Raw genomic sequence first — 121,896 nt, forward strand, 5'->3', positions numbered from 1 at the left:
TCCGTCCGTCTTCAGAGCCACGAGCACCGCCCTCCGGTTCCAGGCCGCTGGGGCCGCGCCGGGCCTGGGTAACCCGCTGCCGGACGCGAGGCAAGGGAGGGTAAGTGAGAACCTTTCTGGGGACGGAGTTTCATTTATGGAGGAAGGCAGGCCTGTGACCGGCATCGGACCAGGGTATAAACACCGCCCAGCGCGGGCTCGTGCCCACGGGGGTTGCCGCGGGCGGGAGGGGGCGGTCCAGGCACAGAGTAGCCGTCACGGTGGATGCGAAGGGGGCAGGTCCTGCCTCCACGGCCCAGTCCCCTGGCAGGGGGCCAGCTCGCTCAGCTGTGCCACTGTCTGAGCTGCCATTGTCCACGTCGCCACAGGTCGAAAGGGCTGTGTGGAGGGGGTTGCTTGTGTTAGGAAATGGTCATGAAGAACTGACCGCTTGTGAAGTCAGTCCGCACGGATGCCCCGCCCCAACTCACCAGCAGCACCTGCCCCCGGTCACTCCGGCCACCTCCTGACCAGTCTCTCACTGCGCATGGGGTGAGGCTGCCGCGTTTTCAGGAGATGCCACGTTTTCACGCAGTCGATGAGTGAGGTAGGAGAACCGTGCGCACCCAAGGGGAACTCAAGGATACCGCCCAGAAAGACAACGCAAAGGACTCAGGGACACCCACAGGGAAAATCCAGGAGCTCTGGGATGCGCTGGAGGGCCTCTTTCAGTCATCGCTGGAAAGCGAAACAGGGAGGGAAGGGCGGGCTTGGTTGTCACGGGGAAATAGTGCCAATGAAAGCAATCAGCATTTAGTTTCTTCTTCGTTCATTCTGAGAGGTAGTGTGTCACGGCGATTGCAAATAGAAGGTATATTTTAATTTTTTTGAGATAAAGTCCCCGTCAACCTTTTTCGCTATGTTCTATCAACTATTTAGTCCCTGTTTTATTCTTGAGTGATTCTTCCCAGTATCGGTTATCTTCAGATAATGCTATCACAGTGACGTATATTTGACATGATTCACATAGTACATGGTACCGAAAATTATATAGGGATTAGAAACTTTTAAACACCAGTATTGAAATATAAACCCCCCTCACCCCCCGCCAATTGCTTGGTCATCTTCACATTCTTGTAATCAGCACATTCAAATCATGAGGGAATTCAGAACACGATTCAGAAGTTTTAGGTTTTATTTCGTGTTTTCTAGGACTATAAATGAATACGTGTGTAAACTGAAGTCACCAGATGAGGTTAGGTGAACCTCTTATTTACAAGGCGCCGGTTTTGTTTATGGCTTTGCCACTAATTAGTTGTATGACCTTTCACAAGTCACTCTCTTCCTCTGGGCCTCAGTTTTCTCCTCCATAAAGTGAGGGGACCAGAATAGATCAATGGTGCAACCCCGGTTGGACACTAACGTCACTTGGGGGAGATTCTAAGTATGCTCTCTCTTTTACAAGCTCAGAGCCTCCCTCCCGCTCCAACCGTGGGCTCAGAATTTCGGGGAGCAGGGCCCGGGCACATGGACGTGGTCAAGCCCCCTCTCACCCCAGCCACCGCGAGGGGTCACCGAACCAGGTGGTTCTTAACGTCCCTTCCACTTTGACGATTCTTTACTTTTCTTACAGTTTAGTTTTAGTCCTGGGCCTATGTTTAAATATAAAGGAAGTGCTCCTATAGCCCCACCCCGTTCCTATCGGGTTTGAACTCTTTGTCACAAATACCTTGCCGATACCCAGAGACGTTTTGGGGGGAAACACACACCACCGCCATTTTGCCCCATTGCTTGTGAACACAGCATTCTCGTTTCACAGAAATCTGTGTCCCAGTGAAACAGGATGCGGCCGCCTCACACAGAAACACCCCCCAGCTGCTGCGAATAAGATGAGGTGGCAGACAGAGAGGGAGCGGAGGCGGTCGCACGCTGGGCTGAAATGGTCTCGGCCTTGTCCTGGCCACCGCCGGCCTTGGGGCCCCTCTCTGTTATCAGAAGCTGCCTGAACTTCTGGCCAAGGCCAGGGACAAGTGCAGGGCACCGCCGGGGCCAAGGCCAGGCCCGGGCTGCCTTCGGGCCCATCTCCCTGTTTTCACAGTAGATTGCGTACAGTCGTCAGACTGAGACCGACACGGTTGAAATCCTACCGTGGGACTCCCGTCTTTTTTCCCCTCTTGGGAAATGAGACTATCTTGAAATTATTTACTGGGAAAATAAAAGAAGGTTGACTAGTAGCGATTTCACGGCAGCTTCTAGTTAGGATGGATTATCACAGACAGACGGTGACCGGTGACCCTCAGGCGCGGCAGGGGGCCTCCCCCGCTCCCCCTCTACGCCCTTTGTGGGCTGGGCCTCCGCCCGAGGCCCCGTCTCCAGGTCTCCAGTCCGCTGAGCCCAGTGTTAGCAAGAATCCTGCTAAGTAGCTTTAACAGGAGTCCTCCGACCCTTGATATCTGACCACCCTCGAGGGCTGATGGAACGCCTCCCCCTTGGCTCTTAGTACCCCCGACCCCGGCCTGCCTTCAGCAAGAGCCCTGTCAGGTCAGCCGGGCAAGTACCCCCGCCCTGAGTTCTCCTCTTGGTCATCTCATACCCACGACGCCGCAAGCTGCCCTGTGGCTCTAATAAAGCTCGTCCCTGCTGTCGCTGGAGTCCGGCTGCCCTCGGCCCCGGGTGTAGCAGAGCCGGCCCTGCCGCCGGCCCGGAGTAATGTCTCCCTGATGCTGCAACAAGGGTCAGGACCACGTTCCTTTAACGCTGGAGAGTGGCAGCCCTGTCCGCGCCCCACCTGGGGAGTATCAGCGGCTCAGGATGTTTGTAAAAAGTGTCCCGGCTTCCAGCGCGTAGGAAATTCTTGGTGAAAGCTACAGTTTTCTTTCCTTTCCTGTAGGACTTTTTTTTTTTTTTTAAAGATCTTTTAAAGTGCTAATGGCCCTTAGGTCTTTCCAAAAGTGGGGTGTAGAAAACAGAGTTTCCCAAACTTCTCTGATGTCTTTTTTGGGGGGCCCTTATTTTTCCATTGCCGTGCCATGCCAGACACACTTGATGGAAGCTGGAAGCTGGAAACTGGGGGCGGGGGGTGGGGCGGTTCTCACAATTTAATCAAGAGCCGACTCAGAAACTGAGAGCTGAAGGACGATCTAGTCACCCCCTTCCACTGGGGAGACAGGAGTCCAAGGTCAGGAGACGTTACCTGGCAGGTGCCGGGCCAGGGGATGGCGGACGCCCACCTGGGGTTAAAACGCACAGGTCCGGACTCACAGCGCCTGCTCCCTAAGTGGAGCCCCGCTGCGGCCGTAGCCGCGGCGCGCACCCGCGCCCTGGGACTCTGGCTTCGACGGAGAGCACTGCGTGAACGGCCTGGCTGACACGCGGAGGAACGTGCCGGGCCTGCTGCGAGCTGAAAGCAGCCGTCTGTGAGGCGACACGCTGCCTGGGCCCGCTTACATTGCGCCCTGGAAAAGGCAGAGTTGCAAAGAAGAGAAAGAGATCAGGGGCTGCCAGAGAGGGAGAAGAGGCAGCCTCACGCGCAGAAGAAACCCAGCAGTTCAGCCACCAGGGATCCTGTGCTGCAGGAGCAGGGGCTTCACAGCACCCGCGGCTCAGGGCCGGCAGCGCGGCGGCCCCCTTCCAGTGGGATGGCCCGGCCGGGGCGAGGAGCGGCCTTACGGGAGAAGCCTGGCGAGCGGGCCTCAGCCGGGGGACCAAGGCCAACATCAACCACGGTGAGGCACGTTTATAGTACGCGTCCTTTATAAGGCGGGAAAAGTGGCACTTCCATTTATAGTCTTCCTCCCCAAAGCCTCAAACCCTAGTCCAGTCGTGAGGAAAACAGCAGACCCATCCCAGCTGACACCTGACCAGTGCCCCTCGAAACCGTCAAACACAGGAAGGCCTGAGAAACCGTCACAGCAAAGGGGTCTGAGGACATGACAACAAAATATGATGGGTATCGAGGACAGGAGGGAAAAGCTAAGAAAATATGGATACAACAGGGACTTTGCTCAGCAGTGATATTCGATATATCAATTGGTGTGACAAATCAACATTACTACGGTGCAATGTTAAGAACAGGGCAAACGAAATGGGCGTTCTGTTGGAACTCTGTACTATTTTTGCAGTTTTTTTTGGTAAATAAAAACTCTTCTTAAACAAGTTTATTAAGAAACACAAACTAAAACAAAACTTGTGTGTCCTGCTACTCAATCCATAAAGGATTGCAAGCTAGTGTTAAATTTGTAGTTGATTTCTGTTTTCTTGACTTCGTGACCATTTAGGTGATTAATTATAATGTCCCTTGTCTTCTCGGCTATGGAAAACCTCGCAATAATTAAAATTCTAGAGGAAAGACTCTGAACCTGAATTTCAACCCTGACTCGCAAACAGTGGAGACTCACATTCCAGGAGCCCAAGGTCAAGGCTCGATGCTTTCGTTTTATTTCACGTTGGATAAAACTAAATGAGTGGAAAAAACAAACTACAACTGAATAGGCTATACTTTTCCTTTCTTAGTAGTTCCAACACAAGGGTACTTCATATAATCAATGCATTTTAGATTCAATTAAATAAAATGTTATTTTAAAAATTGTTTAATAACCGGTGAGGGGGGCTCTAATTTAAATTTGCAATTTTGGAGGGGTTAGTATCTTTATTTAATAGGCACCCTTTTTAATATATTGGGAATATGAATTCTTTGTCCCTCATTTGTACCAAATATTTTCCCCAATTTCTTTACCTCTTGCTTTTGATTGCGATGCTCTCTTGGCAGAGCAGGTCTTGGTGTTGAGCGCCTTTGTTACGAGTGCCTTACCTGCGTCACAGGTGTCAGGGTGGGTGGATTTGTGTTAAGTGATCCCAGGAAGGAGAGACAAGGAAGGACAGAGGACCAAGAGGACAGAGGAGGGAAGGTCAGTCCAAGACACGTGACTGTGCGGGGCGCACGGAAGCCCACACGCAGACTGAAAATAAGAGGCTGAAAACGGGGCAAGGGATTCCTTCCCTCTCAGAGCACTAACCTTAGAAAACATGCAAGACTTTCCTGTCTCCTTAAAACGTACTCCTCTGAGGAAGAGATAGGCCTTTTGTCAGCTGGCCGCTTTACTTGAAGCCTCACGAGCCAGGCATGCCTTTCTCAAGAACGTGGGAGCCATCCCTTTAAAAGGCAAAACATCTTTTGAAATACAAGCATCAGAAGAGAGCTCTGCTGCCTCCCGATTCCCAGTCCCCCGGGAGGGCCGAAGCCCAGCTCCAATGGGTGCCTGGCTCCAACGAGCAAAGCTCCTTCCAGCTGCGAAGACAGGACAAGGTAAAGCTGACGGCTGAGGTGTGGCCGCTGGTATTGTCTAGTCCCGCTGCCTGAGGACTAGCTGCAGTTCGTCTGGGGCCCTGCGCGGGGCGGGGGGTGCCGGCTGTGCCAGCCCGGCTGTAGAGGGCGTGAGTCCTGTGTCCTTGCGGTCTCTCCGCAGGCTGCCGGTGAGACCCAGCCCATCCAGGTTTCATGCTCGATCAGGAACAAAAGCTCTTTCTTTCTCTCTTGCCTCTGTGGGGGCGATTTCTGGGCTGGAGAAGATTTGTTTCTAATTATATTTCCCTGTCAACTACCCCTTGGAGGCAACCAGCTCTCCCTCTGTCCCGTGGGGTCATGGCATGGGTGGGTCACAGGAGCCTCGAGGAAACATCTCAGAAAAGGGAGGAGGGTTGAATCCCTGGCTCCCACCCCCTGCTGGCCTAGGGGCGCATGAGGCCCCGCCTGTGGGCATTCACGCTTGCGTGTAATCTTGCCGTTGCCCGCCGGCCTGCCGTGCTGGGCAGGAGGGAGAGGTGAGTGTGTGGGCCTCAAGTGAGGTCCAGGTGGCACCTGTGTGGGGCTGGCCAGAACCGGAGCAAAGCCAGCCGGGCAGCAGTGGCGGGGTCAGGTGACTTGGAGCGGAGCAAGCGAGGCACCTGGCATATGTGGGTTTTTTGGTTGGTTTGCTTTTTCAAGTAGTAAAAATCTTAGAGTAGGTTTGCCTTGACCCAAAGGGGCGGTAATTTATCACCTGGCCTTTGCTTATTTGGCATTGCTGTCTCTCCGGTATTTGCTGACGAATAACACCGGTGGCGACAGGAAAATGATGAGGCAGGAGGGCAGGACCGCGGCTGCCCAGCCCCCGAGCGATCCCGCAGGCCGCAGGGCACACAGACCCTCAGCGCCGCGGCCGCCCCGAGAACCCCGAGTCCATCAGAAATGCGGACACCCTTTCCCACACCCCTTCTCTTCTGTCACGCAGTTTTTGCTTCCAGATTTCTAGGTGGCAGGGCATTCCAAAGGAGGCGCAACAGTTCTTGTCTCCACCGAATGGTGTCCATGTTCTCGTATTCTTATTGAACGTCTTTTTCTAGGCTCACTAGAAAATGGAGCAAGTGCACTATTTAGGATACGCCGCCAAGTTAAAGATCAAATTAAACAAAGTGATTTATAATACTTAGGGCTTTCTACCTTGATAAGGACACCAGCCATGTCTCGTCTCAATAGGCCTCGCTAGAGAAAGCCGCCCTCAGCCGCGGCGCAGCCTCATGGGATGGGCATGTTATGCACAGAAGCTCCTGGGCCACGTTACTTACTAGAACATGTGCCAGAGAGACAAAAGGACCATCATGCCAAGCCGAACCCACCAAAGAAAACATCAGTGAGGATATGCAGAACAATAACCATTAACCCTGACAACACACCTATACTTGCAGAGCCACAGAATGACTTAAAGGAGACTGGCAGCGCCTACTTTTATAAAAGGGAAAAGAGAGGCTGATAAAAAGGGATGCCCTGTACCTTGGTGAGACCGCGCTGGACAAAAAATGTCCCCAGAGAGCCAGAGACACCAGTGGGAGTTGTCAGGAGAGAACCGTGGCCGCAAAGACACAGGGAAGCTGACCAGACGCCAGCAGAGAAAGCCCAACTACAGCTAAATTATACCAACGGGCTGAGGACACGGGAAAAGGAACCGCCCCCAGGAACTGAATAAGGTCCAAGCTAGTAATAATATTGGCATTATTCTTGCCTAAAGAAGTCAGACACTGCAATTAAGACGATTATTAAAGAAGACATTCCTGAGATGAAAGACAGTCTATTTATGGATGCTGAGAGGCGTCTTTGTAAAAGGGGCAGAGGAAAGCAGGGCCATTGTTCTGAGAGGGCGGAGGGCCAGTTGGAGAAGTGAACTGTGTACCTTTCCAGAGCTGTGCCGGCTCATCGCCCGTGTCTGAGTGGAGGCCCTGATTAGAACGGAGCGGGCACTCTGGCGGGGGCTGGGGAGCCGCCGGTGAGAGCGTGGTGAGGAAGTGCAAGCCCTGACCCCCACCCCTCCAAAGGTTTTCCCAGTTGGCGTTGGGACGCAGCATGAGGCTCCGTAGGAAGACAGCGTCCTAAGCTAGCGTCACCTGCTGTCCCCTGTCTGTGACCTTGGGCCGGCACTGCTGTGGAAGGAGGGAGTGGCCAGTCCACCCCCAGCCAAGAGGGCCGTGGGGAGGAGCCATGAAAACGTGACTGGCCGCTGCTGCCTCTGTTTCTAAGGAGCCTAGTAAACACCACAGCTGCCGTCCTTATGTTTGCTCAGTGTTTTGTGTTTGCCGTGGCCAAGTGTCTTATGTGCTCTGCTCCCGAATGACCTTAGGTGAGCGCTCTTATTATTACTATGGGCAGCCCTGGAAACAGCTTGGGAGAGTGGAAATGCGTGCAAGAGCATGTGTGAGGAAGAGCCAAGACTCCAAGGCCGGCCCCCCGACCCTCGAGCCCCACTCCTGCCCGTTGTGCCGTGTGGCCCGTGCTGGGCCTTGCAGGCTGGAGAGTCTGCGGTCAGCGAGACGAACGGAGGGGCATTGGCTGCGGTCACCTCTTTCGCAGATGAAACTGACGTTCTACTCCAGCTCCCACTAGAAAAAACCGCTTCAATCCTGGTGATAAGAGACCCATTATCCATAAGCCTCTTTTAACAGAGAGTCTCAGCCTGTGAGCCATTTAGACTCAGCTACAAAGAATGCGGACCATAAGTGGGAGAGGCCTGCTAGGGCACGCACACACACACAAACACACACACGCCCTCGGACGTTGCAGACCAAAGGGTGATTCTTTACGTTGTAATGCTCCTCTCAAATGCGGCACTTAAACAAACGGAAAAAGCAGACTTTCCTCCTGGCCAAAACCCAATAGAGACACCCACTCCGCTTCCAGGGAAGGGATGCTCAACATGCTGAGGCTGAAGGGATTTCCGGCCCCAGTCGCGTGCCACTGGGGGTCCTTCCTCCACGTCTTCTACGCAGGGCTGTTTATTGCGTTAGGCTGCTTTTAGTCTTCTGTGGCGGACCCCAAGAAAACTGAGAAGTTGGACATACTCGGTTTTCAAAACATAATTGTAAGGGGTTCAAATTCACCTAGTTTGATGGGTCTTTATCAAATTGGACAATAAATAAAAATACATACCCAGGGTATTAGTTTGCTCAGCTGCTGTAACTTAGCGTGGTGCCGCGGGTGGGGCGGCTTAAATGGCAGAAATTGCTTTCCCGCCGTTCTGGGGGCTGGGAGCCCCAGGTCAAGGCGCTGGCAGGACTCGTTTCTTCGGAGAGGCCTCTCTCCTCAGTTTGTAGGGGGCTGTCTTCTCTGTGTCTCTGCTTGGTTCCCCTCCGTCACATCTGTGTCCCAAATTCATCGTCTTATAAAGACATCGGTCCCGTTGGATTAGGCCCAATCTGAATGACCTCCTTTAAACTAATCCCCTCTTTAAAGACATCATCCCCGGGCGGCGTCGCATTCTGAGGTCCCGGGAGTTCAGACTCCAACGTGTGAATTTCAGGGGACGCACTTCGCCCTGCAGCGGAGAATCAGTGTTTTAAAGTGACGCTACAGACCTTTTCACCAACTCCTGCCCGATTCCCCCTCCCACGAGCTTCTGTTCATTTCTGAACGATATTTAAACATATTATCATTTCAACAGAAGGCAGGCAAAAAATAGGAAGCACAAACACATGACAAGTGGGAACCCCGACCTCCAAGGAGAGCCGCTCAGCCAGGGCCAGGGCCCCCGGGCTGGCGTGGTGTGTGGGGAGACCCGGGCAGGAGCAGCGGGCGCTGGGAGCCTGGCAGGCCGGGCTCAGATACTGCAGGAAGGGGCTGCGCCGCCCACGTGAGGAGGTGCAGTGGGGTGCTGTTCTCAGGAACAGCAAGCAGACAGGAAGTCACACACGGTAGGCAGGAGCCACACCGCAAGCAGACAGGAAGTCACACACGGTAGGCAGGAGCCACACCGCAAGCAGACAGGAAGTCGCACACGGTAGGCAGGAGCCACACCGCAAGCAGACAGGAAGTCGCACACGGTAGGCAGGAGCCACACCGCAAGCAGACAGGAAGTCACACACGGTAGGCAGGAGCCACACCGCAAGCAGACAGGAAGTCGCACACGGTAGGCAGGAGCCACACCGCAAACAGACAGGAAGTCGCACACGGTAGGCAGGAGCCACACCGCAAGCAGACAGGAAGTCACACACGGTAGACAGGAAGTCACACGGCAAGCAGACAGGAAGAAACAAATCCCACTTCTCCTCCAGCCTTGTAGACACCCCCACCCCCACGCCCCTACCAACAGAGCCGAACATGGAGCCGCTTGCAAAGGGAACGTGTAGTCTGCATGTTCCAGGTGACAGAGTAGGGTATAAGGGGGTGAGTGAGAACGAATAGGCAGTAACTCAATCACTGGTGCGCACACAACTCCTCAGTCTGTTCTCCAGTGCTCTGAAATGAATTATGCCCCAGTGGGTTTTCATGGTAAAAAACAAACAAACAAACAAGGTTACTAAGAAGACCTTACCCCTGAAAATAACAGGTGTGACGGAATCCCCCCGTAAGGACTCACCCTGCTCCACTCTGCTGCGCTTCTCGCACACCAAGTCCATTCGTTGCCTCTCACAGCATTGACCCCCCGGCTTGCTCTCACCGACCAAGTGCAGAGGGGCTAAGTCAATTGCGACAGGCGCCGTGGGGGTGTCGCGATGGCAAGTGTGCTCACATCGGTCAATGCACGGACCTGTGTATGCGACGTAAAAAATAGGAAAGGGACACCACACGTTAGGCGAACCTTATTTATGGCCTTGTAAAGGTGATAACTGCACACGAAAAGGTCCTGAATAGGAATAACGTGAATGGAATGGAAATCATAGTGATTGCAGTTTAATAGTACAGTACGTTTTTCTCTCTAGAGTCGCACAGGTTAGTAACAGTTTTTTTAAAGAAAAAAAAAGGATATGGGAAAATTTGCTCATTCACATTTCCCAGGCTGTTTTCCTCTCTGATCTCAATGTTCCTTTAAATTTATTTTTTTGTCTTCTTTGAACAAATAAAGTAATGGTGGTTTTGTCTGACCTCTACTTGCAGCTTTTTAAACAATTCGTGCTTTCACAGCTGCTTGTTCTGATGTTAACAGGCTGGGTGAGTTTGCCCCCTGTATTAATTCTCAAAATAAAATACGATTGAGATGTGCAATTAAGGAAAATGCACTATAGAAATTATGACCATCCATCACACAGGGAATTGTTCTTTCCCATTTTGTAAAAGCAATGAAATTACCAAACTTTGTTCTGCTTTGTGCTGAATGAGATGCAGTGGAAGTTGTTTGAGTGCCTGCTGATAAGACAAAGTGGAGAGAAAAAGGAAAAAGCCTGTCCTGTGAAAATGGTTTCCTTTAACTAGCTCAGGCCCTGGTTGCAGAGGCGCGGAAAGAAGCAACCAGAAGCCCAGGCTCTTCCCTCGGTCCTAAGCATGCCTTCTGGGAATGGTCAAGGTACCCCAGGGAACAAAAATGACTCAACTACAGTGACCTCAACTTCTCATTTACTGAGCTCGAGAACATCGTACAGATGTTCTTACAAGCACCCTTTTTCTCCTCGCCATTTCTATGGTTCCTCTCTTTACTTTCCCCATCCATCTTAAAGGAATATGATTCTGAAATTTCAATTCATTGCAACAACTACATATAAGGTCATTACCATGTGCAAGGCATCTCACATTTTCTAAAAAATTCCATTTTCCTTTTAAACTAGCTTGAGTTTATTATGCTAGATGCAGAGGAAGTAGTCCTGACTAATATACATGCTTATTTCTTATCAAAGTCCAAACTCTAAGAACTGCACTCAGAGCTCTCATGTAGCCTTCTCTGACCTCTTCAACATTATTTCTTATTGTTTTCACAGGAAAAACGTTTTCTCCAACCAGCCCAGCACACTCTGGATTCTTAAGCACGTCCTGTTCATTGCCTCCCACATCTCTGCTCATGTAAATATCATCTGCACTCTGTCTCCCGAAATCCCAGCCATCTTTCCGAGCCCACTCCCTGCAAAGCTCCCTAAACAATGGAAACAGCTTTTTTGGTTTTCTATTGCACTTCCATTTGTGTAACTTATTTGGCATTTGTCATGTGCTCTCAGAATCATAATTGATTCTAAAATATTTTTTATATCTGTGATGAAACTGTCGGATCCTTGGGGTCGGAAGCCGCATCTTCTGCTTGTTTGTGTGCTGAAGGAGAAGCAGAAGCAAGCACGTTCTGATTCCCTACTGGTGCTGGGCCACTGCAAAACTCAGACCCAAACGGACACTTGCTCCTTAGCCTGGGGAAGGAAGTTTAACCTGGCATCCATTCGCGAAAGAGTGTTCATCCAGCACATTCTACGCGCCACGCCATGGACCGGCGATGAGACCCTCGGTGGACCCAGGCCCCCTCCTGACCTCATCACAAAAACAGGTTACAGGGAGCCAAACCAGATCACATGGCACACAAAATGTCATGAGAGAAGAGCCTGAGAGTACGAACGAACAGAGGGAGAGAACATTCTGGAGTCAAGACTCTCAGTTGTAGGCATTTTTCAGAACCAGCGAGACTCTACTTTAGGGCGGAGGAGGGAGTGGACGCAGAGCATCGCTCCCCAGGATTTGGACTCAGCTGAGAACTAGGACCCAGATGGCTGCAGAGGGGGGCGTGACCTGGATTTGTGACAAGTGGAAGCTGTCAGCCCTGGAACTGAACTCTGTTCTTCTCTGGGCCTCGGGGAGCCCAGGAGGCGACCCTGGGCAGCGTGTCAGCATCAGGGATGGCATCTCAAGAGGAGGGGGTGGGGACAATATCATAAAGGGCCGTGTCCCCTGAAACACGGGACTGCGAGTTAGAGTACCAGTCCTCCGGTCGCTGAGAAATTCTGTTGATGACCTCACAGGGTGCTCTTCTCATCCATAAAGTGGGAATCTTACCTTACAAGGTTTTCATAAAAAACACACCAGGTATATTATGTATCCTCAAGATATTTCTAAAACTTGTATGTTAAAGATGCCCTTTGGGCATGTAGGGTTTGGAATGAGTCACCCCTAGATGCACCTCCGTGGCATGTGGATTATTTTGAGCTAAAGGCACCGAGACCCCGTGGACTCCAGAGAACCTCCTCCCCCTCCCCCGGCTCCCCAGAAGAGTTGGAATAAGGGGCCTTGCCCCAACGTTAGGGAATATCACAGAGAACCTTTCTGACTTATTTACGTGGCGGGGGAAACTACCAATTGCTGAACTGCCTGTTCTTCCGGTTGCCCTGAGTGGCCTTCCTGCCCTCTGAGGCCCGAGGTGTCTGACCCCAGCCTTAACCCGGAATGCCTTGTAGACCTCCTTTTTGTTTTCTTTCTCTGAGCCTCTCGTGTACGTGGGGGCCCGGCCTTGCTCGTGTATAAGGGGTTCCTGTATATGTGTCAGTAATTAAATTTGGTTACTGTCTTCTGTCAATCTGTGGATTTCATTATCATACAGACTGAAAGAATCCTGCAGGGTAGAGGAGAGTTCCTTCCTCCTTCATAGGTGGCTAACTCACTTCCTGATCAAATAGATAACTTCTTCTCTAATAATAAAGATACGAAGGCAGTAACTTACTGCAAAGAGGATATTGTAATGGTTAGTTAACACGAAGCTTCTGTGTTCAGGCTTAGGGGAAAGAATGAAAGTGTGTCTCAGCAGCTGACAAAAAATCAGAACTTGGGAGGAGTGGGGATGGGAGAGACGGAGAGCAAACGCATGAGAAACGCCAAAGTCCAAAGGCCTCCTGGATTTGCCTCACAAGCAGCTGCCGCCCAGACCGCATCAGACCTCACACGCGTCCTCCCAGGCTGGGCCCTCTGCCACCTGTCTCTCCCCCGTAGAGCTCGCTCAAGACGCCAGGGGCCTGGTCACCCTGCCGCTGAAGCCACCCCAGCGTCCCTGCCAGGCCCAGGCAGGAGGTCGCAGGGCCCGGGGCCGGGGAACAGCTCTGGCTGGATGTGAGTCCTGTCTCCAGGACGCGTGGCCCTAATCACTAATATCTAAATTTCAGCTTCCTAACTGCCATTTCTTACATGAATTAATTAATAAATATTTTAAAATCTTCTCAGTTTTAACCTCTAACATGATAAATATCAATAGCTCTAGCACAGAAACGAAACCTCTTTGGGGTCTTAAATGAACCTCAAGGGGGTAAAAGCATCCTGAGGCCAAAAGGGTTGAGAGTCACTGCCTCGGAGAAATTTGGGGATGCGCACACGAGGGGGCCCGCTCAGGCAGGTTCGCTGTGAGGCTGCCGGTAACCGTGAAAATGTGGACCAGCCCTGTGGCCTGCCAGGAGCGCACAAACGCGGGTCTGTGCGTCCGCACAATGTGACTTGGCAGGTCCACCGAGATAGAGAACAACAGCGGTGGTGAAGAAAGCCAGTCGCAGAGAGCGGCGTGGAAGACGGCAGCTTTTTAACTTTAAGAATTTGCAGAACAATATCGTCTGTTTAGACACACTCATGTATGCATAATGGAAGCTTAAAAACAGGCCCGGGAATGAAGAATTCCAACTTCAAAATCGAGGGCTTCGACTCTTTTACACGATTGTTTTTTAAAAAAGAAAGACGTATCTGAGGTAAACATGAGAAAATGTTAAAGATTTTTGTGAGGTACAATGATCAAGGTTACATTATTACTATTCTTTTCTGCGTATTTGCAATACAGAAAGGAAGGGTGGGATAAAGGCTGCCCGGATACCTACAGGAGAGGAAGTGATTATCTGGACAAATGATCAAGCATCACTCCGAGCGGAAAGAAAGGTCTTGAAACAATGCAAAACATACCTTGGAAGATACTTGGGCTTCTTCAAGAGGCAGGGAAAAAAGGCACTGGAGGTGCACTGTAAAAAATCAGATAGAAATTATTATTTATGGAATGGTTTTTACGTGGTTCACGCTATCTCACACAATGTCTTATTTAACCCTCAAAACAACCCAGCAAAGTATATAATACATAACTTCAGGGATAATAACACAGTGTCTCAAATTTACAGGCGAGTGAGCCAGAGCTCCAGGCAGCTCCCAGGGCAGGCCTGTGGGGGTGTCAGACTCTGGGTCCACGTCTTCCTGGACTTGGGCAAGAGAGCGTTGCCCTGCCCAGTCCTGTGCGTCCAGCAGGCGCGCAAAGTGCGGAGGCCACAGGATTCTTTTCCATGACCCTTGGCGTTCACAGTAACTGAGGGACTCAAAGAATTCCACAGCTGTCCCCAAATAATCCTCAGATCACTCCGACCGTGTATTGGTTGCAATACCTGAAATGTAATTCTTTTTTTATTTTTGCAGAGCAGAACCGTCACCCTGGCCATACTTGCCTTGGGGAAACCTTGTCTTTTTTTTTTTTTCCATTTTGCGGCATGACCCTTTTCACTCCGAACAAATTAATGAAGGGAAAAAATACGTGTTGAGCACTTTCTGTGCGCTGTGCTGGATGCTTTCTCATACAGCACCTCATCTGATCTTCACAGCAGGGTTTTGCGTGAGGTATTTATTGTCCCTGTCTTACAGGTGAAGGAACCAAAGCTCCGACATCAGTCATGTACCCAGAGGGACACAGCAAGGGGCACACAGTGCTGTTCCCCACCCAGTTCTGTCTGGCTTTTCCCTATCATGCTTTCGGACAATCATTTACTAACCATTCTAAGGAGAAGAGCTTAGACTGACCCTGAACGTGAATGCGTTGAAATTCTTAGAGACCGTGTAGACCTCTGTGGGGAGAAGCCAGAGGAGAGCGACACCCACTGCTACTCGTCTGAAGCTTTCTGGGGGGCGTTTGCACGCTGCCCAAGCGCGGCCCGGACTGGCCCGGTGCCAGCGAGGGGCCTTGCCTGCTGCTTTAAGAGGCAGGCCTGTGCGGTAGCTGAATTATTAATAGTTCTCTTTATGCAATGTTGGTAACTTTGAGCACAAAGCTTTAAATTTTAATTTTATCAAAGCAATGCAGGAGGGCAGTTGAACAATTTCCCAGCTTTCTTAAAAAGGCTCCTAGTCTGAGACGGCGATCCCTCCACAGCCTGCATCCCAGAAGCGACCGCTGCACTCTCAGTGGTTCCTTCTGGAACGTTCCTCTACACTCTAAAATTGTTTGCAAATCCATGTGCTTTTGGTCCATACATTTTAGACACGGCATCTTGATGTCCAAAGGTGGGAGGTCAGAGCTTAGCTCCATTATCTGCCCTCCTGTCTTGTTTCTAACAGAGCTGTGTGTAGAGCAGCTTTGTTGGGATATAACCCGCTTCCTGCACAATGCACCTGTTGGAGGTGTACAATGGGACACTTTCAGTCTATTCACAGAGCTGTACCCTCACCATCTCTTGCTAGTTTCAGAGCATTTTCATCACCTCGAAAAAGAAAAAGTTAGCAGTGACTCCCACTTTCCCCTCCCCTCAACCCCAGCCAGGCAGTAATCTGGTTTTTGTCTCTGGGTTTACCTATTCTGGACATTTCATCTCAATAAAATCATAGTCTGTGGCCTTGCACCTGGCTTCTTTCATCTGTCACAACGGTTGCAAGGCTCACTTGTGTTGAAGCCTGTATCAGGGCTTCAATCCTTTCTTATGGTGGAATAATATTCCATTGTGTAGACAGACACACTACATTTTGTGTATCCATCCATCAGCCGATAAACATTTGGGTTGTTGCCACTTTTTGGCTATTATGAATAATCTGAGCATTCAAGTACACATTTTTGTGGGAGCATGTTTTCAGTGTACACGGGAATATACCCAGGAATGGGATCGGGTAACCCTGCAGCTTCCGGGGAACATGTCGAGCAATTGCCACACTGTTCAAAGCAGCTGCATCATTTTACATTCCCACTAGTAAATGTGTGACAGCTCCAATTTCTCCCTGTCTTTGTCAATACTTGTCTGTCTTTTTTATTTTAGAAATCCTAGCGAGTGTGAGGTGGTATCTCATTGTGGTTTTTATGTGCATTTCCCTGATGACTAACGATGTTGAGCATCTTTTCATGTGCTTATTGGCCATTGGTGTATCTTTGGAGATAATGTCTATTCAAATCATTTGCCCATTTTTAAACTGAGTTGCTTGTCTTTTTATTGTTATTGGTTGTATGAGTTATAAGAGTTCTTTTAATATTCTAAATACAAGTCTTCTATCAAGTAAATTATTTGCTAATATTTTCTCCAGTTCTGTGAATTGCCTTTTCATTTTCTTAATGGTGTCCTTTAAGTACAAAGTTTTAAATTTTGATGTGCCCAGTTTATCTATGTTTTTCTCTTGTGGCCTGTGCTTTTGGTGTCACATGGAGGGAACCACTGCGCAGTCCAAGATGGCAGATATTGACCCTTATGTTCTCTTACAAGAGGTGTATAGTTTTAGCTCTTACATCTAGGTCTACAAGCCATTTTGACTTAATTTTTGGTGTGTGAGGGGAGCTGGGGTCTACTTTCATTCTTTTGCATGTGTATATCCAATTGTCCCAGCAGCGTCGGTTGAAAACCTCATATAGTTTTACAAGTTTTGGTTAAATCACGATGCAGGATTTACATTATTAGGTACATGTGAATCTATTTTCTCCTGAGCCAAGAGACATACTGTTGTTGTTTCCTTTCTTGTAAAATCTGCTTTCCCAAGACCTAGCAGTAGCTCTGTTTTTGTTGTTGCTGCTCCTTTAATTTCTCCGAACACATGCCTGACGTTCGCATACCTCCAGCGGCCTCTGTTTCCAGAAGGCCAAACCTGTCAGGTCATTTGGCAGTCCCTTTGGCGTATCTGTCTCTGTGCACCAATCTACACTTGTGTCTCCCTAAAAATCTCCCTGCGTGAACCCGCACGGCACCCCGCCCATGTGTCATACGTGCGATCCCCTCACCGCAAGCCCTCCTGGGGACGCCCCGGACCCCTCAGGCAGCCCTCTCCTGCCCAGGCTGCCTTGGGGTGCCCCCTCGCCCCATCAGTCCTGGGACTCCCTGTGACCTCCTTTTCCCATTCGCTCGCCCACTTCCTGGGTCCCAGCCCCCTAGACCTTATTTTAGTCTTGCTTTTGGATGGAATGCAGACTCCAATAGCTTCCTGAGAAAATGCATGGGAGATCAATTATTTTTAATCTTTATGTGACTAAAAATGTCATCTCTAACCTCGTGCGATGAATAGGCTGGCTGGGATTAGGATCCAAGTTCGTAAGTCATTCTCGCTCAGCACTTTTGAAGGCACCTGACCACTGCTTCCTGGTTCTCAGGGTCGCTCTCGAAAAGTCCACGCCGTTCTGAGACAGCATCAGAATCCTTAGCATCTGCCCCAGTTTGTCTCTGCGGAAGTTTTCATGACCATTTTTACACGTGATACAATGAACTTTCATTAAAATATGTGTTTTTCTGGTCTTCTTGTCACGCACTTAGCAGGGCACTTAGTGAGCCCGTTCACTCTGGGACGCATGTTTCCGTTGGAGGGCGCTTTCTTACTTCGCTTCTCTGATAATTTCTCCCTCACTCTTTTCTCTGTAGAATTCCCATTACCCAGATGTGGGACTTCCTGGACGATCTTTTAAATTTGTACCCGTCTCTCTTCTTTTCCATCTTTACCTTTGCATTTTACTTCAGCTGTATCTCTCAATCCTTCTGACTGAAAAAAATTTTCGCTGTCTACCTTTCATTTCTAAGGGATGACGTCCCTCTTGTTCCCTGATGACACCGTTAAAAATAAAGACCTTTTTGTTCTCGTGTTCTGGATGTAATATTTTCTCTCATCTCAGCATATCAACGTGAACTCATATTAACATTGCCTCATTTCCTCTGAATTCTTTTTTTCTCTTGGTTAGTTTCCGCCTCTTGTTGAGAAAGATGCCCAGGATTCCTTAAACCTCTAATGTAATGGTGGGATGCAAAGACCCTGATTGGACGGTGTGTGCTGTGTGTGTGTCTCCGTGTGCGGTGTGTGGCGTGCACCTGTGTGCGCTGTGTGTGCTGGGCTGGGGTAGGGCCGGGAAAAGCTGTGAACTGTCACATCAGCGTGATCAGACGGCGAGCTAATATTTTTGGGGGGCAGAGGAGTGTGGTTTTGGGGTTTCAAAAGTCTCCTGACTTTGTCAAAGATGGGATTTGTGTTTCTAATTTTTGTTTCCCTTGTTTGGGTTTTTGGGTAATTTTCAAGCATAGAGAGGGGCGGGCACTTCTTTCAGGCATCTTAATACAGGAAGTCTCTTGTGGCATTATTTTCTAGTGTTTCCCAAGGTAAGGAGATTGGCGAAAGTAAATGGACACCTCATGGGAGCTGCGATTTTTTTTTTTTTTTGCTATGTATTTTCAAGACTGTGTTATTGTGACAGTCATACAACCAGTGTAATGAGAAGGTCCAGGGTTTCATCCTCCTGGGAGGGTGGTCTGGCACATTTCACAAGCCTCTCTTGAATCAGAAATTGCTCTTTACTGCAGGTGAAAATGCCACTGAGTTCTCAGTTATCTTGGAAAGAGTTCCATATTATAGAAAAAGACATGTCTTCCTGGGTCTCTCCAATCTCATACAAACTCCTAAAACCGGATGACATCAGACGCAGGGTGACGAAGTTCTTAGAAAGTGAGGTAGGCGGTAGTGACAGGAAAGCCTCAAAAGCTGGAGTTCAAAATGACTCTCCCCAGTAATCAATAAAGCTTGGCAAACCGACAAATTGGCAAACAGAAAGAGGCCGTGCAAGTCACTGAAGAGCGCTCGGAGGAACAGATTTGTTTTATTGTGTTCCGGCATGCACGGCCAATTCAAATGCCAGCTTCCTATACAGGTTTGAAAATGATTTTGCCTGGCGTAATGGTTTTCTTCAAGGTATTCCAAGAAATAGCATAGCATATCTCCAAATTTCATCAACTTAACACCACAGGTTAAATGTATTCAATTATTCATTTAAACTATTGGTTAGCCCTGAATATTCATTTCATGTCTCCTGTCTTCATGCCCCATGGAGACCCTTCTCATGCATTCAGGGCGTCTGTGGCTCCCCTGCCTCTTTACGGCGCTTTCCTACCTGCTGAGAAAAGTTTGGGGGCTGCAGAGCCACACAGGTGAAAATGACTTTTTTGGCTATGTCCCAAACGAGCAGAACAGGTCCACACTATCCCTTCTAAGGCTATTCAAGGTGTCCCTGGAGATCCTGTGTCCTTCACAGGGAGGGTGTCCACGATACTATTGTACTTAAAAAGAATAAAATTACATAGTCAAAAACCTAACTTTTATATAGGAGGGGCCTTAACATAGCCCACGAGACAAACACGTTGCCTGCGATGCGCGGGGTTGCGAGACGCGCTGGGAGGCTGTCCAGCAGAGGCGGCGAGGTCTGGCCCTGGGAGCAGGTGAGCATCCCTCCCGCCACGTAGCAGGCCCCGGGGGGATGGTTTCCAAAAGATGGACTGAAAAGGCGGTTTAGCCAATGGTCCTGTTGATGCATGGCTTTAATAGTTGCACCAGGATTCATGAGTTCAGCTTTGAAAATTCTACAAAATCCAAAAGCTGCAAGTGAACGTATGGAAACTTACAGCAGTAGATATTTCTGCTGCGCGCACAGATGGTAAAACAAACCATCATGATCTAGTTAAATGAGAGCAAAAAGATGGTCTAACACTTAACCAAGGCCACCACCTCTCAATCACACAGTGATCCCTGAAGGTCACATTAGCAACTTTATGTCTGGACACTTAGAACAGAGCAACATAGGCATGGTCACTGGGATGCACCCTGAAATTCTACCCCACCCTCATGAAAGAGAATGTTTCCCTTTTAACCATTATTTCTTATTCATATTTTGAGGGTCGAGTTCTGAACCATCCCTTGGAATTTCCCTCGGTTCTTCTCTGGTGCAATTCCAAACCTGCATGAAAGACTTTGCTTGTTAACTGACAAGTGATTTCTTCATCATAAGGCGGACGAGAGAAAGCGCCTCTACGGCCTCTCCTCAGGAGAGTGCACCTTCCAGAAAGATTCAAACTCATCACCCAAGGGAAGGAAAAAGACACAGATGTACAGGATTGGAACTTGGCAGGAGTGCAAACGCCTTTGAGACATCAGACTTCCCAGCTGCTTTGCCCAGCTGGGTGAGATTTGCCTAATTTGGAGCAGCCTGCAGGTGTCAGGCGCACGTGAGCAGTGCGTTGCGCGCAGGATTGACGACGGGGAGCGGGGGTCGGTGCTGGGGCCGGAAGGGTATCTCGTGAAACACCTTGCTGGACCAACTCTGCTGCCCATCATGTGTGTCGTGTTGGGTAAGGCCCAAAACATGCGCTCTGGGCCCTGGTTTTATTTAATGGGAGTCCATCGAAGCGAGCTGCTCCGGTGCCACCTCTTAGGCATCAGAAGACACGGGCGCTAAGTCAGGAGGCAGACGCAAACCCGGTCCCATCCTCGTCACTTGCTGCGTGGCAAGACGTCTGAACTTCTTTGGACATGAGTCCTCTCCTCTATAAAATGAGAATTCCAATCCCCTGGCTGCTCCTCAGTTCCACAGTCAAGAGACGATACGTAGAAAAGTATTCCACAAATTATAAAACGTCATCGACGCAGAAGGTGCTATCACTAGTAAACATAGCGCCTGCGGGGGAATCCTCAGTTGTGTAAAATGCAGTACAGATACCGCTGTTGTGCCCTTTACTTGTTGTGTTACTGAAACTTGGGATTCCAGAGAGCTTTCTACACTGTTCCCTCAGCTCCCACAGGCATGAAGCTCTGTGAAGGGCCTTCCCCGGGGAAACTGCACCCAGGCTGGTGTCCTCGCCCGCACACCGCGTGGCCCTGTGGGAAGGACGCCTGCGTGGGTTGCGAAGTGCCCCTGTGACTTTCAGGAGCGCCCTGAGCCCCGCCTTCTTTGTCTCTGATGTGGGGGTTGAACCAGATAACCTCTAAAGTCCTGTCTGGTTATACAATTCCATTATTTTGTGTTCAGAATATCACTTGCTTTTGAGGGGTCCCTGGAGTGGTGCAGAGTCCCTGTATCTCATGTCTTGTGGGAGGGGCTGTGAGTGCGGTGGTGCGGCACAGCGAGCTCGGGGCTGCTCGCGCTCGGAGACGCGTGTGTTCTGCGCAGCTGGGTGCCCTCCGGGCAGGGTGTTCAACGACCTGGGGGCCGTCGTTGGGCGGGAACACCAGCGGCCCTGCCCGCGGATCCGCGAGGCGCGCCTTGCTGCCCACGGCGCTCCCGGGGCGTCCCAGGCATAAGCCTGCGCGGGGGGCCTGCCCAGCGGTCCTGCCCCAACCACTTTAAATTGACCTCCCACCGCCCTGGCCCGTGTGGCTCAGTCAGTCAGGCGCTGTCCTGCAAAGCAAAATGCCACCGGCTCGCTATCTTGTCAGGGCACGTGCCTGGGTTGCAGGTTCAGCCCCGGTCAGGGCAAGTATGACAGGCAACCAATTGGCGTTGCTTCCGCTTATTGATGTTTTTCTCCCTCTCTTTCTCCCTCCCTTACCATCTTTCTAAAAATAAATAAATAAAACCTTTTAAGAAATAAATAAAATAAAACGACCTCCTACCTTAGAGGAGAGTCCTAAACGTTATACCCAGGGAATCAGTCCATATAGCGAAGTTTTCTGAAAATTAGATTTTATTTTGAATGTGTTCATAAACCAAAGGCATTCAACAAGAAAACAAACAGGCTTTTGAATCGGATGGACATAGATTTGAATCCCAGGTTAAGTTTACTAATGGGGGGTGTTAAGTAAATGGATCTCTCTGAGCCTCAGTTTCTTCACTTCTAAAATGGGATCACAGCTACTTTGCAGACATATTTAGAGAAAATGTATCAAAATACCTGGTCCATATTAGGGACTCATTGTTATTCAGGGATGAAAGCATATGTCTAAAAGTTGGTGATTAACTGCACAATTTAGACAGGAATGAGTCCAGAGAGTTTCAGAATAAAGACAAGGTCTATTTGAAATAGTCTTTCGCAATTTTAGAAGTTTAAACTGTAAACTGACAGAACCTTTATAGAACTTGTTACTTGGATTTTATTATTCCCTACTATAGCATATGTTAAAAGAATAAAGAGATGTATTTTATACTATGGGAAAGGAAAAAACTTTCCCTACCTTTTAAGGTTCTTTCCGATGGTCTAATAATCAAATCTACATGAGAGAGATCAACAAGAGAAAATAACCGAACTTCATTACATACGTCCAGAGGGAACCCCACCTAAGCGAGCAGTTCAAAGACAGGGAGGGGTGCGGCGCAGGACCCTCCAGGCGGAAGGCGCCTCTGCCCCCTGTTTTCCGGGCAGGGGGCAGGTGTCCGCCTCCTGCAGTGTGTGCGGACAGCCGCAGAGAAGAAGCAAGAGAAAAAGAAGATTCACCTCACTGTTCGTTCTTTAACGATGTCATGGTTTTGCAGACAACACTTCATCTCGAGGAAGACAGACCATGCAGAGAATTATTTGTACACATTCCGACACAGTCCCCGCTGCTGGTGACTGAGAGGACCGGACTGCCCGTCCCTGTGGCCAGAGGCAGGCCGAAGCCACCCGCGGACCACCTTGAGAGGAGCTCTTGAGGCTTATGGCAGCGTTCCTGGGGTCAGGGGCCAGTTGTGAGCACTGAAATTGCTGATGCGGAGCAACGGTGGCGGGAGAGGCCAAGCCCGCTGAGCCGCTCGGCTGTGGCTTTACGGATGGTGCTTCTTGTACTGGCAGCCACCCATTTTGCTTCTCAGGGCCGTGCTGTACCACAGAGTTTTCTGTGATGATGGAAATGTTCTCTCCCTCTCCCTCTCTCTGCTCTGTCCGATTCCCCGGCCACCGGCTGCATGGGTGTGTGGAGCACTTTAAGTGTGGCTAGTGCAACCGAATTTTTAGGAGAACTGTGTCTTGAAATTTTATTTAATTAATTTAAGTACCACAAGTGGATAATGGCTATTGTATCTGACCACACGGTCTTGGTGGATCCTGTGTATCTGCTTCCAGGAGAGAACTAAGGATAAATTTCATGCGGATAGAGTCACCCACAGAGACCCCCACTACACACACGGCAGCGCTGGCCACCAAGTATCTCTTCAGCTCTACCTTGTGAACCACCTGATGTGCCGTCTGTGAAATTTTTAATAAAGAAAAATACAGCTAATTTTGGAACACTACGGAGGAAGGTACCACTGAAGCGCAGTGGATGAGCTGCTTCGTGGGAAGGCCGATATCAGAGGCTAAAAGGCAGGTTTGAAAAGATACACTTGCAACAACAGAGGAAAAATTTGGAAATAACCTCCAGGGACATTCAATTTGGAGCAACCCTTACATAAAATTGACTTTCAAATGTTCCAGTGGAAAAGGCAAACCCGAAAAATAAATATTCGCTGTGACTGAAGTACTCTCTGAGACACAAGGGTGGGGCCTTCCAGGCCTAGGAACACAGCCCAGGCTCCTGGGTGTTCACAGAAGGGCGTCAAGGCCTCGGAACCGCTGGGTCCCCCTCCCTCGGTTTGCAGTATTGGTTGTCTGTCCTGAAGCTGCTTATGGCAGACCCCCATTTTGAACGGTCCAGATCGAGTTCACGTCGAGCTGAGTCAGGCCCCCCGGGTTTAATCCCATATCAAATCCAATCTCCAGAGAGCGTGGACTCAGCTTGCATCCGGTGCACTTTCATCACAGAAAGAAAACTTCTCGTTATGCCTCAGCTTTTATCAAAAGGCCACCTGAGAACCAGGCCCACGTGGAACCTCCGCGCCTTCTCCGCGACGCCCCGGGAGGCCATCGCCCGGCGCGCTGTTCGCGTCCTGCGCACGCTCGCGTCGTCGCTCTGGACACGGGAGCCAGGAATGGCCGTTTCGGGATGAGCTGGCCCGTGCCATCTGCTAAGGCAGTGAAAGTGAAAAGTACGTCAGGGTCTCCACCCCCCAGAAACTCGGAGCTGGCTCTGTGCTGATTGGCACTAGGTTTTCTCATTCCGAGATTTCTATTCTAATCATCTCCTCATCTCCCCTCCCTTCCTGCAGTACCCTGTCATTTTGTTTTTGTTGTTATACTGATGACTTTATGACAGTCAGCACTGTTATCACACTTCACATCAAGTCCCTTTTGGAAGAAGTGGCAGAGTCCCTCCTGGGCCAGACCCTGCTGGGCTCCCCTGACTAGGCCCCGGCCGTCTGCTTCCGTGTCTGTCTCTCATTCTCCGGTCTTTCTGGCTGGGTCAGTTTGGAAAGAACGCCCATCCTCGATGATACGTGGCTCCCATCGATATCTAACCCCGTTCCTTATCTGTCACCAGCCCCGGGTGACTGACTCCGATCCCCGCCTGCCTCCAGCGAGAATCCTGCTGGGGCAGTTTAGCCGGAATCCCCCGCCGCCTTGGCATTGGGGTTTCCTCCTCGTACTTTTCCATCCGCCGCCCCCACTGGGCTCCCTCAGGACAAAGGCTCTGTGTTCAGAATTGAGCCCCGTTCTACGCCGAGGTCTCTTTTCCCCTATTGTAATAGTTCTGAATAAAACCTATTTCTGTGGCTCTACGTCCTGTCCGGCTCTGGTTGTCCTTTAACAGAGGGCAAAATGTAAGTATAGAATCCTCGATACAGATTCGTTTTCCTTGCTTTGTCCCCTAAAACAATTGGGACATTATTCTGAAATGTTGGGTTTAATACTAAGAGTCCAGTGAGTGTTTAAGGCCCGTTCCTCAGACCTTCTCTTGCAAGATGCTCCTGGGAGCGGCTGGCAGGCCGATCCTACGTGGCCATGTCGCTGTGAGTCACAACTCACTGTAGGATGGAGGTTGTTGAGTGTCAGGCCTCTGACTTCCTGTTTCAGGAAATAGTACCAGAGCCCTTCTCATTCCGAGCGAGGGCTCCGTAACCTTATTCCTGAGACCTATTCCTTCGGCTCCCCTCCACAGCGTCAACGAGAATCCTCTTCATACCAAGAGCCTTAATCTAGAGTGGTGTTTCCAAACTTCTGAAGAAAAATCTTCCACGTTGGCTGAAGGCCTGTTTTGCTAGACTGAGCGGAAGAAAGCTTTGAACCTCACGCTGCTTTAGTTCCTTTAATATGTGTCAACTATAAATATTTCAGAAGGATAACATATATTAAGCAATAGCGTCTTCTCCAACACGTTTCCGTCTGAGGCGGTCCCCAGGGGAACCCAGGCTTTTTCCCCCGGAGCCTGGGACCCCCAACATTCTTCTCATTCTGCTAATGATGATCAGAAATAAACATGAAATATCATCTGCTCTCTAGACGATGGCAAGAGAGGAAGTTCTCGGCTAAGAGTTTTAAATCCAGGGTTTTTTTTGGGAGAGTCTAGATTTGCAGGATGAAACAAAGGGCCATGTTGCTGGCTCCCACGGGGACACTTCTCTAACACTGAAGGATATTCTGGCTCATAAATGGTCAGTAGAGTATTTCCTTGGTGTTAATGCAGACAAATCTTATGGGAGAGAGATGGATGTTTTTGTGCTCAGTTTTTAACCTAGGCCTTCCTTAGACAGGAGAAAGCTCGCTGCCTTTCCTGGGGCTCTTTCAACATGTGTTTGTTTTTTCCTTTGAACTGAACGCCATGAGTAATATTTTCTCTTGTCAATGTGGATGTTAAATTACTGACTTAAGGGTACTGTTAAAGTGTTGGTATATAGTGTACATTTATATTGCAAATTATATGCACCTAAAGTAAATGTATTACTTTGCTCGTACTTCAAGAAATATAAGTTGTACGGTAATTGTTTTTGAAGTAAGATAATCTGTGAAAAGTTCAGCATCTGCATATGGTAATAATACTGTAGCTATAGTCATGCAAAAATCAGAATTAGTGAACAGATTTCTCTATGACCAAGGACATGCAGGACTGTTTTCTTTTAAAATCTCTAAAACACCTAATTGACTTAAATGTCGAATGGCATTCGGAAAACCGTGAAGCTTGATGAGCTGATAGAGCGGTTCTCGCCCGCTGCCCGCTGAGCAGTAATACTGGTTTTCCTGCTCAGAACTCGCAGAGTCAGCAGCTGGGGTGCCCCATTTCTTTCACGGGTCAACAGGAAAAACAAAAATTTCACTCCAGGTTTCTTACCCTTGAAGCTATTTAGACAGGGAAATGGGTGGGAACTGTGTACATACCCAGGCAAAGGCCAAATGTTGATTCTGGAGCCCGGATCATTCCCATGACAATCAGGAAACCGCCACGGCACCATTTCAGAGCTGGAAAAGAACCACGCCATCCAGCAGCCCCTCGATTTACGGACGAGGGGAACACGCCCCAGAGAGACTTGCAGCTGGATCCTGGAGAAGACGGCATGGAGGTCCCCCACTCTGGCTATTGCACTGTTGCATCTGTGTGTTTCTGGGCAGGACTTGGCTTTAGTCAGGGAATGTGAAAGATCTGATGTCACAAAATTATCAAAGTATCGCATTAAAAATAAATCACAGCTGTGAAATCCATTAATTCAAGGCTGATGGGAGCTTTGTCAAGGAAGGATCAGGCCATTAACACCCGAATCCACGAAACAATTCTAACATCACCAGAAAGGAAACACCCAAATAGTGTATGTTTCCTGATGCTGTACAATAGGAAGCGCACATTACCACCTGGGAAAGATTTTTGCCAAAAAAAAAAAAAAAAATTCAAACCTGAATCTGAGGCTCTCGCTCTAACTACCAGTTGAAAGGAAATGCAGAGGGATAGATGGTCAGCCCCACCGCAGGGACACAGTGGGACAGATCCAGGCCCAGCAGTTCGAGGTCTGGTGTCTGTACAAAATGGATGGCCCAACCTCAACAACAACAACAGCAACAACAACAACAACAACATCAGGAGAAGGAAGGAAGAAATCAGAAAAGAGAGAGGGAGGATTTTTAGACGTTCAAGGAGACATAGGTGATACTAATAAAATTAAACCCAGGGACCTGGACTATCTCTTGATTCAAACAAACAAAAATAACAAAGACTTATAGGACAACCAAGGAAATTCGAACACTCATGTTAGATGGTATTAAGCCTCTATTAATACTTTTAGGTGTATATCTTTTAGACATACACACAGAAATATTTATGGATTAAATAATATAAAGTCTGGAACTTGCTTTCAAGTTATCTCTCTGGGGACAAGGGAGGGAGGGTATAGATGAAAGAAGCTTTGATCCATGCTGATAATTATTGAAGCTGAATGGGAGTTATTTATTATATTGTTCTTTACTTCCATGTATGTTGGAAAATCTTTAAAATAAAAAAATGAGAAATAAAAAGAAAACCAGGATAAAGAGAATATGCATAATAGACTCTACGCATACATTCTGTCGCCAAAATTTCTTATGAGATTAAAAAGACTATTGAGTCTGTAATGTTTCTACTTACAGTGATATTTCCACATCTTTGCTGAACAGCATCCAAACACTGCTGGACAGGACAGGGGGTGCCCTTGGGATGTCCCTGTTCTGTGCTCCGGGTTAGTGAGCCTCTGGCATGTGTCCCCCCACTAAGGTTCCTGAAGGGCGAGTCTGGGTCTCATGTCACCCTCCTGTCCCGGATACCCAGCGCAGCATCACACAAGCACCAGAGAGAGAAATGGGTTTCTAGGAATAAACTTTGTTCTCGTTTGCCACTTTAACCAAGATTTTTTTCATTTATGTTGGAATGCAAACCTGTGCTTTGTTGGTGGTGGTATTATTCTGCCCATACTGAAAAATAGTTCCTTTTAACAATGTTGAAAAGAATGTTTAACCTTGTTAAAAGGAATTTAAAAAAAAAAAGAATAGCCAATTCCCTTCCCTAGCTCCCCACCGTCTTTCCCCAAACTTTGATTCTCTACGCTTTTGTTATGGCCACTTCCGAAAAAGCCTTACTGTGTAGGGGCTCTGCCTAGTCTGGAGAGACCCCTGGGCATGACATCGTGTCATGAAGTGTCTCCGCTGTCCCTCAGCTGCTCTCTGAACGTGGACAAATTACTATATATCTCTGTGCCGTCGTTTTCCTGCTTCTTAAGTTGCAGGACTGCAGATGGCTTTTCCTGTCCTAAAACCAGGGGCTGAATATTTGGGTATGTTGGAGCAACGTTATATTCTAGAAGCAATGTGTAAAAAAATTAGGAATTAGAATATAAGTTCCTATATAATAAAAAATGTTTGATAGCATATCAGGCTGCAGCTATTAAAGACAATCTAATAATTTGGGTCCAAGAATCTGACGAGTGACATTTTGAGCAACATTGTTGAACCACACGTAGATCCTTGTGTTTGTATCTGGCGACAATTTCCTCTACCCTGAAGGCTATGGCAATGACCGTGGACGGAGGCAGGATAGACCCGAGGCTGGCGCTTCCGTCTCCGCAGTCCGGTTGGTTTTGTACCAACCCGTCCGCGCTCTCCCGGCTTCCCTGTGGCTGAGGCAGTAAGCCTGCCTGAGGTCCTCAGCCATTTGATGGTCCCTTAATAATCTCCATGTCTTACTTTATTATTGACACTAATGATTTTGAGGAAGGACCTGTAACATTTCAGTCTTCTTTCCCCTTCCCTCTAAAGCTGTTCAGCTTTCAGATTGAAGCTATAAGAAATCTCGCTCAAATATTTATTTTGTTATTGAAAGATTAAAATGATGGATGTAAAAGGAGTCCCCCTGTTTTACGGATTGAAACAAGTTCTCTCTTTTGATTCGATCTTTGCCTATGTTATCTCTATTTAAATCTAAATCTACCGTTACATTAGAAATTAAAAAAGGGTCAGCTGTTTTTTAAAATATTTCATCTGCTGTTAGAGTAATAAAGTATACTTTAAGTTTGATTTACTTCTACAAACAAAATTCCAGCTGGGGAGAAGTTATCCACTGAGCGCCATGCGTTCCAGTTGCCAAAGCTCCTGCAATGTGTGTGGGAATTAAGCAAAAATCACACATTTAGTAAAGGAGGTTTGCAGTTCATGGAAACACGGTCAGATGTCTATTTTCTCTTCAATAAACACAAATATCTTGTAAATTAATGAACGATAACTAAGACTTAAGAAAATGTTAATTTCATGCACTTCACATGGATATTTAAATATCAGCAAAAGACTCAGTGAGCTGCTCGGTTCTATCAGTGAGTAGGCGTCTTTGGACTTCGCCACCTGTGCAAGTCTTAAAGGCAAAATCCGGACTCCTAAAATTTCTAATACTAGGACCGTTCATGCTGATTGTGCTTATTCATTTGGGTTGAATCAGGTCTCTTTAATTCTTCCGCTGGGAACCTGTGTAGAAAATTAGAACAGCCGTGACCTCGGACGGAAGCTTCTTCTGCGTTATTCTGTGTCACCTTTGGGCTGAGTTTTCCCCGTTGCACTACTGAGTCTGTGCTTTAGGTTGGCTCACTGCCCTCATGCCGGGGACACAGTAGCTGTCCCCCTTATCTGTGGGCCTCACTTTTTGTGGTTTCAGTTAACATAACTGTGATCTGAAAAGTTAAATGGAAAGTTCCAGGGATAAACCATTTCTAAGTTGTAAGTCGCATGCCATTCTGAGGAGGCTGATGAAATCCCATGGTGTCCTACTGCGTCTCGCCCAGGATGTGGTTGCGTTCTGCGTCTCCCGTCAGTCACTCAGCAGCCGTCTGGGTTATCGGACTGGTCATCAGAGAGAGAGAGACCACATTCATGTAACTGCTATTACAATATAGAGTTATAACCTTCTATTTTATTGTTAGCTATTGCTGTTAATCTCTTACTGTGTTAATCTAATTTATAAATTAAACTTTATCATAGTTCCAGGGAAAACACAGTGTCTCGTGTTTGGGACTATCCGGGGCTACGGGCATCCGCTGGAAGCCTTGGAGCCTGTCCCCGCAGATAAGGGGGCATTACCACAGCGGAAGGCCTTCCACGGTTGGCCTTATGGCTTTGTGGCTGTTTTTTAAAGGTTGACGACAATGGTGTCTCGTGCCACAGCTCTGACAGATGTCAAAACGCCCACGGGTAGAAATGCTGTTCAGGATTTCTACCTTGTTAGCAGTAAAAGGGATGGTTCATTTGGCCATATCACTTTTACTTCTGTAAATAGAACTGTAATTTTTGACTTTGTGAATATGGCATTTGTGGTAGTATCAGCTATATTACACAGACCATCAAATGAGACCGGTGCCCGAGGTCACAGACACATTTTGGCTTCTGGGGGAATACACTGAAAGAGTGATGCCGCGTGAAGTTCACGTCCCTGTTACGACACGCCGCTTACATCTTCAGAGCAGTCTTGGATTTTAAAAACCAATGGTTTAAACAGTACTTTGGTGAGTTTATACTTCACAATCTTCCTTTCAAATAAAGTGTGTGTCTTCTCTAGAAACCCAAGGTATATTTCAACCTGAAAGGCCAGGGGGCTCATTATGAGACCGTACGCATGTTAAGATAAAGATCAATTTTTTTGCCTGACAAAATGTTTACCCTCTCTTGACAAATATCTTTGTTCAGGATAGGCTTGTACTTTCATATCTCAATAGGAAGAAAGTGGGCACTGGAAATACTGCTATAATCTAATTGATGCTCTTAAGAAAACTTTGTAAGAAAAGCTTGATGCCACAGTAACTTAGGAAAAAGTAAACTTGGCTCAACGCTTAAATCTGAACATTATTTGCATATAGTATGACATTTTAAATTATAAATATGTACATGTGTCTTTGTTTTTGTTTTCTAATTAAATGGTAATTCTTAACAAGCATATAAAAATTAATTACAAATATTGAAAACTTCTGATATGTGAGCTCATATTCTTTGACATAGTGTTATGTCTTATATTATGTAAAGTTGGCTGGTTTCATGGGCATTTAATTCAATGAGAAAAAAGTTCACCACCTTCCTATGAATAGGTTTTACCCTTAGTGATGTTTGTTTGGTGTTCTTTATTACTCATGCTGTTTTATCAGTCTTACTCATGCTGTTTTATAATACGTTCTGTCAGAGTCTCCTTGTAAGAACAGAGAAATTGCAATTACAGTGAAACCTGCTCAGCCAACAGGCTATGAGAGTTAAGTTGGCTTTTTTTTTTACCTTGGAAACATTGAACAAATAGGGTGATGAAGACGTTATTATGAGTCTAGTGCTGGTATTGTGAAAATCGGAAACATAAGGTGGATCTTGTATTTCTTAATGTCCTCACTTATATTTCATAAGTGGTTGATTTAGCAATTATGTAAACAATGAAACACAGTGAGCAGGTTAATGTGTGCATTTTCTTTGCACATCCATTTGGGTGTGTTCTGAGTCTTTGCGTTCTCTTGTGCAAATTCTCTTTCTCATAACATGAAATTTTTAACTGTGTGAAACATATTTTATTGTTATCTTATTTTGTTACTTCTAATCATTATAAGAATTTTCAGTGAGGGAAATGTATATAATTTTTGTGAATTATTTAATGGAAAATATTTGAAGGAAAAAATCAGCCAATCAGGAGAAGGTTGGAAGACAAAGTTGAGAGAGTCTTTTTTTTTTTTTTAAGATTTTATTTATTTATTTTTAGACAGAGGGGAAGGGAAAGAGAGAGGAGAGAAACGTCAATGTGTGGTTGCCTCTTGCACATCCCCCACTGGGTATCTGGCCTGCAACCCTGGCACATGCCCTGACTGGGAATCAAACAGGAGACCTAGCAGGCCAGTGCTCAATCCACTGGGCCACACCAGCCAGGAAAGTTGAGAAAGTCTTACATGAGAAAAGACAGAGCTGGAAAACAGAAAAAATTATCTTAGAGGCTCAATCCAGGAAGTCCAATATCTCATAGATAAGAATTCCATAAGAGCCCTCGTTGGTGTAGTTCAGTGGATTGAGCACCGGCCTGAGAACCAAAGGGCTGCCAGTTCGATTCCTAGTCAGGGCACATGCCTGGGTTGCAGGCCAGGTCCCCAGTGGTGGGAGTGAGAGAGGCAACCATGCATTGATGTTTCTCTCCCTCTGTTTCTCCTCTCCTTCCCCTCTGTCTAAAAATAAATAAATAAAATCTTTAAAAAAAAGAGAATTCAATAAAGAGAGAGCAGAAATATTGAAGGGGACAAAATTATCAAAGAAACAAGGAAATTTCCCTGAATTGAAGGTCATGTGTTTCTAGAAGGGCCCAAAAACTACCCAGCAAGATGAATAGAAAAGACCCACCCAAGACAGATTGTTAACATTTCAGAATGTGAGCAATAAAAAGAATATCCTAAAAGCTTTCAGAGAAAGAAGAAAAAGCCCCCAACAGACCCCATACAAAGAATCAGGAATTAAAGTGGCATTTCTTAGCAGCATCATGGGAACTTACAATATGGAGCGCCGCCTTCAAAAGTCCTAAGTGCACAGGGCTTCCGGCTGAAACTCCAGACCCCGCCATGGCAGGAGTTACGGACCCCGCGTCCTCTGCTTTTAACGCTAGAGAGCCAACCCCGGGTTCCCGGCCCCCCTGCCGCGATGGTGCTCAAGGCCACCGGAGTCCCATCAAGCAGACTCCCCCATGAGAGACCTGGAAGGTGGGGACGTGTGAAGTGGCAGCTGCACAGGGCATCACATGTTCTGGGGCGCCTGTGGCGAAGGTCACATGAGCTCAGTGCTTCTCAGCCTTTTGTGTTTCTGTTATTCCTCCCCTGAGGAGGCTTTTTAGGCTTCTCTAATTACCCCCACCCACGGAACTTTACTGCCTCAGATACACTGTATCATCTGTTTATGTGCTGTGCACTTTATACTTCATAAGAGTACGGTTTTCTGGACTCCCCATCCCCCCAAACAAGTTTTTGTTTTTGGGGGGCAATAATGCCCCACTGAGAACGCAGGTACTGTCTGGTCCCTAGAACCGTAAGCACTACTCAGCAGGTGGCAATGGCGGTGCGGTTACTGTAAGACCAGTCCACTGGGGCGACGGAGTGTTGTTCCTGGTTGGGTCGCATCCAGGTGTTCTGATGTAGCGGAGAAGTGAGAGGAACCCTTCCATGACACCAAAGGGAATCTCGTCCGAAGGCTTGCTTCAGGGCTTAGAGAGCAGCCAGTCAGGATGGAACAGGAGAACGTGGGCTTGCAGGACACCTAGGAAACCATGGAGCTGGTAGGCCAGCCCCGTGTATGGCCATGTTGATAAGGGCTTCCGAGCTGCGTGGTAGGGTTTGGAGATGAATTAGTGATGGTTATACAGAAAACGGCATGCAGGAAAAGAAAAGGCAAATGCGAACTGCAGGAAAAACACAAAGTCGTGGAGGCATGTAAGTATGGTGCACGGCGGGCCTCCCCGTCGAACAATGTTGACGCGGTCAAAGTAAGGGAGGCGCTGAATAGCTGCTTAACTCGCAGTGTGAGACCACGGTATCGGGAGGAAGGGGCTGAAGGGAGGGTGGGACGAGCTGTGTCCTCATCAACCACAGAGAGGTGGTCGGTGCAGAATGTTGAAAGCGAAAGTGTAGAATAATCATTTTTTATAAAGACAACGTGGAGGTGAATACCAATGGAGACAGTTAGGAAAGCTGAAAATGCTGACGATGGGACGCAAAAATCAGGAGTGAGAAGAGGCCAGACAGGCACATTTCCTTTTACTGTGAAAGTCTCTGCTATTTGATTTTTTAACCTATACATGTATTACTTTTTGAAAATGAAAATAAAATGAAATTCAAAAAAATAAAAGAGAAAAAATGCCTGTACTTTCTAGGGCCTCCTAATTGCTGCTTCTTTTCTTTTTCTTTTTTTTTTTTTTTCCCATTTTATCCCTGGATAATCTTGTTAATACTTGTCTATAATTACTTTTTCTTCAGAGAGACCCCAGATGTAGCATTCCTTTGCAAAGACTTTAGACAGGCATATTATTTATAGGTCTTGATGTAGATGAGTTTCTTAACATTGAACACTGTGCTAAATGATTTTTCTTTGCTTCCCAAATTCCCTTTCTGGTCCAAATCCTCGAGCACTTGAATGCTGTTTTGGCCAATGTTGGATCTCAAATGCAGGATCTCGAAGTTGGCAGGCTTCTGATACCTGTAAGAAACCAGTTATCAGAAATACAGCGGAGTATTTTTTCTTTATTACACATTGTCATCAACAAGAATTTACTGAGCATTTAATTTTGATTTCATTTAAATAACAACAGGGGCCTTGTAGTATTAGTTGTCATAGTTATTAGTACCAGTTTGTATTAGTGAATTTAATTAACATTTTGACACAGGAGAAGGGTTACAGATTTATTACACGTAAATTGGAAATACTCTTAATAAAGCCTTGCTAAATTACTTGTTCTGGTTTAAGGGTCAGCACCTGTGAATTATTTCTCTATTTTGCTAAATTAAAATGATGTTCTTAGCACAGTAAGAGCCTAGAGTATTGGTTCATGAACTTTAGTGTGTGCTTAGGAATCCCTTGGACACTGGAAAAATGCAGATTCCAGGGTCCTGACTTAAACATAGTAATTTTCCTTCTCTTTTATCTTATTCAAATTCCAACTCTTCGTGTGTTTGGTGTTGTCCAGGAATCTGTATTTTAAACAGTGTCCTGGGTGGTCCCCGTAAAGGTGGCCTTGTGGAAGCCACTGAGAGACACGACTTGCTGAGTTGTGTTGGTGTACTTGAGTTCATTTTCTTTTCCCTTCTATTTATTTCTCAATGACCCCCAAGCCACCCACCAGGGAAAAATTTTAAGCGCTCTCTCAGCTAAGTACCTAGGGACCAGGAGCTGGATGTATATACTACACAAAGAGGAATGGAGCAACTTTATGCAATAAGATCAGGTTCCTGTCTCCTGTTACTCGCTGGACACTAACCAAAAAAAGACAAATATTTGTGGACTTGGAGATGGTATATGAAGAAATGCTGTAGAGAGGGATGATGTCTAATGGTGCCTGGAATTCTCAAAATCATCCATCCGAGTAATAATTCTTAAATGTCTCACAAAGTAATACCCCAAATTATAAATTTTACATTCATTTGCTTAGTTCTTTCCCACAGAATCCTTATATAAATCACCGTTTGTCTTTTTCGCATCCTTTCCCTATTGCGTAGGTGGTAAAGTCTCAAAATAGATACCAGCAGTTAAAAAACAGTGACTTAACTTACCATAGCAATTCTAGCATTCAAGAAGAAAAAGATTCAAACTTGTTGCCATCTATTTCTGTAAATATAAAGCTCTATTAACCCTTTCAGGTGAGATAGACCAGGACTGCAGTAAAACATTTAATGTTCTCTTTATACTGCCAATCTTAGCTCTTGGTATTTCTTCCCCCTCCTCAATTTGGAGAAATACACCAACCAAACCATTCGCCTGTTTCTAACGTGTGATCCTACCTGGCACATGGCACCCGTGGGAGAGGTGACCGTGCGCTCCGAGACCGGCCGCGTCTCTAGTGGTAGCGGTGGGGAGGCTGATGATGGCCGAGGTGATGGTGGCCGCCATTCCTGAGAGCTCACAATTCGACCAGCGTTACATGTTTTACGTGCATTAAGGTACCTGATCGGCCCAAACCATTATTATTCCCATTTTATAGGTGAGGAGATTGAGGCCCAAAGAGGTTAAATAACATGTCCCAAATCAAATCAACCAAGTCAAACTCAGGCAACCTGGCTCTAGCGCCAAATCTTTTATCAGGTTCTTTTTACATCATTCCCCCACCCCCAAAGCCTCATCAACGTTAGTGGGGGTATTTCATATGAGGAATCTAAGAAAGGGACTCCTGTCGGTGGTCATTCCCACCTGATCTACATCCTCATTTTGAAAGTGGCAACCCATTATTTATAAATCTAATCATACAGGTGGTGTAAGCTACCTTGGGAACACTCGGTACCCCTTTCATTCTAGATTTTCATTATAAATATGTTGTGATAATAAAACTATCCTGTGCTATAGGTATTTAAAACCTAGATCAGAATTTACATACAGAAACCCAAATAAGAAGGAAGAACTATCTGCTTTCAGATGGAATTAAATTAAAATATAATTTGATGAAATCGAAACCAAGCCCTTATCTGATTATAAGGACATTTCTTGGCAGGTAGCATGTGTTTAACCAGAAGAGTCACCGGTCCCGGACAGCAGGTCTTGGGTGAGGGAACTGGGGTGGCCGTGGTAGCCACAGGCATCACACAGAAGGTGGAGAGGACCCGCGTCCCTCATTCTGCGCTGCTTCGGGTTCCAGCCTCGGTGTTAGGATCCAAGGAGCAAAAGCCAGCCTCTGAGTAAGCACGGTCATGCAGGGCGGCTTCAGGCGGAAACGCCTGCCCCAACACACGTTTAGACACATTTTCCCAGAGAGGAAAACTCGCCGCAAGCGGTGGCTTCTGGGGGACGATGCAGAACCCCTTGGGGGGGCTGGAGAATCGCCACTTTCTCCTCATTACAGAGCTGGCATCGGAAGAGGGGGTGAAACTCCTCCCGAGTTGCTGGGCGGGGCTCCCTGGGAGAGAAGGGCTCTGTCAGCATAAGTAAGGGAGGGAGCTCTTACAATTACAGATAAACAGAAGTAACCCGAACTATCAGGCAGAGCTGAGGGAACGAGGTCTGCGTGGTCCCTGGAGGACAGCGCGGCAGGTGCAGACAGCGATTGTGAGGCAACCTGGGAGGGTGGGGCGGCGTCCGTGTAAGATGCTTCAAGATGGAACACAAGTGCCATTATGCAAATGCGAGGGCGCAAGGGAGTCTGTTTCTCTACGCCTAGAGACGGAAGGGTTTCACGTGGTGCAAGCACAGAGGGGGTGTTCTCTGAATTGAGACTGGACTCGGAGAAAGGAGCCCAATAAACCCATGAGGAGAATGGGCCATCGCACCAAGATGGACGGATGCGACCCAAGCATCGTCCTAGGCCTCCGAGACCGACAGGCATTTTCAAGAAGCAAGTTTGATTAGAGAGACGACCAAGGAGAGGCAGCCCAGGGACCAGAGGGAGCAACCGGAAAGCGCCGCACTTCGCAAGCCGATGAGCAATAGCCGTGTTTGCGTTTCTTAGACAAACCTAGACAGCATGTTGGGAATCACGTAACTTTAGGAAGCAGGGACCACTGACGTTAGTTTTTTAATCGCCTCACGTCTGGACAACGAACCTGAAGATAAAACGATCTGCGGTCACACGGGTCGTGTCAGCAGTGGGGCCGCGCTGGGGCTCCCGGGCGGCTCGCCGGCCGTTTCCTGCGTTTGTTACCTCCAGTTCCGTCTGCTCTGTGAAGCCCTAACGGGATCGTCTCAGGTCTTGCAGGGTGGCTCTCTGAACGTCACCCTCGGGTCTCAGGTCAGCGTTAGCCTGCAGGTGCTTCGGCAGCGCAGCCAGTTGACTGGGCTTTTCCGATGGGTACAGTCCAATGCCTTTCGTCACCAAAGTCGTTCCAGGATATAAGGGCACAGAATAGGCAAAACAACAGCCTGAGAACATGAGTGTCGTGACACATGCCGTTTTTATGAAAGAAAAGGAGCTTGACAGATCATTCGTTTCTTCCGAGTGGCTTATTCATAGTTAAAAATAAGCCGGGGGGGGGGGACATTTTCATTTTAGCAATCTTTAATTACTATAGCCATTTTAGGAGGGGAGAGCCAGGTAGGAGAGCGAGGACCCTGGGGGTTGGTCATTTCCTTATTCGTGACCTCTGCTTGCTGCCCTCAAGGTTTGGCCTAAGTTGGCAACTTGGTGAAATGTGGTTGCTATGTTGAAATCCCTTTTCTACACATTATTTCAAATACTAATATTACTAATATATTTTAAAATAGCTTAGTCTATTATTAATTTCATGTTCATAATCACAATACTCCTGTGAAGTAGGACAAAAACTTGTCATTGTCCATATTTAACAATGAGAAACTTAAGGCACTGGGAAGTTAAACAGATTTTTCAAGTTCACAGCTATGTAAGTGGAAAAGTCAGGACTAAAATTCAGGCCTTTGGACTTCCAGCCAAGTTTCTTTCTCCTGGAAGTATTCCTTTAACATTTAATAAAAGGCCTCATTTGGTACTTTTCTAATTTATTTTCCAATTACAGTTGACATACAATATTAGTTTCAAGAGTAAGACATAGTGATTAGACATTCATATACCTTACAAACGGTTCACCTCGAAAGTATTACAAAGTGATAACTCTTCACTATTTGTGTGACTGTTTCTTCTTTTGATTACAAGTATCATTACTTTTTTAGAACCCCGCACAGGTCCTTGAACCTGGCAAGCACTCAGTGAATGTTTGTTTTTAAGAATTAAGAATGTGAGAATCGCTTTTATAGGATGGATGTCATCTGAGATAGGACAGTGAGGCATTATGTATAATTAGTTCAATTCTTTCTCCTTTCGTCACTGTTTAAGGGCTTTTGGTCTAATTAGCAGATACCAGTCAGACAGCCTGCATCAAATTTATGCGATCATCACTGCGTTATTAGCTTCATTAAAAACATGAAAATGTAGTATTTTTAATGAGAAAAATTTTCCACTTTCAGAATTACATTATATTTCTTGGATGGCAATTAATATATTTTAATTCTTATTATGCACCACCCACAGTTCTGAGCTCCTTATGTAAGACCTATAATTTATGAATTATCATTTATAGAATATAATTTATGCTATCATTACGCTCATTTTTACACATGAGGGAACTGAACCTTAGAAAGGTTAAGTAACTTGTCCAATATCTTGCAGCAGTAAAAGAGGTAGCTGAAAACCTACCTGTTTCACTTCCAAATTTAAGCTGTTATTAATATGACCCTGCATTTTACCCTATAGCTTTATGACACAGCCTAATTTTCCAGATGGTTAAAGTCCTCCCCATTATAGATATTACTTTTATGTATCCCAAATACAGGGAATAAAGTCATCCCAAATAAAGACTACAATACGCTCTATCATGTGCTACTAAAGTTCAGTCTAAGGAAGCTCTTCTCTGCAGACATTGTTCCAGTCCTGAGAGTCTATCTTTCGGCTGCTTACTTTAGGTTGTAATATGTTCCTAACACTCACCTTTCAAGTTTTTTAAACAATATTTCAAATTTCCTTCAGTTTGTGTGCTCAGCCGCCTGTATACTTCCTCTATACTTCCCCAAAAGGGAACAAAAAGGGATAAAACACAACATTTTCCAAGATTATATGCATAGAGACATCCAGATTACCCCGCATTCACAGTGCAGCCCATCCTCTAACAGACTCCAAGTCCCGTTGGAATCCGACCCGGGGAGAGGGAAGGTTCTGGTTGCTGATCCAGCTTTCCATCCTTCATCTGGGTAAGTTAACCGAATGATCAAAGCACGTCGGGCAGGAGGAGGCTGGACTGAGAGACCCCACAGCCTCCATTTCAGAGGGACCGCGGCGGTCCAGAGAGTGGGTTCTCGAAGCTCCAGCTTCACACCGGCGCGGTCTCACCCTCTGCCTCCGCAGGGGTCACCGAGGAGGCCAGACACCTGATCACTGATGAGACTTCCTGGGCTGGGTCTGGGGTCAGGACGCAGAGGGAGACTGAAGGTAGAGTAGTGGGGTCACAATCCCCTCCCTATTCATTAGCTGTGCACTCGTGGGCTGGTCACTGAACTTTCCTGCGACTCGAGGTCTTGGCTGAATTGAGGGTGGCCACAGCCCTATGTCACATGGTAGTTGTAGCGACAATGTGTTAACACACACCTTAAAATTGGCTCTTAAAACACGAAAGCTTGAGGTTAAATTCTCACTAACCATGACTGAGCCCTCCTCCTAAATTCAGACAGCTCGTCCCTGAATTTTGAGCTCTAGATAATCGCTTCCAGCCTCCCTCCCCTTTTGAAGGTTTCTAGACACTAGCGGACCCCGATTAAGTTCGGGCAAGTCGATGATACCCTGCCCATGGCACGGGCGGAAAGCGCCTCGAGTGCGCGGAGGCTCGCAACCGGCGTCCCCCGCCCTCCCCGCGCCGGCGGCTAGTCCGCGCAGGTGCCGGTGGGGCCACCTGTGCGCTCGCTGGCCCCGGAAGGCCCAGGGACACAGCTGGAACTGGCCTCGAGGCTGCGCTTTCCCGCAGCAACCACGAAAACAAAGGGGCCTCGCATCTAGGTCACTTTTTTGGTGTGTTGCCCTCCTCGTCGTCCCAGCTCCAGGCTTTGTCCCCAACTTGCTCTGGCTGGCGAGACGGCGCCCCTCGCGCCGTCCCTTTGTCTGGAGGCCACCCAGGTCCCCTTTGTTGTCCACTGTCCCTCCTGGACGGGTGGAGGCCCGCTGACCCTAGAGAGGAGCAGCAGGAGGACGAGGGGGCGCAGGCCAGCGCGCCCCGCCGCGCAGCGCCGCCGACCGGCGCCCCTCGGCCGGGGCCTGGCATAGGGCGGAGCGCGGCGCGGCCGACGCCCTCTGATTGGTCGCCGTTGTCGGGGCGCCGCGCCTCGATTGGGCCGCAGGGCTGTCTGGCGCGAGGGCGCGCGAGGTGGGGAGGGGGCGGCTGGAAGCTGCTGGAAGTCGGGGGGCGGGGCAGGCTCACGGGCGGTCCGGGGCTCGGGGGCGCGGGGCGCGGGGGCGGTCGCGGACGCGGAGGGGAGGGTGCGCGGGGAGGACCTAGCCGGTCACCGCCCCCGGCCCCTCCCCGGTCCCGCCCCGCGCAGCCCCGACCGCGGGCGGCCAGGGGGCAGGCGCGCCGGCTGCATCCCCATCCTCGGCGTCGCCCGGCAGAGCGCGCGGGCGGCCGGAGCGCGGCGGGCAGAGCGCCAGGCCGGCCATGGCCACCACCAGCACCACGGGCTCCACCCTGCTGCAGCCCCTCAGCAACGCCGTGCAGCTGCCCATCGACCAGGTACGCGAGGCGGCCCTGCTGGCGTCGCGCCCGCGCCGCCCCCTCCGGGGCCGTGTGCCATCCGCGCGGCAGTCGCGGCGCGGGCTGGGGCGGGGGCAGCCCCTTGACGGGAGGGGGCGACCCGCCTGTTATTGTCGGCCCGCCGCCGCCAGGCTCCGTTGCCCCTCCCGGCGTGCCCACCCAGCCCCCACACGGCCCGCGCCCGTGCCGCCCGGGGGGGCTCCGGGCACCGACGTGCGCGCGTGCATGCTTGGCCCTGCGCGCTGCCACAGCAGTGCCGAGGCCGGGGCGTGTGTGCCCCCGGGCGGCCGGCCGGCCCCCCGGAGTTCCGAAGCCACTTCCAGGGCGTGTGGGCGCGGGTGTAGACAGCAAAGAGCTGCGCTTCGGGGAAACCCGGGTGTCTGTGCCCTGCGTGCGTGGCGCCCACTGCCCCACAGGGAAGCAGGAGGGATATGCCTAGGTGGAGGGTGCGCTGGGCGAGGGTGTGTGGTGTGCAGGGGACCGCCTAGGGGCCAGCGCTGTCGGACAGTTAGCGTTGGGGTGTCGCTAATGTAAGAGAGAGGCAACTGTGTGGGAAGACAGAGGTTATGGAGAAAAGTCAGAGTTAATAGTCCAAGGATTTCTAGGTGAGAAAGTTGCAACCTTGTAGCTAGAGGCAGCCACCCCATCCCTTCTCTCCCACCCCTCAGCAAAGCCTTTGACGTTGTACCGGGAAGGGTGGCATTTCTAGGAGGCCGTTGAGTTGGTATGAAGGGCCTTAGGGTTATTGTGGAGTAAGCAGTCCTGGGATGGGCGCAGCAGCGCCATGGTTACTCAGAAAAGAAAGTTTGCAAGTATTTTGTCAGAGTGACATTCAGGGAAGCTGCTGATGGGGATGATTTAATCGCTCGGGCCCCCGGCTTCAGGGATTGAGCTGGAAATTTTGCTGCAGGTGATTTCAAATGTGCTTGATGTGGAAGCGTTTGCCCTTTCCAAGGGACCCTGGTGCACTGTTCTCCTTCCTGAAGGCGTAGTTGTCGCTGATGCCATCGGGGATTTCTCCTGCAATACAGGATTCCTCTGCATCCGGGCTCCGTTTCACAGCAGCGGGACCGCAGGACTCCTGGGTCTGGCGTTAGCACGCTAACTGCTTTGTGTTCTGCTGCTTATAAATAAATAAATAAAAAGCCAAAAACGCCCTTATGTTCAAATCTGAATTCTTTACTTACACTTTAGTCATGACTTTGGTTCACAGTAAAACACCTGTCCCCCGCACACCTTGCGCCATTACCGTGGGTATCGCGCTCACAGAGGCCAGTGCCCGTCGCGAAGGGAATCTTGTCCCCTGCGGAGGCGTCTCTGGCTGTGAGCGCGCCGATTGGAACGGAGCGGGTGCCCGGGCTCGTGCCCGGGCGGAGCCTCGCTTCTCCGGAGCGCGGGGTGCGGCCTGCACCCTGGCCTAAGCGGGCGGCTGCTGCTGCTGTATCAGCGCGCGCGCGCAGGGCACGACCAGCTCAGCATTTTTTTGCCGATGAGGAGCAAGGTTTATTTTAGGGAGATAGGTATGTTCATATTCTCTCTCTCTCTGGCCCTAGCATGATCACATTTTTCCTTACTATGCTCATACCTTTAAATGCATAGGAAACTTATATTGTAAGAGTGATTTAACATCGATGGACTTCAATCCTCCCAGCAGGACAGAGCGAGACTTTTCAGCGCTGAGACCGCAGGGGGGTCCAACGCAGGTGGCAGGCCGTCGGCTCTGACGTCCTTTCTCTTTTACCTCCAGTCTTCAGACAGTCTTCGTTCCTTTGGGACTGTCTGAATTCGTGGAGCCATGTGGGTAGTGTTTGGAGTTGTTTTCTCTCAGCACGTCTCTTTTTCCTTCAGTATTGTTTCTGTATTAAGTTGCAGGAGTGCAGCGGAGAGGTTGGCCCGTCCCGTACTTTACACAGAGTCCCCTCGTGTTCCCCGTGCCCGCGGGGCGCTGCGCACGGTTATTACAGAATCGTTGGCCGCGGGCCCCAGGCTGCCCCTTTCGCCCGGCGACTGCTCTGCGATGCCGGCCTGGGCTGCTCCATCCCTCCACCTTCCTCACCCGGCCCCGGCCCGTCTGGCAGCCATCTGTTCTGTGTGTCTGTGAGCCTGCGCTTGCTTTGTTAGTTTATTTTGTTTTTTAGATGCCACATACGAGGGAAATCATATGGTGTTTGTTTTTCTCGGACTGACTTATTTCACTTAGCACAATACTCTCTAGGTCCATCTAGGCCGTTGCAAACGGTAAGGTTTCACTTTTTATGGCTCAGTAATATTCCGTTTATAGGGACCACAGGTTTTTTATCCACTCGTCTACTGATGTGCACTTAGGCTGCTTCCATAGCTTGGCGATTGCAGATAACACTCCAGTGAACACAGGAGTGCGTGTATCCTTTTGAATTGATGTTTTGGGTGTCTTCTAATATATCCCCAGACGTGGAATCCCTGGGTCATAAGGCAGCTCCATTTCTAGTATTTTGAGGACCATCCATGCTGTTTTCCACAGTGGCTGCACTGATCTGCATCCCTTCTCCACGTCCTGAACACCACTTGTTGATTTATTGATGATGGCCGTTCTGACAGGCGTGAGGTAACAGCTTGTTGTGGTTTTAATGTGCATTTCTCTGAAGATTAGTGATGTTGAGCATCTTTTCACATGTCTGTTGGCCATCTGTGTGTCCTTTTTGGAGGAGTGTCTCTTTAGGTCCTCTGTATTTTTTTAGTTGAATTGTTTTTTTAAGCAAGTCTTAATAATACTGAATTGATATCAACAAAAGCCTTAACTTTTTATGTAGCAATAATATATCGTTTCTTTGAGGCCCTGAAGAGTTGACTTTTTGTTGATAAGGCTCTTGGAGTTACTGAAAACTCTTATTGTAAAATTGGATGAATAATCATTTAGCCCATTATTTTAAAAATGTGCAAAAGAGAAACTAATTTTTATAATGTGTAAATAATTGAGTCTAAGTTAGAGAAAGCTTAAGAATTGGTTGTAATCAAACAGTGCGATTTAACAGGAAAAAGACAAATCAGGAAATGCAAAGTGTAAAAATATAACTTGTTAGTGTGTTACTTTGGCATGTACTAATTAACAGTGTTTTGAAAACGTAGGAGATTATAAAAGTAGTTGTTCATTCTAAGAGGAAGAAAAGGACTGTAGGTCCAGAAAAATAGCTTTTTTACTAGAGTGTAGCATTTCTGAAATGATAGAAATTATCGGCATGTATGGAACACAGGGTGGGGCAAAAGTAGGTTTACAGTTGTTTGTACAGAAGATAACACAGTAATTAATAAGTAATGATACAAGAATAGACTTTGTGTCCCGTGGACTCACATTGTCAGCTGCCTTGGCCCCGCCCTGTGTGAGGATGGCCATTCCAGGTGAGGCGGGCGCGAGGAGGAAGTGAGCGTCTCACAGTCAGACCAGGAGCAGGAAGAGCAGCAGCAGAGTGTCTCGCCTTTGACCCCCGTATGTTGCATCTTTCCCGGAATCCCGGCGTGACCCATAGTATTTGTTCAGCAGCCCTTAAATTGAAATGAAAATACAAAAAGTATCGCGTGAGGTTCTCTGATGCTCTAGGACAGGAAACACCTAGCATCTGCCATCCTGCCCGCTAGGCCTCGCCTTCGGGCGACCTGATTTTGAGGGCTGTCATAAAGGGTACGGGGGCGGCTGGGCAGGCGGAGGGTCGGGGCCAAGGGAGAGCTGAGTCAGAGACGAGGGCCGGAGGGGCTGGGAGGAGACGGCAGAGGCCGCTGACCGCCGCTGTGTTCCGTGCTAGTGCTGATGTGGTGGCTTTTCGCAGACCCAGGGTGAGGAGCACCAAAGAGGAGGGAGTGACTGCAGGCCCCAGACCAGCCTGTTACTACTATTTTTTAACCTCGACGTAGTTGTTCTCTTGCATTTGATTTACCTAAATCTCTGCATTCTCAGACTGAGGTTGCTCCTCCCCTCCCCTCCTCCCTCCCTCCTTCTCTCTTTCTTTCCTTTTTTTCTTTTTCTTTTTTGGTGGGGGGGAGGGTTTTTGAAAGATGTGGTCAATTAGCTCTTTTCCTATTGCAAAACCAGCAGTGAAGAAGCTTTAGGCGGGGCCCACGCAGGGGCGCTGGGTGTTCTTTACCCCAGAAACTGCTGTGGGAGCGTCTGCAGGCTGGCGTCCAGGTGCGCATGGGGGAGGTTGGGGGGCTGGCTTTTTTTTTTTAATTGAGGTGTAATTGGCAATATAACATTATATTAGTTTCAGGTGTACAACGTAATGATTTGTTATTTGTATAGATTGTGAAATGACTACGTCAATAAGTCTAGTGAACATCCATTAACTAACATCTGTAAAGAAACATCCGTTTCTTTCTTTTTTAACCATTTTGCTTCCTTATTGTCTGTGATGCTGTAATTACCGTGAACTAGAGTGCATTTCCCTGGTGAAATGACATCCGGGATGACACGCCTGGCAGATGGCCTGTTAGGGCTGAGACGGGCTCATCGAACGGTCCGTCTGGGGGCAGGCCCGTTCCACTTTTGCGGGGGGGAGACAGGCAAGAGGGAGACTCGGGTGTTGTGAAAGGTTTGGGGGAGGGAGGAAACGAGGACAACTTGTTGTATGTTACTCATCTTGCAAAGTCAGGTGATAATTTTAATGGGTAGCACCTTCCAGTTTCCAAATGTCTTCATTTATGTTGTATTAATTAAATTCTCACAACACCTTATGATAAAATTGAAGGCTTGAAGTATTTAGCTTCAGGAAAAAAAAAATATATAGGTATTTGACCTTGAGTAAAAGGGCAATTTTAATTTATAGTCTTAACACATGGCAGAAAATTTTGGTGGATCCTTGCTTTTGCTCTGGGTTGCCAAAATATTTTCGCAGGAGGGGGCGGAGGGCAGGAACTTCGCGGGCACCGGCGTGCCGGCCGTTCTGGGACCAGGAAGAGCATGTGTCTGGGCAAGAGAGAGGTGCAGAGGCTGATAGGTAATCGTCTCCTTTGGATCAGTTTGCCGATGGCCTTTTTCTGAACATTCTCACCCCCACTACCCAGGGGTGTCCATCCTTTTGGCGTCTCTGGGCCGCACTGGAAGAAGAAGAGCTGTCTTGGGCCACACATTAAGTATACAAACACTAATGAAAACTGATGGGCAAAAAAGAAGTTTCAAGTAAATTTACGATTTTGTGCCGGGCCGCGTGCGTAGCAGCCATCCTGGGCCGGCCGCGGGCTGCGGGCTGCGGGTTGGACGCCCCGACAGACAATCCATGAAGTGAGGTGGTATCTTAGGGAAAAGAGTAGTTCAAGACATGAGCCTCTTTCGCCCCCACCCCTCCAGTTCTGTGCTATGACAAACCCCATTTTATAGACAAAGAAGTAAGCAAAGCTCTCCGTATTGAGCCTTTTTAAAAAGATGAATTTTAGAAGAAGGTGAATGGCAACAAAAGAAGCCAGTCAAGGATTAACCTTATTTTGAAATGGCCGTTTGGACGCTGTAGGTTTAGAACATAAATATTTAACTGATTGGTCTCTCATGTCTCCTTTGACACCCGTGAGGCGCGCCAGTCTTCCCAGGGGACCCTGGTGGCACCCAGGCGACCTGCGAGGCAGGGTCTGCCCCCAGCCGGGCAGGGGGGGCTGGGAGCTGGAATCTGCCCCAGGCGTCAGGCCCTGCTGCTTCCCTCACGTACGTGAGTGGGTTTCCTCCAGTGTGGAATGTGTATTGCCCTTAAAGTTCCACAATTCTTTGTGTCATTAATTAAGGAAGCTCCCCCAAACTCTTCCTGGACTAAGTTGGGGGGAATATCAATGACAGTGTAGGGGGAGGAAACGGACTAACACATTTTGAAGACCACTCAGCAGAAAGGGTTGAAAATGCCTCTCCCCTTAACCTGAAGCCGCTGAGCAGAACACCACATGCCCTGAAACTGGCACGCGCACGTGGGCTTCCCCGCGACAAGCTGGTCCCTTTGTCCACAGAAGTGGCTCTGAGGGGGTGTCGGGGAGACGCCGGGTAGGCCGGGGTCGGGACCAGACTCTGCCGCCTTGTGCCCTTTGGCAAGCTCTGACGTTTTCCTTTAAGCCCCAGTTTCTTCATCTGTGCGGTGAAGACAATAAATAGGGCCTGCCTGCGGATGACTGTGAAGATGAACATGACCTCTATAAAGTGCCTGGCTCCTGTGTATGTTTGATACACAGGTCTTGCCTCTTTATAAGTTATGAAATATTTGGACTTTATTTTATATTTTTCTTTGGGAAGTTTGTAGGTTTTCCATTTTCAATTTTTAGGGCTTCCTTTTTAGGAAGGGAAGCGCGAGGCCCAGGTTCAGTCATATGCCTGTGCTGTGATCAGACAGGATTAAAACCTCCTTTTGAATTTGGAGTCAAAAGTGGTGTTCCTGCTTCCTTACCGCTCCAAGAGCCCTTTGTCCCCCTCTGCTATCACTGCCTCACTAGGTACCAATGACCCTGGCCGCTGTTTATTGTGATCTGTCATTGCCGGCTTTCCAGGGAAATAATCAAAACAGCCCCCCACGGCTGCCGCCGCCTGCGCTCGGTTTGACAGGTGAGGTTCCACAGCGATGGAACCAGCAAGGTTTCTTTAAAAGAAAACAAGCGCGGACTCGGCCCTCAGGAGAGCGGTCACCTGATGGCTTCACGAAGGACCCGGCGAAGCCTGCAGCCCTGCTCTGGTCCGCGGGGGAGAGCTGGCGGGGAGGCCCGCACAGGGGTGCGCGGCGCGCCCCCGTGCCTGGCGGTCTCAGCCCCAAGCGCTGCCGCCGCCCGCAGCCTTGCGTGTAAGCCTCTTCTGACGGCTGTCCGAGGGGACCGCGTGCTCATTTAAACAACAAAAGTGGTTTGGATTTGGTGTTTGTATTCTGTTCAATGTTACACGTACCAGTCCAGGTTCTGGTAGGAGACAGACTGACCTAGGTAACCACGGGGGCTTAAAGAATCATTTAGCCCCAGGATGTGGGCGGGTGAGGGACCAGTCTCCCAGGGCCAGCGCCCGAAGGGGAGCTGTGGAGGCTGCCTGCCGGGAGGGACTGTGGCCTCCAGCGGTGCGCCACGGGAGGGCACAGCGGGCAGGTGTACCCCCACCCCGTCCCCTGCTGGCGTCCCTCCGACGGCTGTGGGACACAGAGTGAGGTGGCGAGCGGACTGCAGGGCAGCTGTCCACCCGGCGCACTCCGCCCTCCGGGACGTCGCGTTTCACAGCGTCACCCTGTCTCCGCCTGGTGAGCCCGGGGGGCCCTTGTCAGGCCCGGGTGCTCGCCCTCCTTCCCTCCTCCCGGCCTTGCATTTGGAAGGGATGGTCGGCACTGGCTTGTCCATCCTCCTCATTCCCAGTCGCTTTCATAACCGTGTAGTCAGCGTTCGGCCCCCAACACGAACCAGTGGCAAACTGCGAAAAATGCGGGACCCATCGGCTCCGTCCTTGCTGCCTGTCACAGAGCTTTGAAAGCGCGGCTCTGGGACCACTGCAGTCAAAAATCGCCTGGGATTGTTGTCAGAAGCACATGTTCTCCATCCAGGCGTCCTGACTGAGGGCCAGGAAGCTGTGCCCCTGACCCCGTCATCAGAGGTCGGCGCTCCTTGGCCGCATTTGTAGCCTCCATGTTATTTATTAAAGGGTTATAAAAATGTGGTGTGTTTTGTGCATGTGTGCATTTAAACAAATGTGTGCATTGAACATATAACCTCCAAAATACAATGCAGTGTCATTGTGCTGTTAACGATATAATCGTAATATTTGGGAAAAGTAAAATTCATAGTGCACTGTAGGCGGTATGGCCCTGAAATAGGACATGTGTTTAGTGGAATAACATTTGCATCTCCTTGTAGCCCTGTCATTGCATCTCCGGTGACTGTGTATGGCCTCATGGGGAGACAGTGTCAAAAGTCTAACTTTGGGGCTCCTCCCGCATGTTGGGCGTGGCCTTTGCAAAGCTGTGCTCTCCCTGCGAGGGCCACTGGCAACCCCGAAGGGCGGCTGCCAGCACCTTTATTGTTGCTCAGATGTCACACCCCCACTTTTGTCCCCCTCACGCCCACGCTGTCTCGGACAGGAGTGGGCGGTTGCCTGAGCCATGCGTGGAGAAGCGCTACAGCGGGAATTGAATCCAGGCCTGCTGCGTGCTCCAGTCCCCATCAGTATGTTGTCCTGTGCTGTTTCCTCTGTCTGAAAGCCCCTCCACCTTTTAATTTATTTATTTACTTATTTATTTTCGGCCCAACACGCCTGCATTTTTCAGTTCACCCAAAGCCTGTACCTCCTTGGCAAAGCTTTTGAAGACCTGTCCCATGCTTTGCAGTCGCTCGACTCCCCGTTTCCGAGCCTCTGTGTGTGTGTGAGACGTGCGTGTTCTTGGGGTCAGCCCAGGCCTCCGCCTCTGGCTGGGGCGTCGGCGGTGGAGCTGTCACTCATCCGCGCCTCCTCTTGACCCCTGCAGCGCCGGTGTCACGGGGCGGGTGGCCCTGCCGGCCTCTGCCTCAGTGCTGGACCCGCCGGGCTCCGTCGCTTCTCCGCGTGTGCAGAGCCAACGCCCGGTCACCCACGTCTGTCTTTCTTGGGAAGGAGTTAATTGGCGTGTTTTGGGGGTCTTTCCACTGGCCCCTTGACAGCTGTGGGTACTTCCCACCTAGGAAGCAGCGGCAGGGCCCCTTCAGTTTCCGGGAAGCTGGCTGCCCTGGGGTTTCCCCGGCCCCCCGCGCCTGGCGCTGCTCAGCGGCACCGGGGGCCCTGCCGCTTTTGCTCGCCCGGCAGCTCTCCCGGCCTCCGGTTCCTTCAAGCACCGGGCCTCCCCTTCCTCACACTGTGACCCTCATGCTTAGACCCCCCTTGGTGAGGAGCGAGTCTGCAGCACACGGGCCGCTGTGAAGACGAGCGGAGACGCCGTGAAACCTGCCACGCTGGCGCGATGTGGTCCGAGCGCGGATGGGCCTGTGGGTCTCGGTGTCCTGGTCTGTGAGCCGGGTGGGGCAGGCCCTGCCTCCGGCGGGGGCGGGGGGCCTTGGGGGTGCAGGTGGAGGGCAGTGCCCACAAAAGCCCAGTCTGTGCCAGCTGCGCACCCTGGGCGGGCCCTTCGCTGGGGATGGTGGAGGGCACAGTACCGTGTCGGACCGCAGCCCGCTGTGCAGCTGCTTCAGGCTCTCAGTGCATCTTCAGTGACCTGCTTTGCAAATGTCCGAGTGTCCGGTGTGTGCCAGGCAGTGTGCCGGCCTGATGGGGCACAGAGGGGAAGCGGCTGCCGCCGGAGGCAGCAGTTGCCAGCTTTTCTGAGGCTACGGCTGCTGGGCGGAGTGGCCTGGCGGCGGGGCGGAGACCGGAGGTGAGCTCCTGAGTGGGACGCACACCCAGGGCCGCCAGGGATCTTTTTCCTGGGAACGCGTCGCTTTGTCCACACCTTTCCCTGGCACTCACACCCCTGGGCTGGAAGAGGGTGCCCTTTCCCTGGCCAAGGCCCTGGCTCCTTCTTGCAGGCGCCGCAGTGCAACTCGGGGCTTGGCCTCCCCCCGGGCTCGCCCGCTGGCGTGGCCCGAGAGGGGGGCTCCTGGGCTGAGGCTCACTGAGGATGGCCCGGCGGGCCTCTCTTCCTTCAGGCAGCCTGAGTAGCCCTACTTGGCTGACTTCTTTTCTGTAGGAGGGCGACTTACAGGGAGACGTGAGAAGTGTTGAGGGTTTGGGGGCAGATGGGATTGACGGTTCAAAGGGAATGGGCGTGGCTGCGAGGGGTGGTGGCTCAGCTCAGTGACTGCGGAAGGTCCGGGGCTGGAAGGGCGGCTTTATCTGAACGCCTGTTATCAGGGCAGTTGGGAAAACGAAGGCCTCGGCGCACGCAACTGCCTTCACCCGGAAAGAACAGTCTGCTGCACCCTGCCCGCTCTGCTCTCGGGGGCCCGGGAGGGCTCCCCTGGACATAGCCCCCTGTCCGCCAGCCTGTCCTGCCACCAGCCAGTCCGGGGTGTGGGGAGGCGCCTGGCTTTTCCTGGGAGCAGGGTTCATCAGCAGATCCTCTGTGGGCAGCCAGTGTCTTGTGGGGTGAAGAAGCCAGGAGCCCCCCCACCCCGCCCCCCGCCACCACCCGTCAGCGGACCTCACCCTGTTCAGGCCCCAGACGCTGGCTAGCTCGCTTGTTCCTCTCTAGGCGTTGGGCACATGTGGGCGTTGGGCACATGTGAAAGGTTGTGTTTCATGTTTCTGTTTTAATTCATTATCCCATGGAAACCTTGTTAGTTTTTAAAGGTTTTCTGTTGCAAACGAGATGTTTGCAGAAGGTCAGGGTTGTAGATATTATATAATTTTAGATATATTTAAGTTACTCAGTGCATGTGTATGAAGATAAAATAGCTTTCTGCTTATACAAACAAGAATGTGAATTCTTTTATTTTCTTTTTGAAACTAAGTTATAAGTGGAGGCAGTCAAGTGGTAGCTGCCTTGTTGGAACAGAATAGGGAGGGGGTTCTGTCTTCTGCAAAACCACCCGTTTTAAGAGCATGTGTCTCGTGGGTGCTCAGTAAATGAAGATTGAATTGAATGCATCTAATTGAACAATAGTAAATTTCAAAGGAAAATGTAAAGGCCTGCAGTGACGTAGAAATTAACTGTGTAGACGCACCGGTGCCTGGGACCCGCGTTTGGTTTCCCGACTCAGCCCTGGGGGCGTGGTTGACGGAGTGCGGCTTAGCCGAGGCGTCCCGGGTTAGGTGGGTGGTGAGTGCGGACAGGATTCCCAGCCCCGGTGTCTGCAGGGCTGCAGGCGGGGACCGTCGGCGAAGGCGACCGGCCAGTTCCTGAGGTGGGGACAGCGTGGCCGTCCGGAAGGCCCCACTCACCTCTGCCGACGGTGACCACACGGATTTTTCAAGGGAAACTGGAATTGTGGATTTTCTTCTGACAACTTAAAACGTTTGGCTAACAGTTTTCTTTCCTTGAGCCCAAACAGCACACATTGGCCTGATTTCGCTCACTGCCCGTCGGGACGCAGGCGCAGTTCCTGTCACGTCGGGGGTGGCCAGTCCCCCGGGAGGCGCACAGTGCTGCCCCGAGGCTGCAGGGCAGCGCCGGCAGAGCCACCGCAGGCCGGGGGGCAGCAGGAGACCCGGAGACCGCGTCCGGTAGTTGAGGCCGTTTTTGTACCTCGCCACTTAGGAACGTCACCCTTGAATTGGCCAACAGAATTTTATTTTTATTTTTTAACTTTTTTAAAAAGAATTTTAAGTTGGAAAAACAAGGAGTAATTGAGTATGAAATAATTTCAGTCTTTTTTTAAAAAAATATTTTACTTATTTATTTTTGGAGGGGAGAGAGAGAAAGAAGGAAACGATTGGTTGCCTGTCACACGTCCCCAGCTAGAGACCCGGCCAGCAACCCAGGCCTCTGTTCCTGACCAGGAATCGACCCAGCGACCTTTTGGTTTGCGAGATGACGCACAACCCACAGAGCCCCGCCGGTCAGGGCCAGAATTTTAAGTTGAATTGCACCTGATCAGTTCTTTTCATCCAGAGAGGGGTGCACCCTGGAATAACCTGGAAGGCGGCGCCTTGCTGCGGCCGGGAGGCTGGAGTCGCACGTGGCCGTCTGCACCCCTTTGCAGACCTGCTGTGACAAATGGCCGTCGGTCTAAGTGGTCAAGGCTCTTTTTGGGGATGTGACATTTTAAAAAATAAGTCTAGCCAGTAGGGAAAAAAGTAATATTTGGAAAGGTCTTGGTTACCTTATAAACCTGTGTCAACTTTTCAGTTTTTTAGGGGTGTGTATTACATTTTGGCCGGAATGCTTTACCGTGCAGTAAGCGTCCAGGCGTGGAGTTTGCGTCTCGTTCGCAGCGCGCCTCCCCGGGAGCGTTGGCTTGTACCGCGCACGGGGACGGCGCAGCTGTTCGCATTAGCTGCGGACCGAGAATAGAAGCGGCGGAGATTCCTGGTGCCCGAGTGGAGCGGAGGGGGGCGGGGCGGGGCGGGGGGGCGGGGCCGGGGCGGGGCCGGTCCTGTGTCTCTCTGGCTTCGGCTCTGGTTCAGGGGCGTGGACCCTGAGCTCGGGACCTGGACCCTGCACATGCCCTGGAGCATGAGGCTGGTTTTGTCTTCTCCTCTTGTTCTTGGAAAATATTTCTAAAGCCACAGTTTACCCAGGAAAATCTGAGCTTCGGCCTCCCTCTAGATTCGAGTGGAAATTCTGATAAACTAGTCAAAATTGAAGAACAGGATTTTGGGCATTGTCGATTTGTACACTTGTTAGAAGTTTTGATACGAAGGGATTTGTTCTAAAGGGTCGGATTTCTCTTTTCAGGTACGGGAATGACAAATTAATGGAGAAGTATGCTGTTCCAAGAAGGTTTTTGGCATCAGCTCAAGAGTTTTACCTTGTAGGACTGGAAAGTACTTTATAAAATCACTTTGTTAGGGATTTGGCATTTGGTAGAAAACACTGGTAGATTTTTAAAAATCCTGCTTGGAATGTTAAAGGCGAAAGGGTGTTGGGACCATTTCAGCAAAGACATTCAATAAAGTAGACTGGGACCACGCAGAAGGCTGGTCGTGAGCTGTTTCCCTTTTGGTGTTGATTTTACTGAAAGTAGGAACCTCTGGAAAATACTGAAGATGTTAAACCACTTTTCCCTATTTTTTGTCCCCGACTCCAGATCTGGTAAATGTGTGGCGTTGGCGTTTGGCTCTCGTCAAGTGAGGAAAGGGTGGGGTGGGGGGGCAGGTGCCTGGTGAAGGGGGGTACCCTGGGTTAGCGACCGACCGGCTCTCTGTCCGTGGATCACTCGCAGTGGGTGCAGAGCGAGGTCAGCCAGAAATGCTCCGTGTTCTGTGCCACACCCCGCCTTCACGTGGGGGGGCAGGATCAAAGTCGACACCCCTCTGAAGCTGTCACCCGGGGATTAGCAGTAGTGGTGCGGAGGGCAGAGCTTCGGCAAATTCATCCTTCTGAGACTCAGTCTGGATTTGGGAAGTTTTAGCCTGCAGTGAATGTTGGTTCTACCGGAACATTTTTTAAAAAGGAAAGTTGGTATCACTTTAGATGTTTGTAGTGAAGGTAGAGAGGGATACGTAGACATTGTCTGATGAGCCTGTTGTGTAGGCACGGGTTTTATTAGACCCTGGAGAGGTGCTTTGGTGCTTTAGAGCTGGTTCTCGCTCTTGAGCTTCCAGTCCAGCAGGGAGAGAAAGCGTGACAGTTACTAACCGCGTGCCAGTGACTGTCCGAAGGGAGATTTGTTGGAATTCGTTGGGGGAAGGCTACTGCCAACAGAGTCCCAACCATGCCGGCAGCTTAAAGCTGACAGGAGTTTATTTTTTCTCACAACCGTTTGGATGTAAATCATCCAGATCGCTGGATAGCTCTTCTCCACCGGTCACACAGAGACCTGTGTTCCTTCCAACACATCCTTCTGCTGGGTGGCAGGACAGCAGGGTGGGGCCCTGCCGCCAGCCTGTGGGACGCCGGGTGGCTTCAGGGCAGCGGCCCTCAGGGTTGCATGCAAATCCCCTGCCGCGCTTGCCAGCGCGCAGCGCGCAGGGCGCTGGGCCCGCTGACAACGGTTTCTGACTCGGTAGGTCCAGGCTGGGGCCGGGTCACGTGCGAGCATGACGGCTTCACAGGTGACGTCCCTGCTGCTGGCCCGGCGCTCAGGCTTGGAGAATGTGGAGCCTCCCAGGCGTCCAGCAGACGGGAAGGGGCCAGGACCCCCGTGGTCACAGCTGTTGGCCGGAAGTGGCACATGCACAGCACTTGAACTCACATTCCTTCTGCCGGAGCTTTGTCACATGTCTGCAAGGAGGTGGGCGGAGGTGGCTGGCGAATGCCTCCTCTCTGGGGCCTTGCCCAGCAACAGCTCTGCTGGGGTGGGGGGGGCAGGGCAGACTCCACCACAGTCTGGAATCTTCTAGGGAGAAAGAGCTGTAACTGGGAGTTTGGGTTGGTCAGGGCACAGTAACGTTTGAGTCAAAATCTTGAAGGTTACCCGTGTCTGGTGACTCAGCAAAAGTGCGACTTCTAACTGAGAAAATAGTTCGCAAAGCAGGGCAGGGCAGGATTGCTCCCTCAGTAAATATTGATTGACTGCCGGCCGGCTGGGGCGAGGCCGTGCATGGCAGGGATCAGAGGATAGATGGGCGGGGCCGATGATGCAGCTGATGAAACAGCAAAGGTGTTTCCTACGGAAGGAGTTCGGTGGCGAAGGCCGAGGGTTCAGGGCTCTGCTCAGGTTCAGGTTGTGGTTCTGCCACTTCGTGTCACTTACGAGCTGTGTGGGCCACTTGAGCCTGGCCCATGGGTGTCACAGAGGGCCCCGCGAGTGCTCGTGGTCGCCGGCCTCGCACCTGCGCTGCGGGCCACTCTCGTGAAACGCAGCCTCCCCCGGGGCGCCGCCGGCGGCGGTCGCGGGGCTGCTGTCCGAGCACCCCTGCCACGCAGCGCGCGCTCCTTTCTCGGGCAGCCAGGTCCGTTTCTGGACACGGGTGGCTGTTAGAGTTTGTCATCTTGGGGCTCACAGACTTTCTGGAATAATCCAGAAGTGGCCTGAGCAGGCCTGCTTCTCCATGGCCCCCTCTTCAATCACTGAAGATGTTCCCTTCTTTCCTCACCTGGTTGGATTTTGAACAGGGGCACTTCAGTATCTTAGGTATCAGGGCCCCTGAGCCTTCGAAGGCGGGGTCCACGGGCTCGTGCACACACGTCCCCGGCCCTCCTGGGGCGGGCAGCCCGCAGCGGAAGGCTAGTGCCCAGGCCGTGCCCTCTTCATTCAGGGTATTGCAGGGTTGGCGTGCGTATCTGAAGACTTACTGCCTTTTCTCCATTATTTCGTCATATGCACTAAAAATAAAAAAGTGGTGGGTTAGTAATAAGCATGTTCTCGTAACAGGTACAGCTGAGGCAGTGATAGGAGCCCCCAGGCGTGCCCCAGGCGCCACTTTCGTAGGCGCAGTACACTCACTGCGCTCGGCCGGCCCACTGTGTGCCCGGCGTGAGGCAAAGGGCGAGACAGGACCGCATGAGGTGCTGGTGGTGTGTCGCCTCAGGTGGCGTGGACTTGGCGTGGACATGGCCCGCCAAGTCCCGGCCTCAGCCCAGTGTCTGACGGCTGGGTGCGAAAACCAACACTGAGCTGGAGCGGAAAACTCTCCAGACCAATCTCAAAATGCGGGGCTCCAACTTCCAGGGACGGTCGACAGAGCCCCACGGTCGCTCCATGAGCGTTTGTCCCCCTGCGTCGACTCAGAACGCGGGACTTTTATCCTTAAGACGTGCTCACGAAGGCCGCTCGGTTCACTAGTGAGGGCAAAGTACGGTTTAGACGTCTCAGCTCTTTTTGACACTGTGCCTTATTCTTTGTATTTCTGATGTTTTTGTGCTGTGGGGGGGGTTCAGGACGGATGTCACCGAGTGTGTTTAGGGCGTTGCTCCTTGTCAGACCGAGATGGCAGGGCCGTGGCTCTGCTTTCAGTTGCTGGCACAAGGTGTGTGGCATCCCCACGTAGAGTTTTTTCATTAAAAAAAGGTCATTTTCATGACTTAGATAGAACTACATGAAAATTGAATACAGTTCTTAAAGGTTATTTTAAGTTAGTACAACAAACACTTTTACAAGTAATGGAATTATAAGATAATCTAATCTCTTTAGACCTTAAAAAAATAGAACATCAGCTCACAGGATATGTTTTCCCTAACGTGGGGCCCTTGCTTAGTGCTCATAGAAGCTCCTCTGTTTCCTAATTATAGCATTTATACTCACGAGTTTTGGTATCATTTTATTCTTGTAGTAACAATCATGTATTTACATTTTAACTGATAAATATATAATCACATAAGGTGATTTCACTCTAAGGCAAATGGAGAATGCCTATGTATATTTGAAAGTTAATATTCGTATATGAACAATAAATATGAATAATAAAAAGCGTTGTTCGGATGGTTTATCTGATTTTGTCACAGGTGGGCACAGGTAACCAGGTTCTTGGTGAGTGCGGACAAAAAATTGAACCGAACACACAGTTTATAGCCGACAGTGAGGAAAAGCAGATTTATGAAGCCACACGGAACATGGGAACAGGCCAACTCTGAGCAGAGTGGAGCAGAGAAGAAAGGAGAAGAGCCTACCAGCAGGCAGCAGGGGCAGCCGGAGCAGGGCAAAAAAGGGGGGAACTCAGAGGCTAGAGGACTTTGATTCCGTAGGGTGGGCCTTCCTTCCCTTGACTGGCTACCGGGAAGAGGGTCCCACAGTGCTAATTCATTATAGTGGAGCAGGGGTCAGGTCACGTCTTCTGCGCAGGGGCAGTCCGGATTCACTAGGATTCAGTGCTTCTCCAGATGCAGAAACCACCAGGCTTAGGACAGGGTCTCCGCCCTTTATCCATGTTCTTTATCTCCTGGGGCACCTCTAGAGTTTCCTCCTTCCTTCCTATCTCCTGCCTCAATTTCGCTCATCAGAAAGGATAGATTAGCCCGTCCCGAGTGGTCGCTGGGCTCCGCAAGCTCCTGGGCACGGCAGATGAGCAGGAAATGGCGTTAGGCTTTTTGGCTTCTTACAGGCCAGGACCCCAGTCCAAGCCAAGCAGTGGCTTCGGACTAGCAGCAGCGAATGAAAGCACGCTTCCGCTCCTCTGCCCCTTGACAAGTGGGTGAGATGGGGTATTTCATCATTCTTTTTTTTTTTTTTCCCCCGTTTGGGAGCAGATTCTTTTCGTTTTACAACATGTAAGTACGCGTGACGTCTGTGCATTTTTTATGTCATTTGTGTTTTCACTAATGCATTAGGTGCCCTAACAGGGAGCTGAATTTAGTTTGTGTATTTTTGATTTAAAATGTGACACATTTGTTGTGTAAAGTCCTCAAAATACAAAAAGCTATAAAGATGAACATTTAAAAATCATCCATTTCATTACACCCAGAGACAAGTTTTGCTAAGAGTGTATATGGGGGGGGGGTGTATTTAAACAAAATTGGGCTCGTACTGGATATAAAATTTTTGTAACTCTGTTTTTGCTTTTTGAGAGTCATCTCCAATTCTATTAAATTGCTTTCCAAAACCTATATAATAGTCCATCATTTGGATGTATTATTGTTTAATTATTTCTTGGTTGTGTATAATTTTTCATTATCATGATTTCACAATAAAATTCCTCCTTTGTACATTGGACGCATGCACCTGTTTATTTCCTTTGGAGAGGGGGTTTCTTGAGTCTCAGACAATATTTAAAATGGCTGGTTTTTAAAAAATTCTGAGAACGTCTCCTTTTTCTCTTAAATTACTACTTATCTTCTCCTTTAATTATGCCTTCCCTTCTTTTGTTTTTTTGCACTTAGACCCTTTAGACAGTGTTTCGTCTTGTTCTCGGGCTCCTGAACATTCGCGCCCGGGAAAGCTACCTGTGCTCCCGGCCGCTGCGCTCGCGGTGCCCGGGTGGGGCTTCTGCCCACGCACGGTTCCTGGAAGCATCTGAGTCCTGGGCAGTTGTCCGGACTGGACGCGAAGTGTGTGGCCCCGCCCCGCCCCGCCCCCTCCGGCGGCATTTGTCAGATATTGGGGGTGCATGCAAGGTCATGGTTTTAACATTTCTGAATTTTAGAAGAACTAATTTTTAAGCCTCCAGACCATTTGGAAGTCTACGAGCAGGGTGTTTTTTTTACCTTTTTAAACAAATCCGTTACCTAAAGGCACTGGTAGAGGTTCGCCGTTGTGCATATCCTTCCGGTGGGACTTGCCTGCTCTCACTGCGGTTGGTGTAGAGCTGAGAGCGCGGGGCTCGCCGTGGGCGGGGCCGTGGCGCCGCCGGGGCGTCTGGGGCTGCGCATCTGCTGCGCGCGCATCGTCGCACTGAGCCTCTTGAAACGAGGTGTTGCGGGTCGCTCAGCAGACCCTCCTGTTTGTCCTTTGTCCTTTCAGCAAGCCCTGCCTCAAGCTGCTGAGCGTAAGAGGGAAACTCCATGCTTCCTTGATTGTTCTACTGCAGGTGACGAAGAAACAAAAAAGTTTCGTAACTGCTTTAGGGAATGTATCGTAAAGGAAGGAAGGTAGAGACATTCCGTCCAAGCAGACGTCATGTCCCTCTCCGCGGTCACAGCCAACCTCTCTGACCCGATGTCCTGCAGGTTCTTCTCTTTGCCGTCACCCACACCAGCCTTCTCACGGCCCCTTGGGTGTTCTCAGCACGTTGTGACCTCTGGGCCTTTAACGTGGCTTTCCTGCTCCCCGGATATCGGATGGCTTCCTCCCTTCACCTCATGCGGCGTCTGCCCAGGCAGCTCATGGGGGCCTGTCCAGTGTCCCCTTCTAACACTGGAACCCCGTCACGGGGCTCTTTTGGTCTGTGTTTGAAAATGTTAACCTTCCATTATGTTACACATCCTGGCATTACATATTCGCGTTCGTTGTTTCTCTCACTAAAATACAGTCGCCATGAGAGCCGGGACTCCGCTTTCCGCACGGACGGAGCCTTGTTCCTGGAGCAGCGCCTGGCACGTGGCAGGTGCTCGATAGATGTTTGTCTCTCGTGTGATAACCTTTGAACCTGGTGGCAGTTTCTGTTTTTAGGTTTCATTTCTAATGAAATGTAATTTATCAGCAGCAAATGAGAAAACCAGGGACCTGTTTTAGCTTTAACTTCTATTTTTGTTTCTGTGTTTCAACTGAAGATTAATCAGTATCAGTTTGGGGACTTTTCTTCTTCTGTCGGAGGCAGCAGTTTCAGATGGCGATAGTGCCGCTTTTCAGGGGGGAACCTGGAACTCGTCCCTGAGCCTGTGGAAGCCTCAGGCCCCCCACGTGCACAGTAGAGGCGGCGGCGATGTGGGCGCCTCAGGGTTCTGGTCGTTGGTAGCCTCCCCACGCCAGAGCTGGACCCGGCCAAGGCGGGAGGCAGGGTCAGGCAGACAGGGACCTGGCTGTCAGCTTTCCAGGCACCGGCAGCGTTGGACTGTGTGCCGTCGACGTGCAGTTCCTGAGCGCTGTTCCCCGGGTAACTGGCACTCCCCCGGCACAGGTGGAAGGGACCCGCTGCTCTGAAACGTCCCGCAGGGCGGCGCCGTGGGAGGCTGGTGGTCTCGGGAAGGCCCAGAGGGCTGGGGACGTCGCGCCGCCTCTGATGGGGGGCGGCGGGGACAGGAGAGTCGCAGTACAGGAAACGCAAGGTCCGGGAGGGCCCCTAATAAACAGCACGTGCCGGTTTGTTGGGGCCCGTTACAAGATACTTCCTCTGGAGAGAACCGGGAGACATCAAGAGCCCACTAACCGCGGGCCTGTACGGCTGTTGCACTGCCTGCGTGTGTCGGGACTCGCAGCAGGTGTCGCGCTGGGCTGTGATCGTTTCTTCTTCTCTTTACTCGCTAGACTGGGTTGTAGGCCCTTGGGGAAGGGACTGATCATTGCCTCTCGAACCAGCGGCGCACCTGCAGCGCTGAACGTGGTGGTGTCGGCCTGCAGCGGCCACGGGAGGGACGCTGGAGGCGCACGTCGCGGCGGAGAGGCCGTGGGGCGAGCGGTCGGGAGGCAGGACTGTGCTTTCCAGCCGTTTAGATCAAGGAGGAGATAACGAAAAAGCAAACGCCAAGAAAGGGAAGTGGGCCTATATTTTTAACAAGGGTTTTTAACAAAAGTAGGTAAAACGGTGCCTGCCTCATCGCTGAACCTAGCTAAACAAAATGGCGCGTGTGCTGGACATGCATTTTGCGGAGGCTTTGCTGTGTGTCTTTCCTTGTTCGTCGGAGGTGCTGGGGACAGCGGCCCCTCAAAGCAATGGGTGATTCACAGTGTGAGGAGCAAGGTGTGTTTTCTAATTAAAAGTAAACACCAAGTGGGAGAAATTAACATTGCAAAAGTATAGTGAAGTCTTTTGGGGGGTAAGTCTCATTAACATGAGAAGTAAGTATTTTGTGGAAGAGGGTGCATGTCCCCGAAGGGGAAGAGCGTGGTCAGGCCCCGGCAGCGCAGGCACGTCCCGACCGCTGAGCCGCTTCCGCGGGGCCGCTCTGCTCGGCAGCCGTGACCCTGACTCTGCCTGTCCTTTTCCACGTCACTTTCATTTAGCAGCTTCTGTGCCCTGACAGTGTTGTCTGTCACCTAGCCTCTGACTGGGCCTGGTGACAGGCAAACGCTGTTAACGATGCTCCTGCCCCTTTGCATGAGGAGAAAATGACCTATTTTAACTCTGACAGAGATGGCCTTTCTTTTTCTTCACCCTGGGGCTTCCCTGGTCTTTTCCGGTCACGATTTCCCATGCAAATTAAAATGTCACCTGGCAGACGTTCCAGCTCTGGTGTGCGCGAGCTCCGGAGGCACCGGGCTGTTACTTTGCAGCTCGTGCTGCGGCGGCAGAGAGAAGTCGGGTGTCAGTCTCCTGCCCTTAGCTGTGTGTTGACCTCATTTTCTCTCTTGAAAATTCATGGGATCTCCCATTTTCCCTGATGTCCTTAAATTTCATTTTGTGTGGCTACTTGGCAAGTTCTCTCAATTCGGAGACTCGTTCTTTAGCTCTGGGGATTCCTCTGGAATTATCTCTTTGGTAACTGCTTGCCTCCCTTTTCTTTGTTGCTGTTGTTTTCTTTCCGGAACTTGTTTGTTGGATAGTGACGTCTTGGATGAATTCTCTCTTGCCACCCTTTGTCGTTCAGAGACTTTTCTCAACTTTATATTTTGACCTGTGCTAGCTTTTATTTTCCAGAAATGGTCATAGTATTTTCAGTATTTGTCACTCCCTAGCAAGGAAGGCATTTTTCCCCGCCCCGAATGTGGACAGGTTTATGACCGCCGCAGCGGACAGCGCGGGGGTGGGGCGCCCGTGGCTTCGCGGTTAGGTCGTTAGAGGCCACTGCTTTCACTCGCCTGTGTGGCTCTGTCTGTCCCCCCGACCCCCCGTCTCTGTCTCTGTCTCTCCCTGTCTCTTTCTCAGAGTGCTTGTGCTTGGAACCCAGTCTCAACCTTAAAAATAAAATAGCCAGATACTTTACTAGCAAAAATGAGTTTGTTTAGGATCAGCAGAGGCATCGCAGTTCAGCGCCCGCAGACGACGGCGCGCTACAGGCGAGTTCAGGGGACAAGGGCGCGGAGTGGTGCTTTACAGAGAGAAAGGAGGACCTGGGGCGGCTGTTCCCAGCAGAGGCCCATCGCGGGGCAGCGCGAGCTCAGGCGGTGGCGGCTTCTCGTTGGCCGGGCAGGGACTGGGTGAGGGGGGCCCCTCCCCAGCCCCGGCTGGGGTCGCGAAACGAGCTCCTTTCCACCCAGGCTTGTAAGCAGCTGCAGCTAGTGCCGTGGGCGCAAGTGCTCCTTCCGCAGGGCCCCCCCACTCTGCTTTGAAGGAGCTTTTCCTTTATTCGCAGTCACACCAGCCACCATGCTGTGAGGAAGCCCAGGGCGCACAGAGAGGCGCGTAGGTGTCTCAGATGGCAGCCGCATCAGCTGGCGGACATGCGACGAGCCTTTAGAAAACCCAGCACACAGCCGATGCTGGGCGAGCGGGATGTACGCTCCCTGCCCGACTGTGATCAGATCGCAGGTTCAAGGGCAAAAGACATGTCGCTTTAAGCCACCAAGTTCAAGGGTAACTTATACATCATCCAAATTCTCGTATCTGCAATCATGTTTTTAAAAATGTTTATTGAAATATAACATACAGCGAAATGCAGAGATTGGAAGTGTCCGGTTTGATTAGTTTTGAACGTTAGTGACCAAGTTGTGGGTCCTTGTGTACGTGTTTGCCTTTCTCATTAGACTCTAAAGCTGCCCAGTCAGCCTGGGACCAGCGCGTTTCTTCGTTTCTTAGATGCTTTGCCAATAAGATGCTCTCTATATTTTTGTTGAATTAGAGATATTTGAAAGTTTTTAAACTGTAAGAATTTTCCTAGATGTGAGTGGTTATTAATATCAAAAATATTTATTTTTCAGCCCTGATCAGTGTGACTCGGTTGGTTGGGTGTCAGGCTACGGAGCAAAAGGCTGCGGGTTCGAGTCCCAATCAGAGCATGTGGCTGGGTTGTCGGTTTGGTCCTCTGTTGGGGCGTGCACAAGAGGCAACTGGTCCCTGATCCTCTCTCACATCGATGTTCCTTTCCCACTCTTTTGCCTTCTCTTCCCCCCTCTCTAAAAATAAGATACAGTATTTTTAAAAATATTTATTTTTCAGATGTACTTTTTGCTTAATGAAAAAAATGTTGTTCTGCTCCTATAACGTGGAAACAGTGCTGAGGAGCTGCTGGAAGACATGCTGCTGGTATTGACTCTGTTTCCAAGAACAGTCAACTTGCATGAACAACAGCGTTCAACTGTTTTACTGTTTCTCTCCTTGGAATGCGAGGAGGCGCATGCGGTTGCCCGCCCCGGGGCAGGGATGGCCCTGCGGGTCTGTGCCGCGTCTACATGCAGACGCTGCAGTGTGTTTGTGGCCCAGGCTCCCAGAATGGCGATTCTTGCTGGTGGTTATGTGGTTTCTGCAAGTTCCTAATATCAAATGGATTTTTGCTTTTGTTTGTACGTTTTTAGACATTTTCCTTAAGACTTTATGAGAATACTTTTGAGGAGTGAAATGGAGACCGTTCTTCAGTCTTTAAATGCCATAGAGGAGTTTTACTCGTGGGCTTTGACTTTATTATTTTTCTGGGGTGAAAGAGATGTTGAGGGAGAGGACAGAGCTCCATCGCCAGCGCGCGTTCCCTTTCTGCAGGCAAAGAGCAGTGAGCCATGGGGGCGTAAAGCCGACCTCAGTGGGCCTGGGAGTAAATGCTTCCTCTCGCCCTTTTCCGGGGGCTCCTGCCTCTGTGATCATTCGTGGTGTCCTTCATCCCCCTGCTGGAGCCGTCCTTGGGACCGCGCCCCTCCCAGCCCCCCCCCGCCCCCCCAACTGAGACAGCTGGTTCCCAGGTCCCCAGGGCGTGGCTGTAGGCCAGCAGTATCCCCTGGCTCCTCGCCGGGGGTGGGTGCCACCTCCCAGTAGGAGAGGGTGCGTCCCACCAGACCCTCGGGGATCTTGGCCGGGCCGTGACCCCGGGGATCTTTGGAGAAACTCAGGGCTCTTGTTTTCTCCCAGTTACAAGATCGCCCAGGCCAGTCAGCAAGTCTGCCTTCCCCGCACGCCGCAGGGCGCCATGCCTTTGTGTGCTCCCTGTTCTCCAAGCTGGGCGCCCCGGCCGTGCCACATGAGGGCAGACGGGGCATTGGCCGGTCACTCCGAACTGGGGGTCGCCATCCCCGGGGAGATTTTTATTTGTGTTTCTTTTGTAAAATGGAAAATCTTAAGTTTACATAGTGTCCTGGTCCTATGAGTTTTTAGATGACAACAAATGAAAAATTCCCATCTGTGTGGCTAACGTGGCGTTTTCATTTCCCTTCTCAGGTCAACTTCGTAGTGGGCCAGCTCTTTGCCTTGCTGGCCGCCGTCTGGTTCCGAACGTACCTGCATTCAAGCAAAACGAGCTCTTTTATAAGACATGTCGTTGCTACCCTCTTGGGCCTTTATCTTGCACTTTTTTGCTTTGGATGGTAAGTATTTTTATTTGAATGAAGACTGGACATCTTTGTGAATGGAGTGTGTAGAAAGCTACATGCTGTAGGGTTTTGTGCTTATGTTTACTAATAATGTTTTATAATTTTTATTAATAGAAAAAACAGTGGAGAATGGGCTCTGTCTCTTCAGTTGGGGCACAGGGCATGTAACTGTAATTTATGAAAAAGAACAGGTGAATACAGGCACTTTACTCCTTCCTGAGTCGTTCTTTTCCCCTATTTTACAGATCTTTTATGCCAAGACAAACCATTTAAAATAGTGTGAGGTTTTTTGTTTTGTTTTGTTTTTAAATTTCTGTGCAGGTGGCTTTTAAGAGTCTGGTCAAGCCCAGAACTGTATTACCACCATGATTTAGATTCTGTCATTAGTGAAGAGAGGTTTCCTGTTCTTGGTGGGAAGAGCGATTTACGAGGGAAAGCTCTTCCTTGTGATCCTCCAGCTGTTCTGGGCGTGTTTCCCTGGGGCTGCCCGAGAGTGTGCGCTTGGAAGTGCCCCCTCGCTGCTGGTTCTGGGCGGCTGGCGGGGAGGCAGAAGGATCAGGAGCGGAGACCCCCAGTAGAAGGGCTGCTCCGTGGTTCCTTCCGCATGTCCCTTCCCAGGGAGCACTGTGCTGCTGGCTGCTGGTGCTCGCGTGCGGGTCAGCCGTCTGGGCCTGTTCTTTCCGCGGCTCTGCTTTGGGGGCAAAGTCCCCTGAGAGCATGGAAGTGCACCCACTGCCTGGTGGTCCAGTCACTTCTCTCCTCCGGGAGCGTCTGTGGGACTTGGGCAGCGCCTCTGCGTTCCTTCTGGGATGCTGTTTCTGGCTCCTGGGAGGGCCCGCACACACACAGCCGCCTCAGCTGTTTTCTGCCTCCGGCAGCTGCGGTGTTTCCTAGAAACCTATGAAAATCAGCCAGTCCCTCTCGTGTTGCCCGGTGGCTGGTCTTCTCGTAGGCACTGCCGTGCGTTGTCTTCAGATCTGAATGTGATCTCTTGTTGTGAGTACATGTATGTGATACAATTTTTCCTGTAAGTCAGCCGGGCAACCGCGCAGCTTGCTGCCCATGGAGCGGCCCAGCACCGAGGAATGGACCAGAGTCACATGTGGTAACTAGGCTGAGTAACTAGGTAACTCAGCTTTTATTGAACGCAGGTTCACTCAAAGCAGGGCATCAACATACATTAGTATCCTACTCACACTCTTAACAATCTAAGAGGAATATAACACACGCGCGCGCACACACACACACAGCAATCAGTCGGGGATAACGAACCCGAACCCCAGAGTCTCAGGCTGCAGGTCTGGGAGGCAGCACAGAGGGCAGGGGGTTGTGAGCATCCTGCAGGGAAGGATCCCCGGGGCCGGGGGGCAGCAGGGCAGGCGAAGTCCTTGGTCCAGCAGGGCAGAGCCTCCGGCGGCCGATGCTAAGGGCGATCGGCGTGGTGAGGAGCAGCGCTCGGGGGTGGGGAGCTCGGCTGTCTCCGCAGGGGTCTGGAGTCCGCCTCGGCTGTCCCTTGACAGCGGTGCGCTGCACCCTTCTGGGCCTTTCGATAAGTGCCTTGGCGCCCCTGATGGCAAGTGGGGCATCTCCCCAGGAGCCCATCTATGGGGGGGCCCCGCCCTGCAGACATGGCTGTTCTGATCACATGTGCAGACGTCTGGGGTGTGTCTCCTTGCCAGATGTGTCCAGTGTGACTTAGGTAGTTTCTGCCTTGAACCAAAGTCACGGCTGGCCGGCAGCCATCTTGGTTGACATGAGTGACTCTGCTTTGTGTTGTGTCCTTTATGCTACCTTGACTGGACCAGTGGCATTTTATTGGTCCTGCTCTCTCTGCCTCTTCCGTCAGAGCGAATGTGGTCTTTTCTGCTTTCTCGATAGCGTTGAATTTATATCATCACAGTTTTCTTTAGGTTTCACAGGTGATTCAGTTTAAACTTCTTGTAAATTGTGCCATGGAGCAACGTGTACGTGTGTATGTGTGCACGTGTTTTAACTTCTTATTGTGGCACTTTTAAATACAAAAGTAACAGAATAATAAATTGGACACTCATATTCCCAATACTCAGCTTCAACAGTTATTGAAATACTGCCATTTGTATCCTTTCCCTAGCTTATTTTTTTGGAGTATTCTAAAGCACATCTCAGGATGCATATTTCACTTGGTGTTCAATGTGTGGTTGGGTAGCATATTTTAGGGAGTCGCTGGGGGAAGGCTTGTCGCTCAGGGACACATTCCCGTGGGGGCTTGTAAACAGTGGGAGGAGGAAAGGTGCCCGGGGGCGGGGGCCCTGCCTGCATCTCTGTGCTGGGCGTTCCCCACGAGGGGCCTCCTCAGGGACTTTGTAACATGAGGAGCCTGCCTGAAGGTCAAGGACTTCTACTCATTTCAAATTACATGTGATACCCAGGATTTTTAAAAATAGAGTTCTCTGTTCTTTTCTGAAAGGACAGCCTTTGTTTCTTTCTTTCTCAGGGAGGAGAGAGTGTTTCCGCCCCTGTACCAGCTGTGAGATACCTTTGCTAACGGGAGTGACTGGGGAAGCAGAGTGGCCTCTCCTGTCCCACCTGAGCACTTGGTGGTTTCAGCCTCAACAGCGACAGACTCTGGCACCCGCCGTTGGAGGACAGGCTCTTGGCGCTTGGGAAACGCGCTGACCCACTTTCCTCCGTCTTTCTGGCCTCAGCCTTTTTTAAGTTTCATTTGCAAGTTTCTTTCAACTGCGAGTTCACTTGCGTGACAGAGCAGGTAGCACAGGGAGCCTGCACCCTGGAGTCGGACAGACCTGACTGCGCCCCGGGCGCCCCGACCGGGCTGCTCCGGGGCTGCGGGCACGTCACTCGGCCTCTCTCAGCTCTGCTTCCCTCACCCGGCGGGTGGACCAGCGGTGGCCCTGAGGCGGAGAGAGGCCGCGCCCCGGGAAGGAGCGCCTCTCGCGCCGCGGCGGCCCTGTGCGAGCACGGAGTCCCTCGGGGCCCAGGCCACTGTCCATCTCCGCCGTCCAGCTGCTGGTCCGGATCGGACGCTTCTGTGTCCGTCGGTCTCTTGGTTTCGTGTTTATCGTGCAGCGTTAAGTAGTCTGCTGACTGGTGCGCTGTCTCTCTGGGCTGGAAGCCCTCTGGGGACGAGACTGACTGTCCCGTCGGCTCTTCGCTGTCAGCGCCCAGGCCGCGCCTGTCGGAGCGCGGACGTTCAGTGCAGCCCAGTGCACAGCTGGGGAGGTGTTTCTCAGCCTCTTAGAAACATGTGCTCTTTTTTGCTAAAAATAAGTTTTATACTTGCCTTTAATGTGAGTGGAAGTTCCAAATAAGTAAAATGTGGTATCTAAAAACAAAGTGATGATTTAGGATAAAGGATTGTTTTGTTTTCGAAGCACGTAGGTATCTTGAAGGATTGTGACATGCGGTCCCTGCAGTTCACTCCGCCTGCCCCTGGAAGAGTCAGCCAACGGACAAATGTTCAGAAAGAAACAGCTTTAGTTTTAATGCCAGTTAAGGTAGAACTAGGTATATGACCTTTTAGTTCAAATTTCAATAAGGAGGGTTTGCATGGAAATAGACTTTTAAAGATAGTGTCTAGCCTGACGTTTCTGTCCCTATGATGTGGGGCGGCAGAAGGCTGCATGGCGGCAGGCGACCCAGGCAGCGCCCCCCACGCCTCACCTGCAACCCTGAGAGCCAGTGAGCGCCGTGGGCAGTGTGTCACGCTTGCTTCCCTCACAGGACAAGTGCGGGACAGGCTGCAAGGGGGAAGCCACAAAGACAGTCCCGGCTCCCGCGGCTGCTTGCCTCGGCAGCCCGTGAGGCAGGTGAACGTAGGCCCCTCTGCTCAGGCCCGCGTCACGGCAGCAAAGGCATGTGCAGCCGGAGGCTGGCGCCCCAGAGGGTGCCCTGCAGACCGCCCGCGCCCTGGCGCCGGGGCCTCAGGCACCCACCGCAGTGTGAGGAGAACGGGAACTCGGCTCCTGTGCTGTCACGTGTGCTTCCTGTTCCCAGGCCATTTACCCATAGGAAGGGAGAGCTGTGTCCCCGAGAGTCCTCGAACTTTGTTTGCTTGACAAGTGTCTTTCATGAGTTCTGCTCCCCGTCAGTGAAGCCCTTAGATGGGCCGTGCGGTTCGTGCCAGCATCTTCACGTCCAGCCTTTGGCGAGTCCACGTCATCGTGCTCGCACTCGCTGTCCGGCCTCCTGTGGCCCTGCGGTCACGGTGGCGCTCCTGGCCGGTGTGTGTCCGGCTGTGGAACCTGCTGCTTCTTTATAATGTTTCCACAGAAAAATGTGTTTGAAAATTTAGGTAATGTTTCCATTTGGGAGTTGCTTGCTATTCCATAATGATTAAGTTTAAAAGCCCTTTTAATCATAGGTTAAGATCCTTATAAATACTTTAAAACTGTGTACAATGGTTCGAAGCATTTTTCATAAATTATTCACGCCGACAAAGCGTGAAGGGAATCGGAAGCTCTGTGTGCACACGGACGCTCGATGAGAGCTGGTTTGGGCTGATTTTAAAAGCAGAGATCCTCATTGCGTTTTGCCTGAAGTTGTTGAATGGGTGGATCAGTTAGCCCTCTCATTCAGCGGCAGGCTTCTGCGTGGGGACAGTGGCGAACACGGTGTCACCGCGGCCAGAACGACTTGCAGGGAGATGATGCCCGCACGTTACGGACGGACTGGATTCCCGTGAGGAAGCCGATTGGACCCGGGTGGGCCGTCCTGTCTTCATGGTGGACGGGCGTGGGAGCACCTGCTGTAGTAAAGTCTGATACTCAGCAGTGTCTCTGTTGTCTGTGAGTGGTCCTCGAGGAGACTGAGCACAAAGCTGAGATGGGAGAAGTTGGTTTGGGGAAGCAAACAACTGATGTTTCGCCAGGTCTGGCCTGAAATCCAGATTTGTTACTGCTTCTCCTCTCTGTGCCTTGGGAGGTGGAAAAGGCGGTGGCCCTGGAGCCACGTAGCCCCGCGGGGCTTTTGTGTCTCTCGGAGACGTGGGGCGCTTGGGCAGGGCACCTAGGCTGCGCTCAGGGGTTCGGGCTCATTTTCCCCGGCTTTTCTGGGGCTTGCGGTATGGACCTCCCTCTTCAGATGTTCACGGGGTCTGGGCTTCGGAGGTTTTGTTCTTTATTTTTTATGTGGGAGTGTTCTGTGTTGCACCTAAGCACTTTGAAGTCTAAATTGTTTCAACTTGCTACTTGGGAGTGGGTGTCCATCCCTCGTCTAACAGTGCTCTCGTTTTTTATAGGTATGCCTTACATTTTCTTGTCCAAAGTGGAATTTCCTACTGTATCATGATCATAATAGGAGTGGAAACCATGCACAAGTAAGTGGTCACTTTGTTCCCTTCTAAATGTGTGTTTCACTCTAGTACAATTGGAGCAAAAGAGAATGCTATCACATTAAAAATGGTCCTAAGCTGCGATCGTTTCTCAAGAACTGTCACAAATGCAAACACAAAATGGCCGGTGTGCACCGCCCGCCTGTCTCCTCAAAGCAGGGCCTGCTGCCTGCAGCTCCTCGGACACACGTGGCCGGCGACACGCCAACGCACGCTGCCCTGTGCCTTGCAGAAGGTGCGGCGCGGCCCTGGCCTCCGCCCCCACACGCCAGCAGCCCCTCCTGATGAGCTGTGATGGCCAGGAAGGTTTCCAGCTATTTCCCAGTGCCCCTTGTGGGGCAGAACTCCCTCCAGTTAAGGCCACCGGCTCAGTCAAGGGGTGGCGGCCGTGGAAGGGAGTGGGGTGAATGGGGGGGGGCGGGGGGGAGATTCAGGAGGCGAAGCTGGGAGGACTTTGTGATTGACGGGAAGTGTAGGCGGGGAACAGGTGCCCAGGAAGGTTCCTGGTTGCTGGCAAGGACAGCAGGGTGGCTAGGGAACCCTGGAGGCGGGAGGTGTTCAAGGATAAGCATTTCGAGTGAGTATATATTTAGCATCTAAAACAGCACTTAGCCCACAGTCCACACTCGGCGAACCCTTGCTGCCTAAAGCGCGCGCTGCGGGTCCAGGGAGCGACGGAGGGCGGGCGTGGGGTTCGCGAAGCTCGCCTGGTCGGACCCCCGCCGCGGCCTGTCGCCGCGGGTCCTAGTGCCTGTGACGGCGCCGAGCTTCTCAATTCTGGAGCGTGTGCCCCCGAGAACCTCGCACAAGGAGGCCGGGACCCTTGGCCAGGACTCTCCGTGCAGCTCGCCCCGGAGGCCCGGAGCGTGTGTGCTCCCGCAGAAGGCCTGAGGTCTGCCTCGGCCCCGGTCTCCTTGTCCTGGGCCCTCCCTTCCAGCCGCCCGTCCCCAGACACCTTCCCCTGGGCTGTGAGACATTCCGTCTCTCTTTCCTGTCACTGTCTTTGGCCTGGATCCTGGGCTGTCAGCTCCAGGGCAGGGGGGCGGGGTGTCAGCTGTGGAGCACGCTCCTCCCAGAAGAGGTGTGGGTGGGAGGGCTGAGCGCCCCGGGCCCCAGTCTGCGGGAGCCTCGAGCAGGAGCAGGAGGGGCAGGACGCTGAGGGGAGAGTGCAGGAGGGCCTCCTGGCTGGGCCGAGAGCAAGGCAAGGGCCTCCGGCAGGAGCGGGCGCGGCGGGGGCGCCGCAAGCTTAGCCCGCGGCCTGAGCAGGGCGCTGGTCCCAGCGGGGACTGCTGCGGGTGGCCGTCACACCTGCAGGGGTGCTCTGGCCGGAGCCCAGGAGCGGCCCGGTCCTGTCGGCGAGAAGCGAATGAATGAAATGCGATGCGTGAGCGAGGCAGGCAGGCAGGCAGGGCTGGGCTCTCCCTTTTCCAGTCCAGCGTTTCCCTCGCACATACTATTTAAAACCAGACACGCGTGCCCTGCTCCCGGAGCTGCGGTGAGACCGGCTCCTGCGTGCACGGGTGTGCGCTGCCCCCTGCCACGGGCGGGCAGGGCTGGCAGCGGGGCGCCCGCCCGGGCGCGTGGCCGAGTGGCCGAGTGGCTGCACGGGTCAGCAGGCGCGTGCCCCCAGTCAGTCCCCTCGTTCACTTCCTGGCCTGTCTCCGCCCCTAAAGTGGGAGTGTCATCAGACTCCAGACCCTGCCTGACTCCTGTGTGGACCTGGACCGAGGGCCCGGCCCAGCGCCTGGCACAGGCGGCGTCTCAGCACACGCCTACTGCGAGAATGAGTTGGGGATACAGCTGTTTTCTTCACCCCCAAACAGCCCTTTGCCTTGTTCTCCAAGAACATGCAAGAACTTGCTCAGCTGGTTGGAGCATTGGCTCGTCTGCCAAAAGCTCGTGGGTGTGTTCCCCAGTCAGGGTGCGAAGAGGAGGCAACTAATCCATGTTCCTCTCTCACATCGATGTTTTTCTCTTCCTTCTCTCTTTGAAAAACCAAAAAAACATATCTTCGGATGAAGATTTTACAAAAAAACAACCTTCGTGACTATTTTTCTCTTCTGGGAAATATTAAGTCTCTCTTCCCCACGGGCTTCGCCCTCTCTCTTCCGTCTGGAGAGTGCTCCCTCCTTCCCCCGTCCCCTGTCCCACTGCCCCTTCAGATTTCACGTCACCGGCACATCCTTCGCTGGTCTTGTCCGGATGCCTTAACCCGGGACAGACTGTGTGTCACATGCTCTCACAGAGTTGTTTCCCCTCCCTTGGAGAACTTGTCTCCGCTTTTCATGGTAAGTGTGTCACAGAGTCACGCGGGGGATGCGTTCTGCCTGCCCAGCCCACCCACCCCGGGGCCGCTGCCCTGCTGGGCCTGCCGCGCTCTCTGCCTGCGCACAGCCCCCGGGCGGCCGTGTGCTCCGTGCGGATCCGCCGAGTGACCGATGCCTGAGGACATGACTCCTGCAGGGCGGGGGTCTGTGCGCAGCAGCCCCCGGGGCCTCTGGCTTTCGGGCCTCTTCCCGATTCTCTTTGGGACTGCGGGGCCCCCTCTGAGGGCGGCCGCCGAAGTGGCCTGTGCTCCCTCCTCTGCCCGGCTTGGGCTTCCAGCCCTGGCTCTCGGGCCTGGGCATCCACTGGGCTCTGCTTTGATCTCTGCTTCCAGGGAGAGCAGACCGGGGTGGGGAGGAGAAACAGGAGGGTGGGATGGGGGTGGGTGCCGAGGGAGAGCCCCTCCCACTTGGGTTAGAGAAGCGGGGAGGGTGCAGTTGTGTGTCAGGCCCCCCCCCAGGAGGAGGCAGGCCCTTCCCAGGAGCAGGCAGCCACTTGGGCTGGCTGCGGGGTGGCCCGCCGTGCTACATAAGGAGCTGCTGTGGACGGGCCTGCGAGCCCAGGCCCCCTTCACGTGAGTTTTCTGTTCTCACTTTTCTAGGGGAAAACTTGTTTTGAGTGCCAGAAAGTCTCAGACTTTTGGAACACAGCACAAGGAAGCCCTGCTATTTAAACATAAACAGCAGAACGGTGGGAAGATTGACTTGGGAAGGGCAGAAAAGCCTGCTGACCTTCAGAAGTTAAGCCAAAGTATTTTCTTTATGACTTGGCCAGCAACATTCAGCAAAACAGCCGACGTGAAGACACATAAAAGATACCTCTCTGTAGTAAGATTACACATACGGAATGGGTTGCCAGAGCTGTAGAAAGCGATCGCACCCCTACCGCCCCATGGCTCGGCTCCCCACCACGATGAGCAAATGTTGTGTGTGTTTGTGGAGACTCGGCGCGGAAGGGCACACCGGTCCTTGGCCACTGCAGCGCGCTGTTCACTTGGGGACAGTATAGTTGTCAGGCATGCAGCAGATACTTGTCACACCGCTGCTGGGACCCAGCGACAGATGAAAAGACAGGCTTTCGGCACTGCCCGTCGCAGCAGCCCCGCCGTGGCCACCGCGGGGAGGCGAGCGGTGCCGAGGGCCGGGCCCGCAGGAGCGGGGAGGCTGGCGCGGACGGGGGAGGCACAGGCTGTGCGCATATGGCCACTTGTAGGGAGCCGGTGTTTGGTGTTAAGGAGAATTGTGCTAAAGTATATTTTTTAAATTGGGAAATAGGACAAAGTGTTTTCCTCAGACTCCTCCTTTATTGACGATGAACTCGGGCAGCTGGGCAGGACGTGGGAAAGGACTGGACTCGGACTCAGCCGTGCACGGGCGGCCTTCGCGGTGCACCGGGCGAGCCCTGGCTTGGAGTCAGATGCGCATGGGTTTGAATTCAGGCCCTGCCAGGGTTTCATTAGCTTTGGGACCGTGGCTACGTCCCTTTCCCTTCCTGGGTCCAGATTAGATTGAACAAGTGACTCTGTTGAGTCTGGGCGTCCAGGTGAGCTTTGTCTGTGCAAAGGGCCAGGCCACCGGCAGGAGGTGCTCAGATCCTGGGGCAAGTGCTTCCAGAGGCCATTCTTGGCGACGCCGTGTTTCCCACGTGGTCCCGGCAGAGCTTGTCGAGGGTTCGCGCCGCTGTTGCGGTCCGCGCTGTGCGCGGCGGCGCAGTGTTCCTCGCTGTGGGACGAGGGTGCTGCAGCTGTGGGGTCTTACTCATTTTCTGATCCCACGGTTGAGTGAATAGATGCGAGAAGCTCAGAGGGTGAGGGATCCAGCCGCTCTGTGCTCTGTTCGGGTGAGTAGTTGTGAGCTCTTGCTTTTGAGTCTTTTTTTTCTTTAGCATCTCTGATTTGCATCTGGTTGGGTATTTGCAAACAGATGACACCCGTTTGTGCTCCGGGCCTTCGTGCCATTGTTGGTGGGTCAGTCTGCAGCCCCGTTCACGTCACTCGCCTCTTCTTCTGTTCCGTTTTCTTGCCCTTAGCTCACTGTAGAGCTGCGGTCCTGGGGACTGGGCACCCTGAGCTGAGGTGGCCTTCATGTCGCTGCGCCGTGACCCTGCAGAGTGATGGTCTGACCCCTTCCCACCGTGACTAAGGAGATGCGTGCAGCGCGGCCGGTGGATCAGAGTGCTGTTGGGAGCTGCCAGGGCTCCGCGAGGGCGGGACGCTGGCGGTGCCGCGAGTCCCTTGCAAATGTGTCCTCCCGAAGTTAATTAGCAGTGGTTAGCGGCTCAGCGGGAACTCCGGGGAAAAGGCTCGCTCCACGGAGGACAGCCCCATGATCCCGTGAGAGGGAGTGAAACCTGGCAGGAAGCAAGCAGGACTCCTAGGTTTTCTGTTTTCTGTTCCCTGTGGACCGTGTTTGAAAGTGGTTTGGAACAAAGCTGTGCAATTTGGTATTGCTGTGTGAAAAGGCGAATTGCACTTGGAAAACCACAAGTAATTCTAAAATCGGTATTTTATGCTTTCCTTGTAGTAGTTAATGTTTCAGTCATCACTGTGTGTCAGTGATCATGCACAGCACGAACGAACAGTGTCGCTTAATCCAGGCTCCGTCCCTGCAGGTGGGCGTGGCAGACCAGGCTCCCTGAGAGACCGGCGGGCTGGTGGTAGATGTGGGGCTGGAACCGGGGCTGCCGGCACCTGGGGCCGCACCTTCACCTCCGTGCCATGCAGGGGGCTGGCAGAGGCAGGGCTTCATGTGGGTGGGTTCTCTCCCATCCGCCTTCACCCAGAGGGGTGCAGCCGCCCTTGGCATATTGTGTTTAGGATGAAAGGTTTTTGAATACTCTCCAGTTCCCATAGGAAGGAGCACCTGTTACTTGGTGCCAGGGAAGAGGATGTCTAGGTCCAGTTGGATCTTGGAAACACCTGTAGGACACAGCAGCCCTCTGCAAACCCTATGCCCAGGGAAGAGCGTGGTTCAGGCTCCTTTATGCTGGCAAGTCAGTAGAGTGGTGTCTGAATTCTAAGTTTGATTTCCAGTTGTAAACTGGATCCCTTTCAAGGAGGTTTCATTGTCTGTGAGCAGGTGAAGGAGCTTTTCCCCGCGGATTAAGGTTTTCTTAGGGAGGAGGAGGAGGAGGACGTTAGTGTAGGGGTGCTAAAGAGACTAGCACCCATCCCTTGGTAAATAAAGGCGTTGCGGTGGGTGTTGCCGCTGCACCGGAATGTGTTGGAGGGGAAGCTCACACAGTGACTTGTGCAGCGGGGACCTGCCGGGGCGGGTGTGTCTGAAGTGTCAGACTGATGCTCCAAGCTGGTCAGTGAAAAAACAAAAGAGTTGGAAGATACCATCCAATTAGAGGATGTACCTTTCTTATCTTAAAAATAACAATCATGTATCATTTAAAAATAACCAGATAATTTTAATGATTAAAAATAAGAATACTTCTCATTGCCAGAGTACAAGGACTCCTCTCCTGGTATTGAGTTCTTTTGGCAGTTCACCTCACTTTTACAACAAGATCCTGGTCTTTGCCTGAATAGAAAGACTAAGAAGCCACACAACCATCTGTTAGAGTGACGAACAAAATCAGTTATGTGTCGTAACACCACGCTTTTACATAAAACACGGGCGCACGTGGAGGTTTGCGAGGGAAAGCTTGCCTGGCTGGGCCGTGTGCTTCTGGCTCTGGCTAAGAGAGGAGGCAAGTGTTCGGGAGAAGCGGGGCTTGCCGGGCGGGAACCTGCCACGGCTGCCACACAGCAGTGCGTTGGCACACGCAGGCTGTTACAGCTCTGGGCTTCGCGGAGTCTCTGGGCTGGGACTTGGAAATTTGAATGACGACAGGGTGACTCCCAGGTGTCAGTCACTTCATTGAGTGTTTTTAACCTACATTCCATTCACCTGTCCCAACAACCCTGTGTAAGTGGTGTCCCCACCCACTGTACAGGGGAGGAAGCTCAGGTTCCAAAAGGTGGAGTCCCTTGAACAAGGTCCAGAGCCGGTGCCTGCCGCCCTGGAGGCTGTGAGTGCGGGCCGGCTCCGCCTGCTCTCCGGGGTCACGGTGGATTGTGTGCTGTTGGATGGCTCATTTGCCAGGATTCTTCAAAGGCTTTGTTTGTTTTCAGTTGGAGAAACTCAAAAGAGATTTCCGTCTGCTTACCAGATAGCATGAACACCCGAGTTTATTTTCTGAAGGAGTAACAAGTGTCATTCAGACATCGTATTGGGGCTGGCTTGCTTTTTCATCTTCATTAGAATACAGTGTTGGGACCAGTTTTAACCTTTGCATACATATATGAATAACAGTGATTTTGATATCTAAAATTTCTTCATTAAACATTATTTAGACTTCTATAAGTGCTATGTTTGAGGTTGATGTTTATCAAAATACGTAATAGAGACTTTAACGTACTGTTTGAATGTCACTTTGACTAAAAATAGAATTTTAAAATACTTTTAGATAAATTAATTTGTGCAGGGAAAAGAAATACGGACCCCCTTGCTGCCATGCTCGCCTGCTGAACAGCCCTGCTCTGGAGCAGCGGGAGGCCAGAGGGCGACAGAAGGCACGTCTGGCGGCCAGAGAGCTGCTGGGCGTTTTGGTTCCAGGGTGTCCCAGCAAGTGAGCCTGGACATCTGCCTCTCGTGGGGCCACCCCAGTCTTCACTTAAACTTAGTGAAGCCCAGAGGGGAGATGGGGCTGCCGGGTTTTCTCGGCTTCGATGTTAACCTTGGGGTGTTTGGGTTGTGTGCCTTAGCATGACCTGCGTTCAGCAGGAGGTGACAGACCAGAGGGCCGGCCGCTGTTTGCCTTCATATTTTAAAATGTCATGCGGAGAACTGACATATCGTTGGAACGCCATTTGCTTTCAAAACTCAAAGTGATCAGAGAACTCTTGCTTAGACTAGCATGCAAAGCTCTTGGGCGCAGGTCAAAGCTATTTTCGTGGCCACACTCCGACACGGCTCGCCTTTCTCGCCTTCCCGCCCTCGCAGGGGGGACGGTGGCCCACCAGGGCCTGCGTGGCCCTGCCGTGGGAACGTGTGGGAACTCAGCCATCCTCCAGCACGTCCGATGTGGCGGAGATTTGCACAAGTGTGAAACGTTCCACACTCTTCACTAGTTTTGTTTTGGAAAATATGTGTACATTTCATAAAAATGTTGTTTATGTTGGCATGTTTATTATTGCAATTCTTGAATCAACACATATTTTAAAAATTCTCACTTTTATTGTAATATGGTAAATGTCAGTGACTGTTTATGTGAGTTATGCTTCTTTGGTTTCCTTAATTTTTAAGAGGGTAAAGGACCTTCAGGCCCCATCCCCAGCCTCTGTCCTTGAAGTCCCCCAAGCTGCTGCTCAGGTTGCAGGATGTGCGTGCGGTCCTAATGTCGATGTAAACTGTAAAAGTGTATATTTTGAAAGATACAGTGATCTTATTACCAACAGCCAACACCCTATTTTACATGTATAGTTGAATCAGCTTTGTAAAGAACGGTTAAGGGACTTCGTTATGTTACTAAGCCAGGTGTGAGAGCAAAAGTTGGATTTTGTTAAAAGGCTCAACAAGAGCTGGGCGGTTCGCTTCATTTCTGTCACCTGCAAACAAAGCGAGGACAGGGAAGAAGTGACTTCACCTGTCAGTGTCACTGTGGCGTCCGGCCTGGTGAGCGCAGCTAAGCCGCCTTCTGTTTGTGAGCAAGGCTCTGTGAGAGGACAAACACCGCCCCTCGCCACTTTTGTCAGGTTTATAACTCATCGAGCTCTCTCTGCTCCAGCTGAGAAAACCCCTGGTCACAAAGGGGGGACAGATGACCCAGCAAACCCCGACTGCCCAGGAGCAGCAGAACTTCGCTGAAGAACAGAAGTTAGCCTGCAGGTCTCCAGGACAGGGCCGAGTGTGCTCTGGTCACCAGACGCCAGAATCTGGTGTCGCGTCTTCAGGGAGAAGCCTAAAGCAGGGCCCCCGGAGAGGTGGCTGCCATCCCCTACAGAGACCTGGACCTCCTTTGCTGGTAGAGAAGGTGGTTTTTAAAAGTGTTTTTAAATTCTTCCATTAGAAAGCAAACACAGATGATTTCCCATGGACAGAACTCAGTTCACGCTCCCTAGTGAGGCCTGGCGGTCTCTCTTTCTGCCACCGATGTCCTTTGAGGACTTCGCATGGTATGGATAAGTTTCTGCTTTTCTAGATCTACGTTGGGACTTTAATTTCCCCACCACAGAAATCATGTTTCCAGGCTGTCCTACAAAAAACCATTTTAACGGATGGAACTTCTATTAAGGATGAAGAGGAGGACAAATTTTCTCCCCCAAAACAGTTATAAAACTGGATGAACTTGTCAAAACAATTTCAGGGCTCTGGAAATTGCCCAAAAGCAAAACATCACTTTGAGAAGCATTTATCCCTAAAAAGCTGCCCACTTCTGCGTAAGGACAGTGGGAACCTGTGGTATTCCTGCCTGGGGCCACCTGCCTTCATTCCTTGGCAAAGTGATTCTGCTGGTGCGGGTTGGCCATGGAAACATGGCTTTGACACAGAGGCGGGAGACTCCACTCGGAGCAGAGGGCGGGAAACCAGTACGGAGGACGTGGGCCCCCACTGAGCAGACAGGCCCTGGCATGAGGGAACCAGAGAGGGACTTGAGAAGGCCTCTGCACGGCCCTGGTGGACTGGAGGCTGCGCCCGTGCCCGGGGGAGGCCTGCAGGGGCCTGGGGGACTGACCGTGGGGAGGGCTGAGACTCGCTGGGCCCACATGTAGGTGCACCCGCCGAGGGCAGAAGCCTTTCTGGTTGAAGGCGTTGGAGCACCAGCTCTGACTAATCCCCGGCTGACCTCCGAGGTCAGCAGACACAGCGTGGCCCCTGAGCACTTTTTAAATGGAGGAATGGGGGGAGAGGTGGGGAGCCAGCCAACTGAAACTGTCTCTAAATGGGCCCCAAAACTTCAAAGCAGCTTTCATAAATATGTTCAAAGACTTTAGAGAAGATATGACCGTGACTCAACAAATAGGAAATGTATCAGTAAAGAGAAGCTATTAAAAAGAACCAAATGAAATTCCTAGAGTTGAAGAGTAAATAACCAAAATGAAAAATTGACTAAAGTGCGATATACTGGTTTCTGATGGCTGAAGAAAGAATCAGTAAACTTAAAGATGGATCAATAGATACTAACCAGTCTGTAGAACAGATGTAAAAACATCAAAGAAAAACAGCCTCAAAGACCTGTGAAACATCAAGTAAACCAATATACGAGTAATGAGCATTCCAAAAGAAGAGTAGAGAGAGGAAGGGACAGAAAAGCATTTGAAGAAATCATGACCAACAGTACCGCAAATAGGATGAAAAAGATTGATCCCACATCCAAGGAGCTCAACAAACCCCAAGTAGCATAAACATGAAATAGATTTTCATGAAGATACACTGTAGCCACATTGTTGAAAGACAAAGATAATGAGAACGTTTTGAAATCGGCAATAGGAAAACAACTCATTACATATAGAGGAACAATACAACTCTTACCAGAAACAATGGAGGCCAAAAGGAAATGGAATGATATATTCTAAATGCTGAAAGAAAAAAGTTTTAATCTATTTTCAGCAAAATTATCTTTCAGAAATTAAGTTGAAATAAAGACATTCCCAGATGAACAACCACCTGCCTTACAAGAAATTCTAAAGACAGGCCTTTGGGTTGAAAGGTAGTATAACAGATGGTAACTCAGATCTACAGGAAGAAATGAAGAGCTCTGAAAATGGTAAATATGAGGTTAAATGTAAAAGAGGATACACATAAATTTCCTTAAAAGACATAAGGTTATATAAAGCAATAATTATAACACTGTACTATTAGGATTATAACACGTATAGATGCCATACGTAGTGTATGTAATAACACAAAGGATGAGGGAGAAAATGGGGCTGTATTGCATCAGATTTGCTATATTTTATCAGAATTAAGTCAGTATTAGTCTGCAATAGATTGTGACAAGGTAAGATGCATATTGTAATCCCTAGGGCAAGCACTAAGAATATAACTAAAAAATATACAGTGGAAAAAATCAGCAGGGGAATTTAAAAAGTACACTACCAAATATTTGTTTTAATACAAAAAGAAGGCAGCTAAGGAGGAACGAAAAAGACCTGAACATACCATATTTTGCTATGTATAATGTTTACTTTTTGCCCAAAGTTTTGAGGGAAAAATAAGAATGTGTGTTATCCATGGATATAATGATTACATAACATGGGTATAATAACTCCATGTATAAGGTGCACAAGAATGTGAGTGTGCATTATACATGGCAGATTATGGTATCTACAACAAATAGTGAAATGGCAGAATCTAGAAATCTAACTATATCAGTAATTGCATTAAATGTGAATCAGAAGATTGTCAGGCTGGATAAAAAAAGATCTAACCATAAGGTGCGTATAAGAGACGCTCTTTAGCTATAAAGGCACAAACAGCTTGAATGTAAAAGAGTGGAAGGTATATTTTGTGCCAGCAGTAACTGAACAAGTGCTGGCCGGAGTGAGCACAGAAAAGCCTGCCAGAAGTGACGCGCGAGCTTGGCAAAGCTGCAGGGCACCAGGGCAGCACCCAAAAATCAACAGTTTCGCCAGAAACAGTTTTATTCCCAGTATCAAAAAGAATAAAATACTTAGGAATTAACTGAATAAGACAATTACAGAATAGTTGAAAACGACAAAACGTCCCTGAGAAAAATCACAGAAGGTTAGATGAAGAGGTGTTTCACATTCACGGGTTGGAAGACGTTGCATTGTTCTGATGGCTGTTCTCCCCGGACTGGTCTACAGATTCCGTGCAATTCCTAATAAAAATTCTGGCAGGCTTTTTTAAAAAATGGAAATTGATGAGCTTATTGTAGAATTTATATGAAAATACAGAGGACCATGAATAACCAGAGCAACTTTGAAAAACAGCGAAGTTGGATTTCCACTATTCAGTTTCAAAACTTACTCAGATCCGCAGAAATGGAGATGCTGTGCGGTGCTGTCAGGGTGGGCACGTAAATCATCGAAAGGAAACGGGGGGCTGGCGATGAGCCCTTGTGTTCGTGTTCGGTTGCTTCTTGGCACAAGCGTGGAGGCTGTTCAGTCGGGAAGGGACGCTCTGCTCTCAGGAGGTGCCGATGCGACTGGATCTGTGAAGAAAGCAGCCGAGTCCCTGACCTCATTCCATGTGTAAAAATGAGCTGGACGGGCATCAGAAACTGGAATGTAACAGCTGCACTGTAAAGCTCTAGAAGAAGACAAGGGAGGAGTGAACTCTCTATGACCTAGGGCTGGCAAGGAGGGCAGGGGTGACAGCAAGGAGTCATTGAGTCCAGGTGCCTCTTTTGTGCCGTAGACTGAGGTCGGTGTTGGGGGAATATGGTGAAGAAGACCGACGAAGTGCCTGCCTTCCTGGGGTAATGTTCACGTCGGGGGAGGCAGACAGCAGGCAGGAGACCCGATGCACAACAGTTACTGCAGAGAGCACTATGGCTGAGGTGATGCCGGGCGCTGTCTCGCTGCTGTCCAGGAGCCGGAGGGAGAGCGCCTGAGGCCGGCAGGGGAGCCTGCGCGGGCCCTCGGGTGTTGGGCGCGGTGGGTTGGAGACCCGCGAGGCGAGCAGGCCTGCCAGCCGGGCGAGCAGGGCCACCATGGTGTGCGGTGATGGCGGGACGGCTGGGCCCCACTGCGGCGTGAGGTGTGTGTGGTGGAAATCACCCAGGGAATTTCAAGCAGGGGGCGTGTTTTGTTAAAATAATTCTGGCTTCTGTGTGGACGGGATTGTTCAGGGTAAGCGTGGGGGCAGGGGCACCAGCAGGACACTGGGAAATCGGACAAGAGAGGGCGGTAGCTTAAGCTAGGAGGGGACCAGTCCGGGGTGGGAGGTGGGGCCGGAGAGGCTGGATTGCAGTCTGCTGTGGGGCGAGAAGGAAAGGGAGGGTTCCGGTTAACGGCTGGGTGGGGTTTGTGACCTGTGAGACGGGGAAGGCCCTGGAGAAACAGCTTGCCGGTCAGGAGTGCTTGTCTGGGCAAGTTAGGTTTCGCGTTGTTGGATGTTCATATGGCAAGGTCACGTTGGCAGTCAGACACATCCGGCATTCGGTGTAAAAGCCTCAGGTCTTCCTACTCCGCATAATGAAATTGTCTGCGACACAGATGCAAGTGAGAAAGAGAAGACGGCGTAGGCTTAGGATCTAGCGGAACTGCTTTTTCCCTATGACTCATCACTATGATGGTGCACAAGGGGGCCCCCCCAAAATGGGATTATCCCTAGAGGGTGAACCCCTTGTGGTACAGGTTTCCCCTGCTAGGCGACTATTCTAGAGGTCCACCTGTATCAGTGCCCCGTTGGTGGTGGTGTGAGAGGCTGTGTCCGCCTCAGTGAATTTTTTTTGAAGACTCTATCAGTGTGTTTGCCCATTTCAAGAAGGGTGATTGACCAGCGCGCCAGCCACACTGCGATGAGCGTTCAGCCGTTTTTGACCGAAAACGGCATGCTTTCCGTGCCCTCCCTTCCCTGTTCCGCGGTCTCACCCTGAGCAAGCTTTTTGTTTCCCCGCATGAACAAAGTCCTCCAACGGAAACGCTTTGCCGATGTGAAAGAGGGGAAACAAAAAACCAGCAGAGGCCCTAAAAGGCATCAGAATCAGGGAGTGCACACGCTGTTTTGAGCACGGGGAAGCCTGTCTTGATGGCGAATTGCATCAAACGGAGAGGACTTAGCGACTGCAGTTTCAACACGTAAGAATAAACACACAATTTTTAATACATAAATTCCAGGTGTTTTGGGGGGGGTCCCCCTTCTTATATTATTAGTCTTCCTATATTGAGTCATACTTGCATTTATCAAAGAAGCCCTACTTGACTCAAAGTCAAATATCTTAAATCACTATTAGTTTTAAAGCACGCCAAACTTTTATCAAGGGGTCATTTCAGTTGCCTGTTGCAGCACGACTAACCGCCCCGAACCGAGTGGCTTAACCACCGTTCAGTGTCACTCCTGTCGCTTGACTGGATTCAGGTGGACTCGCTTTGCTCAGGGTCTGGTCTGGCGGTTCTTAAATGTTGGCTGGGACGGCTGTCATTTGAGTCTGACTGCTTGACACCCACAACAGTGGTCTTGTCTGGGGAGCTGTCGCCGCTGGCTGGGAGAACTTCTGGGGTCCGTCCCGGGAGCACTTGCGCGTCGCCCCTCTGTGGGGGGCCGGGCTGCTCACCCACGAGAGCAGGGCTCTGAGCGCGCGCACTGAGGACAGGTGGTCCAGGAAGCCCAGCGGGGCCGCAGGCTGCCTTCCGACCCACCTGGAGTTTCAGGAAGCCGTTTCCCTTGCGTTCTATGGGCGGACCAGCCCAGATACAAGCGGGGAGGGCTCTGGTCCCAGCCTTGCCGTGCAGAGCTGCGTGCACACAGGGCGGGCTGCAGCGGAGGCAGCAGCCCCGGGACACGGCCTGCCCTCCGCCCCCCGCAGTTGGCGCTCCTCCTACCTAAAAGTGCACTCACTCTTCTCCCAGGATCCGCAGTCTTACCTCCGTGTGGCATCCAGCTCGAGACCTGCCCCTTGCGAGCTACGGCAGGTCAGCTGGGCGGGAGGCTCGGGCGTGACTGCTCCATGTGAGGGCCAGCGAACTGAAGAGGCAGGTTCGGGTCCCAGCCGCACCCTCTTCCCCGTCGGGAGCAGTGGTGAGGAAACTGTGGTCGCCACTCCTGCCGGGACGGGAGGGAAAGCAGGTCACTCGGCAGCCCCGGGGGCAGACAGACACCGGCTTCCGTCGCCTGGCCCAGGCCCAGGCCCAGGCCCAGAACCGCCCCTGCGAGCAGCCCTCTGGTTCTTGGCTCCGCTCCCCGAGTTGCCGTAGCTGCCACGCACCAGGACGTCGCGGGAGCCTGACGGTTGCTCTTTATTTTGAACGCGCTCCCTTTCAGCCCAGTTCCATGTAATTCCCTTTAAAACCACGTGGGCTTCCTGTGTATCTGATCGTAAATGCTGTGCTTCGGACGGTGGCCGCGCCCCCAATCTCCCTGGCAGCCCCCCTGTACCGCGGTGTGAGGCGCTGTGGCTCGAGGCTCCCGAGGGTCTCGCACACCCCTTGTCAGCAGAGAGGGTCAAGGGGCAGGCCCTGAAGACTCTCGGTTCTTTTTTTAATCTGAGAGGGTCGATCAAGGGGTGCCCTTCAGTCTCTGAGGTGCACCCTCCAGGAGTCCCCTTGGCTTCGTATTTGCCTCAGTTCCTTTAAGAATATTTTGCTGGCTGGAAAGCTGTCCTGAACCCTTTCTAGTTTTTCTCAATTCAGCTCAAAACTTGAATACTTTCCTTTTTCAGTTCTCCTCTCTCTATGCATACGTTGTCATAACGCACGTAAAAGAAACCAGTTGCACTTTATCAGGAACGTTCTCCGTCTTCCCTGCCAGGGCAAGAGCAGTGCTGTCCGGGCCGGGCGCTGTGTGACGTGGGCCGCCGTCCCTCCGGCCTCCAGTTCCGGCTGCCTCGTTGCCCTGCCCGTCCGCCCCAGCGGACCCCACAGGCCTGTCCTGAAGCCAGAGCGGCGGCTCCAGCCTTTGTTTTGATGGCACCCAGTTTCACTTACAGTTTGTGTTCTGACTGTGACACTGGACCCAAACGTAGTTCCAGATGGGTGCATTCCTCCCCTTACAGTTTTGTGGGTCTGGAATCCCAGGAAGGTTCACTGGAGAGACATGTCTCTTTCATACGGCGTCAGCTTCTTCACCCAGGGGTCTCAGGGCTTGGCGCTGCTCAGTGCCTCTCCCCCAACCCCCTCCATCCCTCCGCCTTTGGCTCATCCTCCGGAACCTCTGCGTGGGGGGGCCTGGGGACAGTCACACCCTCCTGACGGCCAGCTGCCAGGAGGCAGGAAGCAGAAGCTGCCGGCGGATCGTGGGCTGCGCCCGGTTACCCTGCCACAGCCTGCCCGTCAGCCGGGTTCGGTGGAGGCAGGAAAGCAGGCGTCCCGTAGGTGAGGAGCTGGTCAGGTGGCAGGAGAGCGCACCGACTGGGAGACGCTGCCACCGCGTCTGGGGAAGGTGCAGCCTGCCTTGTGATTTTTAGAAATTATTTTAAGTTTGGTTTGTCAACACTGTGTAAGTGTGCGTATGTGCTGTTTCCTCAGATACAGCTATCAGGAATATAGGAACTCTGTAAAACATCTGAATTAGGAAGCTTTCCTCCCTTTTCCTTTGCTCAGGAATGTTCAAATAGATCAGAATCACCTATTGCCTAAAGTTTGAAAGAACTCTCTCACAAAACCACCTGAATTGCCTACAGGGGAAGTTTAAGATTTTAACGTAACCCAATGTATTGTTTTTCCCCTGTTCATTTCTCCGTGTGTGTGTGTGTGTGTGTGTGTGTGTGTATTTAGAGAGTTACTTCTGCCCCTGGAGCATACTTAAATGTGTACCCACAGTTTCTATGTGTTTTGGTTCTGTACTATATATGCAATTCTTCGATCTCTCTAGATTGTGTGGGTTAAGGGAGAGCACCCATCCCCCCCCTCGACTGTTAACTAATTAGATGACCCTCCATCCATTCTCATTAATTCGCATGGCAGCCTTCACTTCACACAATGTTATATATTCTAGAATCTGTTTCTGGATTTGTGGTCTCTTCTATTGATATGTAAATTATTTCCCCCATACAATGTTTTTAATTATGGTAACTCTCTTCTAAGCATTTTAAGACTTGAAAAATGACTAAATTTTCATGCCTAAAAATGTGAGTAAATGCACACCCAATACACACGAAGGATGTATGCTCATAGACTACTGAAGACAAGTTTAAAAAAACCTTAGTAAGAATTTGTTTAGTGTATATTTTGTGTTAAATTTTGTTTTCTAGAAAGAAGGAAAAATAAATAGGATAACCATGCTCACAGCTTGATGCTTGCGAGCGTGACTCTCAGGTACAGAGGCTGGCGTATGGGGGCCTCTCACAGGGAAAAGCGAACGCAGGCAGTAATTGAGTGCATGTGCCGTGAGAGACGGTACAAAACTCGAGTAAAGCCAAAGCTGAAACTGGCAAAGAGTTCTTACAATTCGTTGAAGAAAGCTCTGGTGGAGTAGATCTAGTAATACTGATGTTTTGAACCGTATCAAACGTTAATAAATTACTTATAAATGTGTTCTTTAACAAAATGAATCTTTATTTTTACTAATCTAGCTTATTTTTGTTTTCCAGATATTGTTTTGTGTTTGCTTTGGGATACCTCATAGTGTGCCAAATTACTAGAGTCTATATCTTTGATTATGGACAATATTCCGCTGATTTTTCAGGGTAAGATGAAACCTTTGATTTAGTAGCCTGTTTTTTTTTTCTGTTCTAACATGTTGGTTAAAGGACAAAATATAGTTGCATTTAGTATTTCAAATGAGAAGCTAGTACTAAACATTTTAGTTGAAAAGTCCTTTATGAATTTAGAAATTTTCTTTTTGTAAAGTGGTCTTGTAAAGTGTTATATGTCATAAAAATAACCTATCCTTTTAAAGTGACTTACAGTATTCCAAACATACAGCCGTTGAATTTGTCGTGTGGCACCCCCTACTGAAAGCACTCCCTGGGTGTGACAGACGTCGGCCGTCCCTCCCGGCCGCTGCCTGCCGGTCCGCCCCGAGCCTGCGTCCTTGCTGCCCGCGTCTGCTTGCTTTGCTCTGTGAGTCCCTGTGCGCGGCCATTCGGCAGCTTCTGTCTGAGACCTGGTCACCCGTCCTGGCCTCTTAGCGCCCACGAGGCTTTCTCCGGGCCGGAGGCCCTCGGGCCAGCGGCGTCCGCCCGACGCCCTAGACCAGACCTGGGAACCTGTGTTTGCTGCTTTGTATTCCGCCGTCACGGAGCGTTCTACGTTCTTACATCCAGCAGTCAGCTGAGAGGTGGAAATAACGCTGGCTTTTGTCCTTTCGGAGGGGATTCAGCCCCTCTGAGCTCTCTCTGCCTGTGACAAAGCTGGCCGCGTGCCTGCTGGGGGTGAACGCGGTCCGAGGCCTTACGTACTGGCCCGCTCCCTATCTTTCTGAGGGACACCGCTAACAACTTGGCAGCAGGTGGGGAAGTGAAGATAAGCCTCCGCATTTTCTGTGTCAAGCCCAACGGACGCTCTCTCTGTTGAACAAGATACAGCAGCCCTGCTGTTCAGTCAGTCCTGCGTGGTCTGGGCAGGACAAATAATGACCAGAAAGTCCAATTTAAGGATCGCTAAAGTGGAAAAAATGAAACAAAACAAATCATTGCATCTATGGAAAGAAAAAATTCTTCAGCAGTAGAAATGGACGAAAGGTGTGTGAGCTCAGAGAAAGATCACGGCAGTGAAACGAGAATTTTACAACATGAAATGCCCTTTTCTCCTTAAGGAAAGTAAAGTGAATTTTACTTTTGTTAAGCAGTTTTTAAACATAAGCTTGGATGAAAGGAGATTGCATTCAAAAGAACAAAACCAAGCCAAAGCAAAACCGATTAAATACACTAAAAAAATCTACATCGTCAGATCAGCAGTGCATCGACTAGAATTGAGCAATCCCCCTGGAATCCGGGAACGGAGAGCAGATGCTGGTGGCCCAGTGTAAAACTAGGAGGCGTTCTTAGAACGGGGCCGAGGAGCAGGGTCAGCAGGGGTATCGGGCCGCCGCTGAAACCTTAGCTTGAAGGACTGGCCCCATTCGCAGGTTGTCTTCTCACTAGTGAAAGTAGGGGTGAGCTGTGTCTGTGAAAGAATCAAATCACCCAGGAAATTTAACTTCCTGAGAACAGTGACCGTACTGGTCCTGTTCGCCTCAGTATTCATAGCGCCTGGCCCAGAGAAGCATTGAATGAATACTTGTCGACCACATGGATACTTCAGTAGAGAAGAAAGTAGAAAATATAGTGAGAAAAATGGGGAAGTATAACAAACACAATATAGAAAAACCTGAGCAATGTGGGCAAAGCTGTGACTATTGAAGGGATCAAGTCACAGCTTTGAACACTTGCCTTACGATAACTAAAAACTAAGTGAAGCATTTACTATAAAATGAAACAAAAAGGGTATTCTCGACCGATGCAGCTCATGCATGCTGATGACAGAAATGTTAGCAGCAGCAGCAGCTAATTGAACAATATCATTGAATCACGAACCTTCCCGCGGACGCCGGGGTCCTAGGCCCATGGGTGAGCACCCAACGCGGAGCGGCCGAGGGTCCCGCTGACGCCTGCCTTCAGCCCTTCCGCTCTACGCTGCTCCAGTTCCTGTTTCAGGAGTCCATGTAATATTTCATTAAAAAATATGGTGCTGCTTGTATTTTTAAACCATCGGATTTAAAAGTGATTTAACCCAGCTAAGTGAAGTGTTTAACAGCGATTGGGGTGCTTGCTGATGTGCAGGAGACAGTGTCACTGGCCCTCGCGGCTGCGCCTTGGGCTTCAGCTGGGCTGTCGGCACTTTTGTTTCCCTTTTCAGCTGTTCCAAACTCCCGTCTGTCCCTGCCTCGCGCGGGAGAAGCTCACTGCTATGAAAAACGACATGGCTTCTCTGTCTTCTCCTGACGAGGGTCTGTCCCTCACTCACACTGCAGTCCACGGAGCCAGGCAGTGCCGCACAGTCACCGAGGCGCCAGGGCCCTCCCTTGCCGCTGGGGCTGTGCCTGCTTCGTGCCTGCGGGTCCCCTGGCCAGCCGATGGGGTGCCGGGCAGAGCGCGTGCCCCCCCGCCGCTCTGCTCACACTCCGGGGGAGGCCTGGTTGCAGGCCCCCACTGGTAGAGGGCAGTGTCCATGAGGAGCAAAATGCCTGTTTAAAAAAAAACCACACCCAGCTTTAGTGCCGTGGATTTCAGCATTTTGCTGAAATTTAAAATTTTACTTAATATTTAAAATTACATTGAAATATTTCAGTATGTGGGAGAAAAACAGCATAGCATTTTTAAAGCTGGGCAACTTGATCTAAAACTCACCTAATGTGTCATTTTTATCCATTAGGAAAAAACATTTGACCGTTATCAGTGAACTGATGAATATCAGAGGCGAGGTAGCTGGCGGGGCCATCTGGCTAGAACTGAGACGGAGGACACCCTCCCCTGTCTTTTTTTGTCTTTAACGGGCACAGGAGAGAAAAGAAGCCGCATGGAGGTGGTGGCCCCCCTTCAGGACACCTCCAGGCGTTCAGCGACGGGGCGTGTTCCCACAGAAAAGACCCAGGCTTGACCCTAATTAGGGCGAACGCGGCCGCCGTCCAGGGGGCTGGCTGCCAAAGGGGGTAGTTGGATGAAATGGCCCTCCTTTGTGCTGAGGGGTCCTGTCCCCTGGAAACTGGACGCCCGGGAGGGGAAGCCAGGCTCTGGCTGAGGGATCCCCGGGAGTGAGCTCTTCCATCCGGGCAGCCTCACCTGCGCCAGGCGTGGGGAACGGAGTGTGTGTGCGCACGCGCGTGTGCGTGTGGCGGGGAGGGGCCCGGGTTAGATTCAAGATACATTTTAGATGTGGGGTAGATGAAGGGGACCCTGTCGGTAGAGGTTTTTGTCTTTGCAGAAAGGTTGAAAAGCTACCGAGGTGGTTGGCTTTCAGAAGATGGATACAAGAGAAGTGTACAGCACTTCAATACCTGTCCTTGAGCAGCAAGGAGCAGTTAGAAAATACGATAGAAACAATGCTAGCTTCAAAAGTGATAAAAACTACGAAATACCTAGAAATACACATAAAAAGAAACGTGTGGGACCTCTGCATAAGGAGCTGCAGGACTAGACCGGGACACCTGAAAGGCCGACCGGGGGAGCGTCCAGTTGCCGCGCTGTGAGGAGGCACTTCCTCTCAGGTTACTTAGGTGTGAGGCAGTTCACGTTGGGGTCCGGGTAGGAGGGGCCTCGGGTGGAGTGACGTGCTGGGGAGCAGCACCTCCAGTGTGCAACCTGCTGTCTGTGTCTGTAAAGCCAGCGGCACGGGAACATGGCGGGACGGACGCGAGTGGGCCGGCCACGGGGGCTGGGTGACAGGAAGGACAGAGCAGGAAGGGCAGCGGGGTGATGGGTCCAGGGGGAATGCCCTTTGGGCTTTGGGACACAAAACACAAAGGCAGCGGCTTGCCTGCTGTGGAGATGGAGGCAAGAACAGAGTTTCTGGCGGGGAGATCATGAGCTCTGATTGGAATATGTTGATTTTTGTGGTGCCAAAGGGGTGGCTTAAGGGACCCACCAAAAAGGTACACGCGATGTGATTTTCCATTCACATCAAGAGTGTATTTCAGCTAACCAGAGAGCACCAGATGCGCGGTGAACACTTTATTCCCGGTTGCTGCTGTGTGTGCGTTCAGCCACAGCGCCCTGAGCGTGCTCCACGCCACGTGCTGTCATAGGTGACAGTGCTGTCCAGCATAAAAGGGGGCAGGCCGTCTGTCCCCGGGTGTGGTCACCACGCTCTCTCCCGACAAGGCTGAGAGCTGGAGTCCAGATGGCCCCTTGCGGCCCCCGTCCCCGCTCCCGCTGTGCCGGTCACTGCATTGTAAGGGGAGTCGGCGTAAATTATTCAGCCGCGAAACCCTGGCTTTCCGTGTATCCTGTTTCAGCCTATAGGAGTCTTCCAGCCCCTTGGCCTACCTGTGGTCAGAGGCCATTCCGGTCAGCTGCCACCACGGTGGTTCAGGAGTCAACAGGCGTGGATCTCATGCACGGTCTGACCAGCCTGTTCCCCGCCCACCCGAGCCTGTTCCCCTGACGTCATGTCCCTTCACGAAGCAGTGTGGTATGATGGTTTTTATCAGGAATATGCAGTGTTTCCTTTCTCAAGGCTCTAAGAAGGGGGCAGCCAACCTTCAAAGCCCTGCCCGCGTGCGCCCTGCCCCCGCCTTTCTGCCCACCTTGCCCCTTCCCTGCTCGGGCAGCCAACGCTCGGCGGACGTGCCGGCGTGCCCTCCCCTGTGCTTTCGCCCTTCGGCTGCCCTCGTCACCCTGACGGGACACCTGGCAGCCAGGCCTGCCCTCCGGCCGGGCCGCAACCCCTGTGGGAGGCGGCCTGCCCTCCGCTTCCTCGATTTGAAGTCCCCTCTCGTCTCTCTACACGTTTCTTCAAATGGCTCATTTGGCTGTTCACGCTTTCACTTACTCAGATCCCTGCTTATCTCCTGTTTAGAGAGACAGCTGCTTCAGAGACAGTGCTTCACAGTCATTGTTGCGGCCGCTCGGTGCCCTGGCTTGACCGCAGCGCCAGCATTTGCTAAATGGAAGTTTTGTTAAACATCTGCTGTGCCTCCGATGCTGTCCAAGCATCTGTCATGTTGCCCTTTTATTAATCCACGCAGCGGCATTCTTATCCCCATTGCGTAGGTAATTTGGGGAGGGGGAGGGGAACCGCTTCCCAGTCTGCCGCAGTGGATGCGTAGCGGGGCCAGGACTGAAGGAGGGTTTTCTGACGTACGTTCAGCTCCTGTTCACCGCATCTCCACCTGGCCGTCTGACAGGCATCTCGCACTAAACACGCCTGCGCCTGGGTCCTGCTTCCGTGCCCTGCTCCTGCCGCGCTCCCCCTCGGCCAGCCCCTCCTCCTAGTCCACTGCCCCGGTCAGGAACCTTGGGGCGTCGCCCCTCACACGTTGCGTTGAGTCCACCCTCAAATCATCACCGACCCCGCTGGCTTGACCTTCCGAAGGTGGCTAGACGGCCCTCGAGGCCGCCGGGCTATCCCCGTGCCCCCTGCCCGTCCCCCCCGGCAGGAACCACACTCCTCTGCCGGCAACCCTTGCCTGCCCTCACAGCGCCCTCACGAGCCCCTCGATCTGACCTGCTGCCTGTCCTCCCCTGCTCTGCCTGTGCTCCTGCTCACCTGCCCGGTCACCTCAGCGTCCTTCCCACCCGCCGTTCACGCTCCTGCCTGAGGGCTTCTGCATTTGCTGTCCTCTCCTGGAACATTCTCACCCCTGACCGCCGCACGGCCTGCTCCCTGACTTAAGATTCTGTTCCCACGTCACCTTCTGGACGAGGCTAATTCTCGCCCATATCCTGGCCCTCCCAGCCCTTCCCCCGCTGCCTCGTTCTGCTCAGCCCTTGGCAGTATGTGCCATGCAATATATTTACCTGTTAATTCCTTTATTCTCTCTCTCTCACTAATACGACCTAAATCCCACGGCAGTGAGAACTCTGTCTTGCTCACGGCTGTGTCTCCCGCACCTGGTACCCTGTAGGTGCTTCTCGAACACTTGTGTTCTGAGTGAAGGAATAAAGGGGCGAATAGATGCGTGTGGCATGGGGTCAGTGGCCTTGTCCGTGACCTCTCACTGCTTATTCATTTGGCATCAGGTACGTGGGGTTTATTTGGTTTTGGTGGGTTTTGTTGTTTGTGGTGGAAAGGAATACTGTGGACTTAGAGATGGCAGAGACGACAATCAACAATTGCCCCGGCCATTACATAATCTGTACCCTGGTGGCAAGCTGACCTTTTACCTAGTAGGCATTGTACTTGCTTTGCAGAATGAATATACAGATGTCAGAGTTGAGCAGCGAGAGAATACAACAGTGAAGAAAGTGATTTTTTTTAGTATTCATTCTCTAATGATGTTTAGCTGCAGTTGAGGTTTACTGTGTGATACAACTTCAATCCCGTTATTCTCATTCTTTGTAGAAAAAATGAAGGCAGATAAATGTTTCACCTTTGAGTCCTTTTTTTTTTTTTTTTAATTTCAAGAAGTCTAGAGCCTTTTAGTTTTTTACACCAGATGGGTATTTTTTTTATATTGTCTGAAAGTATTCCTTAGTTGAAGTATTCACTTTAAACAGTTAGATTCGTGTTTTTCCACACGCCCAGCAGAGTGCCAGTGGCAGAAACCGTTGTCCTTCCCCTTAATCAGCACGTCCTGTGGAAGGGACGGTGCCGCCCGACGGTGCCGCCCGAGGCCCTGGCCTCGCGCGGGGGGAGGTGCTGAAACTGTCTGCTTCCTCTCCCTCCTCTGCCTCCAGTCTCCCGCGAGGGAAACCTGAGGGCTTTCTGGTTCCCAAAACCTTTTCTCAGACTCCTAGAGCCTGCGGAACGATAGCTGTTGGAGGCCTCACTAGGTACAAGGTGCACAGGAGTCAAACGCCAGTAAAGGCACAAGTGAAACAATTGTGTAGTCACTCTGATTGTCCCTGGAATTGGTATTTATGAACAAAACTGTACGTAGAGAAAAGCGCTGCAATTCAGCTCTTGGTTACCGTGGGGTAGTTTTCACGCAGACGTGCTTTCTGAGCGCCAGGTTTTGCTGTAACAGACGGAGGTCTGTCCTCCCTTCCCCATCGCTCCGCAGTCTCCTGGTCACACACACACCTGTGAAGGACTTGCCCGCCCGTTTCCCCTCTGGTTTACTTCTCTGGGCCCTCATTGACCTTTCTGTCCCTCCTTGACCTTTTCCTGCAGTGCTTTGTTACTTCTCTTCTTAACACGGGCCCTCACAGCGCCTCCCTGATCCCGTTATCTGCAGCTGTTCTCCGCTCAGGCTCGCTGCCCCGGCCCCACCCTCTGCCAGGGCAGGAGCTGCTGCTCGTTTCAAGCCGGAGGGGCTGTTCAGGGCTAATGATCACCAGTAAAGGACACAAAAAGATGGCGAGGTGTTTTTGCCGCTCAGTCAGTACTTTGAGCCCGTGCGCCTGCCAGGTACCCAAGGTACAGAGGTGAACAGGGCACGCTCCTGCCATTAAGTAACTCATGATTTTTGTGGTGACTGCAAAAACACATGATTACAAAACAGTACGGTGAGTGCTTTCAAGCACAGGTGAGCGTGGACAGGAAGGAGGGAGTGTAATCAATATACAGAAGGAAAAATAGATCGTGACACTTAGAAGACTCCGTTTATTTGCCATTGGAAAAATAATGATTTAGCGTAGATCTCATGCCAGGCCCTGTGTTAGGTGCTGGGAAGTCAGTGGTGGAAAAGAGTGTTAATTCCTTACTTCCTGGGCTTCTGAAACAGCCGCTTCAATCTGATAAACGAAACAGCCACCGCTGTGGCAATCCTCGGGGAGGGAGCCGGCTGACGCAGGTGAAGCGCGGGGCGTGCGCACGCAGCACCCGCAGCTCCAGGGGCATCCTGCGCGGGGTGGGGCAGCAGGCCACCGACCTTGTCGGCCTGCGAAACGCCGAGTTCATTCTTGCATTGCTGATTGCTCATCACGGCGTTCTTTTCCATACGGACACCCATCAACCTGCTTTTGCCCCACCTGACAGTGTAGTATGTCACTAAGTTGATAAATTTAATAATTATTTTACCAGTTGTTATCATGTCTTAAGATGACGTGGGAATTAGAATTTAGCACCGAAGGGTATTTTATCCTTCATTCGTGAACAGTGAAGAGAATTAGGCAGAGTGAGAAAATGATTCTTTCCCCCCCAGGAAATGGGAGTTGCAGGGCATTTTTCTGGCCCTCAAAGGCATGTGAAGTCCCTTGCAGAGCTGCCCCAGCGGCTGTGTGTTGGGAGCTTCCTGGCGGACAGGCCGGCCGAAGCGTCGCCCCCGAGCATGAGCGGTGTGTGCGAGAAGGGCCCCGTGGGGGGAGGAGGTCCTTGCTCCCAAGCTCCGGGGTCAGCATGCACCCCCACAGGCTGTCGTGAGGCCTCGCCCCGGGGGAGCCAGCCGCCAGCCCTCGGGGGCCCCGGTCTGCGCACCTCATTGCCAGGGGGGAGTGTTTAAAACCCCCCATGACGGTGTGGCGGAAGCTGTGGCAAGTCACCTCCTCCTTCCTTGGTGTGTCTTGGGAGCCAGCGGCCCTTTGACCCTGTCAGCAGCACCCCCAGTGGAACAGCCCTGGGCTTAGGCAGGGCATGCGTTTTTGCCTGCCTTTGCTGTACGGGACTAATACGTTAACGATACCAGCCTGCCTCGTTGGTCCAACACCTGGGTTGTCGTGTGGCCGGTGCTAACCCTCCTTGCCCCTGGGGCCTGGCTGGCTATGGCATTAGCTGGGTGAGTTGGCGTGGACCTAGAACCAGATGTCAAGTACCAAGTTTCAAGGACTTTGTGGCGAGGACCAAAGAAATGTCTCAGTGGACAATCTGGATGGGATAAATGTCCTGCAAGGGCCTAAAGGTGCTGGCATTTTGCTGCAGGCGGCAGCGGGCTCTGACCGGCCTGGCGCTCCGGAAAGCGGGGCGGACTGGCAGGCGGGGCCTGCGCCTCCTCCCCACCCGACGGCCCCTGCCCGCGGCGCATGCTCCCCCTGCACGCTCTCCCTGCTTGCTCCCTTGAAATCCCAAGGACAGAATAAAGAACTTGGGCCCCTTGTGCTTCAGTGCTATGTCTGTAAGCTAATGTAACAGCTAAAGGATCAGAATGTATCCTGGTCATGTTCTTACCTGGGTTTAAAATTTTTTCCTTCTCTAACTGAAGTTATCCATTCAGTTAGAGATTATAAAACATGGGAAGACAATGCTAATTACTTGCAACATGATTTTAGAGTTCTTCTCTTGAGGCTGTGGCCTGGCCTGTGTGCTTTGGGGGCTGTCTCGGGGTGGGGGGCGTCTTTGACAGGCTGTTGCCCCCGGGGGCCGGGCTCCTAGAAGAGGCGCTGGATGCAGGTCCCTTTTCTTCCCCCCCCCCCCATCCTCCTCTTTGCTCTGCGTTTCTTACCCAGGCTCCTTCAGTGTTGTGCCCATTCCCCTTTTCCCAGGCCGCCCACTTTCCACCTTAACGTGCAGCCCCGAGGCAGGGGGCTGTGAGGTGTTTTGAGAAAGTGCTGAGTCCGAACCGGGGGCAGCATCTGAGGCATTCGTGGCCCCGTCCCCGCTGGCCTCCCCGTCCCCTGCGCAGTGGGGCTGGGCCGCAGCCATGCCCCCCGGGATAGCGGGCCCTGCGTGCACTCCCCCTCCCGGCCTGACGGCGAGGCCGGCCCCCCGCCCCGCACCTCCCCGCCCAGCACTGCAGTCCCCTCTGAACCCACCCCCGGGGCGCCTTCACGTTAGCTCGTTCCAGGGCTCTGTCACTGTGTGAGCAGACTGAACTGTTTTTCCTCCATCGTAACAGTTGTTTTAACTCCACTCTTTCAAAATATTTTTTATTTTGCCACAGCCCGATGATGATAATCACCCAGAAGATCACTAGTTTGGCTTGCGAAATTCATGACGGTAAGAATTTAGAAATGAACTTTGCATCACTGAAAGAACTCCCATTCAGTTCACCTTTTGCTTAAGATACCACCATAACTTTCTGCTCCTTGTCCGAGGAAGGAAAGGGATGGAGGTAAGGCGGGGAAAACAAGTATTTAACTCTGCTGAGGGCTCTTAAGGTGTTTGTTTTTCTTCAATGTTTTATCTTAATTCTGCATTCAATTTAGTGACAAAAACAAAGTGAAATAGTGTGATTCAGTCATATTACCCACATTATAGTGGCAATTTAGAATATAAAGGAAATAAATATTTGGTCTAAATAAAGGTTTATTAATTCCTGCTTCACCTCTCTGTGTTACATTTTTATTAAAATGAGGATGTTTCCCCCCTACCCTCTCTCCGTTACATACACACATACACACGTGTGTTTTTGGTGTGAGAATTGACAGATCCCTATTTCACGTCTCCAGCGGAGGGCGGGCTGCAGCCCCGGGTGTGTCCCCTGTCCCGTGCCCTCCGCCGGGGAGGAGCTGCAGCCCTCTCTTAAATGTGGTGTTGGCGCTGTAATGTGGTGCCCCTCTGGCCTTTAACCTGGGCTCAGGGTCCAGGGAGCTGACGTGTCGTCACGATACTACCCCCTTTGGGGGAAGGTGCGCCGGAGGAGACGGTGGAGGGCACAGCTCTCGCTGGGGCGAGTCCCGCCCGCTGAGGAAGTTGTTCCTTCCATAGAGACCTGGGCCGTTGCAATCATCCAGCACAGAAACACGTTAATGCCTCTTTAAACAGTCATAGCATTTCCAGTTAACTCCGTTGGCTTTGGGGAGTTTCTTGACGCGATGCTGATGTCCCGTAAGGAAGAGTCCCATCAGCTCGCTGACGGGTGTCGCTCGGCATGCGTGGGCTGAGACACGCCGGGGGCTGCGGCAGCCCTCAGCGTGGCTGCGCTCGTGCTGCGCGGAGCGAGAGGAGCCGGTCGCTCTCAACGAGCACACCGAAATCGGGGCCGCGGCGCGCTTCACACGGGAGCGGCGGCGACAGTGTGCATGGGAAATCGCGGTGCTTTTCTGTGGGTAAACCGTGACTGGTAACGGCGCCTGTCTCTGTTTCCCAGGGATGTTTCGAAAGGACGAAGAACTGACTCCGTCGCAGAGATACTTAGCTGTCAGGTGCGTGTTTTCACTGCGTCCACATGGTTCGCGCTGTCGCTGCCCGGGACGTGCAGCGCTCACAGGGCCGAGGCTGATCGTCGTTCTGGAGGAACTTCCTTCGTGAAACTGAACCTCCTTCCTCGGCACCCCGTGCCCCCCCGCCCCGGCCCCACCTCACCAGCCTGGGCCAGGCACCCTGCTGAGGCTCCCGGGGCACCCTGAATGTACCGGCCTGCAGCGTGCACCTCCTGTGCACCTGAGGCTGCCTGCTAAATTCTCAGTCTCCTCGCTCAGATGCCCTGAAGCTGGGAAGCTCCTGTGGGCCTCGCGTCTGCACTGGAGCGATTTGTGAGTAACAGCTGTGGCCCCGTCCATAGGCCAGGAGCCCGGTGCTGGGTAAGAGGCCGTAGGTCACCATAGCACGCAGGTGCTGTGTTCTCAAATGAGGGAGAACCGGTCAGATATTTTCATTTTCACTGGAGGAATTTTCTGCGATAGGCTTCTACTCCATTTGTGATAGGCACTGTGATGAGGGAGGAATAGCTTACTTTTTGGAATGTCTTTCTTAATAAGTCTAATTAGAGATCAGACACGTGTTTTTCGTAAAGAAAAACTTCTGAAGCACCTTGTTTCCTGGGAATCTAGAACTGAGAGATGCATGGCTGCCAGAAGAACGAGCTGACGTTTGTGACCGTAGACAGACCCGTCCCTAAGTGTCCTCCTTTGATCCCAGGTACATGTCTTGGGAATCCTCCTATATTTCCCCACCTTTAAAATTTCCTATTTTCTGCAGTCAGCTTTTAGATGTCAGCAAACATACACGAGAGTAAGCGTAGTCGATGAGAGGCTAGTCTGAGCTGGGCTCAGCGACCCTCGCAAGTCATTGGTCCCCCCGGTCACCGGGCGTCAGGCACTCGGGCCTGTTTCACCTTTGTCTCTCCTGGAGCCGCCTGGCCAGAGCCCAGGCCTAAGTAGAGCCTGCCGCCTCCTCTGGGGCAGCGGGAGGAAGCAGACAGGAAAACGCCCAGTCTTGCTGGCTGGACTCGTTTTGAATCTGTCACCCCACATTTAAAATGGTGGTACCATGTGTCACTAGGGACTTAGGGCGAAAAATTAGGTCAACTCCCTTTTTCTTCGTGCAAACCCATTTCAGCAAGTCTGGCTGACTCTTTCTGTGAGATCGACCTCTAATCCGACCTTGGCATTTGGCCCTGTCTGCACCCGGCTGAGCTCTTGTTCCCACGGGGGCCCCCCCGCCCAGGGTCCTGTTCTCTGTCGTCTGCTGTGACAGCCCCCGACCAGCTGCGCCTCCTCTCCTAGCAGAGGGCCTTTTAGGGTGCCCGCATCAGCTCGTCTGTCCCCCGACACAAACCCTCCAGCGGCTCCTTTGAGAGCTGCCGATGAGGCCTGTGAAGAGCCCGCAGCTGCCCCTCCGCCTTGCACGGTCCGTGGCGACTGCGTGGAGCCCGGGCCTCACCGGCGCTGCCCTTCCTTCCCGCCGTCGTGCTGCGGCCCCCGGCCCGCTCTGTTTCTCTTCGTAACATGTGTCCCTGTCTGATGGGATACTTTATTCTAACTGCTCCTGTCCCTACCCAGATGCAAGCTCTGCGGGGACAGAACTTCTGTTTATCATTTCATTCTCATCACCTATGTAGTGTCGCGACAATGTCTAGAGAAATTTTTCTTGTCACAAATGGCGGAGGTGGTGCTGCTGGCACTTAATGAGTAGAAGCGAGGGATGCGGCTGAGCATCCTCCGTGCCCAGGACGGTCCCCGCAGCCAGGAGTTACTGTCAGAAACTGTCAGCGATGCTGAGACAGAGAAACCCAAACCTGGGCCCATGTGTGGTCCATGTCAGATAAATAGTTGATATCAAATAAATAAAAGAAAGACTGAGTCTTTGATTTAGTGCCATAAATGAAGTATATATAATTATACTCGGTTCACATTTTAATGGCCAACGTTGTAGTTATCCACGGAGGCCTTCCGACGACCTGTTTCTGATACAGCCGCTGAGCCAGAAATGATTCCAGCCAATTTCATGGTCCACAATTATCTCTCGTCCTTGCACATGGCGACTCTCAGTTCGACTTGGTGAGACTGAGCCACGCTTGGATAGGCTGGCATTGTTTGTGGTCTTGAAATAACTGGCACTGGAAGCAGAGGTCTGTTCTCAGGCACAAGGAGGCCCTTTGTCCAGCCTGCGGTCCCCTCCCCTGCGCGGCGGCGTCGAACGGGCTCCAGGAGAGGCGCTGCAGGCATGGCCCCCGCAGCCGTGAGCCCGCCGGGGAACCACTTAAGGCTCAGAACTCTTGGAAGCGCAGAAAAATAATTCTGGAGAAACCTAAAAAGGCGTTCTGGTTACGTGGTGACTTAGGTGGTGTCCGGTGGACAGGAGGTGCTGGCTTCTCTCTAGTTATTTTTTATAAAAATGAATGTCTCAGGGGTCCTGTCCCCCTCTCTCGGCCACGCAGGATGCTGTGCTGCTTCGGAAGCCGGCTCCTCGCATCAGGGGGCGTTGAGGGCTGGCTGCCCGTGCCGGAGGCTGCTCGCTGTGCCCAGGTGTTGTGCTTCCATTTAGGACAGCTTATATCAGCGCCCACGGCAGACCTGGAGAATGGGGCTGGTTTTACAAATTAAGGACGTCCACTCCTCATTCATTTCCATGATAATGTATGTAGTGTGCGTTGCCTCCTGTGTCACTAACCAGTTTTGATCTGGTTACCTGCACCGAGAACTGAAACACTTGGTGACCTCAGATGCCCTGTGCCGTCCGGACTGACCTCAAGGCGCGGTGGGATGAACTGTGTCGGGAAGCAGCCTCGGCCTCCTCTCTCTCTCACGCCACGCCCAGCCACCCGCAGGCCCCTTGGCTGTGCCGCCAGGATGTGTGCGGGTCTTCCTCATGCGCCTCTGAGCCATGGGCCCCTCCTGCCTGGTCTTCCTGTCCCCCCGACCTCGGTCCACACACCCTGCTGTCATTTTTCATCGCATTTGGAATAGAATCCCGAGTTTGCACCACGGCCTGTGACACAGGCTTGCCGGGTCTCATCTCGGCCCCGCCGGGCCCCCCCGCCTCAGTCCGCTGGCTTCCCTGCCGCCCAGGTGCCCCGTCCCCGTGGTTTGCACTTGCTAGTCCCCCCCCCTGGGTGCCCACGACTCCCTCTCTCACTTCCCTCCCTGCTCCAGGTCTCCTTATCTGACGGGCCTTCGCTAACTTATTAACGTAATAAAATAGCCCCTTCTCTTCATAGTGCTTAGCATCTCTGCGAGAATTTTCTCTTTTATTGTGTTCCCTGCAAGTGCTGTGTGAGCTCTGTGAGAGCAGAACCTGTCTGTTGTTTACTCTTCCGATGCTGGCGCATGTGGGCTCATAGTTGGTGCACACGCAGACGCAGTAAACGAGCGAGGCTTTGACCAGTAGGAGACGATTCTTCCTTGGTCCCTTTAGGGGTGTTTCCTCATGAGGAAGTACGTAGAAACACTTCCTCACACTTCATCGTTGCTCATAGAGACCCGTGTGGAAACCCTTTTGTCCAGAGCCACTGCTGCGCGTGACTGCATCCGGATCTTTCAAGGGTCCTATTATATGGATGCAAATGGAAATGAAAGCTTGTTTTGTTTGGGAAATAGCAGGAGCGGGGAGGTACAGGATGGTCTTGCCATTAAATCCCGAAAGGTTCTGCCGCCTCTCACAAGCTGCCGCCTTGTCCTTGCAGGCGCATGCCGAGCCTGCTGGAGTATTTAAGTTACAACTGCAACTTCATGGGCATCCTGGCCGGCCCCCTCTGCTCTTACAAGGACTACATCACGTTCATTGAAGGCAGATCGTACCACGTGGTACAGCTAGGCGAGAACGGCAAAGAAGCACCACACCGAGCCAGGGCAGAGCCGTCTCCCCGCGTAAGTGTGAGGCTTGCCCGGAGCCTTGATCGCGCGTAAATCAGATGCTCACGGTTTCAAGTTTTGTATTCACCCCCCTATTTCTTTAAAAAATTTTGCAAGAGAAATGACTCTTGTAACAGGTTCCTAGTTGTGATGCTCAGGAGCACAGTCACGATAGAAGAACAGAAATGGGAGACCCAGGAAACGGTGCCGAGATCCTTCGTGAGAAGGATCTCTCCACCGGCTGTGGGGGGCTCTGCAAGACAGCTCTTCTCGGGGGACTGAGCAGCCTGATGTTCCAGGCTTCTCCTACCTGGGCTTTATGTTCGGCGCATTCAACGCGTTCTCTACTCCTGCTTTTTTCTCCTCTCCGCCTTGCTCGCTGAAATCTTACTCCTCTCTAAAGGCCTACTTCACAGAGCACCTTTTCCAGGAAACCTTTTCCGGCTCCAGCAGCGGAAAGATAGCAGCAAACACGGGGCCAGCACGTCCCATGGGCCAGGCTGTGTCGTAAGACTAGTACACACAGGTTCTCCAGCCTGCACAGCAGTCTCCTGCGTCGGTGCTTTTGTTCTCACCACTTAACAGACGAGGAGACAGATTCGGAGGCAGAGGTTGGCAGCGGGAGGACCCGAGGTCTGGCCTCCGCAGGCCGTGCCGCACCCCCAGCGGCCTCGGCTCCCTTTGGACAGCAGGGCCCTCGGAACCGCCCGGCCGCCGCCTTATCAGGAAAGGCAGGGGCTTTGTGTAGGCGACCTTTCTGTGGGATTGGTCTGATAGAATCTAAAAGTCCCACGAGAAGGGTGACCAAAAAGTCTGTGAGACGGACAAGTGCTTTTTCAGAAGGTGGGCTTGGGAGCAAAGGCTCAGCCGCTTTTCCAAGTGACTGCAGACAGAAGGTGAATGAAGAATTGCGCATCCGTTGGTAAAAGCTCTCCCCTCTTTTCTGCCAGTGTGGCTCACTGTGTTTTGGACCCAAAAGGTGTTTTCATCTCATACTTCTGTTACTGCCTAAGTGTTCACCGAAAAATTCTGCATGGCACTGGGCTGCATTTCATACTTGACACTGGGCTCATTTAGGTCTGTTCTGTTGACTGCGCTGTGTCTCCAGGCTGGGCGCTTAACCCGGGAGAGGCCTCGCGGCCGTAAACGAAAGTAAAGAAAGACACGGGCAGGAGGGCCAGCTCAGTGTGTGAGTCCTGTCTCCCCCTTCCAGGCGGCAGTTACTCAGAAGCTCTTGGTCTGCGGACTCTCCTTGTTGGTCCACTTGACCGTCTCGAACGCTTTCCCCGTGGAGCACAACATCGATGAGCACTTCCAAGCCACAGCCTCGTGGCCGACAAAGGTCATCTATCTCTATGTCTCTCTTCTGGCTGCCAGACCCAAATACTATTTTGCATGGACATTAGGTAAGTAACCCATGACTAGACTTACCTTAAAAAAAAATGTGTGTGTGTGTGTGTGTGTGTGTGTGTGTGTGACTGATCATGCTATTACAGTTGTCCCAGTTCCTCCCCCGGTGCCCCCCTCACCTGGTACCTCCGTTCCATCCAGCAGTCCCCCCGATCTTAGTTCATGTCCATGGGCCGTGCCTGTAAGTTCTTCGGCTTCTCCATATTCTAGACTATTCTTAACTTCCCCCTGTCTATTTTGTACCTACCAATGATGCTGCTTAATCCCTGCACCTTTCCCCCCACTCTCCCCCTTCCCGCTCCCAACTGATAACCCTCCAAATGATCTCCACAGCTACGATTCTGTCCCTTGTTCTGGTGATTTGCGTAGTTTGTATTTTAAATTCATTTGTTCATACTTGTGACTTTGTTGCCAATTTAATGTTCACAGCTTTGATCTTCTTGTTCTTAAATAAATCCCTTTAACATTTTATGTAATAATGGCTTGGTGATGATGAACTCCTTTATCTGCCCTTCCATTCTAAATGATAAAGTAATCAAGGTTGTAGGTCCCTGCTTTGCATCACTTTGAATACTTCTTGCCAGCCCCTACTGGCCTGCAAAGTTTCTTCTGAGAAATCAGCTGACAGCTTTATGAGAACTCCTTTGTAGGTAACTCTCTGCTTTTCTCTTATTGCTTTTAAGATTCTCTCTTTATCTTTAACCTTTGGCATTTTAATTATGATGTGTCTTGGTGTGGTCCTTTTTTGGGTCCAACTCAATGCTTCCTGACTTGTATGTCTATTTCCTTCACCAAATTAGGGAAATTTTTGTCATTATTTTTTCAAATAAGTTTTCGATTTCTTGCTCTTCCTCTTCTTCTGGCCCCCCTGTGATTCGGATGCTGGCACGCTTGGACATGTCCCAGAGGTTCCTTATACTGTTCTCATTTATTTTGAGTTCTTTTTTCTTCTTGCTGTTCTGGTTGAATGCTTATTTCTTCCTTATGTTCCAAATTGTTGATTTGAATCCTGGCTTCCTCTTCTCCACTGTTAGTTCCCTGTAGATTTTTCTTTATTTCATTTAATATAACCTTCATTTCTTCCTGGGTCTTTTTTATGTTGTTACTGTACTCAATGATTTCTCTGAGCATCCTGATAACCAGTGTTTTGAACTCTGCATCTGATAGGTTGGTTGTCTCCATTTCATCTTGTTCTTTTTCTGGGGTTTTGTTCTGTTCTTGCATTTGGGCCATATTTCTTTTTCTTCTCAACTTGGCAGCCTCCCTGTGTTTGTTTCTGTGTATTAGGAAGCGCTGCTGTGACTCCCTGTCCTAGTAATGTGGTCCGTTTGGGTGAATGTGGCTTCTTCAATCCTCAGTTGTCAGACTTCCACAGAGCTCGATTTTCTGACAGTTCTGGGTGTTATTTGTTTTGAGGTCCAGTTGTAACTCTTTCTGTGGTTGAGCAAGGAGGCAAAGCATGTTTACCTACGCCACCATCTTGACCGGAAGTCTTAAAGTGTCTCTTCTGGTGAACAATGTAGGCGTCCCAGTTACCCGCCCTGCAGGACCCATGACCCTGACGTCCAGCCTTGCACCGTGTGCAGGAGACAGCGCCAGCTCCTGTGGCCTGGGTGACTTCTAGGCCGCCCACTTCCAAGCTGTTTTGCTGTGACTAGACTTTTCTGTTCCTGTGTTGAAGTGAGCCCTACCTGGTTCGCAGCTGTGAGAGTGCCCTCTTGAGGATATCTGATTAGAGACCAGTTAGAAAAACCAGGGTCACTGATACAGAAGAAACAGACCTCATCGCTCATATCCAAAATATGAGGATTTATCCTAAAAACTGGATCATCATTAGGTTGAAATGGAAATAAATCTACTTTTGCTGTTTAAGAATAAAAGGTCATATACGAGTATGCGATAATATACACGTTCTTGGAGAACATGATAGATTGTAACATAGGTCATTAATACTCTTTTGTTTTACTCTGTTTACTACAGCTGATGCTATTAACAATGCCGCAGGCTTCGGTTTCAGAGGATATGATAAAAATGGAGAAGCTCGCTGGGACCTCATTTCCAATTTGAGGATCCGGCAGATAGAGGTCAGTGAATCATTAAGGGAGTCACCGTACGGCAGAAGCGCCAACATTTGCCGTCATGGGTTGTGATGCGATGTCCAAGAGCAGCGCTGAAGGGCTTTTAATACTCATGCTTCTGTCACTGAGCCAGTGCTGGCTGGTTGTTAACCGTGTGCCAGGCCCTGGGGACCCAGGGACGAGGAGAGGGACTCCCTGGACCCTTGTGGGCTTTTAATCTAGTGGCGGTTGCAGGAGACAGATAACGATCAGACAGGTGTTCTGCGTGTGCGCGTCATTGTAAGGCAGGAGTCCGCCTCAGACAGCGGCGGGCCCTGGAGGAAGCGAGGTCTTCGGCGGGTCGCTAGGAGGGAGGCCACTGGGCCCCCAGGCGGAGGGGAGCAGTCAGCCTAAGGGCGTGTCCTCAGCCGGCTCCGGTGCAGCCGTGGAGGCCTGGACGGAGGCCGGGACGGAAACGGGTCACGCGCCGCCTCAGAGGGCGTGTGCAGGTGCTGGAGCCTCGTGATGGGTCCCGTCCAAACGCCCATGTGACGGCGACTCCTGGCCGTTTGCCCTCCAGGGCTGCTGCTGTTGTCCTCGCCACTTCACAGACGGGGCGATCGCGGCGCGTATTTAAACCATCAGGGACTGCTGGACGCAAAATGAGTATTGGATACTGCTGAGAAATTATCGCTGATTTTGTTGGATGTGATCATAGTTTTTAAAAAGTCCTTATGACTGTGAAGGGCACACATTCAGAAGAGTCACAGGTGAAACAAGGTGTCTGGCGTCTTGCTCTGGAACACTCTTTACAAGGAGCATAATGGGAGTTGGGAAGGGCAGGGAGGAGCCGGTGACTGTGGGAACTGGGCAGCGGGCATGTGGCAGCATCTCTCGCCTTTTCTGCGTTTTGGGGCCCTTGAAAATTTTTTTTTCGAAATCCTCCCGTGAAGCTCTAATATCACAGGTACACTGTGCATCCACTTATGCCCTATGTGTACACGTGTGCTTTATACATAAAAAGAGTGAACTGTGTTTGCTTCCTAAGGGGTGAAGTCTCCCCCCTTGGGAAGGCGTGTGCATGAAAAGGCGAGGAGGAGAAAGGGGAGTGCGCTTCCGCGGAGGGAGCAGGCAGCGGTGTTGATGCCGCCCTGGCGCCCGGTGACGGAAGGACCCGCCGCCGCTGGCTTCAGCAGCGTGGGAGTTTGTGGGGGGCTTTGGTAACGGTTTCAGGGGCAGGACAGGCATAAAAGCCAGATTGTACAGCTCTTACCCATCAAGGGGAAGGAGGGCAGAGATGGACAACAGCTGAGGGACAGGTGATGGAGGGAGTTTTGTTTTAAAATGGAGGGGCTGAAACACGTTCACTGATCAGGAGTGTGTGTGTGTGAAGAGGGAGAGAGACGCACTGCTCTGCAAGGCCCCTGGTGAGGGGGGCAGAGCTGAGGGCAGGACAGCGTGACCCAGCGGGAGAGGGGCCGCTTCTGCCGTGGCTGAATCAGGACAGAAGGACAGGCTGAGCGTGGGCGCCACTGGGTGTGCAGGTCCGACCTGGGAAGGTGGCGTCGGGTGGTTTCTATCGTGTCTCTAAGGAAGGAGCCAAGTCCCTCCCGGTGGGGGAGGGGAGGCGATGGCAGCAGATACGAGCGAAGGGCCCTGCTGCAGCATCAGGTCTGACCTTGTGAAGCTGCCGGCATTTGCCTGGTTTGGACTTACCAAGTGCATACTCTTTCAAATGGTTCGATCCAATAACCGTTTTCAAAAAGAGGAGAATGAACTGTCCCTCTAGGGGGACAGGGATCACCAGTAGGTTGCGGGGCCCATTGGAGTCAAGAGCCAGGAACGGATGACAGCCACCTCGAAGGTTGTGTGACATGCTGCATCCAGCATTCAGGTGTTACGAATAGGGGACTTGGGTGGTGTGGTTGGTCTGGGGTTAGGACTTCAATAGGCGGGTGAGTGAATAGGAAAAAGGAACGGCACCCAGGACTTTGACAAGGGTGGTAGCTGGTGGGCCACACCCCCGACAGCTGGGGACCTGAGTGGGCGTGGCTCCCAGGGGCAGCCCATCCTCCATGAAAGAGCCACTTGCTACTCGGTCAGGAGTTTCTGTGGGATAGTCCCAGGGGCACCCCGTAAACGTTGCCATGAAGGAGAAAAGGGTGATGGCCCGTTCACCTCGCGGGTGTGCCTGACAGTAAACAGGCCCCTTTTACGGCGTGATGTCACTGCATTAGTGAAGCGACATTCAGGGAAGAGGTCACCACCCTGCCGTCACTGTCAAGGTCATTCATGTTTAGCACAATAAAACATTGTTACTTATATTTAAAACTTCATTATTTTGTTGGCGAACAAGAAAGTTCCTTTGTTTTTCAGATGTCAACAAGTTTCAAGATGTTTCTTGATAATTGGAATATTCAGACAGCTCTTTGGCTTAAAAGGTATGTTCTCTCACCGTCTTCAGCTGTGCTTTGGCGGCTCCTAACTAGGCCGAGCTTCACTGAGTTCCGACTCGGGAGTAAACGAGCAGTGTGCTGAGTGACCCTGGGGCCGTGGCGCCCCCCAGGAAACGCTGCGAGCCCCCCCAGCAGCCGGTCCTGGTGGCCGCCCCCGCCCCCACCGGCCCAGACGGCCTCTGCCAAGGCCAGGCCACAGCGCCCCCTGCTCTCACTCGCTGGCGATGTGGCCACACAGAACCGGCAACTGGCCGACCTCTGCACAGGGGCCCTGGGTTTCCCAGAACAATCCCGGCTCCAAGGCTGTCCAGCTCAGCAGGCCTTTGCTGTGAGCAGGGGCTGGGAGGGTGCCTAAGACGGGAGCCCCAGCCTCTGCTGGTCCGCGGTCTCGCAGAAGACGCAGCACCGCGATCTCTGTGAGCTCTTCCCTGCGGCGCGAGGGGCCGGGGGCGGGGAGCGCTCGCCCCAACACAGGTGATGCTCAGGGGCTGCCACGGGGGCGCGGTGGGCGGGGGAGCAGCCTGGGCAGAGGAACCGTGACAGGGGACCGAGTTAGGAAGTGCTCAGCCACGCCCAGCAGTTCCCTCTCACTGACCCCGTGAGGCCAGCACCCCAGCTGTGGGTGAGAGGGCCCCGCGCCAGCCTCCTTTTGTCACGTCCTTTATTTTACGACAAGTGGGACACCTTTATCCCGTGACATAGTCAAAATGTGCCATCGTAGTCGTCGTCGTCATCATCATCATCAGCGCTTCATGCTGCCCCTGCAGTAGTGGCTGCAGAGTTTGCCAGCTAATGTGCTGTGTTACTTTTGTTGTCATTGTTAACATTTTAAATGTGATACCTTAGGAAGGTCTTGCTTTCGCCTGAGTTCTCTTGCCTGTTACAAGAAAACTGTAGAGGAAGCGATGCCTCCTTGCCAAAGGGAACAGTGCTATTAAACCAATGGAAAGGTCTTAATGTTACTCATGCAAATAATAAAACAGTGTAAAATAAAAGTAACTTTAATCATCGTTAAAGGGTTTTTTGTAACTAGTAAGACGCTAAAACACTAGAAAAGATCATTTTAGCTATTACATTATACCAGTGAGAAGACGGGAGTTAAGCTTATTTTTCCAAACTCAACACTTCATAGCGACAGGGTCGCTGAGCTGCAGATGACATCCCGGCCTGGCTCAGCCGGCGCTGCGTCCCCGGCTCCCCTAGGCCCTCGCGGGCAGCAGCAGGGCGGCTGTCGGGGCCTTTATACAGCCCGCTCACGCTCTCTCCGTGCTGTCCTCGCCCCCAGGGTGTGCTACGAGCGAGCCGCCATGAGCCCCACCATCCAGACCTTCGTGCTGTCCGCCGTCTGGCACGGCGTGTACCCGGGCTACTACCTGACCTTCCTGACCGGGGTGCTGATGACGCTGGCGGCACGAGCGGTGAGTGCTGGCCGTGGCCCTGGAGCCGGCGCTGGGGCTGAGCTGACGGCGGCCTAGCTGGGCCCTGGCCGCGCTCCGGGGGCAAGGCACCTGCCGGGGCATGTGCTGCGTGTACCGCGTGCGCCCGTGGGCTCTGCGCGCGGTTCCCCGGGGAGCACCCAGTGCGCAGGGGCACCCGCAGAGTGGCCGTTGCCATTAGGGAAGTTTTTAAGGAGAGCTGGAAACGGATAAGCAAGACCATCAGGTGGGTGGGTTTATCTTGGAAACGCTCCCTGAGAGCTGGAACCGCGGGCCCCGGCCCGGACGAGCAGCGGGCTGTGCCGGGGCCCAGGACGTGCATGGTCAGCCGCGGCGGGCGCCCTGAGGGGCAGCGCGCAGGTCTGGAGAGCGCCGGCTCGGTTGGCACCTGGACTCACATTATGGGGGACAGTTGAACAAATAGGTTGGTGCCAGGGGTAGGAAAAGAAGAGGGACACCGCAGTGTAAATCCTTGAACGTCCATCAGAGGAAAACAATGTGACAAAAATGGTGTCAGGGCAGTGTTGCCTGTCACTTCCGGGTAAGGTGGCTTCGTTTAACAAACCAGCAGAGGTTTGCTGTGCTCGCTGGGAAGGTGCTGTGGGGACCATGTGAGAGAAACGCCAAGGAGGATTAACCAAGGCTGCACCTTCTGGGCGTCTGCGGTCTCATCAGGGCCATGAGACGCGCGTGCGTGCGTGCGTGTGTGTGTGTGTGTACGTGCAACACAGGGCGTACATGATAGAGTCTGTGGGCGTAATCGTGTCATCGGTGTTCGGAGGGGGAAGAAGTCCCCTGGCTCAGTGTCCTGGCGGCGACCTCACCAGGAAAGCGATGCTTGGGTTTGGCCTTGGAGAGATGAGAGCATTTCCAACAGTGAGTGCGGTGGAAGCGGGGAAGGGCATGCCCGGCAGGGAAACGACATTAGCAGAATTAGATCGGAAAGGGCATGGTGTGCTTGGGCGTGACAGGCACCTGTGGCCAAAGCTGAAAGGTCACATAGGCAGAAATAAGGAATAGTCTGTTGAAGATTTTATTTATTTATTTATTTATTTATTTTTAGAGGAGAAGGGAGGCAGGGAGCCAGGGAAACACCCATGTGTGGCTGCCTCTCACGCGCCCCCTACTGGGGACCTGGCCCCCAACCCAGGCAGGAGCCCTGACCAGGAATCGAACTGGTGACTCTTTGCTTTGCAGGCCAGGGCTCAGTCCCCTGAGCCACACCAGGCAGGGCAGAAATAGGGAATAATCTGGAAAGGGGAAGGGCTGGGTGGAGGAAGCAAGGCAGGAAGAGGAGAGAGAACTTGACCTCCAGGCTGGGCAAGGGCCTGGTCCTCCTCCTCTTTGCATGACAGGAGCCAGGTACGGCTTTTAACCGTGGGCGTGGCACCCTGAGAGCCCAGGCTCAGGAGCTGGGGCTGCTGCTGGTGACGGAGGGGACAGAGTGGGGCTGCGGCGGCAGCACTGGTGAGGGGAGTCGCTGGGGAGCACTGGGCCCACAGGGCACGCCCGCTGGGACGCACTCGCAGGCCCTCACAGCAGGGCCACATTCCGCCTGCCCGCCTGCTACGTCACAGACGGGGAGGTGGCAAGCAGGACAGCGCAAAGGAAGGAGTGTTCAAGTTCACACGTTTCACAGACGAAATGTTCTAGAAGCTAAAAGCATTGAAACAGCGGTTATTAGAAAACTGCTTTTTTGAGACGCTCTTCCGGCTTGCATTAACTAACAAATAACGTGCGCAGTTGTCATTTATCTTGGGACAGCTCAGTGTATAATTAACATCCGTCTCTCACAAATGCAGAGGACAAAGCAGAGGCTGTCTCATTCCATGGTTACCATGGTGAATGCTGTTACTACGATGAAAAAATGGAAAACAGATTCAAGGAGCTCTAGGCAATGTTATTTTTAACTTCTTCTGACATTTTTAATTTTCATACAACTTCAGATCTATAGAAAAGTTGCAGAGCACTCCTCTCTGCCTTTCCCCGGCCTCACACGTTCTGCCTGTGTGTCTCCATGTTTTCCCACGTACGTGCACCGTTGTTGTGAACCTGCCCCCAGCAGGGCGCTGCCCTGGCAGAGGTCGCGTCCGGGGGCCTCTGTAGAGGCGGGCACTCTCACCAGCGACGTTGACGATGAAGCAGATGTTTTTGTTTGTTCCAGGTGAGAAGTAACTTCCGACATTATTTCATCGAACCCCCTCTCCTGAAATCGCTGTACGACGCTCTCACGTGGGCAGTCACGCAGATAGCAGTAAGTTACACGGTTGTGCCGTTCGTGCTGCTCTCCGTAAAGCCGTCCTTCGCGTTTTACAGGTAAGCGCTCCTCTCCCAGCGCGGTCCCCGGGGCCGACTCCGTCTCTGGAGAGCGCCCCCTGCTGGCGGGCGTAACGGGAAGCGGCACTGAGGCCTCCTCCCGGCTGCCTAGTGTGTGGGCAGTTGCTTTTTAGCCGTAAGACGCGCCCCTGGGCTTCCCTGTGCAGAGCTCTTCCCTCGGTCCTCAGGCGAGAGTCCAGGTTGGGGAGGTACCAGCGGGGTAGCCGGGGCCCCGCATCTCTCAAGGGCTACCTAGAAAGGGGAGCTGTTCTTCACAAGGAATTACTCACTCTTAATTTCTTTCATCCAAAGGACATAAATTAGTTATACGTCACTTGCCTGTTTTTGTTTCACTGTCTCGTGCTTCATCGGTACTTTGTCATCTCTATAATATGGAAATTATTGTCTTGAGTTTCATAGTTTATCTAACTCCTCTGCTTCCCCCGTATCAGTGATCTTTGAGATCAAAAACTTAATTCTTTCATAAATTCTTCATTCCCAAGCATTTGGAATGACAGCACAGAATGTGGGGTCAGACTCTGTTGAACGGGGTATGACGGTAATCACACGGGAAGATGTTAAGGGCCTCCTGCTAAAATCCCATTTTAATGAGATTGTGACATGTGTTTTAATGTGGCTGAGCGAGCTGCTGTTTGAATTTTCACCCAGTATTTTTGTTCACAGTCACTTGAACTTACAGCTGTAGGAGCAGGTTAGGTCACATTTGGCTTACATTTAACTTGGGAAATGACACTTCTAACAATAGTTTTAATAATGTGACATTTCTTTATTTCGTGACAATAACCCTCAAGAAGCAATGTTGCTTATCTGTTCTCCACGTCACTAGAATACATGTAACAATCAGGGGCGGTCAACAGCAGGAGATGCCGGAGCAGCCGTGTCTCTGCGGTCCCCGCGCGCGCTCCTGTGCTCACCGTTCACTTCCGCGGGTCCGAGAGCCGACTCTCAGGCCGCTGCGGCTGCGCAGGCGCCCTTTTGTTGTTGGTCTCCTTAGCCCTGGCCTTCCGACCCTCACAGAGGCATGTAACGTGAGAACAGGCCTCATGCTCATAAGCAGCCCGGCTTCACCCAGAGCCGTGTAAACACCCACTGAAATACGCTGGAGAGAGGCATCTCGGGCAAGGGGGGTAGAAGGAGAGAATAATGCAGCAAATGAATATGTTCTGAGGGGGGTGTGGGACATTTTGCCAAGTGTATAGTTATTAAGGATTGTTAAGCCTTAACAAAGTTTTTCTTTTTTCTTTTAGCTCCTGGTATTACTGCCTTCACGTTGCTGGTATCTTAGTATTACTGCTGTTACCAGTGAAAAAAACTCAAAGAGGAAAGAATACACATGAAAATGTGCAGCTGTCACGATCCAAAAAGCTTGATGAAGCAGAGAATTCTTTGGGACAGAATAGTTTTTCCACATCAAACAGTGTTTGCAATCAGAATCAAGAAGTAGCCTCTAGACATTCATCATTAAACCAATGACAGGGAAGACACTCAGTGGCTATTTGTTGTAAGTTAACAGAAACCAATCTTAGCACCTTCTCAAGGGTTTGGGTTTGCCTGAAAAGAGAGTAAGTTGGGGGGAAATCAGACAGTTGTCAATGGGGAAATTTCCTGTGCACCCAATTGGAAGTGGAGCGGAATGAGCCCTCCCATGCCCTGTCCCCGTGGGCCACGCCTTATACAAAACATTCCCATTATTTCAATGGGCTCGGGACCTCAGCCGACGGCCGCAGGGTCATGTGAGGGCCCTGCTGCTGAATGTACGTTGTGTACCCAGGGCGCCGAAAAGGTGGAAGAGGATTGTGGCATTCTGGGCGACGGAGAGAAATTAACTTTTCCAAATGAATGTCTTGCCTTAAACCCTCTATTTCCTAAACTGTTGTTCCTAAATGGTATTTTCAAGTATAATATTGTGAGAACTCTATTTCAATATTTGATGTTTTATGCTATCAAGGAATTCTGGGGAAATTCGAAACAGGATATTTAAGATTGTGGATAGTTTAAAAATGCAATAAACATCTCAGTATTTGAAGGGTTTCCTTAAAGTATCTCAAATGACTGTAGTGCGTAGTGAACCTGTGAACAGGACAGATGCCAAGTTACAGGTAGCTTACTTTCCCGGACACTTTAATTGCCTTGTGTCAGTCAGAGAGCCCTTCAAGGAAGAATTTCTTAAGCATAAGTAAGATTGGTAATGCGACATTTCAAGCTCATTTCCTTACAAAAGAGAGGAAATGGGGAGGGCGGGCACGCGGGAATGGGGTGGGGCGCGCGGCGGGGCGGGGCTGGCGGCCGCAGGGAGAGGCGCAGGTGCCCGGGCAGGCTCCAGGTGCTCAGCAAGTGCTTTCACCCTTATTTATCTGAGTTTTTGTGATATGTAAGATATAAAAGTTTGATAACTTTTTAATACTTTGGATCTTAAATGAAATTTATCAAGCATAAATTATATAGAACTATAAAAAGAGTATGAAATTAGTAGTGGTAGATTGCTTGAAGGCTTTGAAAGCGAAATCACTGGGTAAGCTGCTCTCTGGCTATTCACTTTCTCATCCTTGACCGTTTAATTCCTGTTTGGGAAAGTTTTAGAGAAATGAAAACTTACTGCCGTTGGGTTTGAACCAATTTTTAGAGAGTAATATAAATTAGTTTCCAAACTCTTAACTTCTCACATTAAAATTTTGCTGTTAACTCTTGTTAATGAGTTTTTGATTCTGTAATCAGAAGAATGTGCTTTTGTCTTGTGGGCCGTTTTCACCGTAATGACCTCCCCTTGACTTTGAGGTGTCTCCCGGAACCCCGCAGGCTCATGCTGCTGCTGTGGCTGACCGGGGACGGTGGGCTGACATGCTGGCCTGGCTTCGGGCTCGGCCGTGGACCCCCATCCCCCCGCCGCCAGGGCTGCGAGCGGGACACGTGGGCAGGGCCTTTCCACCACATCTTTGTTTGACCAGTCTTTGTGGAATTTATTTTCTTTTTGCCTTAAATTTTTTAGTGAAATGCAGGTTGTCTGCCTATGGTAAGTCTCTCTTTTTTTATTTTTGTCAGTCAATTTTCAAATGAAGTTAAGAACAGAACAACCACCTGGCTTACGCGATACAGTATTTCACTTAAGAAGAAAGGAAAAACAAACATACTTGGAACTTTGAGGTCTTAATCAGCAAAAACATCACTGTCTGTATCTTCTTAAAGGACCTTTAGAAATACCCGAGTATTTGTAGGACACATGTTTCTCTTTCTGAAGGTCATTTTGTCCCGCCCTCCCGGGAAAGAGCAGGTAGCGGAGTAAAGCTGTGCTAGTTTTCCACGCTTGAGGTTAAGCGGGCCCTGTGCCGCGAGCAGACAGACAAGAATAATTGTGGAAAATGTCTGCCTCCCGCCCCCGGAATCTCTTCTCAGTTTAATCAATGCTGCAGAGAGTCTGGTCGCTTCTAAGAAAAAGTAAGTAAGTTTAGAGTTTAAAAGACAAGTCTAGGCATGTCAAAAGTGAAAACAAGAAAACTTAATAAAACTTATTTTGTTCAGCCTGTTTGGCCATTTACAAACACTCACTGTTTGTTTCCATCACTGGACTATTTTTATTTCTCAGCCTGTAACCCTGTGACCACTGTTACCTCCTGCTCATTGAGTACAATCACAGCGCTGCCATCGAGAAAGCAGGATACAATGGATGAATTTTCCAATTACTTGGAAGATAAGCAGACTGATTTTCCTTTCCTCGGATCAACTCTCACTCTCTCTTTTTTTTAATGTATGAAATGGTCTTGGGATAGCTGTTCTGTAATTTTGGAGAAATTTTAATCACGCGTATGCAGTCTAGAAGAAGAGCTAAAGAAATAGCTCCACTCCTCAAGCTGACTTTTCTCCTCAAAAAGCAGCTGCCCGTGCTCTGTACGGTGGGCGTGTCGGCGTGCCGCGGCGTGAGGACGGACACTGCTGCCCCCGGGGCCCGACAGCGGGACGCCCCTGTGCCCGGCCGGCCGCCCCGTGAGCGGCGGGGGCGACTCCGGGTCGCGGAGCAGGAGCCAGGGCCTCCGTGAGGGGCCCTCCGCCCCTCCGTTGTCCGGAGACCCTCCCGGCGGAGGTCGGCCAACATCACGTGGCTGCTTCGGGTCAGTCACCGCACGGCGGGGCAAAATGGACAAACATAAAATAACTCCCCCCTCTTTCGTCTTCTCGGGACAGTAAGGGTTTTAATTCTCCGTATCTTGGCTGTCTCATTTTATAGGTGGCTTAGTCTTGGCTTTAAAGTAAGCATTTTTATTGGAACTTAGGGTACCTGGGGAAATGTATGTAGTTTGTAAAATGTCCCGCGTCATAGAGGTTTATTTGGTTCCAGAAAGGCCCAGCCGCCTCCCCGTTATGCGGCCGCTGGGCTGTGCGTGGAGGGGCAGTGTTGTTACCACTCCCCGCCCCCCATCGTGTGCCATTCACACGCAGGCTCTCCAGGTACCAGTTCTGAGAGAAATTCGCAGTAAAGAGGATGGTTCTGCGAAGCGAAGGCCGCGCACGCTGAAGCCCTGACGATCTTGGGTGGGGCCTGGATGCTCCTGCGGCCCCGTCACTGAGGAGCCTGCGACTCCCACGAGGTGCCCGCGCCCTGGACCAAAGCCGCTTAGGAAGCCTGACGGGTCGGCTCCCCCGGTGTGACCAGCTGTGCTTATCATGAGGGGAGCCGCCAGCGAGGCCCCAAGAACCCGGCCAGGGGCGGCTCCACGGGCAGAGCGGCCGCCCCGGGCGCCCGGGTGGATTGCTGGGGTTCAAAGCCCTGCCTGTTCCAAAGGTGTCGGTGGGGGCAGGGGGTCGCCTTTCAGTGTGTGACCTCGGAAGGCATACCGCGCTTACTGAGGTCAGCCCTTGAGACGAGCCTTTCAGAATGAAATAGTCTGCACGAAAGGAAACATTTTCCTTTAGCTTTCTCTGTTTCCTCTGTTTCCGTCTGTGCTCTGTAAAATGGAGAAAGATATATGTAAAAATTTTATACAAATTACCAACTTTACTACTATATAACTTCTGAAGTATTATTTTATTCAAAGATATTTAAAGCATACTTAATTTAGTTACACCTTATTTTAAACTACAGGAAAATTAAAACTTTTGCCATTAATTCTAAAATTTGTACTTTAATTCAAGGACTTGCTTTAACTGAGGACAAAGATCTTTCCTATTTAAAATGTTGAATATTCATGAATAACTCTGGGCATTTATACCTTTTTAGTTCCTTACTACAAGCTGTTCAAAATTATTGGTTAATTGGTTTTGAGTTATACATTATAACTGACGAGAAAACTACTTGAGAGAGTAATTGTGTCAGCCTGGTGCCTGTTACCGCTGTCAGAAATGATTTGTCCAGAGTTTTAGGCATAAACTGGTATTTTGTGGAGTTGTATTTAGCCGCTCGCCGTCCACCTGAGGTTGAATTCGCCAGGTTCAGCGTGGGTGCAGAACGCTAAATGACCCCGTGCAATGCCACCTTCCTGCCCTCCGGCTCCTGCCGCTGCTGCTCCCTCGGCCCGTGGCCGGTCCAGTGCTCTGAGTGTGGAGGTGGGGGCTCTGCTTTCTGTGGCCTTTCCTTGGAAAAGGGGGGCTTGCATCCCTGTGGTCCTGGAAAGACAAAAGGAGAAATGTCGCTGGGATTTGGATTTGAAAGAGTAGCCCTTGGGGGGTGTCTCCAGCGACTTCCTGCAGCACCTGGCGCTCACGTCTATTTGTAGTCGCTGTCTGACTGAAGGCCATTTAAAACGAAAGTTCCACGCGGTATGTGTGGGAACACTCTTGGAATCCGTGGCGAAGCTGCATGTTGAGGCTCTTGTACCATTGAGTCCCGTTCCATTTTGATGGACGGGCTGCTTAATAATGTTTTTATATGTTTTAAAGTAATATTTATTTTAATAGGTTTTTGACATTATGCAAGCCCCGGTAAAGAACTGAGGAGCTCTCTAGGCCCTTCATTGGGAAGACTTTCTAAAACAGAGCTTCAAGGCACAGCTTTATGCTGGCTGATTTGCCTTGCCTTTAAAGCTGATTACAGCTGTCTTCTTTTCCTACACCTTTTATAAAGCAATCAAACAAAACTCACTCCAAGACTCTGTGTTCTATAAATACTAAAGATCCACACAGAACCACTGTCTCAGGCTTCCTCAGTGATGCGCAGCCACCTCTCAGTCATGTTTTATCAGATTTTGCTGCTATGAAAAGAAACGGAAACGTAAGGAAAAACGCAGAAATTACAGAGCAACAGCAGTAGAATGACTAAGCATTTTCTTAATAACCTGTTGGAAATGGAAGAAGTGACTGGCTGTCTTTTACTGGAATCATAAATGACAGTGTCTTGCCCAGCCTCTATTTTGGGGTGACTTTGAGAAATTGATGTGTTGATACTCCCTTTTGTCCTTGCGCATTAAAGGCCAGACAGGTAAAGAATTGAACAGACTGTTCACATGTGCCTCCCTCCCCAGTTTAAGTATTTTGGTTCTCTGTTACACGGATTTGTCGACGGAGTGCTTTGCTCCTGACTTTCTCACTTGGAGAAGGGAATCAAACGTCCAACACAAACATGGTGCAAACCAGTCTTCTCATCTCTCACCGGTGTGCAACCGCCTCTCCAGACCGCGGGGGCTCTGAGACAAAGCTGCAGGGACACAAGCCAACATAGACCAGGGGCAAGTGTGTGGCTTCTTTCCTGCCACCTTTGTCTCCGCCTGCCAGTAGTTACACACGGTCACCCGAACCGGGGAAGGTCCCAGCACCCACGATCAGGTTCCCAGGACTCCTTTGCCCGCCCTCGGGAAGAATGGAATGTGGCGCTCTGTGCTTTTTGCTTTTAGGATTCCAAACTATTTTTTTAAAGGGTTCACTTTCAACAGACCCGTAAGTAGTTCTCCTCGTGTGGTCGACTGAAACCGCCGTGTGCCGGCGCTGCGGTGCGGCGGTCCCATCGCCTCCTGTGTCTGGCCTGCCCTCCAAGCCGCGCTGCGGGCTTGGCGCTGGGCTTCAGCAATGCTTTCCACTTACAGATGAAATTTTTCTAATCTGTGTGTCTTTAAAACTGATTAAACAGTAGTTTAAAAATGTGTGTGTGTGTGTGCGCACTGATTTCAAAGGCTTTAAGTCCCATGTGTAGAACTGAATACCAGGCCTGTCATGAGATGTAATTTTTTTTATTGCTGGATTCTTCAGAATGATGATAAAAGTCAAAGAATTCATTGACTCATTAACTGCTTAAAAATTATTTCAAAGAAACTTATCACATGATAAACACTTTGGAAGGCAGCTTAAACAACTTTAAATAGGTATGTAGTATCTTTTACTCTCTCTTGAAAGACATAAAGTGCAGAAGATGCCGATGTTCCTCAGGTAAAAAGAGAAAGAGCTGGCCTTCCTGTCCAGCAGGCCCTTCCCTGCGGGGGGGGGGTGTGCCTGGGCTGTGCCCCTGAAGAGCAGAGCGCTGGGAGTCCCACCAGACTTCTGTGCGACGGTCACATGCCAGGGAGCTTTGGCAAGCGCTGTGGACTCTCATCGGAGAGCGCCGTGCGTTGAGCCGTGCTGTCGGACCAGGACGGTGGGTGTTCAGCATACCAGTTACATCCAGTCGCGGGGCCTTCTCTCTGCAGGGCCCCGGACTACCATGGCCGACTTCAAGGACCCCGTTCGGAGATTCAGGGCTGTGCCCAAGCCGCCAGCCGGCACAGGCCTCGTGGGCGTGCGCTCCGACGGGCAGGGCGGTCAAGGCCAGCCTGGCTGACTGCTCAGGAGGGAGGCCTGGGAAGGCCAGGCCGTAGCAGGCTGCCTGGTTTATGTAGGTGAACAATGCGTTTGGAGGGTTTTTCCTTTCGTTACTCATTCCACGAGCTTGATGAGTTCCTGCCATGTGTGGGGTGACTACAGAGTGAATCACTGCACTCGCCTCTGGAGAGCTAACAAGTGGCCCCCAGACAACACAGTGAGCGCTTTATGGGAGCTGGCAGGCTGGGCCGGAGTGGGCTCGGGGCACGGAGGAGCCGGCGCTGGGCTGGGGAGGAAGTGTGTGCTGGGCTGAGAAAGACGTGCGAGGGGAGTCAATTAGAGGAGGAGAAACATGCCAAGGATTTTATGGTGCTATACCCACATAGAATAAAAATAACCGGAGTAATGCCAGTTTAGATCTGTGCGCCAACTATCTAATAATAGCTTATGTCTCCCCAATTAGAAAAAGGAATAACAGGAAGAAATTGAGTTTAGCCAATTAAAAAAGTAAGACAGAAATAGTTCAAGCATACAGCTCAGTACAGAGCAACCTAAGAGAGGCGCATGCCCACCGCTCAGACTGACTGATGTTTCTGCTTTGCCACGTGAGGTTCAGAATTTGTCTTTTTTTTTTCATAAAAAGAACGCACATAAGGCCAGCATACCTGCCCCAGCCTTCCGCTCCCCCCTCCGTCCTGGGAAGCATTGACTGTGTCATTCTGAGCCTCATTTGGTAAGCTCTGCATTTGGTTGGGCGTTCTCGTAAGCTTCGCCCTGAGTTTAAACATGCTCCTGTGTTCCGTTCCCAGTAGCTTTGTAGGTGTTCACAGCGAGATGGGTCACGCTGACCCAGGCTGCCTGTTCCCGGCGCCAGGTGTCAGCGCAGGTTTTTACCACCGTTGAAAGGCTGCATTTCTCGACGGGTAAATCTTTTCTGCTTTCTCATGCTGTATCTTTTACTTTCCACATGTGCTTTGTTTGGTGTTTCAGTCTTCTGTTGTGTCCTGTCCGGTGGCTTCCCTGAGCAGAGCCTGCAGAAGGGCAGAGCCAGACGCACTGTGCCCAGCACGCGGTGCCAGCTGCTGGTTGCCACCCCTTTCTGCAGGTGCGCATGGGAACAGCCTTAAAAAGCAGGTGCCAGGCCTGAGCTTAGGTGCCAGCTGTTTATAGCCACTCCAGGGAGGACAGCTGCCCGACACCTAGAGTCCGAGGGCCCGTGAGAAGGGGAGCCCTCCCACCGGCCGAGGGGGCCACCAGTCCCCCCGAAAGTCGATTTCCTGTTTGTCACTGCACGTTTTTTCAGCGTGTGTGCCATTAGCCTCAAGAGGAGGGTTATATGTGTGTTGCCTTGGGACGGAGGGGCTCCTGTTCAAAAATCAAAGACAGACGAGTAGCAGAAACCCACCCTGCAGCCACCCCCTGGCGTTTACAACACGCTTCTTAAGAGAGTCGTCAGCACAGTCCCTCTGCTTCCCTACTCGTGACCGACTCGACTGAATCGGTCTCTCGGGCCTCTGAGCCCAAACGTGTGGCCAGTCTCCCCGTGTTCTCTCGCTCGACCTCTGTGGCGCCAGGCCGCACCGACCGCTCCCTCCTTGAGGCCCCTCCCTCGGCTTCTGGGGAACGGTCCTCTCCGGCTGCTGCCTCTGCGCGGGCGCAGTGTTTTCCTGAATAGTTTTCTCTTGGGGGCGCAGTTAGGCCATCGACAGGCACAGTTAATTAAAACTTTTCCAAACTTCATGAAGGACAACAGCAACGCAGCCAGGGAGACGGTGCCACAGGACCACGGGGAGGGAGCAGCCCTGGCGCCCAGCTTCTGAGTCACTCTGCATGGGGAGAAACGGCAAAGGAAGAACTGGGGACTTTTTTTGCCCATGATCATGTGCTCCTGACATTCTACTCCGTCAGGAACGCGGCACCAGAAACCCGATGTGAGCAGGTATTTTTAGTGGACGGCGGCGTTGCTGTGGGGTGGAAGTTCCTGTGTGAGTGGCTGAACGACCAGACTCCTGCTGCCCCGGGGGTCACGTGGACCTTTCCGTCTAGAGGCACCGCACGTCCATCCCTCCGTGCGCCCTGTCAGTGCTCCTGCCATCCGCGTGGAAAGCGGGAGCCTGGCTGCCGCGCAGCTCTGCGCAGCCCGCCTCCCAGCCCCTCCCTGACGCCCGAGCCCCGGCCCTGCGCTGGGAATGCGCGCACCCTGCGAGGGCCCCCTGAGACCGCCCCTCAGGCCCCGGGCCCCCCTCCCCTTTTGCTCTAAGGGGAACCCAGGCGTCTCCAAAGAGACAGCTCCCTCGCAGCCCTCTTCTCGCTGGGCCCGGAGGGAGGTGGGCGCCCCTCTCCTTCCTGCCACTTACAGGCAGTTGTCCCTGCTTCCTTCCTAGAGGCCATCCCTCCTTGCTGCTGCCACCTGCAGACTGCTGGGTTGCTCCCTGCTGGAAGGCACTGGAACCCGGTTGTGTTACTCCCCAACACGTGGCCCTTGGTGATTTCCATGCCCCCGCAGCAGAACCCGCGGCCTGCCGTCCTCCAGTGGCCCCGTCCCCATCCTACTCGGGCCACCCGAGCAGACGTGCTTTAGACTGTGTTATCGCCGGTGGTCTCATTCCAGGCGGCCTCCTCCCAGCCAGCTCCAAACGTTGCCCCCCACCCCCCAGCCCTCACGTCTGTGACCCCACCGTACTCCCATCCCGGTGACCCTGGCTCACAGCCTTGCCCTGCCCTTCCCTGCTGAGATCCCACTCTGTGTAGGGGCGCAGGGGTCTGTCCTAAAAGCACAGGCACACTGATGAGGGAAAGTGAAATATGGTGCATAGGAAACTGCTGAGACATTACATAGCTTTATTTTAGAATAGTTCTAGATATACAGAAAGTGTGAAGGTAGTACAGTGTTCCCCAGTTAACACTCTGTGGTCCGTCGGTCAACTAATAAACCAGTGTGGGCACATTATCATCATCTAAAGCCCCTGCTTCCTCAGGTCGTGGTCTTGGCTTTTTCCCAGTGCCCTTTGATTGTGTCGCCTTGGCCGTGACAGTGCTTCAGACTTCCCGCTGCCTCTCCTGAGCTGCCGGCTTGGAGGAGGGCTGGGTGGGGGTGTGGAGAGCGTCTCCCCACAGGACCCGCCTGGTGTGTGTGCTCCTGGATGTACCTTCCCAGGACAGAGCTTCCTTTTTCACTAGGTGTAGCTCTTCCAACGCCCCACGCCCGCGAGCGAAGGCATGCGGCAGGGACCAGCTTCTGGCCCCAGCTGGAACAGGCCTGCTCGGTCTCTGTGTCCCTGCTGCCTTGACCCTGGGCACCGGCTCCCCCAAGCGCCCAGGACCTGACTCCCCGCCCGTGTGACTGTCGCCCCAGCCAGAGCCTGC

At 51.4% G+C, this 121,896-nt stretch overlaps 1 protein-coding gene across 6 annotated transcripts; it reads left to right on the forward strand.

Moving 5' to 3' along the window:
* The first annotated feature begins 40,774 nt into the window (after positions 1-40,774).
* MBOAT2 (membrane bound O-acyltransferase domain containing 2) lies at positions 40,775-115,262 on the forward strand. Of its 6 annotated transcripts, none has more exons than XM_054569880.1 (14): positions 40,775-40,898; positions 64,228-64,373; positions 69,616-69,693; positions 86,239-86,334; positions 96,045-96,100; positions 97,194-97,248; positions 100,950-101,133; positions 102,332-102,524; positions 104,509-104,612; positions 106,962-107,026; positions 108,327-108,459; positions 110,642-110,793; positions 112,062-112,315; positions 115,246-115,262. In XM_054569880.1, the coding sequence occupies exons 1-13, from the start codon at positions 40,824-40,826 to the stop codon at positions 112,285-112,287; spliced, it is 1,563 nt and encodes a 520-aa protein (XP_054425855.1). In that variant the 5' UTR covers positions 40,775-40,823; the 3' UTR covers positions 112,288-112,315; positions 115,246-115,262. The 6 variants fall into 6 exon arrangements, with proteins under 6 accessions (XP_054425855.1, XP_054425840.1, XP_054425848.1 ...); XM_054569865.1 differs by lacking the exon at positions 115,246-115,262 and adding an exon at positions 114,395-114,746; XM_054569873.1 differs by lacking the exon at positions 115,246-115,262 and adding an exon at positions 113,854-114,388.
* Positions 115,263-121,896: the final 6,634 nt, after the last annotated feature.

This window comes from Pteronotus mesoamericanus, unplaced genomic scaffold, assembly GCF_021234165.1.
Source record: "Pteronotus mesoamericanus isolate MK-2021 breed Mesoamerican mustached bat unplaced genomic scaffold, CSHL_Meso_final contig_101, whole genome shotgun sequence".
NCBI classification, from domain to species: domain Eukaryota; kingdom Metazoa; phylum Chordata; class Mammalia; order Chiroptera; family Mormoopidae; genus Pteronotus; species Pteronotus mesoamericanus.

Bases quoted from the DNA above. Each gene is read 5' to 3' on its own strand.
- MBOAT2 (XM_054569880.1), top strand. From the start codon at position 40,824: ATGGCCACCACCAGCACCACGGGCTCCACCCTGCTGCAGCCCCTCAGC. The intron at 64,374-69,615 runs GTAAGTATTTTT...CGTTTTTTATAG, and splicing joins GCACTTTTTTGCTTTGGATG to GTATGCCTTACATTTTCTTG. The intron at 97,249-100,949 runs GTGCGTGTTTTC...TTGTCCTTGCAG, and splicing joins CAGAGATACTTAGCTGTCAG to GCGCATGCCGAGCCTGCTGG.